This window comes from Taudactylus pleione, unplaced genomic scaffold, assembly GCF_031769625.1.
Source record: "Taudactylus pleione unplaced genomic scaffold, aTauple2 ptg000824l, whole genome shotgun sequence".
In the NCBI taxonomy this organism is placed as follows: Eukaryota; Metazoa; Chordata; class Amphibia; order Anura; family Myobatrachidae; genus Taudactylus; species Taudactylus pleione.
Window position 1 is genome coordinate 6,789 of NW_028285226.1, and position 144,179 is coordinate 150,967.

Here is a 144,179-nt window from a genome sequence, read left to right on the forward strand (position 1 = left end):
TGTATTTGTCCGGGAGTACTGCCACCTTCTTATGGTATGTGTGGAGGGGGCTCAGTTCCCAGGATTAACAAACACAAAAACCATCTTACTTTAAATGTCTATCACCCAGTGCGTGCACGCCGACTGCCGGGGCGGGATCTCCCTCCCAGCCAAAGGTGCGTCTTAGTGACATCCTCATAGCTGTAATACACAACAGTGGCAGTGTGCGCCCATCACCATAGCAACGGCTTAAACAAGAATTTGGAATATACGATCTATTACTGGGGCGCTAGTATATAGGTAAACCATATAGAGCCGAATATACAAAATAAAATACCTAATATATAACAAAAAAGGAAGCCTAAGTACTCAGACTATATAACGATGGTATCAAAACACATAACGTAATGAAAAAGACAATAATTAATAGATAAATAGGCCTTCATAATGGGTTAAAGATACAAACATGACCAGTCAACACAACAAGAGCATCATCTAGGAATATGTCCACGGAATCTATACTATCCTGAGAGAACTAAGGAAAAAACAGAAAATAATACTGCAAATGACAGTCTACTGTATCATTATATGTCATATATCCCATAGTCAGGATTATTACCTATGCTCTCCATCCCTAAAAAGATATATTAAGGATAATAAATATCTTAGTGATGGCTGTTCATAGTAGATAAATAAATAGTACGTAACCAAAAGCTACAAAATACTATAAGTTTGTAGCATGAACCAGAATATTTGAGATACATAATTAAGTAAAACAATTGTGTCCCAATTGCTTGTTAAGTCCCTCGGGAACAAGGGTACCTAAGCGTTGTATCCAACGGGCCTCACATCTTGATAGCATGAGACCCCTATTACCCCCTCAAACCATGGGGGGAATGTGATTAATCATTCGATATTTTAACGATGATGGTGAGTGGGGCGCAGATGCAAAATGTCTTGCTAACGGTTGCTCGCTGTTACCGGATTTAAGCGCAGATCTAATGGCCGAAGAGTGTGCGGCCATCCTATCCTTAAATGGTAGTTCCGTTTTACCGATATAGGAAAGGCCGCACAGACCTATAATTTGATATACCACAAAATTAGTATTACAGGTAAGTGTGTCTCTGATTAGGTATTTCTTACCCGATTGTGGGCGGTTTAAAAAACGGTCACCCGGAAGCATGTATCTGCAGGTCATACACCTGACAACCCAGTTTTTTAACGGTGGGCTTATATTCCTTTTTCGTGGTGTCAGGTTTGACAAGTATATCTTTCAGATTACGTCCTCTGGTATAGTAAGACATAATCCTTGTTTCAGAAAGCTTTAGCTCAGCAGCAGTCTGGATAATGGGCCAATGTTTTTTAGGAATGCAGTTTATGTATTTACTGGCTTCTGTATATTTATTGACCCAAGGTATGAATTTAGACTTTTCTTTATGATGATTGGAATGGAACAATTCTTCTCTAGCAAGCCCCATGACCTTGATTTTAGTGGCCATCAGTGCCTTCTGATCATATCCTCTGTCAATAAATGTATTAATCATTTCATTCATTTGTATTTCTGCTTTTACTGGATCGGATGTGATACGCTTTATTCTAAGCAGTTGCGATTATGGTAGACCGGTAATTAAAGGTTTAGGATGATAACTCCGATAATGGTCGTAATTCAATTGTTTTCGCGGCCCGCATTTCCTGTCTAAAGTGACAGGAGTTTGCGGGCCGCTATGCAATTGTTCCAGATTTTCGTGCTGGTCGCGCCCAAAGTGGTTGGGTTTAGCCGCGTAAAGCAGCTAAACCCGACCAAAGTGCTGGGCGCGATCGCGAAAAGTGATGTTTGGGCGCCCAAACAGGTCACTTTTCGCACATTTCAGCTCTCACCCCCCTGGGGCTGTAAGCTGAAATGTAGCGCTGTCAGCTGATCGTGTCCGACAGGAGCAAGAATTGAATAGCTCCATCGGGCACAATGGGGGCAGGAATCAATTGAATTCCGCCCAAAGTAGCAAAATATTCCTATCTGTCTCCTTGGAAAAAAGGCTGGTAGAAATGACACCTCCGTTCATACGTATATTGACATATAAAAAATTGACATTTTTATCGCTAACCGTATAGGTAAATTTAACTGGACTCGCACTGAGGTTGTGTTTATCAATGATGGCAATAATGTCATCGCATGGGCCCTTCCAGAACAATAAGAGATCGTCAATATATCGTGTATAAAATGCTACTCTACGCGCAATCTCTGGATTATTAAAGAAAATCTCCCTTTCCACCCCAAACATGGACCACATTGCACATCCGTTGAGCTGCAAATAACATTTATTATCAAAAAAGAAAAAATTCTTAGTGAGAATAAGATGTAATAGTTGTAAAGTAATATCCAGGTCTGGTCCTTCATAAAGGGAGTGTTCAGAAAGAAATCTTTTAACTGCTTCTAAGCCAACTTCATCTGGTATTATTGTGTATAAGCTATTGACATCCATGCTGAATAGCCCTATCTCTTCATCGTATTGCGGAAGTTCGTTAAGTCTACTTAGTAGAGTGGCTGTATCCAACAGAAAGAAAGGATGATTCCTGATACAAGGTTGCATAACCGAGCCCAAAAAGACCACCGTAGGTTGTAACAATGATCCTCTCGCTGCTATTATGGGTTGACCCGGCTGGTTGACAAGCGTTTTATGAATTTTGGGTGTGTTGTAAAATACTGGGACCCCAGGATGCAACGGTATTTAGGCTTCATATAGCTTGGCTGTGATCTGTCCCCTCTCTTTGACATGATTGAGAACCTCTAAAGTTGATGCTTCAAGATATTAGATGGATCTGCTGGTAGCATACGGTAGGTGGACTTGTTATCAAGTTTTGAATAGAATTGTGACTTATAATCGGCCAAGTCCTGAAGCACTAGAGCACCCCCTTTGTCTACAGGTCTGAAAATCATATTGTCGTTATTTGCAAGTACCTGGAGGGCTCGATGTTCATCTTTGAGGTTGTCTCATACGTGGCATATTGGTTGTGGCAGCTTCCACTTCAGAATCTAACCGTCTCATATACGTTTTTACGGATGCATTAAATGATTGCGGTTCAAACGTAGACCGCGGTTGAAGTTTAGCAGCAGTTGGGGTATAGGCTCATTGTGCAGGATCTTTAGGTGTGACTAGAAAAAAAAATGCTTTGAATTCAATTGGCGATTAAGTCTATGTTGCTCAATTTGCCATTGTAAGGTGTCAAATGGTACAGATGGCACAAACGACAGACTTTTGGCTAGTACTTTAGTGGTAAACCTGTCTTCGTACCAACTTTCTGACATAGAAACCAGATTTTCCTTTGTGTTGGAGGTTTTTTGCCCCGTCCTCTGCCTTTGCCTCTGCCACTGACCTCCACGCCTTCTGTGATATCTCCTTCGACTTATTCTTTCGAGCATATGCTTTACCCCTAAAGGGTGCTGGTATGGCTTTTTATTAAATCGACGGTCGGATCTCTGAGTCACTCCCTGAGGATCTAAATTCATTGGATGCATCGATGTCTCTAGCATTTTGCCTATTTCTACCGAAGAACGGTTTCCTATAGTCCACATCGACCTTTATGCCTTTTTCTTTCTTGAACTTTATAAGCTCGCGTTTATACTGCTGGATTTGACTGTTAAGCTTGTCCTTCCAATTCACACTAGTATCACTTTCCATGGTGGATTTATGTTGTGTCTCAAATGTGGTGATCTTTTTCTTTGACGGTATTGAGTTCTTTGGTAGATTGTTCAATGATTAAGAGTGTAAGATCAAATGAACATTTGTTAAGAATAGCGACCCACCACTCACAGAAAGCAGGATCGTGTCTGCCTATGGTGGGGCTATTCTTAATCCTCTAGGGATCTATTTTACTCGATAATATGTTTTGTGCATATATATATATTTATTAACTTTTTTTTTTAATTAAAAAAAAATCTGTCTGAGCTACACACAGCTAAGAACTGGACGAGCAGTTTACTCACTTCCAAGGTAAACTGTGACTTACTGCAGTCCGGAGATGGACATACACACAGGCCAATGGTGATCATATTTCAAAGGCATACTTAATCCTGGCTGATCGTATTTCATTTTTTTTTTCTTTGGTATAAGGTATTGCACTCTGTTGGGGTGCACAAGGCAATATACAGCCATTTCCCAATATTGCTGGGTTTGTAGCCAGCGTTACTGTTATATAGTCTATAAGATCTGGAAATACGACCACAGAATAACCGTGCAACCTAAGACTGACTGAATATCATTGCACCTTGTTTGTGTGAGTAGATCAGCAGCTGATGCTGGGAGTAGTCGGAGTCTGATCACTGGGAACTGTCTCACAGCTCCCGGCAAAGCATTGTACACTAGACGGAGAATAAAATGTAAAAGAATGTAACTAGTGTCTCTTATGTAAAGATGTCAAATTGTTCCAGTGCCTTTTTAGAGATCTTCTGGAGTTCGGTGGAAAGCTGACGCGATTTCTCTCTCAGTGCATCATTTGGTTATCTCATGTTTCCTGCCTTATTTTTACACTTGCTCACAGCTGGTATTATTATCATCAATGACAACCGCTTGAGAGACGAATGGTCCATTCACCAGTCTGACTGTGCAGCTACCCAGTTCCTCGGATGACTGCGTGTTAGGAACACTCGCTGTGTATAGCGCCCACACACACGACCTGGGACCTAGAGAGAAGAATTTGAGGCAATGGGGCAAAAGTCTTTACAGCACACTATGACGGAGAGAGCGTGCGCTATTCACAAATGCAAAGCACCTGACAATAGAAACCGTGTTGGTTGGTTGAAGCATTTTACTGTGGTGGCCATCAAACAATGTTGTGTGCCAGATATTGTCTTCTCCTGCAGAGTGTTTGGTGGAATAATTAAGTAACGTTTATCTGTAATCCAGAGTATGATGTAACATTGCATGTAATGTATGAAGTAATACTTTGGTGGCAATTCAGTCCCCCCCTTTAGAGCAAGAATATTATTTGGCAGCAAAGTCTCCGTCCCCTGCACACAATGACTGGTAATATTGGCATCTTCACAGATCTTACCAATGGCGCCATTTGTTTTCTTGTTTTACAGGAACAAGCCCCAGTGCCCGTGTATCACCCAACCCCAAGCCAGACACGCCTAGCTACGCAACTGACCGAGGAGGAGCAGATCAGGATAGCACAGAGGATAGGCCTCATCCAGCACCTGCCAAAGGGAGTGTATGACCCTGGTAGAGATGGCTCAGAGAAGAAGATAAGAGAGTAAGTGCCCTGGGAATGCATTGTACTGTCCTCTACCACCCTGCAGTATGACGTGTAGCCACTTACTGACCAGACCACGCAGGGTGACAAACTAGAACAGTGGTCGCCAACCTTAATTTGGGGTGTGAGCTACTTTTTTAGTAAAATGAAACCTCCTAAAGAGCTACTAAAATTGTAGAAAAAAAATTCTGGCTAGTCGAACAATTGCAGGTCATTTAAGGAAAATGAAAAAAAAAAAGTTTAATAGAAAACAACAATGCATTTAATTATTACAGTGATATTGTTTTAGTTTGTAAATAAAATTTAAGCACAGGCACATTTCACTGTCAATTACCAGCTCCAATAAGGTACATGCAGTAGAGGAGCAATGATGCTGTATAGACAGGGCTGCTGTGATGATATTCCGGCAGGGCTGGGCGATAGTCACTCACTCTGCCGTAGCGTAGACGCCGTGGGTGGAACCACAGGGGAGCACAGCTGCGGCAATCACCTGGCGTGCTTCCCTGTGGCTTCACCCATGGCGTCGACACCACGGGGCCCATGGCGTCGACACCACTGGGGAGCACGCGTCAGAGGTCACTTCCTCCTAGTTTACTCGTCAGTACTGCAGCTAGGTGAGCTAGCAAAATTAAGACCGCGAGATACAGGTTGGAGACCACTGACTTAGAATATATCTATTTTCATCTTGATTTTATCAGAGAAATGAGACTGAATAAAGAAATAATGACACTAGCCAAGGTAAGGTATCGTGTAGTTCTAGAAATATTCTCCAAAGTTAACTTTTCCCTGATTATAGGGCCCTAGGCCTCAGTGTACACAGCACACATGATTCCTGGTCAGTGTCATAATGGGGGCAATTAAATTGAGTCCAATATGAATAGCGCCAGGAAGGCGTTCCTGGAGCTATTCAATTGTCCCCTATCGCTCCCGGCACTTAGTCTGAAGATGCCAGTCAGCGCTCCTTAAGCCAGGTGTTAAGGTGCGCTAACTGGCATTCTCCAACGTAAGTACCGGACACGATGCTGTTAGCGCAAGAGGGTGCGAGCAGAAATCCTTTAGACGGACTTAACAGCGTGGTCAATTGAATAACTCCGGGAACTCCTTCCCGGCGCTATTACATCGCGCTTACTTGAGTTGCTCCCAATGTGCCCAGCACAGCTGCGTATAATTCCTCCATTCCCACTGGTGTATGATGCCCCGCAGGCTTCACAGTACTATGTATTATTATAGATTACTCCATGGCATTGACGGATATGTAATACAGTCTGAAAGAAGAATGATCCCTTTATTTACTGTAACGTGACTAAATTTCTCTCTTCACAGATGCGTGATCTGTATGATGGACTTTGTGTATGGCGACCCCATACGGTTTCTCCCCTGCATGCACATTTACCATATGGACTGTATAGATGACTGGCTAATGCGATCCTTCACTTGCCCTTCCTGCATGGAACCAGTGGATGCAGCGCTGCTGTCCTCCTATGAGACTAACTGAGCCTTGCCTGGACTTACGCACACAGGACATGGCTGCCGAGGCTCCGCCTGGTCGGAGCCCAAAGAGCCGCAGCATAGGGAATAGGAAGAGTGCACACACCAACCCCAGGACCTACGTATCTGCTGGCAGACTAGCCTAGGAGGGAATCCTGTACCACCGCAGACTTTACCCAGGGTTTAACGCAGCAGCTCCTGCTTTATGGATAATTATCTATTTCTATTAATGTGCGCAAGAAGTTATACTCTATTTACTTATGTGTTATCATTAGATACAAGGCCTAACTAGTAGGTGTATAATGATTATAATTATTTTGTTTCCTGCCTTCTAATTTCCACAGATACTCGGAACCTCCCGCCTCACCTCTAATAACCTGTTATGTTGTTCCAAGTGTAATCGTTGGGGTCCATGTCTATAAATGTATGGGGTGGAGACTGGCCTTGTTCTAGACATTGTCCCAAATATCAGGCCTGGAATGGGGACGGTCCGACCCAGCGCCGGTAGTATTGTTTTTACATGTGGACATTCAGAAGAGGAGCTGCTGAGAAGTACTCACCATTTTATTTGATCATCTTGCTTTTCCCAGCCTCTAAGTTGTATCGGAATAGGACGTGATTTACAGCTATCGTCATACTTTACTTCCCCGAGAGATAGTGGAGGGACGCGGCGTGAATTGCAGACCTACACCCCTCCGGAGCAGGGCACCGCTGTGCCAAAGCGGTCCGACAAATCATAGACTTCACGTTTTTAAAGGACTGGCACACTAGTTTTAACCCCTTGGCTTCCAGAAATGCTCAATGTCGAGTTTCTGGCTCCTCCTACAGCGGAGGAAATATTTGCACCTTCTATTATTATTATAATTATTAATATTTCTTTCCATTGGAAATGGAATTCCATGGCCTTAGGTCTCTGTAAAGTGAACTTTGATATTGCAGGACAGGCTCCTCACCCGCGCAGCGCTGCGTATAAAGAGCGCTGACGCCAGTTTCGTCTCGCAAAGTAGAATCATGCAGCGTTTCGACGCGATACATTTAATGAAGTTGGTTAATGTTTGGTTAAACTGTATTCAAAGTAAGAACATGCGCTGCGTTGTTTGTGTGTACGTGTTTCTGTGTATTAACCCCTCCTCTGTCAGAGCCGCTGATTGCACATCCACACATAAGGCCGCTGACTTTGAAGGGATTAATTATCATTTGTGTTACATTTATGTTTATGTAATCACTACAGTATTTTATTTTTTATTTTTTTTACTTTGTCTAAACTCGGAACTGTATTTTCATCAGCCTTTCAAAGTGGTGTTGCTAGCTCAGCATCAGATTAAAGCTGTGTATTCCTAAACTTTAAAACCCTGATTTGGCTGAGCTTCAAAACTCTTAATACCCATTACTGAATAGCTTCTGTTCTCAGCAGTCCAACTCTCAAATCTGCAACCCGGTGATACATTTGTTATATTGCAATTGTATCCGTCCCGTAAGAAGCCCTGATGTATTTGACTGTTTTCTTTTTTAATTTTATTTTTTTTAACTGTGATTTAGGTGCATGGTCTTTGCAGGGTGTGTTCTAATTTGTTTTCTTCCAGAATGATGAACGAGCAGTGTTTGGATCACTGGTGTACCAAACCACTGATATGATTGAAAGGTTTATTGTTCCATAAATGCACAGTAAAACCTATGAACATCATTTATTTGTACAGACAATCCTATTTCTTTGTTTCTTATGATCAATGACTGCTGCCATTTTGGTTAAATCGCTTGAAAAAAAAAAAGGTACGTCGCAGAATTCGGCCCCTTGCCGTAACTTTAGAATCATTGAATTTAAATATTCTCAAAGGCATGACTTATAGGGGGGAATTCAGTTTTTTCTGGGTGACCGTAAGCAATGGGCGATATTCAGTTGCTTTGCCGATGGGCACGAGTGCCGAGTAAGCCCATTATTTATCGTGCATGTCGTTCCCAAGTGCACCAGGATTAGCCGAGTAAAGCGGATAAACTTATGCCAACTACTGGGGCGCAATGAGTTTTGGGGGTTTAAAAGCCCAACTTCGGGAGGATTTCTGCTTACTGCCTCGGGAGCGTGCCAGCAATCGTGCCAAGAGGAACAAAGAATTGAATAGCTCCGTCACCTTAGGCTGGAGCCGCGGCCGTGATAAAACAATTGAATTCTCCCCTTAGCAATAATAGCCTTTAGGACCCATGTCACTGTTATGTGGGAGCGGCTATACGCTGCTAGTTAGAGTTTGGAATCCGTTTTTACAACTGGGAAGAGAAGACTGTATTTGCCCTTATTGCAGTGTCTAATATGGACTGAACTCTTAAAACTACCCAGGTTTTAAATGCATTTTAGTAGTGGCAGTAAAGATGCATCTGAAATACATAAGCGTTCCAAATGCTTCAGCGTTGATTGTTCATTGTTTTAAGTGTATTGAAACACGGCAAATACACATGATTGGAACGTGAAGCATTCTGAAATATGCTACCACAATGTGAGTAAGAGCACAAATGGGATTAGTGTCACATCCATCCAAATGCGTTTACCTAGCATTGTTCTAGCCATAGAAAGCCATATAACAAGTTCCATCAATGCCTGGCATATATTCCATAGGAGTATTGTAACTTGTATGGTACTTTTTGCCGTTTGGTTACATATATAAAGATTAATGAAGTGGAATATCCTCTATGCTTGGGGTCAGTCAGGTGCGAGTCCTTTTCTAATGGCAAACTTGTACTGCCAAGTGCGGGTGCAATCCAATTCCACACACCATTTTTTTTTTTCTCAGAGGGAACTCGCTCTTTTTATGCGCAACTCCCTGAGGGTGTGAGATGGTAGGGAAAATCTTTATTTTAACGTACAAATGTTAGGACACCGTGCAGAACTCCTTAGAAAGTCCCCCACCCACCAATGACTAATTAGGCAATTAGAAGTTTTCAATTTCTTAATTGGCCCAATAAATAAGTCATTTTTGGGTGCTAAAATGGTCTCTGATTCCCCCCCAAAAAATCTACTTTTTCGTTAGATTAGGCACTACAAATTTAATTAAAGTATTTTTTAAAATGAGAGCAAATTGCTTTTTATAATTTTTCAAAAAACAAAAACGAAGGCCTCAAATTACCACAAAATCACCGTTTTTTTTTTTAATGTTTCGCATTTTTTGTTTAATTCGTTTAGGGAGTAAACAAAAAAGTTTGCTTTTTAAAAATGTATATTTTTTAAAAAAAGCACTAATCAGCCATTTTACAGCTTTTAAAAACCTCCAGTACTTTCCTTATGCCCACTTACAGCCTTCTATATACGGTCCTGCTAACTAAATTGTCACTTTTTGGGCTTCCCACTTTTTACGTGCACTTCTCCCAAGTCTCATGTTATAGAAACTTTGCACACACCCTCCCTGTGAGTAGCGCGAGTTGGTATTTCTAATTGGATTGAGTGTATCTCAGGAGCGTGCATTCGTGTGAAGTGGGCGAGTTTCATGAAACAAACTCCCACTTGCAATGTGGGATGTGTTTTATGTCTTAAATGTCTTAAGCCGCATACACACTAGGTGATTTTTATGAACGATATGTACAATAATAATATCGTCCAACGATATATCGTTAAACGTGCATGCAGTGAATGACAAACGATGCGCGCTCCCGCTGGTTGTTATTGTTGTCTTTTGTCGTCCGTACATGCAGGCCAATCTGATATAGTAAAGAATTGCCTGTTCACAGATGTGGCAGGATGACTTCACTGAAAGATATCTATCAGTGTGTACACCCAATATCGTTTGTCCTGCACTACAGGAAATTCAAGGGAAATCTTTCACCAATATCGTTCATACAGCACATCGTCTAGTGTGTATGCGGCTTTAAAATGACATTGTCCTAAAATGCAGAAAAGCTGGTTACTTTGGCAGATTTCAAAGACTGCATGGGCTTATTTCATAGCAGACTGTACTGAACTGTATATTTTAGACCTCACAAGCCAGAAATATTGAATTAGGGGTATAGATACTATATTAATATAGTTCAGCATGCTTGTGGAGGACTTGGTGTATATAGTGTGACTAAAGCTGGGTACACACTGATGGCTATATCGCCTGTTCCATTAAATGGGCGATATACCTATAGTGCATAGTCAGGTGTGTACAGCAGATATGTCTGAACAATGTTGTTCACACATATTCGATATGCTGTACAGCACAGCAAATGGCTGATATATCTGAAAGATATATCGTCATCTGCTGGTTTGTACGGGCGACCCAGTCATCGCCCGTACACATGCTCCAAGGACCCGGCGGTGATTGACAGCTCAACTTGACAGGAAAACTTTAAATGCCCGCCTAGTTGAGCTATCAAGCCCAGCACATCAGGCAGACGATTGGGAAGTGTGGATCTGGGGCCGACTTAGTGTGTACCCAGCTTAAGAAAACGGTATAGGAAACATTAACATTTATAGTAATCATTTTATAATTCCTCCATGATACAGTGGATTCTTTATGTATGATGTGTCCGCTAAAACATAAAAGTATTCCTCCATTAATGTTACCAAGCAGTACCTTTTCCCCCAGTAAAATATTAACAAGCCGTACCTTTTCCGCAAATAATATATTACCAAGCAGTACCTTTTCCCCGAGTAATATATTACCGAGCAGTTACCTTTTCCCTGAGTAATATATTAACAAGCGCTACCTTTTCCGCAAATAATATATTACCAAGCAGTACCTTTTCCCCGAGTAATATATTAACAAGCAATACCTTTTCCCCAAATATATTACCAAACAGTACCTTTTCCCCGAGTAATATATTAACAAGCAGTACCTTTTCCCCGAGTAATATACAGTCAGGTCCATAAATATTGGGACATTGACAGAATTTTCAGATTTTGGCCTCTATTCACCACCACAATGGTTTTGAAATTAAACAAACAAGATGTACTTTAACTGCAGACTTTCAGATTTAATTTGAGGGTAATTACATCCAAATCGGGTGAACGGTGTAGGAATTACAACAGTTTCAATATGTGCCTCCCACTTTTTAAGGGTCCAAAAGTAATGGGACTATCAACTCAAAAGCTATTTCATGGACAGGTGTGGGCTATTCCCTCGTTATTTCATTATCAATTAAGCAGGTAAAAGGTCTGGAGTTGATTCTAGGTGTGACATTTGCATTTGGAATCAGTTGCTGTCAACTCTCAATATGAGATCCAAAGAGCTGTCACTATCAGTGAAGCAAGCCATCATTAGGCTGAAAAATCAAAACAAACCCATCAGAGAGATTGCAAAAACATTAGGTGTGGCCAAATCAACTGTTTGAAACATTCTTAAAAAGAAAGAACGCACCGGAGAGCTCAGCAACACCAAAAGACCCGGAAGACCATGGAAAACAACTGTGGTGGATGACAAAATAATTATTTCCCTGGTGAAGAAAAACCCCTTCACAACAGTTGGCCAAATCAAGAACACTCTCCAGGAGGTAGATGTATATGTGTCAAAGTCAGCAATCATGAGAAGACTTCACAAGAGTGAATATAGAGGGTTCACCACAAGATGCAAACCATTGGTGAGCCACAAAAACAGGAAGACCAGATTAGAGTTTGCCAAACAACATCTAAAAAAGCCATTACAGTTCTGGAACAACATCCTATGGACAGATGAAACAAAGATCAACTTGTACCAGAGTGATGGGAAGAGAAGGAAAGGAACTGCTCATGATCCAAAACATACCACCTCATCAGTGAAGCATGGTGGTGGTAGTGTCATGGCGTGGGCATGTATGGCTGCCAATTTAACTGGTTCTCTTGTATTTATTAATGATGTTACTGCTGACAAAAGCAGCAGAATGAATTCTGAAGTGTTTCGGGCAATATTATATGCTCATATTCAGTCAAATGCTTCAGAACTAATTGGACAGTGCTTCACAGTGCAGATGGACAATGACCTGAAGCATACTGCAAAAGCAACCAAAGAGTTTTTTAAGGCTAAAAAGTGGAATGCTATGCAATGGCCAAGTCAATCCCCTGACCTGAATCCAATTGAGCATGCATTTCACTTGATGAAGACAAAACTGAAGGGAAAATGCCCCAAGAACAAGCAGGAACTGAAGACATTTGCAGTAGAGGCCTGGCAGAGCATCACCAGGGATGAAACCCAGCGTCTGGTGATGTCTATGCTTTCCAGACTTCAGGCTGTAATTGCCTGCAAAGAATTTGCAACAAAGTATTAAAAAGTGAAAGTTAGATTTAGGATTGTTTAGTTTGTCCCATTACTTTTGGCCCCTTAAAAAGTGGGAGGCACATATAGAAACTGTTGTAATTCCTACACCGTTCACCTGATTTGGATGTAATTACCCTCAAATTAAATCTGAAAGTCTGCAGTTAAAGCACATCTTGTTTGTTTAATTTCAAAGCCATTGTGGTGGTGAATAGAGGACAAAATATGAAAATTCTGTCAATGTCCCAAAATTTATGGACCTGACTGTATTAACAAGCAATACCTGTTCCCCAAATATATTACCAAACAGTACCTTTTCCCCCAGTAATATATTAACAAGCAGTACCTTTTTCTCAAATAGATTACCGAGCAGTACCTTTTACTCCAAGAAATATATTAACGAGCAGTATCTTTTCCCTGAGTAATATATTTTTGAGCAGTACCTTTTCCTCGAGCAATATATTAACGAGCAGTATCTTTTCCCCAAATAATATATTAACGAGCAGTATCTTTTCCCCAAATAATATATTATCGAGCAGTATCTTTTCCTCGAGCAATATATTAACGAGCAGTATCTTTTCCCCAAATAATATATTAACGAGCAGTATCTTTTCCCTGAGTAATAAATTACTGAGCAGTATGTGTTCACGGAGTAATGTATTACTGACCAATAGATGCTCTCTGGGTAACACACATTACTGGCCGACAGCTGTTATCTGGGTAATATGAGCAGTAACTTTTTTCCCCGAGAAAATATATTACTGTCTTTTCCCCGAGTAATATATTACCGAGCACTGTCTTTTCCCCGAGTAATATATTACCGAGCACTGTCTTTTCCCCGAGTAATATATTACCGAGCACTGTCTTTTCCCCGAGTAATATATTACCGAGCACTGTCTTTTCCCCGAGTAATATATTACCGAGCACTGTCTTTTCCCCGAGTAATATATTACCGAGCACTGTCTTTTCCCCGAGTAATATATTACCGAGCACTGTCTTTTCCCCGAGTAATGTATTATTGACCAATAGATGTTCTCTGGGTAACACATTTTATGGACCGACAGATATTGTCTGATATATTACTGGCTAATTGCACTTTATTTTCGTAGCCTAGGAGTAAGGTGAGAGATGTATGGTATTATATCCTCTGAGATAAAGAAATATAAATATCATATAAAATGCTGATGTTTTATTTATTATGTATTATTTATTATGTATAGTACGATGGAATATGCTAGCGCTATATAAGGTAATGTTAATAAATAAGTAGAGTCTTTGTCAGGTTTACAATAGAAATATCTGATACAAAGGTTTATTCTGGTATTGTGTTTTCGCTGAGGACTATACAAAGTGCTTGCTGCCTGGTCTGTATGTGCTTTATCTACAGACTATGGAGACGGTCATTATTGGGTGCTGGCCGATATTCATGTGACTTAGCATCGCCATGAGCTGGTAACATCACTGAAGCACAATGTGGTCAGGGAACGTTTATGGAGACTGGTATGAGAGAGTATCATTCCCCATAGCAATATCTTCCTACCTTTAGAGCTCTCAGCGTCATCCCGTATCTGCAGTTGCTCAGCTGTATCCTCATAAATATTACTTTGAAATTCACATCGCCGATGCCAGTGAAGCTGCATTATAAGACAGACACTGACCTAGGTACATCCAGAAAATGGAACTGACTCTGCCCCCGTCCTGGGATGTTGTATGTCACTGCCCCTTCCTTGCCCAAAGACTGCAGCCCGTCTAACATGCTGTGGCTTAGGGGGCACTACGACCATCGTCGCAGACCCCATTGATTGGCACATGCGGAGATCAGGACTCATCGGGTTTGTGTACTATTCTGAATCAGGTCCTTAGATATTAGTTCACGAATACATGATTTATCTGACGCTGATAGAATTTACCAATACATCTGTGGTGTGATGACGGAAGGGTGTGATCAGCCACGCTCATTAATTCGCTACCACTCGCCATGCATTTACATCTACTGAAATGTTATTCTGAATCTAAAAATAATTTGTACCAATAACACCTGTTCCGGACCAGTTAGTGGCTGGGTTATGAATAGGTTTTTATTTTAAAAAGTGAAAAATGTGATTTTACAAAAACTAGACTTTGTTTTTAGCACACAATGTATTCCAAGGTAGCAGTTCTGAGGCTGGGGGCACAAGAGCGTTGGGAAAATCTTTGAACCAGGTCCCGACACAACTTTGGAAAGCAGCAGTATTGTACAAACAATTTGAGCAATTATGTCCTGTACACACATACACAACAAAAGCTCTCACATCCCACCCACATCACACTGAGGGCCTCATTCAGAGGCGGTCGGAGGATGCAAGCGGAGGTTCAGAAACTGCGTGGCCACTTGCATCCTGACCGCCCGCCTCTGTTTCGGTCGTTAGAGCTGTGGGTGTTAACCCACAGCCTAACGACCGCTAGGGTGATGGTCGCGATGGTCATTGACCATCGCGACCATCGGGGCTTACTACGAGACCCTAGGGTAGGGTCTCACTTGTCATAAGCCCCGGAGAGCTTCTGGCTCTGTCAGAGCCGGGGCCTCCCCCAAACGGCAGGTGTTCCCATGGGAACGCCTCCGTTTGGGCTGCCACCCCGCGGCCCGCCTTCCAAACGGGGCGAGCTGTCAATCAACATCGACAGCTCGCCCCCTTTGGAAAGAGAAACAGCACCGGTCGTAGCGGGTCTTACGCATGCGCACGAAGGAGCCGGCTCCCTCGTGCGCATGCGCACTAGACAAACATCGAGGCGGTCGTAGACCGTACGGCCGCCTCTGAATGAAGGCCTGAATGTGGTAACACAGGATGGACTGACTTGTGTTATGGGGTAACAATGGCAGCATCAGGCTTGTTTGGTTTTGTTTAGTAAACCTGCATCTGTTAGCTACCAACAAAGATAAGTAACTGGCTCAATATGCACTATAATGATAATTACTCTGATGTACTGTAAGTAGAAGTCTTAAAAGGAGACTGATACTAGGAAAAGATCTCTTGCATTCACCATACTAATAATAATGTAGTAACTGAACTACATAGGGACTCGCATTGAACAGGAACACTCCCATGATGCATCTTACACTTTAACAAAGTGTGCCTAAAATTAACCAATACAAGTTGAGTCTCCCATATCCAAAATGCTTGGTACCAGGGGTATTTTGGGTATATCGGATTATTCTGTAGTTTGGAATATGTGCATACTACCATTATTAAAAATTTGGGGAATGGGACTCAAATCTACACACAATGCATTTATGTTTTATATACACCTTATATGCACACAGCCTGCAGGTAAGTTTAGACAATAATGAAATAATTTTGAGTGCTTAAAGTTTGTGTACATACTTGAAATTCATTTGTTTCATATACAGTGCCTTGCAAAAGTATTCACCCCCTTGGCTTTTTGCCTTTTTTGTTACATAGCAACCTGTAATTTATTTATTTTGTTAATTTGAATTTTATGTGATATACCTGCACAAAATAGTTTAATTTGTTTGAAGTGAAATGATAAAAAAAATATGTATATAAAAAAGAATCTTTAGAAATAAAATTCTGAAATTTGGCATGTGCATATGTAATCACCCCCTTTGCTATGAAGCCCCTCAAAAGTTCTGGTGCTACCAATTAATTACCTTCAGAAGTCACATACTTAATGAAATTAAGTCCACCTGTGTGAAATCTAAGTGTCACATGATCTGTCAGTATAAACACACCTTTTCTAAAAGGCCCCAGAGGCTGCAACACCACTAAGCAAGAGGCATCACAACATGAAGACCAAGGAGCTCTCCAAACAAGTTGGGGACAAAGTTGTTGAGAAGTACACTTCTAGGTTGGTTTATAAAAAAAAATATCAAAATCTTTCATGATCCCCTGGAGCGGAATCGGTATGAAATACCGCCGGCAGCGCCTGGCCCACAACAGCAGAATTCCCGGCAGCGGAAGCCCGACAGCGCTGGAAACCCCGATCGTGGATAGGTAAGTACTAACTAACATAACCCTCCTTAGGGGTACCTAACCCCCCCATACCCCACTGCCTAAACCTAAGTCCCCCGGGGGGGTGGGCCTAACCCTCCCTCCCCTAGCCTAAGCCTCCCCCCCCCCCCCCCCACGGCTGTCCGCTCGTGTCGCCCGGCATCCCTTCCATTGGGTTTTTGGACATAGTTCCAACTCTGGTCAGACCCATTTACACTGCACCTTCGATCTGGGTTACTCCCAGGTCAGCCCTGCTAAACCTGTGAGATCATAAAAAGTGGGAGGTGAATGCCCCACAACCACCAATCAGCTCATTTTAGGCATGACCCAGGTCAGATAACCTGAGTTGCACCGTTTACACTGCACCATTACCCGGGTCCATCCTGGGTCCAACCCTGGTAGCTACCTGGGTTGGATTTCTGGGTCACTTGACCTGGGTTATATTTCAGCGACCCTTTTACACTGAGCTGCGACCTGGGTAGACCCAGCAAAAACCCAGGTTTTTGCTCTGGTGTAAAAGGGGTATAAGTGATAAAAAATAAGACGACACGATTTGAGTTTGCCAAAAGGCATGTGGGCGACTCCCCAAATGTATGGAGGAAGGTGCTCTGGTCAGATGAGACTACAATTGAACTTTTTGGCCACCAAGGAAAACGCTATGTCTGGCACAAACCCAACACATCCCATCACCCCAAGAACACCATCCCCACAGTGAAACATGTTGGTGGCAGCATCATGCTGTGGGGATGTTTTGCAGCAGCAGGGACTGGGAAACTGATTTGAGTCGAGGGAAAGATGGATGGTGCTAAATACAGGGATATTCTTGAGCAAAACCTGTTTCAGTCTGCCTGTGATTTGAGACTGGGACGGAGGTTCACCTTCCAGCAGGACAATGACCCGAAGCATACTGCTAAAGCAACACTCGAGTGGTTTAAGGGGAAACATTTAAATGTGTTGGAATGGCCTAGTCAAAGCCCAGATCTCAATCCAATTGAGAATCTGTGGTCAAACTTGAAGATTGCTGTTCACAAGCGGAAACCATCCAACATGAAGGAGCTGGAGCAGTTTTGCCTTGAGGAATGGGCAAAAATCCCAGGGGCAAGATGTGGCAAGCTCATAGAGACTTATCCAAAGTGACTTGCAGCTGTAATTGCCGCAAAAGGTGGCTCGACAAAGTACTGACTTTAGGGGGGTGAAAAGTTATGCACGCTGAAGTTTTCTGTTATGTTGTCATAAATGTTGTTTGATTCACAATATAAAAAAAACAACTTCACAGTTGTAGGCATGTTCTGCGAATGAAATGATGCACACCTTCACACAATCCATTTTAATTCCAGGGTGTGAGGCAACAAAATATGAAAAATGCAAAGGGGGTGAATACTTTTGCAAGACACTGTACACCTTATACACATAGCCTGAAGGTAATTTTATTTTTAATATTTTGTGCCTTAAACAAAGTTTGTGTGCATTGAACTATCAAAAGCAAAGGTTTCACTATCTCAGTCTTGCTTAAAAAATTCTGTGTTTTGGAATATTTGGATATGGGAGACTCAAACTATATAAGTAAGGTTTCTGTGATCCTTATTCTAATCTCCATGTGTTGAACAGGATGGAGCGTAAGCATGCTAGTCTGCATTATACTGGAAAGCTAAAAAAGGGGAAAAGATAAAATAAAAATGATGCCAAAAGTTTAGAGCCACTAAATTGCTTCACAAGTTCCACATCTTCCCTTCTCAGCACTCTTCATCTATACTATTTATAAATGATAGATATGGCAGACAGTGGTTTTCTGGCCCAAGTGATTACCTCTGGTGCTGTGTTTGGTATTTAGACAGGTAACCAGCAAAACTGGTTGGGCTACTTTTGGCCCCTTAAAAAGTGGGAGGCACATATAGAAACCGTTGTAATTCCTACACTGTTCACCTGATGTGGTGAATAGAGGCCAAAATATGAAAATTCTGTCAATGTCCCAATATTTATGCACCTGACTGTACAAGTTGTGTGCCCCGTTAATGCTGGGCATACATTATACAACTCTCTGGCCGATCAGTGAGATAACTGTAGAGTCTATTTCTCTGACCGGCCACAAATGATCAGTCTGTTGGACCTGCCGAATCACCCGACATTGACCCTGTTCCTTCAAAGGGAAGAACGCAGGGGGGCTGTACTAAGCCTTGGCTAGAGACAAAGTACCAACCAATCAGTTCCTAACTATCACTTTGCAGGCTGTTTGAAAAAAATGGCAGGCAGGAGCTGATTGGTTGGTACTTTATCTCTCTCCACGGTTATCTCTCTCCCCCATTGTATGACCACAATGTTTGATGGGTTTCAGGCTGTCAGATGAAATGTCTCTCGGTTTGATGATATGTTATCGGTCAGTGTATGCCCATCATAAGATTAAAATTAATCCTAATTACTTTTGATTCCTCCACTAAGCACTAGGTTGAAGGAAAAAACAGATTGTAGATGTTGTGTTTATAGTGGCTGAATGTTGTAGGCAAGATCAGCCAGTCAGCAGGTAGACCAGGGACAGCCTCAACTATGTGATATCAGGGGATTGGGGTACTCTGAAAGGTAATAGTTTGTCTATTCATACCCCATCCGATATAATCACTAAAGCAATATTCACTTAATGTACATCAGTCCATATCTAAACCATGCCTCTGTGGCAGGAAACTTCACTTAAAGAATCATCTGTAGGTCTATAATTTGAACAAAATAAGTTCCATTTGCAGCAACTAAATTTCCTGTAATACCATTCAGATAATAAATGTCTCACCTGGCCTAAATAATGTGTCTGTGACGTATTCATTGAGTAATCACATAAGCCGTTTAGGGTTGCTGATCGAGTTCAATTGCCAAATGCAACACACTGCTCCAGTTACTAAAAACCCTTAATTAGTACAACTGTCCTAAATATGTCAGCAATATGAATGTAGTGTATCATTTGAGGTGGGTCTGATGTCTCTCTACTGCTCTCTGGTGGCCACTCTGCTCACTGAAGGGTACAGTAAGTTACAAGATCTGGTTATCTCCTTCACTTGATTTAATGAGTGCTCTTACACAGCAAGATGGAGCAAGTCATAAGAACTGGCCAGAAAATGCTTCAGGTGTAGATATCATTCATCCTTGTGCCAATGCATGGTGTTTACATAGGCAGAAATGTGTGTATCATGGGAAAACAACCCCTCAAGTCCTATATTCTCCAGGTTTGGTCTGACCCACCATGCTGTTGGTATGTAAAACACCCTCCTACTGGTTCACGGACTGATACATGTACTGGCTTCACCGTGTGCTCCAGAGAAAATTCTCTGAAAACCGTTGCTCAATATAGGCCTCCATTTGTTTTCATCATTAATTTTTAATCTCAGCTCTTCAATTCTGTCCAGGTTATTGCAATTTAGAAAAAAAAGTCGGAAAAGCAGTGCAGAATAATAGCGTACACCAATGCCTCCGGTTCATGGGTATATTTTATGGTGTCACAGAGATAATTGAGGGGGCATGGTGCCATGCTTTTTATCACAGCTGTACCCACGTCAAGACAGAAGTGGTCAGGATGAGAGAGATTTGTTTACTGGGAGAGCCCCAATTTTTGGGTGTCTCCTGAAGAGGAGAGTAGGCAAATATGGCATCATTGTGTTTTCCATTGGATGAGATCTTTCCACCAATTTAAACTGTCGTAAAATAAAAATGGCTGCCTGGTTACTATAGGTCAACCACATCTGCCAATAAACAAACACACACTCTCACTCTCTCTGTCGTGCCATATCACCAACATTTAGCAGGATGTACATTTGGTTTAATTAAAAGGATCATTTATTTTGAACAAATGCTAGAAAACTACAGAGAGCTTTTTCATTAAGAAACATCAGATTTGATATAAATGATTAAAAAGCTTCTAAAACATTGTGAAATATTTTTGGCAACTGTTTTCCAAGCCTAACGAGAAATAACATTGCCTGCAAGTTTTACACTCCTTAACTCCTAAAAGTGCCTCCCGCTAGGTATAAAAATAAAAGACTAGGATCAGCCGCTGCTCCAATCACCTGGCAAAGAAGGAGAGCAATATTCCCAGGCCTTGTGTCGCTTCCAGGAGAATGTACATTAAATAACACTAAATAAACTGATGTATGTCCTCAAGGCACCCTAACGGTCCAGGTTTTAAGGATAACCATGTATGGGCACAGGTGACTTACTTAGTACCTCAGTCCTTTGATTTAACCATATGTGCTCAACCATGGATATCCCAAAACCTGGACCATTAGGGTTCCTTGAGGACCGAATTTGGGAAACTCTGTTCTAGAGTTGTGTTCGGCAACCTGAACATTTACATACGTACACATCACTGAGTGCAAGTGGTCATGATCGTTACTGCAAAATTCGGGTGATCCAACAACTAAAATATCTCAGGACTCTACATCAGGATGGTATATAAAAATAATGGAAGGTGTCCTTAAGTGGTACTTGATAGAGAAAAACTATTTAGACCTTATTTTGTAATGAAAGGCCATAAATTGTCACATAATAGCCTGTATCCAGCATGCTGGGCCTCATCTTTTCCTTTATAAACTTGTCCAATGCATTCCTGTCTGTTTGGTGATCATTACAGGTCTCCCCAATGTAGCTACCAGCAGTCATCACCAAAATGACAAAATGATGGGTCTGCTTGTCCACAGATGCTCCCACATTGCGTCAGTGGAAATAAATGCGTACATTCGCCCAAATGCACAACTGCATGCATCCTAGTGTCTGGACCACCCCCTATCGTATGCTTAGTTCCACAGCTGTCATCATCATCATCAGGGCCCAGGTGCAGGCGCACAAGTCTGTACTTGGTTCACAATGCGCGCCTGGCGTACATACGCTGCCATCCAACCCTGCAACGCTCGCATATGAGATGACTTCCGCCTACTAAAGCTGCAAGTGGTGATGGGACTGAAGTGTGTACACATCACCCGAATGCTTGGTTACGGAGAGTATGCAGTGCGAAGACAGGTGACAAGCGTACATTCACCTCTGCATCTGCCTCCAATTGTTTTTCAAAATATAGAACGCTATGCGAGCTATCCTACAATATATCGTTGAGCGGCACGGTGCAGTTACATGCAGCATGTACTACGCCATCGTAAGCTGGATTGTATACAGCGCACGCAATGTGTCGTTACATCACGTCACTGGGTCGCACCATCGTATAGTGTGTAGCTTTACACAATGCTAACTGGTACACACTAGTAGGACTGGTAGTGGAAATGTTGAGACTGGAAATCATCAGACCCATTTATATGCATTTTACTAACATTACAAATGAATGTGATAAATACCAGTATAATATGGTAATATACATACAGAGGCTGATGGAGTTCCCTGGGCTTCTCCAATATATGTGGCTTATACTGTATAATGTGCTACATGGTTGGTTAACAGAATTGGGGGGAAATAAATAGCTAGAGAATCTCATTAAACCATTCTATACACTTTGAGGTATATTTACTAAAGTGAGAGTTTTTAGATGTGAAGATGTTGCCCATAGCAGCCAATCAGATTCTAATTATTATCTTCTAGAACAGGGGTGGCCAACCAGTCAGAGGCAATAAATATCTGTAGTCAAGTTAAAGAGCCAATTACATGTCCCCATCATGCAATGTCCCCTGTAGCTGTGCCCTTTCTGCAATGCCCCCAGTAGTTGTGGCCCTTATACAATGCCCCCCGTAGCTGTGCCAATTATGCAGTGCCCCCAGTAGTTATGCCCATTAAGCAATGCACCCTGTAGCTGTGCCCCTTCTGTAATGCCCCCTGTAGTTGTGCCCCGTCTGCAATGCTCCCTGCAGTCGTGCCCCCTAAGGTAGCACCCCCAGTACTAACTCCCCCTCCCCACCCACACCCCTATGAAGAAACTTACCTGTCTTCATGCTGGCACCTTTCCACTCGGTCAGGGTTCCCGAGTCCCTTCGTCGCTGCTGCCACTGCCTGCTGGATCTAACTGATGTTATGACGTCACCCGCACACTGCATCAATGGGAACGCTGGCCTCTGAAGTGATCAGAGGCTTCTTTAGTCTCAGATCACTTCAGAGACCAGCGTTCTCAGTACCAGTGGGGGTCTGCCAAGTCGGGAGCTGCAAGGGAAACATAAAAGAGCAGCATGCGGCTCGGCCGCCCCTTTTCTAGAAGGTGCTAGATAAATGTTAAGTAGAATCTGATTGGTTGCTATGCGCAACATCTCCACTTCTAAAAACTCTCACTTTAGTAAATATACCCCTGAGACTGCTGTGTACTAGTTTGAAATGCAATACTGTTCTCAATACTTCAGTTGTTGTCAGTCAGATAGTCATTGTAATTATTAACTGATCTCTTGCCACCTGTGAGGTGTGATGCAACTGTACAATAATATAATTTGTATCGCGCACCAGCTCGTCACTTCTACAGAATCTTCGCTTAGTGCTAGGTCCAGACAGACATTATTTTTACCTCACAACGTACCGTATTCAGGATCAAGAACATTTTTCCTTTGTATGTCTGTACTAGGGTAGGAATGTTAGTGCAGTTTTATTTATTTAATAGAACCTAGTAAACTCCAACAACAGACAGATATTTTGGCATTATAGGTGCACAACTAAAACATCAAATCACTTTAAGTGCAGTTTGAACCCAAACTCCCCTCATTTGTCTGGAATCCCACTCTGTAAGGTTAATCTAGCGCCATCTATTGGCAATTCTCAAAAACTAATCTCTGATCCACTGTGATCTGTGAATCCCTGCCGCGCTACCTCACATTTATAATAAGTTGGATATTATATATATTTTTAGAAACGCACAACTGCGTGTAAGCACTTTACTTTGTTACAAACCCTATGCAGCTATGAATGTAGTGTGGAGACACAGTATAAATATATTTGTATAAACCAGATTAAAGTGCAGTTAAGCACCTCGACTCCACATATCCTGTGGTGTCTGCATTCCTAGACACAATTACGTCATGAATTTTAAATAAAAAGTGGGATAGTTGAAGGAGAAAATGCTGATAAAATCTCGGCTACAACATCCCCCGTGGAAATCACATTTGGACAAATAATTTATAGATCCTCGTCTGCGGACCAGCATTGTCCTTCTGCTGCGCCACCATCGCAGTGACCGATAGATAAATAAATACTAATCGCATTTTCCTGAGGGACTGTCGTCAGCAGCCGTTGTGAGGGACGGATTTGGCTTGTAGTAAAGCGTCCTGAATCCTGAAATGCGTGCGGGACTCCATGGAGTAATTCTTGTAGTTGTGTCTGAGGAGAAAGGTTCAAACATCAGGAATGTTGCTGATAACGTAGAATGGTAAAGTGAAGACTAATGTGAGGCATTTGCATTCTCAACATCTGTCGTATTTCCTTTGAGAAACTGTCTGCAAACTACATATTTCACATTCATGAGATCTTCTGTGAGGGATAGTTCTCCTCGGGCAAATTCTGACTGTCAGTGTTGTTAGACGTCTTGTGTGCTGAGAGCACCTGTAAGATGGCCCCCACATTCCAGGTGTCATCACCCCTGACATTCTACTACCTCCTGGTTGCATGAAACAACATCTAGTAACAGCTACACACACTTAGGGTCTGTTGCAGACTGTCAGCGGTAAGTGCTCCTGCATTGCATGCATGGGACTAAGGGGTAGATGTACTAAGCCTTGGATAGAGATAAAGTACCAACCAAGCAGCTCCCAACTGTCATTTTCAAGCACAGCCTGCAAAGTGACAGTTAGGAGCTGATTGGTTGGTACTTTGGGGTCTATGTATTAAGCCTTGGAGAGAGATAAAGTGAACGAAGATAAAGTACATACCAATCGGCTCCTGTCATTTTTCACACAGCCTGTGACATGACAGTTAGGAACCGATTGGATAGTACTTTCTCTCTCTCCAAGGCTTAGTACATCTACCTCTAAATGTGCGTAAGCAGATTTGTACGCATCTCTGCGGCCGACCAGCGCTACCCGCATGCTTTGTTTCATTGCTGTCCTCATTATCAGTGTCCTCGTGCGTATGATCTGAAAACAGGCGCAGTTTCACCACCACACAACTCTGCATAGCCTGCGACGCTCTCTCTGGATCTAGTCTGCGTGAGAACACCCCATTACTGCTGATTTACACCCCTTCAGTCACAGGTGAAGATGCGTTCAGTTTATGTACGGCCCTACATCGCCCGCGATTGCGGATCATTGGTACCGGAGCATGCGCACAGCAAAAGCTCTGCAAAACAACGTAGGTTCAAATCTGCACCAGCCCTTTATTGCCCATTAGAAGTGCAAAAGTGGCTTTAATGGGCCCCATTCAGTATTAACTAAAGGCGTCAGTCCTGTATTCGATACCAGCTCTACAACTGACCCATGCACTAGGAAGGGCACCAGGAGAAGAAGACTGAGCCCATCTTTGCTAGTCACATAGGTAGGACAAGGAACATAAGTCAAAACAGATTATGGAAGGTAACAGGTGCGACCTCCATGAAAGGATTGCCTGTACCGTACAGACTGTCCCAATGTTTTATAATATGTAGCTGGGACTGGTATCTGCTCTATACCACTAGTTATCAGTCTATTATACCATATTTACTATTGGTTATTTTATGTTTGTAGACATCTGTTCATATTTCATAAGCTTACAGAGTACTGCAATCGAGATGCAGTAAGAATGTCTCTGTTTACAATATTGACATTGATGGTATCGACATGGTTAAAAAGACGACACCCATCGACATGGTTAAAAAGACGACACCCGCAGAATGTCGACATCAGAAATATTGACACTGACAAATATAGTCATTTCCTTTAGTGTTATGGGGCCCATACGTCAGCAATCAGCCAAAAACGATTCAACAATTCTGCGTTTTTTTCCCTGATTCCATGATTCTCCAATCTGCGTCCATACATTACAGATAGTATTCAGTGACCTGCGGATCATTCCAGCAAATTACAGATCTGCCAATCATGAGAGGCACATCCTTTTACTAGTAACCGCCAGCAAATCGGCTGATCTAAAGCCCCGACTGGTCGGTGAAATCCAATATGTTGGACAACCTGATTTAGCAATTCCAATCACTCTTTGGTTGGAATCGGTGAGCCCCATACATTGCCGATCATGTTACACAATCATCTGCAAAGTGGGGGATTGCACCGATTTATTGCAGATGTATGGGCCCCCTTTAGGTTTAGGGATAGAGTGAGACTAAAAGCAATGACCTTACATCAATGTCGACATGGGTAATGTCAAATTTATGAACATGCCGACATATACAGTTTCGACGTAATACCCCTGCAATCTCCCGCTACTCACTTGGCATTTTCAAGTAGTTTTATGGCCTCCTGCCTCCTGCCCAACTGAACATACAACAGAGCCAGCTCCAGCCAAGCATTGGGCACCAGGTATTCATCATATTTAATCTTCTTTTCACTAAAGAGAACATAAATAGTGACACAAAGCCTTCGTGGAACAACAGCACCTTGTGGAACAAACAACAGTGTTCCTGTTTGCTAATAAAGATTGGTGGCATGATGTATATATTTGCAACGTTGTGGAATCATTACTCATTCAGAATAGGTGGTGCTATTACTGTCTATAAATACCTGTAATGTTCATGTCTATAGAAAGCCAGATCTGCTCCCGATATATATGCTGTATGTGGCAATTATACCAATAAGAAGTCCCTGTACGTGTTAGTGCATGGTTACCGATAATATGTGTGTTATAGGGCCCTCCTCAGTGCACACTCACTTTGTGGTGATGTATTTGAAGCTCTCTTCTGCCTCAGAAATTCGGTCCAAATACTTGAAGCAAAGGCCTTTGAGCAGTTTCACCAGACACTGATCATCTGCCAGGAATTCGGAGGCTGACAAAGAGCACAAAGAACATTTATTTCCTCCCTTTTCTTAGGAGACTTAGACAGTCAGGAGTCAGGACACAGGCACCGGGCAGTGCAATATTCCATAGCTGGAGATACAATGCTATCAGACGGCCGGTGATACAATCTCCCTAGCTGCTAGTCAGTATCATTTTCTGCTAAGTCTCCAGTGGGCCAGGTATATGCAGTCCTCTGTATGTCCTGACTGTGGCCCCAGACATTAATCTTTACCAAAATATATTATAATTGGGCAACTACTAATTTTTTTAATATCAAAGAAGAAAAATACTATTAACGCCCAAATCTTCTTATGGTTTCATTGAAGAGCAAAGTAAAGATGTACATATTGGGCCTGATTCTGAGAGGGTTGGGTACACGATCCCGGTGCTGATAATGCCGGCGGTCAGGTATCAGGCAACGTAATCCCGACGGTGGAAATCCAGACACATGCAGGTATGTATTATAACCCTTCCATTAACCCTAATCCACCTTTCCTGCAGCCTATCCCTAACCCTCCCCTCTAGCAGCCTAGCCCTAACTATCTGCAGCCTGACCCTCCCCCCCTGCAGCCTGATCCTAACCCTCCTCTCCCACAGCCTGATCCTAACCTTCCCCTACCACAACCTAACCCTAACTGTCCGCACCTCTGCAGCCTGATCCTAACCCTCCTCTCCCACAGCCTGATCCTAACCCTCCCCTACTGCAACCTAACCCAAACTGTCCGCACCCCTGCAGCCTGATCCTAACCCTCCTCTCCCACAGCCTGATCCTAACCTTCCCCTACCACAACCTAACCCTAACTGTCCGCACCCCTGCAGCCTGATCCTAACCCTCCTCTCCCACAGCCTGATCCTAACCCTCCCCTACTGCAACCTAACCCAAACTGTCCGCACCCCTGCAGCCTGATCCTAACCCTCCTCTCCCACAGCCTGATCCTAACCCTCCCCTACTGCAACCTAACCCAAACTGTCCTCACCCCTGCAGCCTGATCCTAACCCTCCTCTCCCACAGCCTGATCCTAACCCTCTCCTACCGCAACCTAAACCTAACCCTCCCCTACCGCAGCCTAACCCTAACTGTCCGCACCCCTGCAGCATGATCCTTACTCTCCCCTCCCGCAGCCTAAACCTAACCCTCCCCTACCGCAGCCTAACCCTAACTGTCCGCACCCCTGCAGCCTGATCCTAACTGTCCGCACCCCTGCAGCCTGATCCTAACTCTCCTCTCCCACAGCCTGATCCTAACCCTCCCCTACTGCAACCTAACCCAAACTGTCCTCACCCCTGCAGCCTGATCCTAACCCTCCTCTCCCACAGCCTGATCCTAACCCTCCCCTCCCGCAGCCTAAACCTAACCCTCCCCTTCCGCAGCCTAACCCTAACTGTCCGCACCCCTGCAGCCTGATCCTAACCCTCCTCTCCCACAGCCTGATCCTAACCCTCCCCTCCCGCAGCCTAAACCTAACCCTCCCCTACCACAACCTAACCCTAACTGTCCGCACCCCTGCAGCCTAACCCATACTGTCCCCTCCCCCACAGCCTGACCCTAACCCTCCCCACAGCCTGACCCTAACCCTCCCCACAGCCTAACCGTAACCCTCCCCTCCCGCACCATTCCTCGCCACTGTATGCACATAAGAGAACTGTCTCGTGGGGTGTGTAGCCAGAGTTACACCATATTCTGAGTCGTACATATCCTGAGGTGATGACTCTTTCAGTCACATCTCTTGCACCGAGCATGGAGTATCCGTTACTGCTGTCTATAGTGATAACAGCTGCTGTAGAGGGCAGGGGGCTGGGGGAGGTGCGAAGATTCGTGTTACTCTGAATATGGGCAGGTACACTCATGAAACTTCTGTACACGGCCGGCGTACGGAACCTCAGCAGAGTTGAATACCCCTCAGATACAGGCTCACTCACTATCTGTTATCATTTTCGGAATCAGGTTTAAAGTTGTATATTATGTACAACGATTCTTAAGCTGTTAAATTAATTCAACTCTACTGAACCATTACTGTCACATTTATACAAATAACAACTTTATCCATTTATCGTTAATGCAGGAATATGAGTTACATGGATCTTAGCAGCGAAATGCAAGACTGGATACGTTTGGTGTTCTCATCTGTGGGGGAAGCATTTTTTCAGTGCACACCAGTTACCCTGTATTCCAAAACAGGAAATCCCTTTGTAAGTCAAAGCAAAAGACGCAGCAGTCAGCTACTGGAGTGATTGACAGGTGGAGACTCAGTTAGCAGTGAGGTTCTGATGGGGCCTCTTACTTGAATCTCCCCCAGTGTATATCACGGAAGACCAATGCTGACACTTATCTTGTATTTGTATATATTGTATTTTGAATGCCCAGAAAATGTTTTTCTACTAGATCAGTGGTTCTTATACTCGGTCCTCGCGACCCCACACAGGTCACATTTTCCAGGTCAGCCAGCAGGTGCACAGGTGAAGTCATTACTCACTGACACATTTTAAAAAGATCCACAGGTGGAGCTGATTATTTCACTTGTGATTCTGTGAGGAGACCTGGAAAACATGTACTGTTTGAGCTCCTGAGCACCGAGTTTGAGAACCTGTGTACTAGATTGAAATGGATAATTCTATGAGAAAATTGCAAACTGTACAATTCCTGCTGCTGCAACCGACATCAAGCTGATTCAGGAATTGAAATGATAGGAACTCAGATGAATAATACAGTTTGACTATAGGTGATGCCGTGAAATATAATGAGTTACTGGTCCCCACATGCAAAAACACCCCAAATATGAGTGCTTGCCTTAAACTATATGACTTGCTACCTGCAGCTCCTTCCAGTGCTTCCTCTGCTAGCGTCAAAGTCCTGAGCATGGCCTCGGTGAGATCACTCTGCTTTCCGATCACTGCATAGCCGTTCCAGATATACATCATCTCCTAGAACATGAAAGACATCATCATGTACAACACACTCATTACACCACAGTCCCGGAACCCTGCATGAGTCAGTGAAGATCTTGTGCACCCCCAACAGTTCATGGTTCCAGGATTTTTCACTGTGATTACAGGTACGGTAGTTTCTGACCCAGCCAATTATACTAGTTCTAAGAAACATTGCTATATATGGTGTATATATGTGTAAGGCTGTCCTGTCTCCTCAATGTCCTCGCAGTGGAAGCCTATGCGGGGGAGCCTTGGCAGAAGAGGACCTGCCGCCAGGGTAAGTTTGGAAGTGGGGGTATGTCGGTACGGATCCGCGATGGGGGACGGGTGGTTCGGTTCGGAACCACGATGGGAGGGAGACAGAGAAGCCAAGGGGTAAATTTACTAGGAATCGAGTATGGGTGAGATGAGGCATGTTTTTCAAATCGCAAATTTACTAAAAAACTCGGGAGAGCTAGCAAACTCGAATCTTCTCACCATCGGCCAAACTCTGAAGTACTTTTCACTTAAAAGATAACACTCACAAATTTACCAAGAATCGGGATGACAATGTCGGGTGAGATGTCTGCAAACTCTCTGCCAAATTGACATTTTAAAACACTCACCTCCAGAGCTGCGAGTTTGGCTGAAACACACACAAATCATTGTGTTTTGTGTATGTTTCTTTTGTTAACTTGTTAAATTATTTTTAATTATTTAAAAAAAATGACGTGAGGTCCCCCCCAAAAAGACTAACCAGCCCCGAATTTGTCAGCCTGTCCTGGTTCTTTAAATTACAGGGAAAAAAATGTGTAGGGTTCTACTGTAATTTAAGAACCAGCACCAGGCAGCAAGGCCAGACCTGGTTTTAAATATATGGAGAAAAAATTTGCGTGAGGTACACCATAAATTTAAAACCGGCTCTGGACCCTTTCTAGCGGGGGACTGATGCCACAGCCAGAGGCTGTGGAGAACCACAAGTACCAGCATGCAGGGCATTAAGGGCTCAATGGTACATGTAGTTCACCTGTAAAGAATTGCTGAGCGCCAGTGGAGGAAATCACGCTCTATGGCTGACTTCCTCCATTTCAAATGTATTCTCTCATCCTACTGTGCTGCCCTGTCCCTCTCCAAACAATCATATTTCAAGAACCTCATCTCCTCCCAGTCCGCAAACCCCCGGCATCTCTTTGCCACTTTCAACTCCCTCTTCTGCCCTTGTCCTCCTCGCCTCCCCTCCTTGCTCTCTGCCCTTGACTTTGCCACCTACTTTACATCTAAAATTAACTCCATACGTGAGGACATCTTATCCCATCAGACCCTCAGCACTTCTGCCCCTCCCATCCCTAACCACCCCTCCCCTTCTGTCTCACCAACTCTGACATCCTCCTCCCCTGTTTCGGGAGAGGAAGTCATGGCCCTCATCCGGTCCTCCCCTCCTTCCACCTTGACCCTATCCCTTCCCGTCTCCTCTGTTACCTGTCTCCCTCTGCCTCTTCCCATCTTGCCCACCTCCTCAATCTCTCCCTATCATCTGGCACTGTCCCTTCTGCATTCAAACATGCCCTTGTCTCTTCCATTCTTAAAAAACCTACCCCGGATCCTAACATACTCTCCAACTACCGACCCATCTCTCTCCTCCCTTTTGCTTCCAAACTCCTTGAGCGTATTGTTTACAACTGCCTTACCACCTTTCTTTCTTCCCACTCCCTCCTTGACTCATTTCAATCTGGCTTCCGTTCTCTCCACTCCACTGAAACTGCCCTCACAAAAGTCAGCAATGACCTCCTTGCTGCCAAATCCAAGGGCCACTACTCTCTGCTCATTTTCCTTGACCTCTCTGCTGCATTTGACACTGTAGACCACCCTATCCTCCTGCAAATCCTTCACTCTCTTGGTTTGCGTGGCATTGCCCTCTCCTGGCTGTCCTCCTACCTCTCTGATCGTTCCTTATCTGTCTCCTCTCAGGACTCCTCTTCCCCCCCACTTCCTCTAACAGTAGGAGTTCCCCATGGTTCTGTTCTTGGACCTCTCCTTTTCTCCCTATATACGTCCTCTCTAGGTGAACTCATTAACTCTTTTGACCTCCAATATCATCTCTATGCTGATACTGAAATTTACCTTTCCACCCCTGACCTCTCCCCCTTGCTTCTTACCCGTATCTCCAAATGTCTCTCTGCTATCTCTTCATGGATGTCTCTCCATTGAAGTCTATGCTGGGACCCGTTACATTGTATCATTGATGTAACCACAAGGTTAATTGTGTTTAACCTTGTGGTTACATCAGTAGATACAATGTAGCCGCTCCCAGCATAGACTTCAATGGAGATTTCTCTCCGTTGAAGTCTATGGGGAGACATGCTGACTGCATACAGCCAGTCAGCGAGCTATTCCGACGGAGATGCCCACTGATTGGCTGGCGGCTACTTCAGTGACGGGGCACACATGTGCCCCGGTCATTTGCGCGGAGTAAAAGGTATGTGTACACACACATACCTTTATTCAGTCCGCTTGGAGGTGAGTATGGATTTTTTTTTATAGGTACCCCTATGGATTACTTCGGATACAAGGTTAGTATGTGTGATAGTGAGTGTGCATGTATGTTATAATAAAATTTTACTTTCACGGTGTATGTTGTGTTTATTTACGTATTGCTGTGGTTGTGGAACTACAAGTGCCAGCGAGCCCGTAATGCCCTGCATGCTGGTATTTGTGGTTCTCCAAATACCAGCATGCGGGGGAGGCTTGCTGGTACGTGTAGTTCCACAACTAAAGACAATATTTAACCATTTAGTTTACACTACACACTAACACTAGCAACCCGCCACCCACTGCCCAGGGGTGGTAGGGATAGCCCCGGCTATAAGCCTAGGCTAGGGGTGCCCTGGAGAGGGGAACTCCTTTTTGGAGGGATCCCTAACTCCCCAGGGATCCCTGGCCTGGGCTGACTAGCGGTCAGGACTGATGCTGCGGCTAGGAGGCCCGGTGAATGGGCTCACCTGGCTGTGGCATCAGCCCCCCACTAGAAAGCATCCAGTGCTGGTTTTAATTATAGGGGTACCACTACGCAAAGTTTTTCCCCATATAATTAAAACCAGGAATGGCCCTGCAGCCTGGTGCTGGTACCTTATTTACTGTGGAACTCTACTCATTTTGTTCCCCGTAATTTTAGGTACCAGGACAGGCTGGCAAGTCCGGGGCTGGTTAAGCTTTAATTTTTTAAAATATTATTTAACCCGTTTTTTACAGGTCTTAACACACAAGCAGCTTACACATATCTCACTGATATGTGCAGGCTGCTTGCTCGGGTGAGTTTGGAAGAGAGAAAACACTGCAATCTCGGTGAGTAATCTCATCTTCACTTGCAACTCGGGGGAGATATCTTTATCTGCATCACCATCAGCAATCTCACTTTCAGCTAAACTCACTTCTTAGTGAATTTGCAAGTAGAAAAATGGGAAAATCATCCAAGATTCGGGGATGCAAATCGAGATTTAAAAAAAATAAACTTGACCTCTCTCGATTCTTAGTAAATTTACCCCTATGAATCTACTATTGCTTTATTGCAAGTAATTGCATGGTTATATGTGTTATTCATTAAAACTTCTAACATCCTATTGTCTTTACACACATATACAGTATATATAAAAAAAATAATTTTGCTATTAACATGCATTTAACAAAGTGTTATCCACTAGGTGGCAGCGTTCTATTGCTGCCTGTAGGTGACAGGGTAGCAAAGTGTCACCACCCACTCATCTTTAGCTCAGCGGATATTCCTGAGAATGCAGTCTTATCAATTTGCTGAGAACTAGTGACGTCGCTGAGGCGCCTGACACTAAATGGAGGTGGGACAGGACCAATAATCACAAGAATGAAAAAAGGTCTCAGCAATAGTCACTATAAATTGACAATCTCATGAATAAGTGGCCCCGCCCATACAATGGCTGCCTCAGCTGTGTGAAGAAGACCAGAACACTTTCTTTTGTAATAGAATTAAAATATTTCCTCAAACTAATGAATCGTTTTGCCTTTAAAAATAAAAAGCCTATTGTGTGAGAGCCCATTTACTAATATCACATTTAGGGCCAGAGGGCCTGAGATGTACGCTATGCCGATACTTACGCAGTTAAGCGATGATCGGCTATCTTTGCAAAAATCAAGGTACATTACCATTGTCGCTCGCAGCGACCTTTTTACTCGCAGTGTGATTGACAGTAGGAGCGTTTGGGGGGAGACAACAGGAAGTGGCGGGGAAAACTGCAGGCGTGTCGAAACAATTAGCAGCCTGCGTCTGCGATCCCATACACATTCAAAATGTCTGGCGTCTTAACACATGTGGCCATTCTGGTTACCATAACCATAGGGTTACTTAGAAGGTCCATTATCAAAAGATCTGGATTTGCTATGCCACCCGTGGGCATCTCAATACAAATCCCGGCGTCTGCGACATTTGCATATTGTCGCACAGTCACTACGTCCAGATCTGCAGCTGTGGTGGCATTAACATTAGCGTACATTTCTGAATCAGGCCCAGAATTTTCCAAACCAATCAGCAAGTTTATTATATCTGTCTATTGTAAGTACCATAAAAGCAAGTGTGTGATTGGTTGCTCTGGTTTAGTGCTGATATTGCCCCTAAATGTAATGTTAGTGAATAAGCTGGATAACGTTGTGAGAGATCAGGAGAGTGATAAACACCAGAGTGTAACATGAGGTTCTATAGTAGAAACAGAAAAATAAATTTATAATGTAATATAAATCTTTACAATGCTACCAATAACAATTACACATGTAGTGAGGAACATACCAAAGGGGGAACAGGCAAAGGGACAGGATTCTGAGGTTGATATCGCCGAGATTTTCTTATAGCAAATTTCTCTGTCGGAAGTGATTTCCCAGCTATTTTAACTTTTAAGCTTGGCACCTGCCTGAAAAAAAGTAATACAAACATATACGAAGTCACCTACATACACGGACGTGGCTCCCGTTATTATACCAATATACAGCATGCAAAAAATGCTGGGTCAAGTGCACACTTATAGAATAACCTACAATTCATTGGTATGTAACATTAGGTTGAGTCTCCTATATCCAAAATGCTTGGGACCAGGGGTATTTTCTATATCGGAATATTCCGTAGTTTGGAATATTTGCATATCATAATGAGATTTCTTGGGAATGGGACCCGAATCTAAACACAGAATGCATTTATGTTTTATATACACCTTATATACGCAAAGCCTGCAGGTCATTTTATACAATACTTTCATTAATTTTGTGGCTCAAACAAAGTTTGTGTACATACATGAAATTCATTTATGCTTCATATACACCTTATTTTATACAATATTTTTTTAATAATTTTGTGCCATAAACGAAGTTTGTATACACTGAACCATCAAAAAGCAAAGGTGTCACTATCCCAGTCATGCTAAAAAAAATGAACGTATTTCGGAATATTCAGTTTTTAGGAATATTTGGATATGGGAGACTCAACCTGTACATACATATCCTATTGTGAAAAATCAGCTGTAAATCTGTGACCTTCCTTTTCTTGTCATACATACTGTACCTCAGGCATTATGGTAGGCAGCTATTAGTGATCATTTAGAGCAGGGACGGGGAACCTTAGGCTCGGGGGCCGTATAAGGCCTCCAGAATCATTTGGTCTGGCCCTCAGAGCTTTTTTATGCTAGCCTCATTTGGCTAGCTTGGTGTCTAGAATGGCACCCTGCAGCCAAAATCTATGCAGCAGGGCCGCCTGGAGCGTCCTTAGGACACTTCAAACAGTCACATGGCTGCCTTTACAGCTCCTCTGAGCATCCTCAAGATGCTCTGGGCATTGCTGTAATCACTGGCGATTGTAGCCCCACCCCTGTGTGACATCACACGGAAGGGGGCGTGGCCTGCACCAGACCCGCAAATAATATATATATCAAAATGGCCCTCTGCAGAAAAAAGGTTCCCCACCCCTGCTATAGATGATGTACAGTTGATATATAAGTATGGAAAAAAACTCAGGATGCTCCGGGCATTGCTGTAATCACTGGCGATTGTGGCCCTGCCCCTGTATGACATCACATGGAAGGGGCGTGGCCTGCAACAGGCCCGGGAATAATGTTACATATATCACAATGGCCCTCAGCGGTAAAAAGGTTCCCCGCCTTTGATTCAGTGCATAGATAGGCATCCTGATGCCCTTCAGTGGGCAGCCCTCTAGCCTTCAAAAGGTCTGCACATTACTTATTACCACTCAGTAATAAGTGAAACAATACATTTACCAATCTGTAATACCATAACAGCAGGCATGCTACAAAGTGTTACATGCTATAACCAACAGATCTGACAATAAAGCACTAAGGGACTGTGGGCCACAGGTGAAGGCTCAGACGGCCACTTGTGGCCCTAAGCCCTCCTGCAGCCAATCTCTGACTTAGAGGCAATGAACTAAAAGCAGGCAGCTTGACGCTGTCAGAAAATGTTTCCCAGGAGTAGACTGAGCATGTTACTAAGAGTACATGGGCAAATCACACTCATAAATGCACATAACTGCCCAAAACATGCCTAGCTTCATGCAGGCATGTAAAGAGGTGGCTACCCACAGCTGCCACAAACAGTAAATGTACAAAAAAAGGCTTCAGTAGTTGTTGTCTATACAGATATCTGTGTAACGAGCGGCTGTGTTGGTGACAGCTACGCTTTAATGCATCAGCTCCATTTATAAACCCAGTGGCCATTTCTGTGTGTCTAAATGTTTATAATTATGTACAGGACAGGAGATAAGCTGCGGCACTCCGGCATATGTGGCTCTACATTCCAACATGCTGCGTTTGGTTATCAGAGAATGCTGATACTTGTAGTTCCACAATATCCGGAGAACAACATGTCCAACAAAGTCTAATCTGAAATAAGTCACAAACTGCAAATCAATGAACTTGTATGTACAGTCAAATAACCCACTTCCCGCATGACTGCCCCTGGGGGATAACAGGGACTAATCGCAAGTGACGGGGAATGCCCTAATTACTGGGTCTGCCTAATGAAAATGGCAGACTAAAGTGCAGTATATTTAAATCCAAGTGTGTCAGTTCTTTGCCTATCCTTTCGTTTTAAAGTTACATTACTATTAATTTTAATAATTCATTAATTATTATTAAATTAAGTAATAGGCGCGTTTCATCTTAGCCGATTATTACCATGAGTACTATGCACACACCACTTCCAGGGCTGTGACAATGTCAGGTGACAGAAATTGCATTGTGTGCATTGTTTTACAGTTTCTCAAAAGTTTTGGCAAACTATCGGCTACGGTGAGAAAAGCTTAGCTGCTGCCATTTAGGGGAGGTACCTAAAAACCAACCAAAAACCTTATAGAACATACCTACGCTCACTTACATAAGGGGACAGTGGAGGTGATCCATGTCATCTCAAATTAATTACATTAATATACAGTAGTAGCACATTAAACCCCCTAATCTTTCCACACCAGTTTGACAGGAGCCTCAAATTAAAACTCTGTGCTGCTGAGGACACTGGGCCTGATTCAGACCCGCTCGCGAGTGCTGAGCGCTCGCAAGCTGGTCGATGGTGCCCTAGTGCGCATGCGCACGACGGAGGGAGCTCCGTCGTGCGCATGCGCGAGTCTCGCGCCAAAGGGGGCGTGCTGTCGATGGTGAGTGACAGCACGCCCCCTTTGGTGGGCGTGCCGGGGGCGTGGCTGCCCAGACGGAGGCGTTTCCAGCCAAAAGCACTCCTGGGCTTGCGGCAGCGAGACCCTACCGCAGGGTCTCGTCGCAAGCCCGATGGTCGTGATGCTCTTGACCATCGCGACCATCTTTTTAGCCGCTCGCATAAGCTGTGGGTGGTCACCCCCAGCTATGCGAGAGGCCAGGAGGCCGCCCCATTTTTAGGTAGGAGGGCACTGATTCAGAGCGAGTGCTCTGGTCAGAGCGTCCGGCTCTGAATCAGGCCCACTGATCCTTCCACTATCTAACTCTCAGTCTGTGGCTTCCTGCTGTCCATTGTATTTCCCCTAGAGGTTAGTATAAAGTAGCACAACTATGCTGTACTATCCTGAAGGCATCACTGATGATGAGACCTACACAAAGCCTACGCAGTGTGACCTACAAAATGTGCTGCGTCCTGGTACAAACCTAAAAAGTTGTACTTCATCGTCCTCAAATGGTTTTGAGTCTTGTTTTCCAAACATGCTGAGGCAGGCAGCTTTCATGTACACGTATGTAGCCTGTGAAGAGCAGGGGAGGTGCATCATGAGAAAGACATATGATCCAAAAAGCAATGATTTCAAATGTATATAAGTGCCCTAATATCAGAACTCATCAGTCATTATAATGCTGTACAAAAATAATGTACTCCACTGCTGTGTATTATATATAAGGAACTGAGAAGTCATCTCAGGGTTCCAGGTCATTTCTATATAAACTCTCAACCTGCGGCCTCATGTTTTTATCGAGTCGGTGACTTGCAGCAAGGATAATAACAACGTACCATAGCACTGTAACTGTACACAACCACCCGATTTAATAATAATGAGTATTTATATATATATATACCTTAGACCAGGAGCTCTCCTTGCTCAGGAGGTCAGCATAAAAATAGGCCATCTTCCACTGCTGCTTGTAGGTGAAGCACCACATCAGCTGCCAGTAGCACATGTGATGGAACTGCTTCCAGTTCTGCTGAGCTTCACAGCACTCCTCAAACCGCTGGATGGCCTGCAAGAACGTTCAAAGAATTACATACTGTATATACACAGTGCAGGATTACCAATAGGACTCAAGGGGCAATCGCTCACCCACTGCATCACCACCAGCATGGGGGTGCTGTGACCAATGTGAACTGGGGTTTCTGTGTGATATACTGTGATCTGGGGGCACTATAGGGTGTGGAACACATTTGTGATGCTGGGAATATGTACCCATTAGAATTTTAGTAACATCACCAGCATATCTTATTGACAATTGTAATTGGTAAGGGGCCCCCACAAGTTAGTTGCCCTGGGGCCCCCACAAACCTTAATCTGGCCTTGTATACACACATATTTTATAGGTGATATAAATATATACATAAACACAATGCCATGGTTCATATACACTTGCGCTTGATGCTACAGCCTTTCTGCCCCAGTTTGACAGGAGCCACCATCATTACCCTGTAGATCAGGGGTAGGGAAGGTGTGTCACTCCAGCTGCTGTGGAACTACACATCCCAGCATGCCCCACCACAGTTTTGCTATTAGTGCATGCGCCTCCATTTGACTTTTTAGAAATTTTAGCAAATCTGTCCCAAAGACTGTATAAATGATATATTTCATTTCTGTGGATATTTATAGTACAGTTTTCTCAATACAGCACAATATTAATCTTCTTACTCTGTCAATGTTGCCTTTAATTTCTTCGATTCTTCCAGCGAAAAACAGAAATATGGCGCCCTGCGGAGAAAGACATGTCCTGATGATTACTATGACAATACAATCCCAAAACATTTTTCCTACAAATAAAAGTAGAAATGATATGATCTGTCTGGCTCACAGAATGACTGGGCCTATGCTGGAACGTGAGTACACTGGCCGTACCTTGGGATAGCGCTTTAGATAAGGTTGTAGTAAATTCTCGGCTTCCTCAATGTTCCCTTTGCCTGTACCTGTGTTAGGAGAATACAATTTAGTGCAAAACCGTGGTGCATCCACAAAGCTAATAGAGCAGCAGCCATCCCAGGGAGCACTGGAGCGTGGCACGATGATGGAACGCCCGCGTGCAGCATCAGAAAGCGCCACTTACCCAGCACAAAGCTCAGGAACGTGTGGTAACATAGGAGCAGCAGAGTGCAGAGTAAGGCTCGGAAACTGTGAGCTGCCGCCCCCTCCTGGAGCTGCATTAGGCCGTAATCCTGGGAACAAGCATTCAATGGTAAAACCGTGAGAACAGACTTCAATGAGGGAGATGAATCAAACAAATGTGTCAAACTTTGGAGAGAAATAAAGTATAAAGATATAAAGTAACAGTCATTTTGCAAACACAGGGCCTGATTCAGATCCGCTCACGAGCGCATAGCGCTCGCAAGTGGGTGGATGGTGGGGTAGTGACTCGCTACAAAAGGGGCGGCTGTCGATGTTGATCAACAGCTCGCCCCGTTTGGTAGGCGGAGAGGGGGGGTGGCTACACAAACGGAGGCGTTCCCGAAGGAACGCCTGCTGTTTGTGGGAGGCACCACTGACATCACCGGTGATGTCAGTGGAGAGCTTCCTGCTCTGTTAGAGCAGGAAGCTCTCTGGGGCTTGCGACGGACGAGACCCTACCACAAGGGTCTTGTCGCAAGCCCCGATGGTCGCGACCATTGCGACCGTCACCTGACCGCACGCAAAAGCTGTGGGTGGTCACCCACAGCTTAGCCAGTGGCCAGGAGGCCGCAACAAAAAAAAATTAAAAACGCCCTGATTCAAGAGCATCTGGCTCTGAATCAGGCCCACAGCCTTTAAAATTGCAATTAGAAGCGGATTGGTCTATAAGTCTTGGTATTGTAAGGGGATCCTAGCAATTAAAAACATTTTTGACCCTGGTGGACATTTACTTTCATTTACACAATTCCAAGAACAATTTCATATACCTCGATCAAATTTCTTTATGTATCTTCAAGCCAGACACTATGTACAGTCACTCGCTGATCCTCTAGAGTCCACTCATACTGATTCCAAATTAAGAGACGTTCTTACTTTTAGCCAAACTAAAAAAATTAAGATTAGTTTTCTCTATCCAGATCTTACTCAGTTGAGAGAGATACCTCATGGTCAATACTTTCAAATATTTGGCAGTCTGAAATACTGGATCTACCTGAACTTGAGGAAATGCTCCGCTATAAAGCAAAGATTTTACCGACGTTAAAGTCGGCACGCTTACAGGAAATTCATATCCGAGTATTAAATAGAACATATATTTCTCCTACCCAAAGGAAACATTTTATTTCCTACCGAAACGGGTTCATGCCTTAAATGCAAGGCCTCTTATGCCACAATTTCCCATAATTTTTGGTTTTGTAGGAAGATTAGGAAATTCTGGTGTAAACTACTAGACTATCTGTCAACGCCTCTTCATGTCCGGCTACCTAGGACAGCTAGTGCCTTACTTTTTGCAGATATCATGGGAGGAGGCCCACGATATAACATTGGATTTAGCGGTCCACTCCTACGTTGGGGGAATGGAAGTCAGCTTTGCTAGAGGTTCTTTATTACGAGCGTCGCATTGCCACATTTTCCACTGAAAAGGGAGTGATTTCCTTCCACAAAAAATGGGCTGTATATATTGATGGCCTCCCGACCCAAACTCAAGAACAGATATGGAGAGTCTTTGAAAATACAAATTGTTTTTTGTTACGACAGCTTACCTAGGCGGCAAAATATTAGTGTGTCCCTCTGTTTGCTATACCCTTTCTTTTCTAAGTAGCAAGGTTTCCGAATTTGGAAAAGAATCTCATACTATATTTTATACTTTGGCTCTGATTATTTTCATTTTTTCTTTTGTTATTGTTTCTTATTTAATTTTATTTACCTAATTATTCTTTGACACAGTATGGTATTTTCAGTTAATTTTTTATGATTTCTTTTAATCTAAGTGTTATTAGTTCATTTATATAATGTTATATATGTAGGTGCTTGCCGATGGCTGTGCATCTATCCTGTTTGTTGAAACAAAACAAAAAATTACAGCAGTTTTGATTGTGTAAACTTTATTGCAGACTCAGAGGGGTATTCAATATGAAACCTTAACTTCACTGCCGAAGTTAACGTTTCATATCGGAGTTTTTTTATGCGTTAAGTCTGGTGCGCGCTCCCGCTTATCCCCGTATTCAATATCAAATTAACGAAAATGGGAAACTCCGAAGTTGTATTTGCGTAAAGTTACGAATTTTTCCATAAAATAATTGTAAGACCCCCCTAAAGTTGTAAAAACATGGGGGAACACTATGGGTACCCCCGTTTTAGCCTTTAATTGAAAGTCGGGGATTTAAATAGCCGCAGCAGGTGTTTTTTTCCCGACATTGAAGAAGTGATGCAGAAGAGCACTTAGGTTATTTTTTTCGTTTTTTTAAGTGGTTCCATCAAATTTGGGGTACATGAAAATGGGTACTAGCAGATTTTGATGTCCCTAAAGTAAGTTTTTAAAAATTCTGCATTTGTGCACCTGCCGCTATAATTCTATTCTTCAAAACACCTGCCGCATACTTGCAGAATAGCCCTGAACCTATTTCCCTATTGTTTAACAATTTTTTCCCTTTTTTTTTTAATTAATTTTTTGGGGTGTCCCTATTTTTTTTTTTTACTTTTTTTGACACAGTTCTTTTTTAAATGTCAATCTCAGGGGTGCAGGCTATTCTTTTAAGCCTGCACCCCTAAACCCCAATTCTGCACTTTTTTTCGACACCTATTCAATGGTGAAAACTTATCACCGGTTTTTATCAAAGACTTTTCAAAACTGCGATAAGTCTTTGAAATTGAATACGGTGTAAAACTAAAACCAGTGATATTAACGCAAAAAAGTTAAAAAGTGCGATATTAACGCAAAAAACGATGTTATCGCACCCATATTGAATACCCCTATCAGTGAAGATATGGTAATTTTTGGTATGATCTTGCACACGTTATTTTTTTGTCTGTATATTTTTGTATTGCTTTTTCGCTGTATAATAAATAGAATTTATAAAAATAAAAAAAAAGAAGCTGATTGGTTGGTACTTTATCTCCCTCCACTTTATATCTCTACAAAGCTTAATACATCTCTCCCAGTGTTACATGCATAACCAGGGGCGTATTAACGCCAGCCGGGACCCGTGTGCAGTAGGTCCCCACCTCTGAGCAGCGCCCCTGATAAATCTAGGTAATAGCTGATTTCTTGCTATGAGAAACTTCTCCCCCAAACTAAGAGAGAGAGATGTGTGCGTGTGTTACTAGCAGGTCATTGTTATACATTGTGCGTGTGTTACTAGCAGGTCATTGTTATACATTGTGTGTGTTACTAGCAGGTCATTGTTATGCATTGTGTGTGTGTGTGTTACCAGGGCCAGATTAACAATGGGGCGGATGGAGCTACAGCTCCAGGCCTCCACATAAAAATAGGCCCATCAGCATGACAGCATGATTACCAGCTGCCTAACTGGCCATAAATTTTAAGTATTTAAACAGTTTTTCTAGTCCCCGCCATCCCCCCCTCCCAAAAAAAAAAATATGCAATTTTTTTAATTCTTTGTAGTTAGTGATCATAGTGTAGGGGGTGTACAGTACACACCAAGGTGAGTCTGGGTCTCATTCAAACCCGCTTGCGAGCGCAGGACGCTCACAAGTGGGTCGATGGTACCCAAATGCGCATGCGCACGACGGAGGGAGCTCCGTCGTGCGCATGCGCGAGACCCGGCGAGCGACAGGGTAGCCGTCGCTCGGGGTCTCGCACCAAAGGGGGCGTGCTGTCGATGGTGAGTGACAGCACGCCCCCCTTCGTGGGCGTGCCGGGGGCATGGTTGCCAGACGGAGGCGTTCCCATGGGAACGCCTACCGTCTGGGTAAGGCCCCACTGACATCACTAGTGATGTCAGTGGGAGTGATTTTGGCTCTGATAGAGCCAAAACCACTCCAGGGCTTGCGGCAGCGAGACCCTACCGCAGGGTCTCGTCGCAAGCCCGATGGTTGCGATGGTCTTGACCATCGCGACCATCATCATGGACGCTCTCATAAGCTGTGGGTGGTAACCCACAGCTATGCGAGCGTCCTAGAGGCCGCTCCAAGTTTAGGTAGGAGGGCCCTGATTCAGAGTGAGCGCTCTGGTCAGAGCGTCCGGCTCTGAATCAGGCCCTCTGAACACACTCACACAGCACCAATCACAGCTCTTCCCCTTCTCAGTATAGGCCTTTGAACATTTTCAGCTCCAGGCCCATGTGGGCCTTAATCCGACTCTGTGTGTTACTAGCAGGTCATTGCTATGCATTACGTGTGTGTTTTACCAGCAGGTCATTGCTATGCATTGGTTGTGTGTGTTACTAGACTAGCAGGTGTGTTACTAGCAGGTCATTGTTATGCATTGTTTGTGTGGGTGTGTGTGTGTGTTACTAGCAGGTCATTGCTATGCATTGTCTGTGTGTTACTAGCAGGTCATTGTTATGCATTGTGTGGGTGTGTGTGTGTGTTACTAGCAGGTCATTGCTATGCATTGTCTGTGTGTTACTAGCAGGTCATTGTTATGCATTGTGTGTGTGTGTGTGTGTGTATGTTACTAGCAGGTCATTGCTATGCATTGTGTGTGTGTGTTACTAGCAGGTCATTGTTATGCATTGTGTGTGTGTGTGTGTGTGTGTGTGTGTGTTACTAGCAGGTCATTGTTATGCATTGTGTGTGTGTGTTACTAGCAGGTCATTGCTATGCACTGTGTGTGTGTTACTAGCAGGTCACTCTTATACATTGTGTGTGTATGTTACTAGCAGGTCACTGTTATACATTGTGTGTGTATGTTACAAGCAGGTCATTGCTATGCATTGTGTGTGTATGTTACTAGCAGGTCATTGCTATGCATTGTGTGTGTATGTTACTAGCAGGTCATTGCTATGCATTGTGTGTGTATGTTACTATTACTAGCAGGTTATTGCTATGCATTGTGTGTGTGTGTGTGTGTGTGTGTGTGTGTGTGTGTGTGTGTGTGTGTGTGTGTGTGTGTGTGTGTGTGTGTGTGTTTAACTAGCAGGTCACTGTCATGCATTGTGTGTATGTGTGTGTGTGTTACTAGCAGGTCATTGCTATGCATTGTGTGTGTATGTTACTAGCAGGTCATTGCTATGCATTGTGTGTGTATGTTACTAGCAGGTCATTGCTATGCACTATGTGTGTATGTTACTAGCAGGTCATTGCTATGCATCGTGTGTGTATGTTACTAGCAGGTTATTGCTATGCATTGTGTGTGTGTGTTTAACTAGCAGGTCACTGTCATGCATTGTGTGTATGTGTGTGTGTGTTACTTGCAGGTCATTGCAATGCATTGTGTGTATGTGTGTGTGTGTTACTAGCAGGTCATTGCTATGCATTGTGTGTGTGTGTTACTAGCAGGTCATTGTTATGCATTGTGTGTGTGTTAGTAGCAGGTCATTGCTATGCATTGTGTGTGTGTGTGTGTGTGTGTGTGTGTGTGTGTGTGTGTGTGTGTGTGTGTGTGTGTGTGTGTGTGTGTGTGTGTGTGTGTGTTTAACTAGCAGGTCACTGTCATGCATTGTGTGTATGTGTGTGTGTGTTACTTGCAGGTCATTGCTATGCATTGTGTGTATGTGTGTGTGTGTTACTAGCAGGTCATTGCTATGCATTGTGTGTGTGTGTGTTACTAGCAGGTCATTGTTATGCATTGTGTGTGTGTTAGTAGCAGGTCATTGCTATGCATTGTGTGTGTGTGTGTGTTTAACTAGCAGGTCACTGTCATGCATTGTGTGTATGTGTGTGTGTGTTACTTGCAGGTCATTGCTATGCATTGTGTGTGTGTGTGTTACTAGCAGGTCATTGTTATGCATTGTGTGTGTGTGTTACTAGCAGGTCATTGTTATGCATTGTGTGTGCGTGTGTGTTACTAGCAGGTCATTGTTATGCATTGTGTGTGTGTGTGTGTGTGTGTGTGTGTGTGTGTGTGTGTGTGTGTGTGTGTGTGTGTGTGTGTGTGTGTGTGTTACTAGCAGGTCATTGTTATGCACTGTGTGTGTGTTACTAGCAGGTCACTGTTATGCATTGTGTATGTGTGTTACTAGCAGGTCATTGCTATGCATTGTGTGTGTGTGTTACCAGCAGGTCATTGTTATGCATTGTGTGTGTGTTACTAGTAGGTAATTGCTATGCATTGTGTGTGTGTGTTACCAACAGGTCATTGCTATGCATTGTGTGTGTGTGTTACTAGCAGTTCATTGCTATGCATTGTGTGTGTGTGTGTGTGTTACTAGCAGGTCATTGTTATGCATTGTGTGTGTGTGTTACTAGCAGGTCATTGCTATGCATTGTGTGTGTGTTACCAGCAGGTCATTGTTATGCATTGTGTGTGTGTTACTAGTAGGTAATTGCTATGCATTGTGTGTGTTACCAACAGGTCATTGCTATGCATTGTGTGTGTGTGTTACTAGCAGTTCATTGCTATGCATTGTGTGTGTGTGTGTGTTACTAGCAGGTCATTGCTATGCATTGTGTGTGTGTGTGTTACTAGCAGTTCATTGCTATGCATTGTGTGTGTGTGTTACTAGCAGGTCATTGTTATGCACTGTGTGTGTGTTACTAGCAGGTCACTGTTATGCATTGTGTATGTGTGTTACTAGCAGGTCATTGTTATGCATTGTGTGTGTGTGTTACTAGCAGGTCATTGCTATGCATTGTGTGTGTGTTACTAGCAGGTCATTGTTATGCATTGTGTGTGTGTTACTAGTAGGTAATTGCTATGCATTGTGTGTGTGTGTTACCAACAGGTCAGTGCTATGCATTGTGTGTGTGTTACTAGCAGTTCATTGCTATGCATTGTGTGTGTGTGTGTTACTAGCAGGTCATTGTTCTGCATTGTGTGTGTGTTACTAGCAGGTCATTGCTATGCAGTGTGTGTGTGTGTGTTACTATCAGGTCATTGTTCTGCATTGTGTGTAAGAAAATGAGGTGTTTTTCTTACCTTGTTACCAGAGAAACCGACAAATTCCAAGAGCCTCAAAATCCTGGTGGGCAACATAGATAATGTCTGCGAGGAGAAGATATAGATGTAAGATACCAATATTGTCCCCTGTAAATTATTGCGGAGCTCATATTTCATATAAAACAAGCCCAATGTCTGTAACCAGAGTATATTAACGCTCAGTGACTGCAAATAGCCTCAAAATCACCTTATTATATTTCCTGATCTATTCTTTATTATTTTTATACATCTTTTTATTGGTCTTTCCAAAAATAAATGACAGCAGATAGGAAAGGCACTGAGATGCAATAAGTCAGTTAAGAAAGGGAACATCAGGTACACAAATATAGGAAATAATGAACAAATCACCATACATTGCATAGATTGTACCTCTAACACTTAATACAGTGGCTATAAAAAGGTGTCCCTCCTACAAACCAAAGTTCAACCAATTACCAAGAACTACAGTCACAAAACTGTAGCCATTCCTGATCCATTCTTAACTACGATTTAAAATGTTATCCCCAAGCCTCATTTATATAATCTAAAAGATATAAATACGGGAGTCAGTTTGATCACTGGCGCCCAACCCGGGACTAAAGATAGGCGTTGAAATCCTGACGCCTATTTTTAGCCCCACGTCGAAATCTCAGCAGCCGGCATCCCGAACGAAGGTAAGTGGGGACAGGTTAGCATCAGCCGCGGGGGGGGGCTTAGGTTTAGGGCGCAGGGAGGGGGGGTTAGGTTCAGGCATCCCCGAGGGAACTTAGGGTTAGGCACCACCCCGGGAGTTTTAGGGTTAGGCACCACCAAGTTAGGGTTAAGGTTGTGAGGGGGGGGACAGGGGAGGGTTAAGATAATTACCAGCCCCAGTCGGGATTGTAGCTGATCGAGCTTTTGGCGTCGGTATGGGAACTGCCGGCTATTCAGCTGTCTGTATTTCATACCGATTCCAATTAACACATATTCACATCACAGTGATAGTACTTGGACAGAGTACAGTGTAGCTTATAGCCAGTGCTTAAAGTGGTCCTAGAGAAGTGTTGGAACTCACCCCCACGTCTGTGCTTTTTGAAAAAAATGGGGCGAGGTCTCAATAGAAAGGGCGTGGTCACACAATAGTATTCCCAATTTAAATTACGCCACACAGTAGCACAATCTTGATTCACCCCGAGTCACATTACACCACATAGTAGTGTCCCTTATTCATTTATAACACACAGCAGTGCCCCTATTACACAATTCCCACATTTGTGCCCTTTATACACAATGCCCACAGCAGTAGTGCCCCTAATACAAATAATGCCCACAGTAGTAGTGCCCCTTTTACAATGCCCACAGCAGTAGGGCCCCTTACAAATAATGCCCACAGCCTTATGCTACTCCCATTGTAGAGATGCCCATTATGCAGTGCCCCCAGGAGTGGTGCACCTTATGCAGTGCCCTCAGGAGTGGTGCCCCTTATGCAGTGCCTCCAGTAGTGGTGCCCCTTATGCTTTTCACCCAGTAGTGGTGCCCCTTATTCAGTGCCCCCAGTAGTGATGCCCCTTATTCAGTGCCCCCAGTAGAAGTGCCCCCTGTAGTAATGCCCCCTTTAGAAGTAATGCCCCCTGTAGTAATGCCCCCTCTGGTGCCCCTAATTCAGTGCCCCCAGTAATGGTGCCCCTTATGCAATGCCCCCAGGAGTGGTGCCCCCAATAGTAATGCCCCTTGTAGTAACGCCCCCTGTAGTAATGCCAACAGTAATGCCCCAGAGAAAATGCCCCAATAGTAATGCCCCCAAGTAAATGCCCCCAACAGTAATGCCCCAGAAGTTATGCCCCCAATATGAAGCCGCTTACACACACAAAAAAAATAAAATACTTACCTTAAGCCCCGCTCCTGCGTCCGCTGCCTCCTGTCCGCCTGGCTGCTCCGCTGAACTATGGGAGAGACATCATGACGTCTCTCCCATAGTGCCTGTGGGGGGAGCTGGAAGCCGGAGCTCAAGAGTGAGCTCCAGACTTCGGCTGGCGCTGCGGAGAGGGAGCCGGGTGCCCGCTGGTAACAAAATCTCAGCGGGCGCCTGTCAAATGCAGCCTCCCTGCGGCGCCGGGCTAAGGCGGGTATCCAAATAGAAGTGGCGGTTCCGCCCATTCCGGCCCAATTTAACCCCTGCTATGGCCGATATGTTGTGTGTAAGTCGGCCAGTGAGTGTACAGACGATATCGTGTTGCGTGTACGGGCGGTCAACTGCCTGCCCAAACATTAGCTGCACAGGCCGCGGGAAGGGGGGTGCAACGCAACTCCCGGCCTGCGGAACCCCCGGTCAGATGGCAGTGATGGTGGTTCAGTGAGTATGAACAACCATAATCTGTAGATACAGTATATCTGTATATCAGTCGATCTGCAGATATATCTTTCAGGTGTGTACCCAGCTAAACTAAACTAAAGCTGGGTACACACTGATCGCCCGTACACATGCTGCGGGGACTCGGCGGTGATTGACAGCTCAACTGGGCGAGCGATTTAAATGCCCGCTCATTTGAGCTGTCAACCCCGGCACATCGGACAGACGATTTCGTAAGTGTGTATACTCTTACCAATCGTCATATAGGTCGGCGGGTCGACCTAGTGTGTACCTGGCTTAACACTGGAAGATTTAAACAAACTGTAGACGTGCTACTGTGGTTGTCTACAAGTTTTGCAACCAAGGGCCTGATTTAGACCCGCTCGCGAGAGCTGAGCGCTCGCAAGCGGGTCGATGGTGCCTTAGTGCGCATGCGCACGACGGAGGGAGCTCCGTCGTCACCCACAGCTATGCGAGCGGCCAGGAGGCCGCTCCAATTTTAGGTAGGAGGGCCCTGATTTAGAGCGAGCGCTCTGGTCAGAGCTAAATGCGATGTTAGTACATGAGCCCTGCAGTCTGCTCTTAGTGGGGTAAACTTCTTGTGACCATGGGGTCCTGTTGTGTTTAGTTTCTTCTTCAGAAACAGGACAGGCCTAGTTTTTTAGTAATTGGTTTTTTTTTGTGAAAAGTTTATGCTCAAAGATAAGTGAAGGAGTAGAGTAAACTTCAAGCAGATGCAGCTCAGAGACTCCCGGAACCCAGATCGTCACCAGTATGATGGGACGTTGGTAAATATTTACTGAACGTCTCCCAGTGTTCCACAAGGAGCTAACAGCATGTGATCTGTGTAAACAGTACGTGAGTGAAACATCACACTATACACACTGCTCTACACATCCAAATGCAGCCTTGTGCGTCCTTGTGATTCAGCACCGTGAGCCGTATTAATGACGTGCTGTAACCCTTAGCTGCCAGATAACAGCTGTGATCAGTAATCAAATAAGCGTAACTTTAATAGCCATCTACATTACACAAAGGGCAGGTACTAATTCCCCCTGCTGTTTCCACCTATAGCTATCATTTTATGGACTGTACTGGACACATGATAGCTATAATCTGATTGGTTGCTCTGGGCAACACCTCCACTTGTCATCTTTAGAAGTTTTGCTAAGGGGTCTATTTACTAAGCAGTGTTAGGAGACAGAGTGAAAAGTGATAAGGTGCCAGCCAATCAGCTCCCAACTATAATTTTTCAAACACAGCCTGTGAGATGACAGTTGGGAGCTGATTGGCTGGTACCTTATCACTTTCTTATCACTTTTCACTCTGTCTCCTAACACTGCTTAGTAAATAGACGCCTATATCTCCCCCCAAGCATCCATGCTGCAGAATGACCCACAAGGTGTTAAATATGGCAATAGTTTAACATGTCTTTTTTCTTAAAAATTAATCCATTCATCATTCATCCTTGTGTGTTGCTAAGTGATGGACAATGGGCTCTCCAGATGAGGTCCAAATCTTGCCCATACATAAATAATAATAATAATAATAATGATACTATAAATGGGGGAGCTTTTGCTTTGTGACCCAAAGTCCTAGAATGGCTTTCTCCATACATGTTACTGATCTCAAATGGTGCTCCAACCAATCAGCTCCGAACTGTCAAACACGACAGTTAGGAGCTGATTGGTTGGAGAACTATTTAGGATTAGTAACGAGTGATAACAATAATAACTAAATCTGGGCCTATGTACCCCCTGCAGATACCCTGTATTCAGGATGTAGTCAAAAGGTCGACAATGACAATCTTTGCATCCATAATGTTGACACCACAATATCGACAGTTATGATGTTGACATTGTTAAAATGTCAACATTAGGGTTAGGATGCGGGCGTGAGGGTTAGGCTGCGGGTGTGAGGGTTAGGCTGAGGGGGGAGGGTTAGGCTGTAGGCGGGAGGAGGGTTAGGCTACGGGGGAAGGTTAGGATTAGGCTGCGGGGGGAGGGTTAGGCTAAGGGGGCAGGTTAGGATTAGGCTCTAGGCAGGAGGAGGGTTAGGCTACGGGGGGAAGGTTAGGGTTAGGCTGAGGGGGCAGGTTAGGGTTAGGCTGTAGGAGGGATAGGCTACGGGGGGAGGTTAGGGTTAGGCTGCAGGGGGTAGGTGTTTGGGTAAGGCTGTGGGCGTGAGTGTCATACCCTAGCACCGGTTAGGCGTACAAATGGGGTTTCTCGGTTCACATTCAACACAGAGAGGTAAAGAGGTAATTTTATTGCAACACAGAAGTTCTATATTATTACATCACATTCATGTAACATAAATTACAGGTTCACTTTGAATGGGAATTACTGTACCAATTGCTTTTACAATGTCAATTCAGATTAACGAAACAATGACACAAGTTTTTATTATGCAGGAACTTAGCCTCCTGGCTACGATTAGTATCACTCTGCTCCTATGGATTTTAAAAGGTTATTGCATGCAATAACATATAACGGTGGATTTTACCTTAAACACTATAGTGAAACAGCAACAATAATGGATAACAGTTTATAAAAGAATCCTTATATACGCTAACTATCCTAATGCTTGCTGGCCAGAAGCTACACTTTAATACATTAATAAAGTCTTAAGTCTTGCTAAGTGTACACTGCGGTGCCCGAGATACTGGTTCATCCAATTGTCCTTAGCCTGTTTTGTAACTAGACTGACTCCGCTGGTAAGGGATGCAGAGCGGAGTTATTCCTAACTGTAGATGCTCTTTGTGTCCTAAACAGCTGCTATATACTGATACCCAGCTACTGTCTGTACACTCCAAAGCAGCACTTTGGAGGGGTGATGAGACACGCTGCTGACAATGTCACTGAATCCGTAAATTTAGTCCCTAAGCTCAGCTTTCTGCAATAACCTGGACGTAGCTCAGCTTTTCCTAGTGCTGCCAATACTCAATAGCCCTTTCTGATGATTCTAGCCGGCTGCCAGCTCCTGATACAAAGTTACTGTTTCTATCAAACCACGCAGCAGTAATAGGGGAACGAGTGGCTGGCAATGTCACTGCTGCTGGGACTTTGTAACATCGGTCTGCTTAAATGGGAGAGTTTATTTGAAGCAGTCTCCTGCGCTTGTAGGGGGGGTGTCACTGTACTATGCTGCCCCACTGTAAATGGGGGGAGTGTTATAAGTTCCAATGTAACAGGGGTTAATTGGGGGGAGAGCTTATCCGTCCCACTAGCAAAGGGGTCCTTGTCTGTATACTTGGGGTACTTGATGGTACACACTGCTGGTGGTGATTGATGCTAATTAGCCTCTTACCCCCGCTGTGATCAGCCTTAATGTCTCTCACAGAGTCTGTCACCACCTCCGATCGGACTCTCCTGCTCCGCCTCCGGACACGCCTCCACTCTCCCCGGCAGCCGTCAATCAAGGGTCCCCCCGCTGAAGCCGCGCCTCCTTCCGACAGCACTCCCTTCCGTTTCCGGCTGCCTCCTCCTGTCGCTCGGACAGCTCTGTGATGCCGCTTCGTCTCTGCTCGCCTCCGGACCGCCGGCTGACTCTCCCCGACTCCGCCAGGTAAGATTTGATGCAGCGCGCCTCACACTGCCTCCGTCTCTCCTAAACAACTGCGCACTTGCCGCGCGTACTCTGTCCCTTTTAAAGGCAGAGTCTCCTGCTCGTGCTCCCCTCAACGGCCCTTCACTGCTCGCGTGCTATCTCTCCACACTCCCCATTGCCCAGCCAGAGCAGTTTTTTCCCCCTGTTATCTCCTGTGGTACGTCCTGTCCTCGTGTCCCTCCACAAATTAGCAGGTGTTTTACGGGGCATTACCAAGTCCTCCCCCCATAATAGGGGTCAGTCCTCCAACCTATTCTCCTTACACCAGTCCAGCACATCAATAACTGGGCCTAGGTTAAAGTCACTTATACTAAACATTTTAACAACATTCTGGTGCCCCATTGGTTGGTTCCCCTCTTTGTGGGGTACCACATTCCTCCCTACTTGAATCATGCGTGCCCTCACGCGTTTCACCTTTTCAACAAGTTAAACCAACGTTCTTTTATAACATTCTACTGTATAGTTTGATTAATCAATGACAGGTGCAACAATTAACTCTTACCATTACTTTATAACATTCTACTGTATAATTTGATCTATCAATGACAGTTACAACAATTAACTCTTATTCACGATATCAAAGTGGTAATAGTCCTTTTGTGCTCCTTTCGGAACGTCTTAGTTGACCTTCTCCTTCTTCTGTTTCTCTTGGGATGGTTGTGGCCTCCTCTTCCAATGTCACTGTTCCAGCTAGATTGGAGGATAACAGTATTGGCCAATATGTACTCATCAATATGTTCATAAATTCATCGGAACTCTGAGCATCGGGTTCCACTGGCATTCTGTGAGTATGTTCCGTCCTCTCTTGACTATTTCTAGTTTGGTTGGAGTGCAGTTTCAATTGGTTTCTATGGACCACTATCGTACGACTCCCATCCTCTTTTTGTATCTTGTAAATGTCTAACTCGGTTTGTGACGATTCCAGGATAAAATAGGGTGCTGGTTCCCACCAAGGGTCGAGTTTACTATGTCTCTGGTTATTTTTCTTCAGAACTCGATCCCCTATGGTTAAGGGTTTGGCACAAGCTGTCAGATCGTAATGCTCTTTCTGTCTCTTATGGGTAATGTCGATATGTCGTTTCACGATTTCTTGTGTTGTTTGCAATCTTCGTTGGTGCTCTGTCACTTTTAGTTGGTGTATCAGATTCTTGCCCTCCAGTAAGTGGTACTTGCAGTCGAATATCCTCAGGTAACTGCCCGGCTCTTCCGAATAGCAAGTAGTACGGTGTGTATCCGGTTGCGCTGTGTGTGGTATTGTTGTAAATATAAATTAATTCTGCTACCAGCACAGGCCATTTCTGTCGCTCTTGTACGGATAACGCCCTAAGCATATGTATTAGTGTTTGGTTGGTACGTTCACAAAGACCATTCCCTTGTGGGTGGTAGGCAGTCGTCTGAAGTTTTTGACACCCATACAGGGCACACAGTTCTTGGAAAAGTTTAGCAGTAAACGCTGGTCCTTGATCGGTTAATATTTTCATCGGGTAACCATAAGGACGTACAAAGGCTCTCCAGAATACTTCAGCGGTAGTTTTTGCTGACAAGTTCTTTACTGGTAATACCACCGCAAATTTAGTATAATGGTCTACCATGGTAAGGGCGTATTCATATCCCGTGTGACTTTTTTCTAGTTTCACATGATCCAACGTTACTAACTCTAGTGGACCTGCACTGTCAAAGGGATGGAGTGGGGCTTTCTGAGTGCTCAAGGAAGGTTTCCTCAAACTACACCTGACGCAGTTCCGGCACCACTCTTCGCCGTCTGTTCGTAGACCGACCCAATAGAAACGTTGTCTAAGAGTAGCTTCAGTTTTCTGATGGCCAAAATGGCCAGATCGATCATGATAGGCTCTTAGTAACTCTTCCGCTCTTTCCTTTGGAATCAGAATTTGACTCTGGGGCAAATGGGTTTTTGGATTGATACTCTGTCTCATTATCATTCCTTCTTGGATGCTCAATTTATCTCTCTGTCTCCAAAGTTTGTTTAGTTCTTCAGGTAGTTCTTGCTTTTTCTTGTTCCCACCCATTCGTAACATAGTCCTCAGTCGTTGAAGCAGAAGGGATTCTTCCTGCCACCTTTGCCACTCTCCGGTAGGCCCCGTACCTATGGCCTCATAATTGAGATAAGTGCAGGAAGAAACGACTCGTTTTTTTTCTGGGACAACATCTCGGATGAATGCAGGAATTTCTATTGTTTCCATTTGGTCTTCCTGCTCCGGTTCCTCTTTGTTGGGTAATCGGGACAAGGCATCCGCGTTGCCATTGCTCTTTCCAGCCCGGTAGGTGATGGTGAATTGGAAATTGGCCAGGCGGGCATACCATCGTTGCTCCAATGCTCCCAGTTGGGCCGTTTGCAGGTGGGCTAGTGGGTTGCAATCTGTGTAGGCTGTGAAAGGTGTCATCAACAAATAGTCCTTAAATTTTTCTGTTACTGCCCACACCAAAGCTAAGAATTCGAGTTTGAAAGCACTATAGTTGGAATCGTTCCTTTCGGTCTTTTTCAATCCTCGACTGGCGTATGCGATAACTCGATCCTCACCATCCTGTTTTTGTGCAAGCACTGCACCTAACCGTTGCCTACTAGCGTCCGTGTACAAGGAGAACGGGCGACCATAATCTGGATAGGCCAGGATGGGGGCTTGCATCAGTTCTTGTCTCAACGTTTCGAAGGCTTCTTGCTGCCGATCAGTCCACTCTACCCCAACAGTCATATTCCTTCCTGACTTAGGTAATCCGCGGAGGAGTTCATGCAACGGACAAGCTATTTTAGCAAAGTTCCTGATGAATCGGCGATAATATCCCACGAATCCCAAAAACCGCCTCACATCCTTAATAGTGCGCGGGACTGGCCATTCTCGAATCACTTGAATTTTGGCGGTATCAGGAGTCACCCCCTTGGAACTCACTATGTGACCCAGGTATTTAACCTCTGGTTTCAGAAGGTGACACTTCGCTGGGTTGAGCTTAAGTCCATATTTGGCAAGGTGTTTGAACACCACTTGTAGATGTATCAAATGTTCCTCGTAGGTCCGGGAGAAAATGATGATGTCATCGAGATACAAAAGTACTAGCTCGAAATTGAGGTGTCCCAAGCAATGCTCCATAACCCTCTGAAAGGTAGCAGGAGCATTGCACAACCCAAAGGGCATCCGGTGGAATTCGTGTAAGCCCATTGGGGTGGTGAAGGCAGTCTTTTCCTGATCCTCGGGGGACATCTGAATTTGCCAGTATCCACTGGTTAAGTCCAGGGTGGAGAAATACTGCGCGGACTTCAGAGCCACTAGGGACTCTTCTATGCGTGGTAACGGATAAGCATCCCGGTGGGTGATGTGATTTAGTTTCCGGTAGTCAACGCAAAGTCTCAGTTGACCATTCTTTTTCTTCACTAGCACCATGGGTGCTGCCCACGGGCTATGACTCTCCCGGATCACCCCTGCGGCTTTCATTTCCTCCAGCATCTGTCACACGGGTTGGTACAGTGCTGGCGCCAGGGGACGGTGCCTCTCTTTAATGGGCGGCTCCTCACCAGTCACAATTCGATGCTGTATATGAGTTACGGTTCCGAAGTCCGCCGGATGTTTACTAAAGGCTTCGCCATTCTCTTTACTACCTTCAAAGCTCCTTCTCTTTGAGCTTGTGAGGTATCCTCTCCCCCGATATGTATCTCTTTCCACCATGACAATGTCTCGGGCGCTGCGTCTTTGGGCTTTTCTGGAATCTCTCGGGTGTTGATTCCTAGACTGTAGACATCCTGAAAAGTAGTCCATACCAGTCTGGCCACAGGCTGATGTCGGTATAGTTTCACTGTTCGGTTATGTGGGTTTAAAATTCGGATGGGCACTCGCCCTTGATCCACTGTAACCACGGCATGAGCGACCACTACTTCCCCTTTGTTCATCGTCGAACAGGGTTCGATGATGGCTTCATATTTTCTCCCTCCAAATCCGCTAGGTCCTTTTCCCCAAAGGAGAATTTCTGAGTTTGGTGGCACTTTTATGGGCTTACCATCGGTGATCCGGTTCCTCCCTAGCTCACCTTCTGCCTTCGCCACACGTTGATGTCCCTGAAGCACTTTGATAGTCTTCCTCAATACTCGCTGTTCTGACATAACGGCTTGAGTCAACTCTTTCCTTAGAGCCGTGATCCATTCTTCCGGGCACCTCTGCAGAATGTTCATGCCTAAAATAATAGGTGCTGTCTTCGGGTCTTCCGTATGGGTAATCAAGCATCCTTGGCGGGGTAACGAACTCTTCCCTATTTTAATATCCGCCTCCCAGTATCCGAGGCAATTGATCCCTAAGCCGTTACTGGCTATTAGTTGTAGCCAGGTGGGCGGGGGCAAGACTAATTGATCTTTGGCCTAATGTTGCTGGAATAACGTAGATTGTATGGTCGTAATTTGAGATCCGGAGTCAATCATAGCAAATGTCTGAATTCCGTTAATGTCAATGGTGAGCATGGGGCATTTTCCCACATAGCGCGGCCACCATTCTTCCAGGATTGGATCTGCCATTACTGTTCCCCCCGAGGTTCGCTCTCTCTCCTCGGGGCCAGGGAGTTTAAATCTTCCTGCTGTGGACAATTTCTCTCAATATGACCGGGTCTTTGGCAACGACGGCAAATAGGGCGTCCTTGAGTATCAAATTGATCTGTGGCTCGTTGGCCCGTTCTCCTAGGAGGAGTCCACCACTAATCTGAATTTTGCTCCCGGTCGCTCCTTCCTCTCGACATTTGGGGATTAAAATATTTATTTCTCTTTAGAGTCCGAACCTCTTGGCGCATTTCGGCCATCTCTACTGTTAGTTCTTTCAATTAGTTCTGTAACATTTCAAACGGGTCGGCAGATGGTGCAACATTCGGTTTAGCGGAATCTTTTCTGTTCATCGCATTTCCTTCCCCCACGTATCTTGTTCTTGTTATATTTTGGCTTCCCTGATACTCCGGCATTTCTGGAAAGTTTAATTCCGGTCCACTTTGAGATCCCACTACTTTTATGGCTGTTTCTTTGAAATCTAGAAAAGAGTGTTCTGGCATTTGCATTCGTAACAATTTCAATTGGGTCTTTACGCCTTCTCCATTAGAGCCCTCGATGAATCGGGCTATGAGTACGTTATCCGTATCTCCCACTTCTTCATTTCCAATAGTTCGGATATCTCGAAGCGCTTCTTGTAAGCTTAGGGCGTAATCTCTTAACATCTCCCCCGGGAACTGTTTACGTCCATAGAACAACAACAGGTTTTAAGTTCTCACACTGTCCGGGTTTCAAAAGTGGCGGCCAGTCGCTGGAAGATCTGGTCTGTGTTACATCTTTCTTCGGCTGGCCATGATGTCACTTCCCGTAGAGCTGCTCCTTTTAGCTGTCCAATAAGGATCTCCACTTGCTGACGTTCATTTAACGGGTATAACCTAAACATTGATCTTATTTTATTTCTAAATTCCATTAGGTTACTCCCTTCGCCTCCGCACTTGTCTCCACTAAAAGTAGGCAGCCAGGGAGCCCCGAAGTAATAGGGAAGGGTTATGGGGTTGATTTGCGGTGTGCCACTTCCACTTGCTCCTGCCGAATCCCCCATTGCTCTTTGCTCTTGTGACATTGTAACCTTCCTAGTGACCCTCCACTTACGCTCTTCACTTTGGGCTCTGTATCCTGTGCTTAGTGACGCCAAATGTGATACCCTAGCACCGGTTAGGCGTACAAATGGGGTTTCTCGGTTCACATTCAACACAGAGAGGTAAAGAGGTAATTTTATTGCAACACAGAAGTTCTATATTATTACATCACATTCATGTAACATAAATTACAGGTTCACTTTGAATGGGAATTACTGTACCAATTGCTTTTACAATGTCAATTCAGATTAACGAAACAATGACACAAGTTTTTATTATGCAGGAACTTAGCCTCCTGGCTACGATTAGTATCACTCTGCTCCTATGGATTTTAAAAGGTTATTGCATGCAATAACATATAACGGTGGATTTTACCTTAAACACTATAGTGAAACAGCAACAATAATGGATAACAGTTTATAAAAGAATCCTTATATACGCTAACTATCCTAATGCTTGCTGGCCAGAAGCTACACTTTAATACATTAATAAAGTCTTAAGTCTTGCTAAGTGTACACTGCGGTGCCCGAGATACTGGTTCATCCAATTGTCCTTAGCCTGTTTTGTAACTAGACTGACTCCGCTGGTAAGGGATGCAGAGCGGAGTTATTCCTAACTGTAGATGCTCTTTGTGTCCTAAACAGCTGCTATATACTGATACCCAGCTACTGTCTGTACACTCCAAAGCAGCACTTTGGAGGGGTGATGAGACACGCTGCTGACAATGTCACTGAATCCGTAAATTTAGTCCCTAAGCTCAGCTTTCTGCAATAACCTGGACGTAGCTCAGCTTTTCCTAGTGCTGCCAATACTCAATAGCCCTTTCTGATGATTCTAGCCGGCTGCCAGCTCCTGATACAAAGTTACTGTTTCTATCAAACCACGCAGCAGTAATAGGGGAACGAGTGGCTGGCAATGTCACTGCTGCTGGGACTTTGTAACATCGGTCTGCTTAAATGGGAGAGTTTATTTGAAGCAGTCTCCTGCGCTTGTAGGGGGGGTGTCACTGTACTATGCTGCCCCACTGTAAATGGGGGGAGTGTTATAAGTTCCAATGTAACAGGGGTTAATTGGGGGGAGAGCTTATCCGTCCCACTAGCAAAGGGGTCCTTGTCTGTATACTTGGGGTACTTGATGGTACACACTGCTGGTGGTGATTGATGCTAATTAGCCTCTTACCCCCGCTGTGATCAGCCTTAATGTCTCTCACAGAGTCTGTCACCACCTCCGATCGGACTCTCCTGCTCCGCCTCCGGACACGCCTCCACTCTCCCCGGCAGCCGTCAATCAAGGGTCCCCCCGCTGAAGCCGCGCCTCCTTCCGACAGCACTCCCTTCCGTTTCCGGCTGCCTCCTCCTGTCGCTCGGACAGCTCTGTGATGCCGCTTCGTCTCTGCTCGCCTCCGGACCGCCGGCTGACTCTCCCCGACTCCGCCAGGTAAGATTTGATGCAGCGCGCCTCACACTGCCTCCGTCTCTCCTAAACAACTGCGCACTTGCCGCGCGTACTCTGTCCCTTTTAAAGGCAGAGTCTCCTGCTCGTGCTCCCCTCAACGGCCCTTCACTGCTCGCGTGCTATCTCTCCACACTCCCCATTGCCCAGCCAGAGCAGTTTTTTCCCCCTGTTATCTCCTGTGGTACGTCCTGTCCTCGTGTCCCTCCACAAATTAGCAGGTGTTTTACGGGGCATTACCAAGTCCTCCCCCCATAATAGGGGTCAGTCCTCCAACCTATTCTCCTTACACCAGTCCAGCACATCAATAACTGGGCCTAGGTTAAAGTCACTTATACTAAACATGTTAACAACATTCTGGTGCCCCACTGGTTGGTTCCCCTCTTTGTGGGGTACCACATGAGGGTTAGGTTTAGGCTGCGGGGGGTGGGTTAGGTTTAGGCTGCGGGTGTGAGGGTTAGGATGAGGCTGAGGGGGGAGAAATAGGCTGAAGGAGCAGGTTAGGGATAGGCTGCAGGCGGGAGGGTTTGGGTTACGTTACGGGCGAGAGGGTTAAGGTTTGGCTGTCGGGGGATGTTAGGGTTAGGTTACCGCGGGCGGGAGGGTTAAGGTTAGGCTGCGGGCAGGAGGGTTAGGCTGCCGAGGGAGGTTAGGGTTACGCTGTGGGCGGGAGGATCAAGCTGCAAGGGGGTTAGGTTTAGGCTGCGGGTGTGAGGGTTAGGGTGAGGCTGAGGGGGGATGGTTAGGCTGAAGGGTCAAGTTAGGGTTAGGCTGCAGGCAAGAGGGTTAGGCTGTGGGGGGAGGTTAGGGTTAGGCTGCAGACGGGAGGGGTAGGGTTAAGTTATGGGCAAGAGGGTTAGGGTTTGGCTGTCAGCGGATGTTAGGGTTAGGTTGTGGGCGGGTTAGGTTAGGTTCCGGGCGAGAGGGTTAGGGTTAGGCTTCCGGGGGAGGTTAGGGTTAGGCTAAAGGGAGGGTTAGGCCATGGGGGGAGGTAAGGGATAGACTGCGGGCGTAAGGGTTAGAGTTAGGCTGCGGGGGGGGTGTTAGGGTTAGTCTGTGGGCGTGAGAGTTAGGCTGCGGGTGTGAGGGTTAGGCTGAGGGAGGAGGATTAGGCTGAAGGGGCAGGTTAGGGTTAAGCTGCAGACGGGAGGGTTAGGCTAAAGGGAGAGAATAGGGTTAGGCTGCGGGCGGGAAGGTTAGGTTGCTGGGGGCTTATGTTTATGTTGCAGGCGTGAGGGTTAGGTTTAGGGTGCCGGTTACTCAGAACGCCGGAGAATTACAACTGTGACCCAGAAGTCACAGTCACATGACCAGCAGGACCCAGAAGCCGCACTGGACTCGCTGCAGTGGTCGAAAACAGGTAAGTCACTGCAGGGCCACCAGGAACAATATGTTGACATTTTAACATGCTGACATTTTATCACTGTCTACATAATGAATGTCGACATATCATACCGCACCCCTATATTCAACTACCCCAGCAGAGACATCATCCTCTGTCAGGGATTGTAAATCTATAATGTGAACGGTTACATACCAGATTAAATGCTCCAACACCCAACTTCACTCCACCTTCGAAGTGACAGTGACTGTCCCCCTTCACGTAATTGGCACATTTCTGAAGACTATCCAGTTCCCTTTAAGAAAGCAAAAACATACAGGTAAAACAGTGACTGACGGTTTAATTCACTGTTTGGTTTATTGATTGATAAATACATTCGGCCCATATATGCAGCCTGGGGGTACAATACAATGTTTGGTCTCCTGCTAGCCACAAAGGTGCCTAGATAGATATGAAGCAGGCGATATATCTATAGTGCATCGCCAGATGTGTACAGCGCATATGTCTGTGAATGACATCTGAAAGATATATCGGTTATCTTCTGTTGTGCAAAGGAGACCTGCCGATCACCCATACACATGCTCCAGGGACCCGGCGGTGATTGACAGCTCAACTGGGCGGGTGATTTAAATGCCCACCCAGTTGAGCTGTCAAGCCCGACACATCATGCAGACGATTGGGAAGTGTGTATACACTTACCAATCGTCAGATAGGTCGGCGGGTCGACCTAGTGTGCACCCAGCTTTAGCCATTCCTTTTGCCAAGAATGTTAGGCAGTGCAGAAACTTGCGGATGTCACACATTAACTCTGCAGTGTTCTATCTGTGTGTGCAGTGTTCTATCTGTGTGAAGTACATGAAATAGTGGGGGAAATCATCTTGCACCCCAAGGTGGCAAAAAAGATAGCAGGGCTGTGTAGAAGGGTGTTAGTGACCATAAGCATTGTATTGGATGCGGTAAAATGGTGTCAAACGGTTGATTTCAGAAACTTTAATAAATAAAGGAAAAATTATAGCACATAATTGCAAATAAAGTAGTCTAGAGTAGTTTGGGGTACATGAAAGTGTCTCTATAATGATACTTGAGTATGTATATACAGGTTTGTAAAAAGTAAGAGACGCTAGTAACTCCCAACTGCAAGTTCAAAAAAACCTGTTCCCATCAATACATCACCCAACATACCTGTCCCACATTATTTACAGCTCCACATACCTGTCCCACATCATTTATACCTCCATATACCTGTCCCACATCATTTACACCTCCACATAGCTGTCCTACATCATTTACACCTCCATATACCTGTCCCACATAATTTATACCTCCACATACTTGTCCCACATCATTTACACATCCACATAGCTGTCCTACATCATTTACACCTCCATATACCTGTCCCACATAATTTATACCTCCACATACCTGTCCCACATCATTTACACCTCCACATACCTCTCCCACATAATTTACACCTCTACATACCTGTCCTACATCATTTACACCTCCATATACCTGTCCCACATAATTTACACCTCCACATACCTGTCCTGTCCCACATCATTTGCACCTCCACATACCTGTCCCACTTAATTTACACCTCTACATACCTGTCCCACATCATTTACACCTCCACATACCTATCTCACATCATTTACACCTCCACATACCTGTCCCACATCATTTACACCTCTACATACCTGTCCCACATCATTTACACCTCTACATACCTGTCCCACATCATGTACACCTCTACATACCTGTCCTACATCATTTACACCTCCATATACCTGTCCCACATAATTTACACCTCCACATACCTGTCCCACATCATTTACACCTCCACATACCTGTCCCACATCATTTACACCTCTACATACCTGTCCCACATCATTTACACCTCCACATACCTATCTCACATCATTTACACCTCCACATACCTGTCCCACATCATTTACACCTCTACATACCTGTCCCACATCATTTACACCTCCACATACTGTCCCACATCATTTACACCTCCACATACCTGTCCTACATCATTTACACCTCGATATACCTATACCACATCATTTACACCACCACATACCTGTCCCACATCATTTACACCTCAACCTACCTGCCCCACATCATCTACACCTCCACACAACTGTCCCACATCATTTACACCTCCACATACCTGTCCCACATCATTTACACCTCCACATACCTGTCCCACATAATTTACACCTCCACATACCTGTCCTGTCCCACATCATTTACACCTCCACATACCTGTCCCACATCATTTACACCTACACATACTGTCCCACATCATTTACACCTCCACATATTGTCCCACATCATTTACACTTCAACATACCTGTCCCACATCATTTACACCCCCACATACCTGTCTCACATAATTTACACCCCCACATACCTGTCTCACATCATTTACACCTCCACATACCTGTCCCACATCATTTACACCCCCACATACCTCTCACATCTTTTACACCTCCACATACCTGTCTCACATCATTTACACCCCCACATACCTGTCTCACATCATTTACACCTCCACATACCTGTGTCACAACATTTACACCCCCGCATACCTGTCTCACATCATTTACACCCCCACATACCTGTCTCACATAATTTACACCTCCACATACCTGTCCCACATCATTTACACCTCAACATACCTGTCCCACATCATGTATACTTCCACATACCTGTCCCACATCATTTACACCTCCACATACCTGCCCTACATCATTTACACCTCCACATACCTATCTCACATCATTTACACCTCCACATACCTGTCCCACATCATTTACACCTCTACATACCTGTCCCACATCATTTACACCTCCACATACTGTCCCACATCATTTACACCTCCACATACCTGTCCCACATCATTTACACCTCCACATACCTGTCCCACATTATTTACACCTTCACATACTGTCCCACATCATTTACACCTCCACATATTGTCCCACATCATTTACACCCCCACATACCTGTCTCACATAATTTACACCACCACACACCTGTCTCATATCATTTACACCTCCACATACCTGTCCCACATCATCTACACACCCACATACATGTCTCACATCATTTACACCTCCACATACCTGTCCCACATCATTTACACCCCCACATACCTGTCCCACATCATTTACACCTCCACATACCTATCCCACATCATCTACACACCCACATACATGTCTCACATCATTTACACCTCCACATACCTGTCCCACATCATCTACACACCCACATACATGTCTCACATCATTTACACCTCCACATACCTGTCCCACATCATTTACACCTCCACATACCTGTCACACATCATTTACACCTCCACATACCTATCCCACATCATTTACACCTCCACATACCTGTCACACATCATTTACACCTCCACATACCTGTCCCACATCATTTACAGCCCCATATACCTGTCACACGTCATTTACACCTCCACATACCTGTCCCACATCATTTACACCTCCACATACCTGTCCCACATCATTTACACCTCCACATACCTGTCCCACATCATTTACACCCCATTTTTCTGCTTTTCAGGGAACATGACATGTCTTTATTGGCCATATTTTTCTATTTGAAAACATCTAACTATTTTATTATTCATGGGAAGGGGTGTCCTTGCCTCAGGATTCTTCCCTACTTTTCACCTAGCTTGGAGATTAGAACTAAAATTCACTTTAACTTCCTTTGAGACCCGCATTAAGTTAATACATACGTATTGCATAGCAAAAAGTCGCGTATGCAGGTATGTAACACGTTAAGCAATTTTCAGCCAACTTGTGGCTAATTGAATCGGCCACCTAATGTATATTTTTATTTTCACCCGCATGCAGAATTGTGCACATATTTGCGGATGGATAGCCCTAAATCCATGCATTCTGTTTGATTGTCATCCACATCATCAGTGCGCTATCACTGGTGCAAAAGATACATCTGAAAACAATTATTAATGCTTCTGAGCTATAATTATTATAATCCTTTATTTATATGGCGTCACAAGGGGTTTGCAGCGCCTTACAAGGTACATAGACAAAACACTATCAACAAAACAAGAACAAATCATTCACAACAGGTGACAAAACTCATTACGTATGATAACGGTGCTCCAGCCAATCAGCTCCCAACTATCATCTGTTTGAAAAATGACAGTTGGGAGCTGATTGGCTGGAGCACCATTTATCATACGCAACAAGTTTTATCTCATTGTGAATGATAAAACTTATTGATAAATGAGGCCCAAGTCCAGGGCCGGCTCTACCATTAGGCAGCTGCCTAGGGCGCCGTAATCTGGGGGGCGCCACTGAGTCTGCCTACCACAAAATTGTACTTAATGCAGGCAGCAACTGTATAACAAATAAGATGCACTTTCATCTAAGGGACTGAGATGTGGGCATTGATGGTGGTTTGGGGCAGTAGGTTGAAGTTTTGCCTAAGGTGCCGAGAAACCTTGCACCGGCCCTGCCAAAGTCACTTACAATACAGAACATAGCAGGATATGGACAGGTTTAATAAACATTGTTGCATCAGCAGCCATAATACCCAAGGGAAAGGTGCCACTGTAGGCAGTGGGGAGGAGGTGATGGCATAAGCAAGGTAAGGCAAAGCACATGAGGGAAGAGAGCCCTGCTCGTGAGAGCTTCTTTGCATAGCCTGCAATTGTATCAGCACACGCTCACTGACCTGTGAGAGCGCCCTGTTACGTGTTGGTGGAGATGCAGCTGGAGTGGGTATGATCGCACCGCATGTACTTGCATACGCTTAAATCCAGGTGTACGTATGCTTAACTCGGGATCAGCCCTTTATACCCACTTTACACCGCCACTTCGACCCGGGTTATTGCCGTATTAACTCGGGTCGCGGCTTAGTGTAAAAGAGGCCAGGTTTAGATTCCCGTGTCGAGGGTCCACGCAAATCAACTTGGGTAGCTTGCTGGGTTTACAACGAGATCGACCCGTGTAACCCTGCAGTGTAAACGGGTAACTCGGGTCATCTAACCCAGGTCCTGTTTACAGCATGGGGAGATCTGGATTTCCCAGCGCTTGTATATGATGTCATCTCCAAGCGCCGACAGGAGAGAGCAACTGCCCACGTGTGCAGTGTAAATGGCGCCAACCCGAGGTGTGGAAGGGATCCGTCCTGGGTGCTGTAAATCCTGGGTCAGACCCGGGACTCTAGTGTAAAAGGGGTATTCATGTGCACCACTGTTACAATTATTCACTGTTGCTTTAAACTGACGTCTCACACCCTCTGTCATGATATTTTCCTCATAAGAAGGTTCAGTCACTGTGTCCCAGTATCACTGAGCAATACTCACTTGTACGTCTGATAGCTGTTTCTGACCTTGATTCCACCCTTGATAAAACTGACCATGTTTTCATCCTGAATTAATAAAGAGATTAATTAATTGCATTTTTCAAAATCATAATTGTTTTTTTTTTCTAATAGTATTTAACATTCTGAGAATTTTTCACATCTGTCATGCTATCATTAACCTTATAAAGCTGTTAGACAGGTTATAGAAATCTACAATTCAGCGGCTTAGACAACTGGTGGGGGTACAGCTGCTGGAGAACTACAAGTCCCATCATGCCTTTAAACTTGTAGTTCTATAACAGCTAGAGAGCCACGTTTAGTAAATAACAGGTAGACAATATAGACACCTACAACACTCTATTGTTTGAACTACAACTGCCACTATCTGCGGAAGGTCATATCTCATCAACAGGAATGCCAAAATAGTCAGCATCTTTTTGTTGGATGTAAGAACACTGTTACATAGAGAGGTACATTTGATCCAGTGTGTTAGGAGTAGGGATGTGCAGGCTCGGTTCTACTCGGTTCCGTTCGGTTCTTTTTACCGAATCTTATTGGCTATCCAAAACTCGTGACAGCTGAAACCCAATAAGATCCGGTAAAAAGAACCGAACGGAACCGAGTAGAACCGAGCCTGCACATCCCTAGTTAGGAGCCACGGAATTACTACTCGTTGCTGATAGGGGACCCCGCACCTTCTGCTATTTAGTGATCACTTGTTAGATACCCGCATTCGGGTCTCAGAAAGACAAAAAACGTCATCTTTCATGGACAAACATCATCTACCATGGGCTTTTGTCCAGGAATGATGATGTTTGTCTATGGAAGATGATGTTTTGCCTCTCTCTGAGACACGATTTTTGGCGGAAAAAATCCAAACTTGGTGGGAAAATTCGAACCTATCCGAGCCTGCACATCCCTACTCCATAGTGACACTATAGAGTTGGATGAGCTAATTTCGGTTGCTACCAGAACCTCCCATCAGACTGAATAGGCCCTGCACCATCTACATGCATACTTAAGCGGAAAACTTCATTAGAAAATTAAGCTATAATACCTGCCCATGGCCGAGGCCTAACTAGCCCACTATTTCCGCATACTGCTCCATCAAATATGAAGTAATGACTACTGAAATTTGGAACGGATGGATAGACTGTATGCGTGCAAAGGTTTCCACGAACCGATATAATACATTTAGCTGGTTTTAGAGCAATGTGTGTGGTGTGAGTGGTGAAAAACAGAAATAACATCTATAAATGATAAAAAAAATAGGTACCAGGAAGCCTTGGGGCTATAAATAACTCCCTACGTAGCCATAGTCCTCCCCCTACGTGGCCGTAGTCCACACCTAGTCTGGCTACTGCACCTCATTATGTAATAAAGTAAGGACGTAGAAAGGTGACTAAAGACAAAGGAATATTATGGGTGTTGATTAACGTGTAACACTGACATGTCAGACCTGCAGGAACGTGAGGGCGGCTCTCTGAAGCAGACATTCCGCATAACAGACCTCTGCGTGGATCTCTTCTGCAACACAAGCACAAGGCATCAGTATACACTATTATATGTAATGTTAGGGCCGTGCTGCTCGTTGTTACTAGTATTCCCTACCCTCCAACATGACCCCTTCCACCCAGTACAAAATGCTCTGCTCCTGGACTTCCCACCTAATGTATGATTGCTTTCACCTGTGTTGAACTAGGTAATATATGAGACAGGTGTTTCAGCACAGGTGTCTGCAATCATCAATTAAGAGGGAAGTCCAGGAGCAGAGCAATTTGTACTGAATGGAAGGGGTCATGTTGGAGGGTCTGGTATTCTGGCATTTATATGACAAAATGTGATTTTATTACTCTGTACCTGGTGTCCCACATTCCCATGATTAGCCAAAGACAAACACCAGACTAAACCAAGCTCTATTTTAGAAGACACACAGAAATATACGTCAATTAGTGACAATGATAGAAGCTGGAATCACTTTATATGGACAATGGGCCGGCCGTGTCTCCCTAGAGTGGGCAGTAGACCCATCTACTAAAGGTGCACTGGTACAAAGCCAAGACGTCATAAATAATGCCAACTGTCTTTTTGGAAAAAGTATCTGTACCTGTAAATTTAGAAACTGGTGGCTCTTTCTTCACCTAGAATCAATGTAACCAAGTGTTTCCTGTAGCTGTTGATCCAATTCCTCACTCATCCTTCTCCCCATGGCCAGGCCTGGCTTTTATATTTCAACTCCCCATGGCCAGGCAAGGCCAGGCTTTTATATTTCCTTCTCCCCATGGCCAGGCCAGGCTTTTATATTTCAACTCCCCATGGCCATGCCAGGCTTTTATATTTCCTTCTCCCCATGGCCAGGCCAGGCTTTTATATTTCCTTCTCCCCATGGCCAGGCCAGGCTTTTATATTTCCTTCTCCCCATGGCCAGGCCAGGGTTTTATTTTTCCACCCCACTCCCCCCTGGCCGGGCCAGGCTTTTATATTTCAACTCCCCATGGCCAGGCCAGGTTTTTATATTTCAACTCCCCATGGCCAGGCCAGGCTTTTATATTTCAACTCCCCATGGCCAGGCCAGGCTTTTATATTTCAACTCCCCATGGCCAGGCCAGGCTTTTCTATTTCATTCTCCCCATGGCCTGGCCCGGTTTTTATATTTCAACTCCCCATGGCCAGGCCAGGCTTTTATATTTCCTTCTCCCCATGGCCTGACCAGGCTTTTATATTTCAACTCCCCATGGCCAGGCCTGGCTTTTATATTTCAACTCCCCATGGCCAGGCTTTTATATTTCCTTCTCCCCATGGCCTGGCCAGGCTTTTATATTTCAACTCCCCATGGCCAGGCCAGGCTTTTATATTTCCTTCTCCCCATGGCCAGGCCAGGCTTTTATATTTCCTTCTCCCCATGGCCAGGCCAGGGTTTTATTTTTCCACCCCCCCTGGCCTGGCCAGGCTTTCATATTTCAACTCCCCATGGCCAGGCCAGGTTTTTATATTTCAACTCCCCATGGCCAGGCCAGGCTTTTATATTTTAACTCCCCATGGCCAGGCCAGGCTTTTATATTTCAACTCCCCATGGCCAGGCCAGGCTTTTATATTTCCTTCTCCCCATGGTCTGGCCAGGCTTTTATACTTCAACTCTCCATGGCCAGGCCAGGCTTTTATATTTCCTTCTCCCCATGGCCTGGCCAGGCTTTTATATTTCAACTCCCCATGGCCAGGCCTGGCTTTTATATTTCAACTCCCCATGGCCAGGCCAGGCTTTTATATTTCCTTCTCCCCATGGCCAGGCCAGGCTTTTATATTTCCTTCTCCCCATGGCCAGGCCAGGCTTTTATATTTCCTTCTCCCCATGGCCTGGCCAGGCTTTTATATTTCAACTCCTATGCTCCCACCTACGGCCCAATGTGCACTGAGGGATTATCCACATATATTTGGTGGGGTTTTTTTGTTTTTTGTTTTTTACAAAATGAGGGGAGAGTGTAGCCCACACTAGGGCTCTATAGGTTCTTCATCCACCTCTGCCCTATCTTATACCAAAAATTCCCTGATGCCGTTAACAGAGCTTCATCTACCGATCACCAGAGAACTCCTTTTCCAACACTGAGAGCAGTTTCATGGATGTGTGATCTGCTAATACAGCTGTCTCTGGTTAAATAATGAAATGCAAATAAGTAATAAATACCTTCAGTGAACTGATCAAGACTTTGTCCACGGACTAAAGTGTTGAAAGAGTCTGCGACTGTAGATTTCTTCCTGTACCTGGTGGTGAGATGAAACACAAAGGTGTTAAGCTGCCCCCACTGACGTGTACATGATATTCCCACACAGAACACAGAGAGAGGAAAAACAAACAGGATCCCAAGCAGGACTAGACGTTGGTGGGAGAGGGGAGGTTGTATTTTTTACACAAGAGCACTTTTTTTTTGTCTAGAGAATGTGCACGTTGCATCAAAAGCAGAGATCACACAGTAAAATGTAGATTTATCTCACATCAAACTTTTGACAGATAAAGAGCCACTGTCCTCTCTGAGGGCTCGTTACATGAGCTGAATGCTTTTATAGCGTTCCAAACAGAATGCAAGTAACTCGCTGTGCCAGTACTGGCACTGAGAGGTTTATTGATCCGACACGGCGGAGAAGTGTGAAAAACATGACAACGCAATTTCACGTGAACACTTTGCGTATTTCATTGCTGCCTGCGACCTAAGACACAGTGATCGAAGATCCCATGCCTGACGTTTTAAACCCATTGAAATACACAGACTGCGTTATTATATACCCATTGCTAATATTTACACCGTGTGGATGAGCACAAAGGTTCTCTCCAAGGGTAATGTCAGAAGAGCGTTTGGTGAACACGGCAGAGCTTTTTCTTGTAAAACTCCGCACGTGATCCAACACCTGATTTGTTGGAAATTATGTGTCAAATGTAACTCCTATGGTTCACTGAAGTACAGTATATATTTTTGGTTTGATACGTCGCCCCAATAGTCTAATTTAATCACATCATGTAGCAATTCAAATTGTAGAGCATAAGCTTCAAGCAATTCACTGCGCCCATTCAGTTTAATGGGATGTGTAATTATTCATACAGCAAATGCAATGTTATACAATTAAAGAAAGAAAGGTGCCAAGCAAAGTGAAGTGTTTTTGAAATTTGACAAGATATTCAGCTGCCACACTGAAAAATGCCTCCATAGACCCTATACATCCGCCCGTACAGATTTATTTCTACCCAATGCAGTTAGTTTTTCATTTTAACAAATATAATACGAAGGGTAGCATCAAAACACATATTATGTGCTTTTTTCCTCCTTTAAAAAAAAAACCAAGATCTTTGTACACATTCAGGAATACAGAAAATTATATAGAAATTGTTTTTTATGCTTAAGTGAATTTTTTGAAAAGTAAACATTTTCCAGACATAAATAAATACATAAAGACATAAATACCCGGCTTAAACCCGGCTTGGACTCGGGACACCAAGCACGGGTTGAAGCCGAGCTATCCCTTTCACACTTAGGGGGGCGACCTGGTTTATACCCAGGTCGTCACCCTTCACACCGGACCCGTGTCTTGCAGCATTTAATGGGCGCTTGGGCAATTGATTGTCACCGGCCAAACAATTTGTTTTAGGCATGACCAGGATCATCAAGACCCGGGTCGCACCTTTCACACTTGAGCTGGGTCATCAACCTGAGTTGCAAGTACCAGGAAAAATACTGTTAGTGAACAGGGTCGCGGACCCAGGACTGTCAACCCGGGTCACACCTTTCAGACATAAGCCAGACCCGGGATGATGTGCGTTCACGTGCAAAAACCCGGGTTTTAGGCTTAAGTCTGAAAGGGGTATTAGTGACCTCCGAAATGCGCAAATCATAATTGTTGGTGCAGATAGACCCTAGCCGCTTTATTTCTGACTACCTATGTATATTTGTATAAAATAAGTTTACCTACAAAAAAAATAATAATAAAATTTAAAAAAGTCATAATCAAATCTTATGGTCCAAGCAAAAACATGTAAAAGTGGTGGTATGGAAAATGCCAATGAATGGAATTTGACAATTGTACAATCTAAGCAGTATGAGAAGTGGTGGTATGGCAAAACGCTGTATACCGGCCCGCTTTATGGCTGTATGTGGAACCAAGTCTCCTGGCATATTTTATCATTTGCATATACGGGAGCTGACTCAGAGTTGGGAGCAGAGTTTTACCTTGGTAGAACCATTTTGCACTGCAGGTGGGGCAGATTTAAAATGTTCAGAGAACTTTAGATGGAATTGGTATGAATTACCGCCGGACGCAAGTTTCAAGTTCCAAATCCCGACAGCGGCTGGCCGACATTGCTGAAAAGCCCCGATCATCCCTAAGGTAAGTATTTACTAACCTAACCTCCCCCCCCTAACCCTCCTTAGGGCTCCTTCCCCCAGTGCCTAACCCTAATCCCCCCTCTAAGTGCCTAAACCTAACCCCCCCTTCCCCGCCGCCTAAACCTAAGTCCCCCCCGGGGGTGCCTAACTCTAACCCTCCTTTACCCTAGCTTAACCCTAACCTCCCGGGGGGGGGGGTGTGCCTAACCCTAAATCCCCCCCGGAAGCCCTAAACCTAACCCTCACACCCGCGCGGCCGTCCGCGCTTGGCGCCCGGCATCACTTCGATCGGGATGCTGGGCACCGGTCTCCCGGCGTCGGTAAAATGACAGGCGTCTAGATTTAGACGCTTGTCATTTAAACCTCGCCGGGATAAAGCAGTCGGGAAGCCGGCGGACGTAATCCCGACGGCCGGCTTCCCGACTGCATGCCCTTTAGATCGGAATAGTAAAAATACAACTGTGCAACATTTGTGTGCTACATGCAATAACTGCCAGTATTTACCCTGCATGCAAATCAATACATGTATCTGCACCCCTTGCTTTGCAACATGGTTTGTCTAAGGTTCTACTTTCTTTTTGTTTTGCTGCCAACTCTGAATCAGCCTGACACAACCCCCAGCAGAGCACAGCATTCACACAACTCACAGCTTAGGGTGCCTAAAAGTAATATCTACTATATGACTTTTTTAAATTAATTGCATGCACTATTTTGCTGCGAGTTTAAGTGTTATCATTTGTGGACATTGCTGTGTAATAAGTCGCCCGTACAAACCTCTGACAGACGGCCTGCGCCTCTTTCATGGTGTTCCCAGCATTCACTATGTCCTGAGGGTCAAAGGTCATCATGGCTTGCATTTCCAACACGGTGGCATACGTGAGTGCATGGTACATGCTCTCCTTGGACCTGTGTATTTAAAATAGAATAATTTTGGAATAAATTCTAATGCTCCCCCATTATGCCGCCCTACCCTCCTCTTCAAAAGCCAGGAATCATTTCTTAACAAATGTGCATTAGGAAACATTAATTATATTTGATGGCTCCATCTCTGAGACACAACCCTCTTTACACCACAAACTTTGGCCAACATTTCAAAATGGTGCTAAAATCCTACAAGCCAGGAGAGGAGATGCACCGGACCGCTTTGGAGGCTGGGCCGGGCTTTTTACGTCATTAGGCCCGACACGAAGGCATATTTCTAGCTCCTCCCTCTACCTACTGACTAGAGATTCCCAGTACTATCTCTACATCCTGCCCACTTCACTAGGAAGGGGGCGGAAAGCGGGAGATCCACCCACTCTTCCGAGAATGCGGGGGACTACCCGAAAAATAAGGAGCATACTTACCGCCTTTTTTGCAGTGTTTTCTGGGAGCAGCAGGAGAGGACATGTTGCTCTCAGCTTCGGGGGGCCAGTATATAGCTGTAATTAGGCCCCGCCCTCTTTACAGGAAAACCCTGCCCTACGGACTCAAAACTTTCTCGGACTCTCCACATCCTGCCCACTTCACTAGGAAGTGGGCGGGATGCCGGAGATCTGCCTACTATTCCAGGGGTGTGGGGGGTTACCCGAAAAAATCGTGAGCCTCCCGCGACTCCCGGGAGAGTAGGGAAGTATGATCGGGAGTCCCCCGCACTCTTCGGGAGAGTAGGTCAGTATGGCTAAAATGAAAGAGCATGTAAATATGATAGCTCTGACGGTATTTGAAGCCCTATGGCCTCATATTATACAGGGAAGGCAGGTCATTCCAAGCCATCCGGCTATTGAACCAAAACTGGCATCTTACTAATTGCCGAAAAAAGGAAAGAGGGCACCTGGCTCTCAGATAGGCACCACTTGACCCTATTAAGAGGCCAGTGACAGCAAAATGTAACATGAAAGACAGAAAAATACTACATAGCTAAAAAAAAAACCCTATAATTTAGAATCAGAACATGAGAAAAGGCCTATTAAAGTATGGAGTGTATAAAGGCACTTAATGGTTTTGCTTAAAGTATAGTGTTGAGGGTTAATTTGTGTTTGAGCAAGTGACAAAGGGTGAGATGTATCAAGCTTTGGAGAGTGGTAAAGTGGAGAAGTTGCCCAAAGTAATCAATCAATCAGCTTCTAACTGTCAGTTCAAAGACTGTGCTAGATGGAGGAGAGTTAGAAGCTGATTGGTTGCTTTGGGCAACTCTTGATACATTTCCCCCAAATATTGGGGCCAGAGGGATACTGTAAGGCGCTGAATCTGAGATGGATGCAAAGGGCCAAATGTAATAGGGTGAGAGTTTAGAAAATGTGAGAGTTTAGCAGTAATCTCTCACATTGGTTGAGTTTTATCTTCAAAATGGGAAAACATCTGAATGAGATTTTAAATCGTGAGAGTTTTTTAAGTCTAAAAAAACATGCAAGTTCACTCTGTTACTTTATTTTTGGACTCTATTAAATTGGCAAAGTTTAAAAAGTGTCAGAAACTCTCACTTTTCTAAGCTCTCACCCTATTACATTTGGCCCAAAGTGTCTGTGTTTGCATGTAGCAGCAGAAGCCAGATTTACTACCTTATGCGAATACAAGTTTCTGTAGGGCTAATGCCATTATCTGTTCTACTTGAAGCCGCACCCGCCAACTGTTTTTCAATCGACACTTGTGACTGTCATCATTAGTATCGGCTCTTGTAACTGCCTTACGCTGGGTGCAAGTGACCCATCTGAAGCAGGCCTCAGAAAGTACAGCTACACGCCCACGACGCTCCCACAAGATGGAAAAGTTCTACGTGATCGCATGGTCACTGACCAGTTCTCACAAAGAGAGATCCTGCCAAGATCTGCCCAACTCACAATCACCTGGAGATATGCAAAAATGTGTAATATAGTGCGCCGCATGCTAGCACTCACAATTTGCTGCCATCAAGGGAGATCCGTTCGATTCCGAATCAGGCCCTAAGGCATCTGCAGACTTAGGACGTGATGTACTAAGCATCACATGAGTGATGCGGTACATCTCGCCTAAAGGTGGCGTTACCCATCAGGACAAAGCACAGGGCTTAGTACATTTGGGGAATGCAACATTTTCACCTTTAGTACATCCCGCCCTTAGAACATTGGCTGGGTAGTTATGGTTTCCTGCTGTAGGCAATTACGTGCCCCACTCCTATACACAGTGATCTATCACAAGAGTAGCAGAACTGGATTTGCAGTCAGTGCATGTAATCTACAAGGTGCATAGCGTTTGTTGTGCAGTTCAGATGAGGCTTTGGATCCACTATATGCCTCAGTCGGCCGAATGATTGGAATATGCACAAGATGAGAACTGGCGGTCCTCAGGCTTTGTCCTATAATGGTTAATGTGACCTGTTCTGTTCCTCTCTCTGCACTTCGCCAGAGAAACACATTTTCAGCCGCTTTCCGGCAATAAAAAGCTTCACATACACAAACTTGCTAAATGTAATAGATGGAGCCCTAATGGATCCTAAAGGTGCATACACACACAACGATTTAGTTAATGAACGATTTTAGTAAACGATTTTCTACCTTGAAAAAATTAACTAAAATCGTTTACTAAAGCTGTTCATTTACTATGTTCATTTAAATGTAATGAATGATTTTTTAGAACTACAAACGATTTTTGCATATTCCCTTACTGAAAATCGTTGAGTTGACAAGTTTGACTGAACTACAAACTACAAAAAACAAACGTGAACGTGCATGAACGAAACTCGTTCATCATTTGACTCAGAAAGTGAACAATTTTTACAAACGATTATCGTTAAACGATATCGTTTAACGATAATCGTTCAAAAAATCGTTGTGTGTGTATGCACCTTTACTCTCCAGATTCATTTAAGCCGTAAAGTATTTTAGGTAGAAAAAAAAAGCGTATTTTGTACAAGGGGTGGAAAGAAAACATAGGTGGTTACACTTTTGCCAAGTGCAAATCTGGAGATTTGTCTGCCATCCGCACAAGGCACACTTCACATTTGCAGCGGTGTCTCATGAGATTGCAAAGTCCTGCTGGGAGAGGCCATCTAGGTGAACAGGTGCAAAATGACCTTATAGTGTAAAGTAATGTTAGCAAATAGCCTCAGTGAGAGACGTGGCTCAGGCCCTGAATATTATCAATGCTCTCCACAGTGAGTAAACCAGTGAGAAAGGTCCTGGCAGGATCAGCTGTACATTCCTGAGGTAAATAAATAGACAATGCTGGGTGGGAACACTGGTCACTGAGTCATGAAGTCACAAACTTTTCTGTGAATGAATAGCAACAATGCACAGCAGCCCATAATGGTATAATGATAGTGGAAACCTGTGATTATAGCAGTCCTAATTTCTCACACAAAATCTACTGTATTGTGAGCAATTCTATATTTACCAAATGCTACAAGAGCTGTTTCAGTCTGTAATGCCTGACCGACGATGAAGGGAGCATCACAGATTGAAAACCTTTGCTATGGTCAACGATTATTACTTACTGTGGTGTAAAACAGGTGCTTTAAAAACTATCATCTCCATCGCTTCAGGAGGAACAGCTGAAATGAAGCCATCCCCACATATGCCATACAAATACATACAATGTACTATACGACAGATGAGAGGCCTCCCCCCATCACTTCCGGCTGTCCTGAAACCCCCTTGTAGGCCAGCGGCAACATCCAACTGATCCTTGGCATTACCGGACCTGCATTCTGGTGCCATAGATAGCCCATGGTGCCCTTATGTCGTCAGACAACTTCCTAGCTATCCCTGAATATGACAAATCACCAATATGCCTCCCTGGCTTTGGTCTGAACCTGGAGGGAGGGGGGCACTAACATCTGGAAACAATTACAGATGATGGGTAATAGAAGAGTGTACTAACAGTGCTGGCATAGACTCACACAATTATTCGTAAAAAATACCCAGGTTATCGCCTTGTCAACCCGGGTAGCTCCTAGAAAAAAATCCTGGGACGATTGATACATCATTTCTTCCCGGGTCTCAAGCAGGGTTTTACGCAGGTAAAACCCTGGTCAGGCTCAGTGGAAACTGGTAACCCGGGTCTTCCGACCCAGGACCCGTTTACCGCATGGTGATTGGCTGGTATACAGACAGCTGTCACCTGGGAGGGAAAAATTACAGCCTCTCAGTATGGTCCGGACTGTTCCGGTTTTTACCCCATCCCCGCTTCATACGGGGCGGTTGTAATTTCTCCCTCCCCGGTGACAGCTGTCACAGACATCTTCCCGAATGACACCCCCCCCCTGGAAAGGACTCCCTCCCCTCGTCTCTGGACTGGCATTCAGGGGATATCTGGAGTTTCCGGCGCTTGGGGATGACATCATCTTCAAGCACCAGCACTGCACCCATGTGCAGCGTGAACGACGCCGACTCGGGATATTCCCGGGTCGGCGCCGCAGTGTAAATGGGGTAAATCCCAGGTCTGACCCAGCTTGGAACAGTGTTTGATGGAAAAGGGGTGTAATTATGTGATTCTGTTCTGCATACCGATCGAAGGTAAGCTGGGTGCGGACAGCCGCGCGGGGGGGTGGTTAGGTACCCCCGGCGGGGGGGTTAGGGTTCGGCACCCCCCCCCCCCAGTGAGACTTAGGGCTAGGCTGTGGGGAAGGGGGGGTTAGAGTTAGCCACTTAGAGGGGGGTTAGGGTTAGGGTTAGGCACCCTAAGGGAGGGTTAGGGGATAGAATAGGGTTAGATCTTCACCCCTGCCGGGCTTCCGCTGTCGGGATTTGAACCGCCGGCCATGCTGATTCCATCGTGAGGTACAGATTGATCCGGAGTTCGTAACTATGGACTGCCTCGTCCCCCAAACCACTTAAGTCAACGGTGTGATTTGTTTCTTCCCTTTAATTTTATTTCTTGGAAATTGTGAGTAATTTATGTGAACCCTTTTATTGTAACATTACTATATCTTATAATTTGTTGTAACTAAGCTTTGAAGATTTTCTTGAATTAAAACATTAATTCTAGTTCTGGAACTGTATTTTTATGACCCAAAACCTCATTTGGCCCATGTTACCTATTTTTACTAAGTGTCCATATTGTATAGCAGGTAAGAGCAAAGGCTTACCCTGTATTTAATACTAAAGTTCCCCTTTGCTGGTGGCAGCTCTCAGGTTTATTTAACCACACGTGCTGAGTTAACTTGTAAAAGTCAAGGGCGGCGATTCTCAGATTGGCGTATCTGGAGGGATCGGCCGGGCGGTCCGTGACACATGCAATCGGCCGATCGCAGGTAATCGCAGTGACTACGCAGACCCATCGCAGAGTGATTGACAGGAAGTGCCGTTTGTGGGTGGTAATGGGGGGGGTGGGTGGGCGAACGCAGGCGTGCCAGTGCGTTTGAACACCATTGCATGGGCATGCATAAATTAGCCACTACAATGCCCTACGCAGGCTGAAGTCTGATAGCGTGCGATGAAGTTAGCAATTTCTGAGTAAGGTCAGGGCTTGTGAAAGTGTGCGTGAGGCTGTGATGGCACTCCATTGTACCCAGTGGCATCCCTCCCGCGGTGTCACCTGGTGCGGGGAGGGACGCTGTGTGCGCGGCGCAGTCGTGTGGCACCAGAAAGAGGGGATGGCCTCGCGGACAGGAGGCGTGGCCACGTGGGTAGAGGCGTGTCCCCGTGACCCAAACCCCCTGGTCCTGTGTTTCTTTCTTACTGGGAGGGGGGGGGTGCAGGAGGTGCGGATTTTGTGCAGCGTCCCGGCTCCCTCACAGTGTCAGGAGCCAAGTGCTGCACTTAATACTACAGTGTAGCACTCGGCTCCTGTCACTGAGGGGGAGTCTGCACCTTGGTGTTGCCACCCTTGTGACGCCACTGATTGTACCGATGGTTTCGCAGTCCTGCTAAACATTACGGATATAAGGTAAAGTGGTCGTCCTTATGTTGTGCTGCGGTGGCAGTGGACAAGCATACTATCGCAGTTGAACTGCGTGCGTAATCGCTATTGCATTTCGCAGTTGTGTTCCATTGTGAATCAGCCTGTCAGTGCGTTCTCAATCATGGATGTGCTTCTAAAGCCGAGTGCTGCCTATATCAGATAGGAGCCACACAGGGTTACCCATAGACAGAACAAAGGAAGATAGTGCTTACCTGGCCTGGAGGAAGGTGAGAGCCTCCTGGAAGTTATTATTTAAGAACATGTCCAGCGCAATCATACATTCGGAGAGGGAGGTCTTTAGGTCTGAATCTGGCTGCCTGGGTAGACAAAACATAAGACAGGTTAGATCATCTACATTTAGCTGTTATTAGCCAAGCACACCTGTACAAGGTCAGTATATACCGCACAAACCTGCAAACAGAAACCTCACATTTCTGGTGCAATGTACAAAATGTAAGCCAACATCTAATTGTCCTATATATATATATTTCTTATGCACCAATTTTAATAAATCTCCTTTTCCTATAAGCGCTGTAGTGATTGTAGCCAGAAATAGCCATGGTCTCTGCTGACAGTGCTCCGCAACATATAATTTACCTACTGAAAGATATACAGGGATTTTCGGAAACAATGGCCCTCATTCAGACCCACTCGCAAGCGGGCGCACGTACGTTAGGCGTACGTACAAAAATATTTAAATTCAATGGCTCGCTCGTATTTTCGTTCGCATCTAAAATTCCTCCCTAAACTCTGACGACCCCTCCTCTAACTAACGAGCGTACTAAATAGCGAGCGTACATCCCCGAAATGGCTTGAAAGGAACGCACGCACAAGTATAAACAGGAAGTGGCCTTGTCAGATGTCGATTACCTGCTCCTTTATTCTGCCTACCTCCATCAATCGTATCATGCCAATCAATGTATCAATTAGCTTAATTGTTTGTTTTTTTCAACACAATGCAAGAAACTTTACTCTTGTCCGTGTTTGTGTTTACCCGCAGAATACGTACGGATGAAACATTCGCTTTTATTGTTCAAAAAACATGTGAACCACAATTAAACAATTGTACTATTGCTGTGGATCCCCGCATATTTCCCTGGGTTCATTTCTTTATTTAAATTTGCTTACGCATGTCACTGCATCAAGCCTATCGTAACTCTCCAGAGATTTCTGGCCCTGTCGAACACATGACTCATACACTAACCAATAAAATTGCTCCTGTTAATTTCCAAAATACATTAGCCAATCAGAAAATTTTTACACACTTTATCAAAAATGATTTTTAAGAAAAACACCATTGCCATCATGAGAGCCTCCGCATTCACCAGGCGCGGGCTGCTGGTGCTTACGGAGGTCATGGATCGCCGGATCACCAGCCAGCCTCAACCCATGACCAACCGGCAGAAGCGCTCCGCGTATGCGGAGGTACGGTCCCGCCTGCGGTCCTTCGGCTCACGCCGCAACATCGGGCAGCTGGAGCGCAGGTGGTCCGACCTGCAACGGCGAACTCCCCGCTTGCTGGCATGCTTTCGCATGCAGATCCTGGCAAGTAAGTGTTATGTATTGTGGTTTTAATGTTTGTGTTTGTGGGGCAAACTGCGTGTGCATGTTTTCCTGTCTGTTCTATTTATTATTTGTACTCATATCTGCGTGTGCATGTTTTCCTGTCTGTTCTATTTATTATTTGTACTCATTTCTGCGTGTGCATGTTTTCCTGTCTGTTCTATTTATTATTTGTACTCATATCTGCGTGTGCATGTTTTCCTGTCTGTTCTATTTATTATTTGTACTCATTTCTGCGTGTGCATGTTTTCCTGTCTGTTCTATTTATTATTTGTACTCATATCTGCGTGTGCATGTTTTCCTGTCTGTTCTATTTATTATTTGTACTCATTTCTGCGTGTGCATGTTTTCCTGTCTGTTCTATTTATTATTTGTACTCATATCTGCGTGTGCATGTTTTCCTGTCTGTTCTATTTATTATTTGTACTCATATCTGCGTGTGCATGTTTCCCCTCTATTTCTGATTTATTAATTCTACTGCTATTTGGGTTTTTTTTTTTTTTTTTTTTTTTTTTTTTTTTAGTTTGGTTGCCCGGATTTGTCCATAAACTAAACGCAATTTCTTTGACATATTTTAGGGGGACAGCCAAGACTCCGCCCTCACCGTCCGTCCAGACGGCGTTCCCGCCCACTATCCCCAACCCCCAGCCAACACTCCACCCCAAATCTTTCCCCTATTCCCCACTCCTCCCCATCCTTCCCAGACCCTCTCCCGGAAATGTCGGGCCTCCTTCCCCTCCGTCCCACTTCCCCCTCTCCTCCACCCACCCCTCTTCCAATTACCCCCTCCCCGGAGTCCATCATAACTCCGCCCCATTCTTTGGGTAATGACGGATCCTCCGAGGAGGATCATGGAGGTTTGCCCGGAGCTCCCGTTTTGTCTCCCGGTATGTTTTTTTTTTTTTTTAAACCACAAACTGTTTGTATGTAATCATGTGTCGTGCCTTTCTTCGTGTTTTTGTGGCTTGACTTTTGTTGATTGTGAAGGTTTGCCTTTACCTCTTCCTGGTGATTTAAACATACACATATCATACCTGTGGGAATTTGTACCTAGGCCTTGTATTTTTGCCAGCCCACCCTTTTTATTTTTGTTTTTGGGTTTAGGAGTGATTTGGTTGTTTTTTTTTTTTTTCTGTGGATTCCCTATTGTTGTATTAACCCACACACTTTTCTCACCCACAGAGGAACAGAGGCGTCGGCAAGAGGTGGCGGATGTTGTGGGGCAGATGCGCCAACATGTCATCGGCATTCTGGTGGCCCTCGACCGGCTGTCTGGCCTCCTTCGGCATTAGTTTTTTTATTTTTGTTCTATTTTCCAATTAAATTTATTAAGACAAATATACGTTGTGGCTCATTTTTAAAAACCAAAACCAAGATAGTTTAGCCTGACATAAGTAGACTGTTCCTGCAAGGATTTCCCTTTTTTAAAAGTTAGATTGTGTTTTGTCTTTGTATGTCAAACAGACACAAGAAACACATAACAGTACCAATGTCATTTCCCTTTTTGGGTGTAGTGTCAATTACATATTTCTACATTTTCCAGGTTCCTACTTGGTGCGCAAGCTGCTTAGGCCAATCTTACAAATCCCAAGGTTGGGCCAGGCTTCCTTTTGGTGTGGATTGGGAAGCTGAAAACATATTTCAGTTTAGCTCAACTGGCGTCAGTACTGGTTTACCCCTTAGTCAAATGTAACTTGTGTTAACCTGGTTACACTTGCTGTTAACGTTCCAAAAAAGGAAGACCATTTCACTCTTCAAACATTTATTCACAACATAACAGAGAAAACAAAGTGGTCACTCCCAAAATAAATACACAGTGATAAATTCAAATACAACACATACCAAGAAATAATTAAATAAAAACACAAAATCAAGACCTGGTTGACGAAGGACCATGCCAACATGATTCCACAAACATGGCGTTGCGATATGGGTTCCAGAATATATGCCCAAAAGGACCAGATCCAGGTTTGGTAAGGGTAGCAGGAAGTAGTGAGCGTTGGAGTGCCAAAGATTATGTGAACAAACAGAAGATGGTGAGAAAAATAAAAATAAATTAGATGTTCGCCAAAAAACACAAACACATTAGGTATAAACACTGGAGTTTTGTTCAAACTTACCTAAAAAATCTGGCCACCACATCATCGCGTATGGCCCCCCCACATACTGACCTTCGACCAACCTCGGGGGGGCCATCCTCAGGTAAGGCATCCTCTGGCTGCATTGGGACACCACTCCTTATGGCAATGTTGTGAAATATCCCACACAGGACCACAATTTTCGACACCATATCCGGCACATACATGAGCTCGCCACCAGAGCGGTGGAGGCATCTGAATCGGCCTTTTAAAAGGCCGATACAGCGCTCCACCACTTGCCTGGTGGCTGTAAGTGCGGAATTATACGCACTTTGTGGCCCTGGTGTGGGAGCCAAATAAGGAGTGAGCAGCCAGGACATGCAAGGGTATCCACTGTCTCCTGTGAACAAAAATAGACCACATCAGGAACACTGTGTATGAAGCTTAACATTGTTATGTACTAAAGGTCTCCACTTACCCAGAAGCCACGCATCACCAGCTTGTAGGTTGGTTAATTTCTGCCATATCCCTGATTGCCGGATGACGAAGGAGTCATGAGCACTTCCGGGTAATTTAGCATTCAGGGACAGGATCTGGAGGGAGGCATCACATACCACCATTACATTCAGGGAGTGATAGTGTTTCCTGTTTCTAAATATTGCCTCCAGCCGTGCTGGAGGCTGAAGTGGTATGTGAGTACCATCCACAACCCCTATGATGTGTGGGAAGCCAGCTATTTGGTAAAAATTGGCCTTGGCCACATTAAGGGCACCCATATCCAAAGGCATTTTAATAAAATGATGGAGGTGCTTGAAAAGTGCCTCCATCACTGCCCTCAGGATCCTGGAAAAGGAGGATTGGGAGATGCCCGCCACTATTCCCACCGTTGTTTGAAACGATCCTGAGGCACAGAAATGTAACACCGCCATAAATTGCGTCAGTGGTGGTATTGCTGTTGGACTGTCAATTTGCCGCTCAAGATCACTTTCTATTAATGAGAGAGTGTCTATGATGATTTTGGGAGGTAGACGGTAGCGTCTTAAAACCTCATCATCGGGCATTCCAAAAAGGGTGACACGTGTTCGAAATATCTGGGGCCTTGCATGCCTACGATGCCTACGCCTGGGACGAGTTTGAGGTTGGTCGTCTTCCGGGAGCAGGGCCAGAACAATTCGCCCCAGATCTACCTGAAATTCAAAGTTTACAATGTAAGGCTTTTGACCCACCCCAAAAGTAACAAAAAACAACTTAGCTTTCTGATACCATCCATAGCTGCTTACATGCCGGGGTATTGTCATGATACGTATAAACTGTAAAAAAGCCAACAATGAGACTTCAAAAATTTAGAGGGTGATTTTTTTTTATTCAAATTGTTGCAAGCCAACACAGAAAATAGCGGAAACACACATTTGGCCATCGATGAAAACGACATTGCACACCGTACGTCAAATAGGGTTCAAATGGACCCAAAAAATGGAAAAGGGAAAAGCAAAACTGGATTACATGATGAATAAGCCGCCAAAAATGCGGTAATTAATTCGCAAATGCAAGTCACTACACCAACAGTCAAAAATGCGGTAATTAATTCGCAAATGCAAGTCACTACACCAACAGTCAAAAATGCGGTAATTAATTCGCAAATGCAAGTCACTACACCAACAGTCAAAAATGCGGTAATTAATTCGCAAATGCAAGTCACTACACCAACAGTCAAAAATGCGGTAATTAATTCGCAAATGCAAGTCACTACACCAACAGTCAAAAATGCGGTAATTAATTCGCAAATGCAAGACAAAAAATGGACTTACCCAACTCGAATATATAAGATTTCCCAAAAAAACTTCTTTGGGTCCGAAAACCCAAAAAAACTAAAAAAGATGAAATGAGTGTTAAAAAAATTAACTAACCACAAAACAGAAGAAGACACCAATTGGCCACAAATTTGACTGCACAAAACTTACCAAATCAGGAAAGGATGTGGAAAAAAGGAAAAAAATGCGAACGGAAAAACAAAAGAACTGTAGCAAAAACAAACAAAAAACCAACTCTGCCAAATCCTCCAACCGCAAACAACCAAATCCAAACAACTTAACCGACAACACTCCAACAACCCCACCTCGACTCCACACACACCAAGCCATAAATAGTGTTTATTTTCCCGCACAAATTAAGGATGAATCATAGGGACGCACAATCAATGATGCGGCCGCAAACAAAGGACGCATGTATAAATACGTCACGAAATCACATTGAATTTCTGGTTGTTTTCATTCTGGAAGCAGAAACATGGCTTCAGACCAGGGAAACAATGGCCAAAAATCCGGCGGTAAGGCCTTCATGCATTTTGTCTCCATGATTATTTTCAAACAAATATATTGGTCAAGTTGTGAAGTGGCTAAATCTGAATATTTACCCAAATAGGTGAGGAGGATGACATGGAAGAGACTGCTGGCCCCAGTCAACCCGCCAAAGCTGCCAAAAAAAAAAGGCAGCCACATTTCACAAGCAAGGAGATGGAGGTTTTGATCCAGAAGTGCGTTGACATCCTGCCCCAGGCAGCCAGGAATATGAGCCAAAGCCAGAAGTGGAGAATGTGGGAGGAGGTCGCCGTTGCTGTCAATAGGGTGGGTGATTATGTCCGTCTAGCCCGGGATGTCAAACGGCGGTAAGTAAACACTTTCCCATCCTATAAACAAACCCCATTGTAAAAAAAAGGATAATGGTTCCAAATTCATTCCACAGATGGGCAGACTTCAAATATCGTCTCAAACAAAAACTTGCCGACAGGGCTAGGCATGCAAGGGGGACAGGTGGGGGTCCCACCCCTGTGTCATTGGAGTTGACAGACTTAGAAGAGATGGCACAGGGGTGTGTGCAGGCTGTGGAGGTGTTTGGCGTGTCCAACATGGATACGGACATGCCAGACTTTGCGGCTCCTCATGTTGGCCAAGGTAAGTCTTGTGATGTCACCAACTCTGAAATGCTATTGTGCCAATATGTAGATTCTAATGTGAGTCTTTTCTCCAATTTCCTAACAGAGACAGAGGCGGATGAGTCTGCTCCAGAGGGGAGCCTTGGCCGCAGAATTTCTGCTGGCTCTGCAGGGGAGGAACCAGTACATCCGGCTGAGGACCCTGCAGAAGCCAGTCCAGGGCGTGCCCCCTCGCAGGCAGTGGGCCTCCTCACAGAACTCAATTTTAAATCGGATTGCCATACGGAGATTCTGCAGAGGATGGACGCCAGTCTGATACGGGTGGCTGAGGCCCTGGAGCAAAATGCTGCGGCCAACGTGACCATTGCTCAGGCCCTGGCGGAAAATACCAGGGCCAACATCCGCATCGCCGATGCCCTGGAGCAGCTCGTTCGCCAGCACATGGTGGAGCCGACCTCCCTTCCTGCCGGAACATCCGGATCCTCCACCTCTGGCACAACATCAGGCAATCCTCCAAATGTGCCTAGCCCTGTGCCTAGTCCAGAGGCCACAACATCTGCCTCTGGACAGGCCAGCCCGATGGCATCCCGGACCCGGTCTGGCGCCCACCCTCACCCAGCCAAACGGGCAAGAAAACGGTGACAGCAATGGCGACTTTTCCCACACTCCTTCTGTGCTTGGCTCATATTCCTTTCTGGTCAAAACTTCCCTCTCCTTTCTTGTGAAATGTTTTTAAATTTTGTATTTACGCTTATGTTAGCAGTTATGGTTATTTTTTTTTGGATCAAATATCTTGGCCACAAAAAAAGGCAACAAAATATTAGGCCAATTTGTTTGTGTTTAAACAATAAATTAAAAACAAAAAACTGACATTGTATTGTGACATTATTGTACAAATGGGTTACATTTAATCCTGGCCCTAAAGGCAAAAACTGACCCTCTTAAAAAAAAAAAAGGCCTCTTTAAGGAACGTTTCAAAAATCACATAGCGATGCAAATTCCACAGTAAACCAAAAAAAAGGGGAGCTAATTAAAAGATGATGACATTATTGTTACAATAGGCCATAACCAACAAATTGTGGCCAAAATAAAACCCCAAAAATGTATGCTAATTGATTGTGTAATCATGACATTAGCAGCTCTGATTTCCACCTGCGTACGCTTTTGTGCTATCCCAATAAACTGCTTTCCAAACACATACCAAGCCGGATTTCAATCCAACACTAATTACTTTACTGACCAGCCGCGATTAATCGCTGCACCATCGTGGAGTCCCGGGACGGAGGAGAAGGCCATCGCCAATGTGGTCGAGTAATCCTGACCCTAAGCTGTGCGAGCATTTTGAAGGGAAAGCGGATGTTTCAGTGACGTATGAGACGGTCCGAACACATTTGACGTTCGCATCTGCTAATGTATGTACGCCCCAAAAACGCCTCGCCACGCCTGCGTTTTTTCATCTCCACCCCCGTCAACACCCAAAAACGCCCTGTTCTGTCAATCACATTTGACATGTCACTTCCTGTACGCTATTTTAGGAACGAGAGAAAAAAAGCTCGCAATCTGCCGTACGCACATGCGCAGTGTAACACCGACGCATGCGCGGTTAGTCAACATCGGAACGCAACGAGCGTACTGTTGTTAACGTGCGGCTCTGAATGAGGGCCAATATTTCAACATTATCCAACTTTAAATAAAATGCAAACAGACAGCGCACGTACAAATAGAAAAACTGTTGAACTCTGTAAGAGGCAGAAATTGATTGGCTGTAATAATTACAATTTTTATATAACAACTTTAAAATGCATGCATATTAATGTGCGTGTAACATAAATTATCACAGACACAATCTATTATGCAAATTCAGATACCGTTGTTGGTAGAAGCCCATTATAAAAGTATGTTATTGGTTGTTTCCAAAGTTCATGATTCCACAGTCTAATTTGGAACAACACTGTCCCTCTGTAGATCACAGTGTGTAGTGTAATATTCCACTCCCTGTATCTGTATCTGGCAGCACAATCACTATAATTCTCTTTATTAGCAAATGGTGCACTGATAGTATTACAATAGAAAAATCACATAGGCTTAATATCCAACACTCATAGGGTCTGATTCTGAGATGGCCAAAAATCTCGGTGATTTGCGAACATATGCTAAAGCAGCAGCCGTCTGGATTTGTACTAAGATGTCAATAGGCTGCATCTCAAAATCCGCCGCTTGCGTACCCAGACGCACCATTGTTCGCAAATCAGTCTCAACATCGAACATCTGAGCAACCCTATGGTCGGAGGTGGGTTGCCGGAACCATTTTGTCTGCATAGAAAGACGCAGTCAGAGACACACCCCGAAACGGTCACGACATGCCTGCATGTCACTCTCCTCCCACCTCCCGTTACCTCCCACAAACACTGATATACAATCAATCACCCTGTGCACAAGTCCTTACTGCGACCGCTATCAGTAATCACACTTGGCGTATGTGCATTGCGACTCGGACACAAGTGCAGCACAAAAATAGCCGCTCAACTCAGCAAACATTGACACTGCGTCCACCACTAAATCAGACCCACAATCTCGTAGCTTAAATAAAAATTAATATCTATAAAAAATTCCCAGTTTGGAGACAAAGCGGATCAGCTGAACTGTAATCAGAGCCTCGGATTGCCAAAGATCTATTTGTGTATGGGAATAAAGTTGACTTCAGCACCATTTTGTTTAACTAGGAGACAGAGGGGGAGATGCATAAAACCTTCTAAATATGAAAAGTGGAAGATTTGCCTATAGCAACCACTCAGATGCTACCTGTATTGTACATCACTCATTGGAATATCAACTATAGTGTGTATCAGTCACTAGAATGCTACCTATTGTGTATCAGTCACTAGAATGCTATTGTATTGTATATCAGTTACTACAAGTATACCCATATTACATATCAGGTACAAGAACGCTATTGCATATCAATCACTAGAATGGTAACTGTATTGTGTATTAACCACTACCTGTATTGTGTATCAGGTACTAGAATGCTACATGTATTGTATATCAGTGACTACGATGCAACCTGCAGTGGCGTCACAAGTGGGGTGTGGGTCGCACCTGGGCGTCACCCGCCGAGGGGTGACACTAAGGTGCAGACTCTCCCTCAGTGACAGGAGCCGGGTGCTGCACTGTAGTATTAAGTGCAGCACTCGGCTCCTGACACTGTGAGGGAGCCGGCACTGCACACAGGGCAGCCCGATCCTCCTGCACACACACCCCCGCCCCGCCCCCCCGGGCACCCCCAGTAACAAGCACAAGACCACAGGGTTCGGGCTGTGAGGCCACACCCCCTGTCCATGAGGCCATGCCCCCTGCCAGCGGGACCACGTCCCCTGCTCGCATGGCCACGCCCCATCCCCTGCTAAGCCTACTCTAGTGAATTGGTCACTAGAGTAGGCTTAGCAAAGTGGCAGTGATTTGGGCTTTATGAAATTTGGCTGTTATTGGAATAATTATGAGGACAAATGGCATGCCAACAAGAAAATCGACGTTAATGGCCCCAAGACTGCTACTTTGCTAGGGATCAATATGGTCTTAATATGTGCCTGAATAACATAGGATAGTTTATGTCCACATGAGCATTTTCAACACGGTTGAGCCTTCTTTAACATAAGATCTATATGTGACTAGCCTGGGATGACACCTATGCAATTTGGAAACGATCTGCCTGAAGAAGAGGAGGTAACACTCTATGAAACGCATTGCATTTGGACTGTACTATAAATGAGACCCTGCTTTGTTTTTTGCCTTTCATGTAATGGTTTGATTTAGTTGTTTCTATGTTTAAGTATTGTGGGGAGATGTATCAAACCTTTGAGAAAGAGAAAAGTTAAACATAGCAACCAATCAGCTTCTACTTGTCATTTATCTAACACAGTCTAGGAAATGATAGCTAGAAGCTGACTGGTTGCCATGTTCAACGTCTCCACTTTATCTTTATCAAAGGTTTGATACGTCTCCCTCTAAGTGCTTTAAATGCCTATATGTTATTATGTGTATTGAAATTGTCTCTTCTGTTAAAGGACATTTTGACTTTAAAAAAAAATCTGTGAATAACAAGGGTTTTATGAAACCACTGCTTAGTAAATATGACCCTTTATATGAGTGTATGTATGTAACATATGTTTAGTTTGAAATTATTATCATGTCAGAGTCATAGCGCGGGTTTGTCAGTCCTATCTGCTCCCCCCCTGGAACATACTGGGAAGCTCCTTTATCTTCCCAAGATCAAACTATCTCCTCTTGGAGGCACCAGTGAGAAATAATTCTGTTACAATATTTGGAAACTCACAAACAGGGTCATTTATGAATATTTGTATGTTTTATCCCATAGCAACCAGACTGTAACTGTCAATTTTCTGGTCAGAAAAAATAAAATATTTAAGATACAGATGTGTGCCTCTGATGTCTGAATTAAGTAGAAGAGAAGGTGATAACTGGAGAAGTATCCTCCTTAATTTGTTAACATGGTCTACATGGGTTGGGTACACGATCCCGACAGTCAAAATGCCATAGGTCAGAATCCCGACAGCAGCATCCAGACGGTCCAAATCCAGATGGAATTTGGTAAGTATTTTGATCAGTACCCTAACCCTCCCCTCTTGCAGCCCAACTCTAACCCATCTCTCCTGCAGCCTAATCCTAACCGTCCCACAGCCTAGCCCTCCCTCCCTGCAGCCTAACCCTAACCCTCCCCTCCCGCAGCCTAACTCTAACCCATCTCTCCTGCAGCCTAATCCTAACCGTCCCACAGCCTAACCCTCCCTCCCTGCAGCCTAACCCTAACCCTCCCCTCCCGCAGCCTTACTCTAACCCATCTCTCCTGCAGCCTAACCCTAACCGTCTCGCAGCCTAACCCTCCCCTCCTGCAGCCTAACCCTAACCCTCCCCTCCCGCAGCCTATCTCTAACCCATCTCTCTTGCAGCCTAACCCTAACAGTCTCGCAGGAAACCAACCCCTCCTGTAGTCTAACCCTCCACTCCTGCAGCCTAACCCTAACCCATCTCTCCTGCAGCCTAACCCTAACCTTCCCGCAGCCTAACCCTCCCCTCCTGCAGCCTAACCCTCCCATCCCACAGCCTAACCCATCCCTCCTGCAGCCTAACCCTCCCCTCCCTCAGGTTAACCCTAACCCATTCCTCCTGCAGCCTAATCCTAACTGTCCCGCAGCCTAACCCTAACCCTCCCCTCCCACAGCCTTACTCTAACCCTTCTCTCCTGCAAACTAACCCTAACTGTCTTGCAGCCTAACCCTCCCCTCCTGCAGCCTAACCCTAACCTTCCCGCAGCCTAACCCTCCCTCCCTGCGGCCTAACCGTAACCCTCCCCTCCCGCAGCCTATCTCTAACCCATCTCTCCTGCAGCCTAACCATAACCGTCTCGCAGCCAAACCATCCCCTCCTGTAGTCTAACCCTAACCCATTCCTCCTGCAGCCTAACCCTAACCCATTCCTCCTGCAGCCTAATCCTAACCGTCCCGCAGCCTAACCCAAACCCTCCCCTCCCACAGCCTATATACAGTCAGGTGCATAAATATTGGGACATTGACAGAATTTTCATATTTTGGCCTCTATTCACCACCACAATGGCTTTGAAATGAAACAAACAAGGTGTGCTTTAACTGCAGACTTTCAAATTTAATTTGCGGGTAATTACATCCAAATCAGGTGAACGGTGTAGGAATTACAATGGTGTCTATATGTGCCTCCCACTTTTTAAGGGGCCAAAAGTAATGGGACTATCAACTCAAAAGCTATTTCATGGACAGGTGTGGGCTATTCCCTCGTTATTTCATTATCGGTTAAGCAGGTAAAAGGCCTGGAGTTGATTCTAGGTGTGACATTTGCATTTGGAATCAGTTGCTGTCGACTCTCAATATGAGATCCAAAGAGCTGTCACTATCAGCGAAGCAAGCCATCATTAGGCTGAAAAATCAAAACAAACCCATCAGTGAGATAGCAAAAACATTAGGTGTGGCCAAATCAACTGTAGGGAACATTCTTAAAAAGAAAGAATGCACCGGAGAGCTCAGCAACACCAAAAGACCCGGAAGACAACAGAAAACAACTGTGGTGGATGACAGAAGAATTATTTCCCTGCTGAAGAAAAACCCCTTCACAACAGTTGGCCAAATCAAGAACACTCTCCAGGAGGTAGGTATATATGTGTCAAAGTCAACAATCAAGAGAAGACTTCACAAGAGTGAATATAGAGGGTTCACCACAAGATGTAAACCATTGGTGAGCTACAAAAAAGGAAGACCAGATTAGAGTTTGCCAAACAACATCTAAAAAAGCCATTACAGTTCTGGAACAACATCCTATGGACAGATGAGACAAAGATCAACTTGTACCAGAGTAATGGGAAGAGTATGGAGAAGGAAAGGAACTGCTCATGATCCAAAACATACCACCTCATCAGTGAAGCATGGTGGTGGTAGTGTCATGGCGTGGGCATGTATGGCTGCCAATGGAACTGGTTCCCTTGTATTTATTTATGAAGTGACTGCTGACAAAAGCAGCAGAATGAATTCTGAAGTGCTTTGGGCAATATTATATGCTCATATTCAGTCAAATGCTTCAGGACTCATTGGATGGCGCTTCACAGTGCAGATGGACAATGACCCGAAGCATACTGCAAAAGCAACCAAAGAGTTTTTTAAGGCTAAAAAGTGGAATGCTATGCAATGGCCAAGTCAATCCCCTGACCTGAATCCGATTGAGCATGCATTTCACTTGATGAAGACAAAACTGAAGGGAAAATGCCCCAAGAACAAGCAGGAACTGAAGACATTTGCAGTAGAGGCCTGGCAGAGCATCACCAGGGATGAAACTCAGCGTCTGGTGATGTCTATGCGTTCCAGACTTCAGGCTGTAATTGCCTGCAAAGGTTTTGCAACAAAGTATTAAAAAGTGAAAGTTAGATTTAGGATTGTTTAGTTTGTCCCATTACTTTTGGCCCCTTAAAAAGTGGGAGGCACATATAGACACCATTGTAATTCCTACACCGTTCACCTGATTTGGATGTAATTACCCTCAAATTAAATCTGAAAGTCTGCAGTTACAGCACATCTTGTGTGTTTCATTTCAAAGCCATTGTGGTGGTGAATAGAGGACAAATATGAAAATTCTGTCAATGTCCCAATATTTATGCACCTGACTGTATTAGTAGGAATTCTGATTCACAGCAGCTATTTCATATATTGTTATTTATAAGGTAATTTCATCTTTATAAGATATCTGTAACAGACGCCAAATGCCACTCCTATCTATGGAACACTGGGCCTGATTCAGAGCCGGACGCTATTTGCGCTCGCTCGTTCAGAAAATAGGGGTGGCTATTCAAATGAACCGTTCGCTCTTTGCGGTCTGTTCACGCCTCTATGTCTGAACGAGCGAACAAAACATGCGGTCGTAATTTTGAAAAATACGCCCCCTGGCCGCTCCCACCATACGTCATGTCCGCTATTTAATAGATTAATCGAGTACATCGACCAGCGTATGAACTGCTCGCTATTCTTGTGGTTGGTTTTTCCTACCGCTATTTTGCGAGCAGTTCTAGCTATAAAAAAACCAAGTGACGCGGTCAATAACGCTGCTGTATTAATTATGTACACCCTTAAAACGCCCGTTTTGACCTTTAAGCACGCCTGCGTTCTGATCTCCACTCCCCGTTTTCAAGCACCTTCCCCTGTTACCACCCACATACGCCTCCTCCTGTCACTCATATTAGCAGGCATTCGCTATTTAGTGAACAAACGATTTTCGGCCGCATTGACTGGTCCGCGCATGCGTATTACAATCCGTACGCATGCGCAGATGTGCGAACATCGCTCGGAACAAGCGAACGGCCGCTTACGAGCGGCTCTGAATGAGACCCACTGTCCGGACATAAAATGTGTCAGTTTTTGACCACACTCCGAAATACTTATTGTAGAAGCGACTGACTAGTGGCAGAATTCCGTCTGTTTGCCTTTTTAAAAATGCGTCTCTAATGGATAGGTAGGTAATACGCCTTGAGTGATACCACTGGACCATGCATAAGAATTGTGGCAGTAAACTACTAATAGAAATATATATACACTAGCTGTTGCCCGTGGCTTTGCCCACGATGAAATCGCTTCTGCTGACATTTTTGTTATGTGAGGTGTTCTAGTTGTATTGCTTTGCATAGGGGCCTTGTCGCAGGAGTGGCCCACGTGACCAGCAGCGCTATACAGACTGGTGGCAGCATCGCCTTCACCCACCACTCACACCAATGTCACTGTGTGCCCTGTGCACAGACTGCTATGCAGCCTATCCTAATCCAGAGAACGCGGGCACAAAGCCCCTCTCCCTCCACCCCTCACCGGCCGCGCACATGGTGTCACACCTATCTCCTGCATTCATGATGTCAATACATTTTGGTTTTGTTTCTGCTCAGCTTTAACTTGACGGATGGAGATGAAACAAAGTGCAGATTATTTCTAGGAGTTTCCACTACACAATGATGTAGTTCTCTCAAAAATCAGTTCAGTAGCTTTTGCGCCAACTGTTAATGTATGAAGTCCCTATGAAGACAATATATTGTATTACTTCTCATTGCAGCAATAGTATTTATCAAGCTTTCAATTCCAGATTCCACAAAAACTATAATTACCAAAAACATTATAACAAGAAAATACTTTATTTGAAAAATAAATAATTTTATAGTGGGCACAGTCATCTAACCCCATCCCAAGAATGCTTTAGCCATCAGTGGATAGCGGAGGTATTTCTACTACAGTTGTCAATGACATAGGCTTCCCCATGCAAACATCCTTGGTGAAGGCGATCACTGTATACATTTGATATATTGATCCCGTAGTCTATGAAAAATATGTATCCAGTTACAACACTAAAGCAGCCCATACACGGTGCGATTTTTGCACGATGTGGATGATTTCGATCAATCGTAACGATCAATCATACGCATCGTGTGTTGATTCTGTATGTTTATGATGCCGATGCGCATCCCCGCCGTTGTATAGCTGGATTGTAGATCTTACGGCAAAACCGTAAGATTGCGATCCATTGTGTACAATGTGATGCAAATTAGCATCCATATCGTAGAATAGTAACGATCAATCGTACACCATTTGATACATCGTATGGAGAATTTCAAGGGAAGAATCTCAAGGGAAATCGTACAACACATCGTGACGTTTCAATATCGCACCGTGTATGGCCGGCATAACACTAGTAGGTAAATTTACTAAAGTGAGAGTTTTTAGAAGTAGAGATGTTGCCCATAGCAACCAATCACATTATACTTAACATTTAACTAGCACCTTCTAGAAGATAATAGCTAGGATCTGATTGGTTGCTATGGGCAACATCTCCACTTCTAAAAACTCTCACTTTAGAAAATGTACCCCTAGTTGTCCCTCCACTGTATCCTGGCTGTATGGATAGCAATTGAATCATGCACAGAGCTAACACCTGCAGATAAGATTAACACAAAATGTAGTTTGCAATGCAAGAGGGTGGGGCAATTACTGCCAAGCTACACAGTATTACTCTACTTTATAGGGTGCAGGCATTACTGGATTTACACACAGGTACAATGTTCTAATGGCAAATATGTATGTTGGGTGTAATATATTTAATGAAAGCCTTAACTTGTTTGAAAGTGGAAATAGCCTGTTCTTATTTCAAAGACAGATTGGCATCTGGTTGTACATGAAAATGTGAATACTGCAGGTGAAGAATGCAGTGACTGCCGGGCAAAAGAGTTCACAGCCGGTGATGGAGACATTTGGGTGGGTCAGAGGTGTTTCTTGTGTATGGATTTTTTTAATCTCTATTTTTTTTTTTTTTTTTAGGGGTTATTAACATTGCCAGAATGAACAACATTTTTTTCCTGCCTGCAAAAGGGATGCAATCGGGAAACCGGCTGTCTTAGTCCCGACAGCTGGCTTCCCGACTGCTTTATCCCGGCGTGGGTTAAATGACAGGCATCTACATCTAAACGCCTGTCATTTTCCCAACGACGGGAGACAGGCGACTGGCATCCCGGCCAGAGGGACGGCGTCATTTCATACCGATTCCCTGCAAAAGGACTTAGCTTTTCAAATCAACCTTTATTTGGTTCTGAACTTTTTGGGAGGAAAAATGGAGGTGTTGTAATTATTCGAGGGGGTGGTCCTAAAATGGTAAGTAGGAAACACAAGTGGTGGTTCACTCTAGTCACCATGTGCAATTTAGGTGGATCCGCAAACTAAAGCACATTGGGGGGGGATCAGTTCATAAATTGCTCTGTGGCCATGTGCAGTAAGATGGTTTGTTTTTGTTTCTTTGTGACTATTTTAAGGCATTGTTGCAAAACCAGTATTGGAAATGATTAGTCTGAGACATCTCTGTACCTGATCACACAATGGTTCATACATACCGTCTACATATAGAATGCACGTCAGAAAAGAAAGGAGATCTCCCTCGTAACAAAGAAATAGAACTCTATTAGTAGATATGATACCACAGATACTGTTACTAGATGATGCACAATGGCCAAGGATTGCACCACAAAGCAATGTGCAATAACTCATCAGTACAAATAATCAGGATGCACCCATCAGTATTAAACAGAGGACTCAGGGCCTGATTCAGAGGCGCTCGCTCTGAATCAGGGTGGCCGCTTTTTTTTTTTTACCCGGCCTCCTGGCCGCTCGCTAAGCTGTGGGTGACCACCCACAGCTTTTGCGAGCGGCCAGGTGATGGTCGCGACCATCGCGACCATCAGGCTTGCGACAAGACCCTTGTGGTAGGGTCTCATCTGCGGCAAGCCCCAGTGAGCTTCCGGCTCTAATAGAGCCGGAAGCTCACTACTAACATCACTGGTGATGTCAGTAGGGCCGCCCACAAACGGCAGGTGTTCCTTCAGGAACACCTCCGTTTGTCCAGCCACCCCCCCCACCCCGCCTACAAAACGGGGCGAGCTGTCGATCAACATCGACAGCCGCCCCGTTTGTAGCGAGCCCCGGAGCGCAATGAACAACCATCGATCCGCTTGCGAGTGCATAGCGCTTGCGAGCGGGTCTGAATCAGACCCTCACTTCAAAGATGGGAAAAGTCCATAGAGCAAGTATGTGATCCCTCTAATACTGACATGTGTATCCTGTCTGTGGAATACATGTTATAAACTTATATTTGGCATAATACATTTAGAGATAAATGACAATAATATTACAAACAGATTTTCATATAAACTGCAACACGAGACCTGTGCAATGTAATCTAATATTTCACTACTCTTGTGTCAATTAACAAGTTTTTTTCCATACTTATATATCAACTGTACATCATCTATAGCAGGGGTGGGGAACCTTTTTTCTGCAGAGGGCCATTTTGATATATATATTATTTGCGGGTCTGGTGCAGGCCACGCCCCCTTCCGTGTGATGTCACACAGGGGTGGGGCTACCATCGCCAGTGATTACAGCAATGCCCAGAGCATCTTGAGGATGCTCAGAGGAGCTGTAAGGGCAGAGGTGTGACAGTCTGACGCATCCAAAGGATACTCCAGGCGGCACTGCTGCATAGATTCTGACAGCAGGGTGCCATTCTAGGCACCCTGGTAGCCAGATGAGGCTAGCGGAAAAAACCTCCAAGGGCCAGACCAAATGATTCCGGGGGCCTGAGGTTACCCATCCCTGCTCTATAGATTCACTAGACCTTTACCTACAAGAAAACAAATGTTAGAATAATCAATTGTGTGATATAAAGTCTAAGAAATTACAACATTTTTGTAATTATAAAACTCAACATAAATAGAACATTGAAAATAAAGTTCGAAACTGAAAATAACATTAATAACAAAATAGTAAAAAATATCAAACAAATGCTATAAGATCAAATATAAGGCACAACACATCAAGTAAATGGCACAATTACAATCACTCATCTTCGGGGAATGGTATCGAAATACCGGCGGCTCTTTAGCCACCGGTTCAAATCCCGACCGCGGTAGCCCGACAGGAGGAGATCCCGATGTGGGAAGGTAAGTACTCTAACCCTCCCTTGGTGGTGCCTAACCCTAAAACTCCCAGGGTGGTGCCTAACCCTTAGTCCCCACAGGGGTGCCTAAACCTAACCCCCCTTTCCCTATCCTAACCTTAACACTCCCTGCGGGGGTGCCTAACCCTAAGTCCCCCCAGGGGTGCCTAAATCTACCCCCCCCCGCGGCTAACTGCTAAGACGCCCCGGACTTACCTTGTTTGGGATGGCGCCTCCATAGATTCCGGAATCGGGATTAAGACAGGTGCCCATCTTGAGTCCCGTGTCGGGCTTCATCCGGTCCGCCGGTCTGCTAACTACATCACACCTTCGGTTGAGCTACTTCCGTCCTCATTTCACAAATCTGTGTCATGTGAGTAATGCACATGAATGTTTCACATTTGCAACAAAAAAATGTTTTGTTTTTTTATTTGTCTTGTCCTCTCGGACAAACTACGCATCCTCCAGAAGAGCGAGCTGGACGAGAAACTGGAGGTCTTAGGGAAGGTTGTCTTTCCGTTTGTCATTGAAGCCCTTTTCCTCACTTGAGGTGTCAGAAGTTCTAGTTCCAATCCCCTCAACATTTAAAAAAAAGGATAACTTAACTATGTATCTGGGGTGTTCATAGCACCCTGCTCCTAATTTCATTTCACAGAGAAAAAAGTATAGCACGTGGAATGGCTTTGAGTACGATGACATAAACTCTAATCTCTAACTGAAAAATAGTAACGTGGCAGTGTAGCCAACCACATTTCAGAATTACCTACAATTTAAGACCAAGGGGTGTTGTGAGCACCCACATAGCCAATTAAAGGTTAATGGAAGAGAAATGGTGCTATCATTGAGCCCTTTTGAGTTCTCAGAGGCAGCGTAGCTACCAGACCACGTGCCAATGATAATTGGTGCTATCACTGAGGCAGAGTAGCTACCAGACCACGTGCCAATGATAAATGGTGCTATCATTGAGGCAGCATAGCTACCAGACCACGTGCCAATGATAAATGGTGCTATCACTGAGGCAGAGTAGCTACCAGACCACGTGCCAATGATAAATGGTGCTATCATTGAGGCAGCATAGCTACCAGACCACGTGCCAATGATAAATGGTGCTATCATTGAGGCAGAGTAGCTACCAGACCACGTGCCAATATAAACCCAGGATTCTACCTGCAGTTTACAGAAATTCTATGCAAGTTAGTACCATAGGAACACTGGGAAAGTAACAGTTTCAACCATACATAAAACATACAGATTGTTATGGAAAAATATTTAATTCATCATACACATCCAACAATTATTAGAAAATGAACAGTTCCAGCCAATAATAACACCACAAATCATTAAACTAAACCTAGAGCTGCTATCTTATACTCTCCACAATAGCAAATACAAACTGTGCCAAAGGGATGTAGTTATATGACCAGCGGCCCGGTCACAATCCCGACGCCAGAGCGCCGGCTGAGCAGTTATGACAGGCGTAAAGATACCGACGCCTGTCATAATCCCGATGCTGGAATACAGAACGCCGCGGACCCGATCGAGGTAAGTACGGCCGCCCATTCTGTTAGCCGCGTGGGGGAAGGGTTAGGTTTAGGGCACCCCGGGGGGACTTAGGGTTAGACAGCCGCCGGTAATACAATCCCATTCCGTGCCAACATGGACTCTCACTGATATTCAATTACTCGAGAAACTATATAAATCTAAAAAAAAAAAGTACATCCACGAGCCTAGTGGGAAACCCAGCACTTCATTTTGTGTGTTTGGTTGTCTTTATTACACTGGTCGAAGAGCGTTTATAAATGTATTTTCCTGCAGGCGTGCAACTTGAAGGATCAAAATGCATCCCACTAAAAGCAGAGTTAGGCACAATATCCAGCACCACAAGCCAGTACGGTGGAAAGGACCATTTAGTGGTTTGCTTAAGCACATTGTCATTTTATGTCTGCAGGACCTTTAATATCCCATTAGCAAGCACTGTGATGCTGGAAATGTATAAATAACTAGCTGTTGACCGAAGGCTTCGCCCACGATGAAATCGCTTCTGGAAATTGCGGGAGGCTCCAGATTTTTCGGGTAGCCCCCCCCCACACACTCCTGGAAGAGTAGGCAGGTCTCCTGCACCCCGCCTACTTCCTAGTGAAGTGGGCAGGATGGGGAGATTTTACGGGAAATTTGTGGGTCCGTAGGGAGATGGCAGGGCTAAAATTATGCAAATCATTTAGTCCCACCCCTCTCCTCGCAGACCCACAAATTGCGGCCATTTCCCTGAAGGGGCGGGGCCTAATTATGACTACAGTCCGGCCTCGCCCCCCGGAGCTGTCAGCAGCATCTGATCTCGGGGCTGATCCCAGAGAGTAGTGTTGTAAAGTCGGTAAGTATGAGGTGTCCTAGTTGTATTTGTTTTGTATAGGGGCCCTGTCGTGGGAGTGCCCCACGTGACCAGCAGCGCTATACAGACTGGTGGCAGCAGCTCCATCACCCATCACCCCTCACCAATGTCACTGTGTGCCCTGTGCACAGGCTGCTATGTAGCCTATCCTATTCAAGTGAATGCGGGCACCCCCTACCCCTTACCGGGGGCGCGCATGTTGTCACAACAATCTCTTGCATTGATGGTGTCAATAACTTTTGTTTTCGTGTTTCCTGTATAGCAGTGACAAGCTGCAAATGTCGCATATCTGACTGATTTGTAGTTCATCTTTCAGCTTCTTACAATACTGCAGGAGGCTTCCTCCCATCATAGCTGCCATTTTAACACAGTTATCAATAACTCACAGTGGAATGATTGCGGCGTTCCATAATTTCATTTGCCCGATGCCTCCAGAATCTACTTGCCAAATCTCCTGTACTGTTCAGGAGGCTCCCATATTCACTGTGAAGCACGTTTCATTGTTGCCCCACCCACAATGATGCATTGACTGCACCACACTCTGGCTCCTCCCACCGGGGGGGTCATCCCTCCTGTATGGCACGCTACCGAACAGCAATGACAAGTATGCAACAGAAAGATGTAATAACAATGCAGATAGAGGGTAGCGTTGTCTACTGATAGGTGAACCATTGATGGTCGATCGATTTTTAACCAACGTGGGGAAATCACCTATGGATAATCCGCTGATGGCTCAGGTCTGCCTGTGCGCGAATGAACAGAGACTGCGGGTGCACATGCGCAGTACTGGATTATGGGCCTGATTCATAGACGGACAGAAATGCATACGCAGCTGCATAATCTCACAGTTCGCAGTAGCTAAAATATGCTAATGCGTTTTGGACGGAACTCCCCGTAACCACCCACATAATGTTCTCTCCCTGTCAATCAATTGCGAGTGAATCCTCACAGTATGCACGAACGCAATTCATTCGCAGCATGCGCGCAATGCCTCTGGGGCACACCGATAATCGCTCAACTGCGTGAACATAGGAATAGAGGCCCTGATTCAGAGCCGGACGCTCTGACAGAGCGCTCGCTCTGAATCAGGGCCGCTCATTTTTTTTTTTAGAACGGCCTCCTGGCCGCTCGCATAGCTGTGGGTGACCACCCACAGCTATAGCGAGCGGCCATGATGATGGTCGCGATGGTCAAGACCATCGCAACCATCGGGTTTGCGACGAGACCCTTGTGGTAGGGTCTCGTGGCCGCAAGCCCTAGAGAGCTTTCGGCTCAAACAGAGCCGAAAGCTCTCCCACTGACATCACTTGTGATGTCAGTGGGGCCGCCGCCAGACGGTAGGTGTTCTCATGGGAACGCCTCCGTCTGGGCAGCCACCCCCCCTGCCTGCCCACCAAAGGGGGCGTGCTGTCACTCAACATCAACAGCACGCCCCCTTTGGTACGAGACCCGGAGCGACGGATTAGCCGTCGCTATCCGGGTCTCGCGCATGCGCACGACGGAGCCGGCTCCGTCGTGCGCATGCGCTCTGGGCCACCATCGACCTGGTTGCGAGCGCTCAGCGCTTGCGACCGGGTCTGAATCAGGCCCAGAGTTCATCTCTGAATCAGGCCCAATGCCATCGTACCTCAACCATCGATAGGAAGACCATGGACCATCAGGAGGAAACCATCGATGGTCGCTAACCATCGATGGTTATCCCTAAAAGAGGGTGGTACCCTGATAACTGTAAATATATACATGAGAATGTGGAATATTTCATATATAAAAATGAAATCATTGCAGGCTTCTAAGGCTCTGCGGTCCCTTCGCCTGGCAGATCCAAATAACATTTCTCCTGTGGCTCCATCTGACTTTTATATTAACAGCACCCAATATTACAACATGCTTCTTATTCCCTTGATCATTTTCCCTTAAGAATCAGCTGTTCCTCTGTTGGTTGAAGCCTCTGGGACATAAAATGTCAACATTGACATAAACAGTCATCTCAGCCTCTCTGCTTTGCACTCTCTACCTGTTTTCATGTCACGTCACAGAGGAGGTGCGGAGACAGGAACGGAGGGTTTGTGTGAAGTAAGGCAGCTGCACAGAGTCACACAAGATAGGAGAATGGGACAGTGCCTCCTAACCCGTCACCTCCCTCGCTGTGTCTATAACTGGCATCCATTGTGCTCAGTGTTACATAGTAACCATGACGTTTACTGCCCAGTGGTACTGCCCCCTGCTCTCACCCTGGAGTCAGGTGGGGATATAGGTGTGTACACAACTCCTCAGCCTAGATCTGCTCTATTACCTAAAAGTAAAGTGCACGGCTGAAACCAGTCTGTCCAGTTAGCACGTAGCCGTGTGCTGGATTTTATACCATGGAGAACAGGATAATGTAACTGTATAGCTGTCAGATTGTATTTCTGAGTATTGGTAAACAAAGGTCAGCACAGGATACACTCATCTCCAAGATCATTGATAACGCTGCCATGGGCATGTTATTCTGATGCAATCAGGCTGAGTCCCTATTACGCTTTCATATATTTTGTCTTTACAGGTAAATCAAGAGCAGAATTTGGGAATGTTGGACCCTGTCGATAAAGCTGATTGGATGAGCTACTATGGACAACCAATCAGCTATAATGACACACTGCACTTTTTCCAAAAGGTGGCTGGAAGTGGGTGGCTGTTGGTTTTCATGACTTTGTAAGCTGTCACGAGCAGGGCCCTCTATCCTCATGTGGCTACCTACCATCATCTTGTCTCTATTGCCAACAGTTGCACCAAACCTTTGGGTTCAGCCAACGCTTTTATGTGGGTATTATGATTGCATGAGCAGCAATGCTGAGATAGCTATGTTTGTACTAGAAGCATACCTCCCAACTGTGTCCTGCTGTCCCAGCCACGGGCTGCAGTGTCCCGCAGTGAGGGGAAGCTGGAGAAAAGCGCTCTCTCTGCTACTCTGGAATGGACAGATACCGTGAGCATGCGCACCGCATCTGTTCACTGCGCTGGGAGAGCCCTGGGGGCAGCTCAGCTTCTCCGGGAGTGCTGGGCTCGCCCCCAGAGTGATAAAAACAGGGGCCTTCAGCGCGCAGGGGTCCCGAATATTCAATTAACAATGTTAAGAGGTATGCTATAAGTTATTAGCATTTTTTCCTTGTGTTGTTGCACTGCTTCTGTTAATGTACTATGTAAGGCAGTGGTCGCCACCCTTAATTGGGGTGTGAGCTACTTTAGTAAAATGAAACCTCCTAAAGAGCTACTAAGATTGTAGAAAAAAAATCTGGCTAATATAACCGAACAATTGCAGTTCATTTAATGAAAATGAAAAAAAAAATGTTTCATAGAAAACAACAATGCATTTAATTATTACAGTGATATTGTTGTAGTTAGTAAATAAAATTTAAGCACAGGCACATTTCACTGTCAATTAATGGCTCCAAGGAAGTACAGTATGTGCAGTAGAGGAGCAAAAGATACTGCATAGGCAGGACCGCTGTGTGATTTTACGGCATGGCTGGGCGGGAGTCACTCGCTCCGCCGTAGTGTAGACGCTATGGGTGGAACCACAGGGAAGCACGTCAGGTGACTGCTGTAAAGGCTGCGGAAATCACCTGACGTGCTTCCCTGTGGCTCCACCCATAGCGTCGACACCACGGGGGAGCACGCGTCAGAGGTCACTTCCTCCTAGTTTACTCGGCAGTACTGCAGCTAGGTGAGCTACCTAAATTAAGACTGCGAGCTACCGGTAGCTATGGGTTGGAGACCACTGATGTAAGGTAATGCAGACCTTATATAAATAAAGGATAATAATAATAATAATAATAATAATAATAATTAATAATAAATCATTGTCCGCTGAAGACAGCTATGGGCCCGATTCAGAGATGGACGCTAATGCGACCGCAGCTGCAATATTGCACGGCATGTAGCTTAGAAAATATGCTAATAGTTCCAAAGCTTACCCGAGCATAGGGACGCCTACGGCTACCTCCTCATCTGTGTCTGAAGTCGCATACCAGCATAAATATCGGTAACATCGACCACCCATGCAACCCTAGCGGCAAGACTGACCTATCTCAAATATAAAAGCTCTCCCGATATACAGAGAACTTATGCTGCGTAGGAGATCGCAATGGCTAAGTTATGAACGCCCATGTAACGTAGATTAAACAGTAAGACACACCTGTGTTTTTCTGAACCCCCCCCCGTTACCTCCCCCAAACGCTGACTACCTGTCACTCATTCTGCAAATGGTTCCTTTGTGCGTGCGGAATCACAAGGCAAACACAGCGCGTGCGCAGTGCGACTTTGACGCATGCGAAATAGCAAAGTAATCGATCGTTCTGTGTAAAAATCGCCATTACGTACATCTCTGAATCAGGCTCTATGTCCAGGACCAGCGACAACTCTGCCCCGCCCCCCCCTCCCCCCCTCTCTACATTGTCATTTGTACAACATCAAACAATTCAAAATTTATTTGTTTAAATTATTAGATGCGCTGGGTGTTAGATTTCTATCTAATGGTGTGAATGACGTGCAAGGAGAGCGAAGGGCTGGTTTATTAATTCCACTGTCAATTTCCAACCATGCAGCAGTTAAGCTGTGACTTGAAAAATAAAAATACAGGGAGTTACAATGAGTATAAAATATAATTAAGCTTAAAGTTATATAATACACTGACGTGCCAAAATTCATGGCATAGCTGTATGTGAAGGTAATGGTAGGTGGCGTCACCGTACTGCGACATCTTGGAAATGCCCAGACCTGCTGCTCATGGCAAGGCGGCGTGAATTATCAGGGTTCGAAAGGGGCAGGATAGTGGGTGCTCGACAGATGGGATATTCCATTTCCAAAGTTGTGAGGACATTCAACATTCCTTAATCTACGGTGTCACGTGTGTCCTGGAAATACCTCATGGAGGGCATTACCACCCACAGTGGACAGCACAGTGACCGACTATGAGTGCTTAACGATTGGGGTTTATGTATCAAGCAGTGAAAAGAGAAACGGACCAGTGGAGAAGTTGCCCATAGCAACCAATCAGCTCCTACCTATTATTTTATAGACTGTACTTGATAAATGCTACTTTAAAGCTGATTGGTTACTATGGGCAACTTCTCCACTGGTCCACTTCTCCACGCTTTTCACGGCTTGATACATAAAACCCAGTGGCTCAAATCACATCCACATTCAATTCAGGAGGTACAGTACAAGACGCATATGCAGTAGGTCAGTGCAAAGTTCTTTAGCTTCCATGGGATATGGGAACAGAAAACCACCAAAGGGCCCCTGTTAACACTACGACACCGGACACAGCGCCCCACCTGGGGTCGTGAAGTCACTAATTGGACCCTGGAAGCCTGGCAACATGTGGCGTGGTCCGGTTCCAGTTGTTTTAGGCTGTTGGTAGGATTCAGTGTGGCACAGACCTAATGAGGCCATGGACCCAGTTGTCAACAAGGCACCGTGCAGCCTGGTGGTGGTTCCATAACGGTGTGGGGTGTGTTCACGTGCCATGGGTTGGATCCGCTGGTCCGCCTGAACATGTCATTGACCCATAACCGCTACGTTGCATTGCTTGATGACCATTTGCAGCCCTCATGGACTTCATTTTCCCCGACAACATTGGAATATTCCAGCAGGATAATTCATCATGGGTCCCAATTTGTCCAGAATTGGTTCAAGGAGCATTCAGAAGAGTTCCGCCGAATGGTGTGGCCACCACACATTCACCCGACATGAGCCCAAATGAATATTTATGGGATGTGGTGGAGAAGTCCATTCACACCCAAGATCCTGCACCTACAAACGTCAGGGAGCTATGGGAAGCTATCCAGACAGCATGGGTCAACATCTCTCCAGAGGTCTTCCGTCCACTTGTGAAATTGATACCACGTCGAGTTACTGCACTTCACTGGGCTAGAGGGGGTCCTACACAATACTAGGCATCTATCCCACGACTCTTGGCACTTCAGTGTACTAAACTGCTTTTGTAAAGGTGAAGTTTTTCTTTAAGGGATGTTGATTGCAGTGACCATTTCACAGTGCCTCCTCCCCCACATGGGTTATGCTATTTTACCTATTGCCCTGTGTCTAGGTTGTCTTCACACTAATATGAAATTTACCCCTGGAGTATATACCTTGTATTGTACCTGGAATAACAGAATTAATAAAAATAGGATCTTACAACTACATGTGATTTAATGTCACAGTGGCATTAACTTTCTGAAAACTATCAGTTGCAAGCACTCTCTGGGGGGATATTCATGAAAGCTTGGAAAGAGATACAATTGTGAGAGATAAAGTACCAACCAATCTGCTCCTAACTGCCATGTTACAGGCTGTGTTTGAAAAATGACAGTTAGGAGCTGATTGGTTGGTACTTTATCTTTCACAATTGTATCTCTCTCCAAGCTTTCCTGAATACCCCCCTCTGATGGTGATTGAGTTGCTTCACTCTATTGGCTGATCAGTATCCCCTGGGACTTGGCCCAGCCACTCAGGGATAAGAAGATGTACAGGGACGGGGTAAGATAGACAGGAGCCTCGACTGCTGCAAATAAATGTCAAGTACTCTCTGTGCTAGAAGAAGGAACGACTGGACACTATATTACATAGTCTTATATGTTGACAGAGGATTGCGCTACTGAGCAGACTCCAGTGTTCCTGTTTTTCCAGGGAGGCTTTATACCCTTTTCCAAGATGGCCACCATGATCACAAGTGAGCATATGCAGGAGCCATCTTGTTTTTACTCTGTACTGTATAGATTGGCATGGTGGGAAACAAAGTCTCCTACTTAGCTCCAATGAGAGACCTGGTTAATACCTGCATAAAAACTGGTCCAGCATCCTTGCACCACTACCCGTTTAAAGCATACACTCACTGACTGGAGTGCTGCATAGAACCCCACTCTGCTCCATTACCAGTGTGCATGTAACAGTGAGTACGACTGTACCAGCTATCTTTCAATAAACAAACGCCACTGGTTAAGTAACTGGGCTATTCATAGTTTGAGTCATCCTCTGGTATGTGCCTACATAACTCTGCAACATAAACACCTGCACACACATAATTTCCAACATTATATGCATCCATATACTGTAACTATATTGGCATACTGACGTGGGAGAATTTGCTACATACTGGCGTATATGTACTGGGAATGTGAGGCAATATAGAGGCACTTTGTCCATATGGGGCCATAATATTATCGGCATAAATGTCCATCCTGCTCCTACGCTGGATGGACATTGGAGGGGAGGATCAACAAGCTCAGATCAATCAGTGACTGCTAGGGACATGATAGTGCGGCGCCCAGCACATCACCCCACACTCACATGCACTGCAGGACAATGAGATCCGAAGGAGGCACTCGCATGCCACACCACTGCCCCCCCCCCTCGCAACTCTTGTTGCCATACCTGCTGCATACAAGCTCCCAAAGCCACGCAATCACCAACCCACCTCTGTGCTATAGATTCCATGAGCTTACATAACATCTGCCAATATTGCATATGTGTACAAATATTCACAAGAACAAAACATGTGAGGTATGTATGTATGCGTGTGTACTGTATGTATGTATATATGCATTGAGTACAATTCTTTAAACGGGTAAATAATAAAAGCAATCTCACTGTGCAATACTAAATGTCAAAGTTGGCAGTTCTATCCATAATTACATACAGTACATTATTTGATTGATAACAGCTGTTATGCTTCATACATATGACCAAGCTAAATTTCAGTAGTTGTTTCACTACACAGGGAATACCTTTTCCAATCCACAGTTTACCCTGGGGAATTTTGGGCACTGATTGTGCTGTTGTCTTCTAGCATAATCTTGTAAAATAATGTATTACTTTATGGGCACTTCTTGTAGGCTAAACAAGGCATAACAAAAATAAAGCATGCGTGTCCATCATTCTTTCTATGGTTACTTTCACACAATTAACGCAAATCCACAAACGTATCTCTCAAAAGTAATACCAACTATGTATTTTATATATAGGAAAAGGATTTTTTGGAGTTTTATTAAGGTTTTATTCTTTTTATTGTAAAATATGGTTTGATTGCACACAAGTACAAATCACCTGTGTGTTAAAGTATCAACGGTGGAACTAAGAGAAAACAAAATCGGGGTCCTGACTCTTTTTGCTCTATGGCAAAAATTATTTAGGGACACCCTTGTGAAATGCGTTGAGTCGCTAACAATGAGTGACACAGTCTTATGCTGGGTACACACTGGCCGATATATTGGCCGATCAATCGATCAGCCAATACATCGTGCCCCCGTCGGCCAGTGTGTACAGACGATATGTCTGTGAACGACGTTGTTCACAGACATATCGCATTGGCTGTGCTGCACAGACGATGAACATATGTCTGCAGACATATCTGTCCATCGGCAAGTGTGTACACAGGGGTGCCGAGAGGGGGGGGGAGCCGCGAGCGGGTACTAATGACCCGGGTCTGGCATCGCGCCCCAACCCTCTTAGGATCACAGCAGCCCAGCACACGCTGCTTGGTGCTGGGCTGCACTGGGAGACTGTCCGAGGCTGCTAAAGCAGCACCCTGAGAGTCTCCTATGCCAAAGGGGGGGAGCAATCACTCTGATCACGCCCCACATTGGCTGTCCGCCGGGCTGAGGGGCACACAGCGCCGCAAAAATTGTTTATTTTTTTCCGAAGGGGGCGTGGCCACGAGTGGCACAATTACCCTACCCACCCCCAGGCCGGCCCGACCCGCTGCAGCATGCAGATGATGGTCGTTCAGTGTGTATGTACGACCATCATCTGCAGATATATCGCTATAGTGTGTACCCAGATTTAGGGGGGTATTCAATTAGATGTGAGAATAGCAAAAATCCCATACCTGCGGGAGTTTATCTGCAGGTGCAGGATTTTTGCTATTCAATTAGGTGCAGGAGTTTTTAGTTTTTGAGCACCAGGAGGTTTTTTATTTGAGCTCCTCCAGAGCACGACCAATTTTTCCTAAATAACAGAGTTTTAGGAAAAATGGTTGAGAAATGCTCTGGGACCCCAGTGGCACCCCTCCTAATGACTAATTAAGCAATTGGAAGTTTCCAATTAGCTTAATTAGTCCTTAATTACTCACCTTCCAAAGTGGTGTCGTCTTTTTCCTCCGGCGTCGGGGGCCGATTCTTCTGCAGCAGGGTGAGTGTGTGAGTGTGCATGAGTGTGTGTGTATGAATGACCCCGGTGTGAGTGCCCTCCCCGTGTAAGTGTATTCCCCACCTGTAGCCGGCGCTGGGAGAACTACATCTCCCAGCAGCCCTTGCGCTTCCCAGTAGCCCAGTGGACTCTCCAGGGGCAGAAGTATGGGAGACAATAGAGGCGCCTGCCGCCGGGCGCTAGCACTGAAGGGGCACCTCCTGCATCACCGACAGTATATTCACCCCACTTAGGGCTGTAAATATGGGGGATAGGGGGGCACTAAATGATAACTTGCCTCCGGGTACTTGGGATGAACTTACGCCACTGCTCCCAGCAGCCCCCTCCCCAGTGACAAGATGAAGGGGAGGCCACAGGAAGCCACGGAGACCCACAGAGAGGTGAGTATGTTTTATATTTTTAATGCACCGCTGGGTTTTCAGCTCTGAAAACCCAGAAACCACTTTTTTTACTGGATACTGCGGGTATCGGGAGCTTTGGTAATTCAAAATTGGGCACAAGGGGCGCAAGTTTTTTTACCTTGCTAAACCTCGCACCCAATTGAATAATCCCATTACTGTGCTGGGAAGTAAATTATTGATCAGAAGTTTTATATAATGATTTTTTATTTATGTTTAAAATAAACTTTTGGTATATTTTTAAAACAAGCGGTTTCTTGGGTTTGGGTGCAGAGCTAGAACATCGCAGCATAGAGCCCTGGTGATATTTCTGTATATACCGCATGACTTACCTGTCTGGCGAGGTGCAGCAGTGTACCCTTCCTCGGTGGTGTCCTCTGCTGAGCTGCACACCAATGCACAAGCCTGGCGGCCATCTGCGCATGCCCCTTGTGCTTTAATCCGGTAGGAACTTAGGAAGGCCAGGAAGGCTACGCTGAATCTGGAAAAGCTTTTCTGGGTGTCAGCAATGGAGACCGCACCACTATAGATGGCGGCAGCGGTACAGTGCCCAATACTGTACAGATATCATAACCCCTTTGGCGAGTGCTAGAGGGGTTTTCACTCGTTCTTACATGTAGCCCCAAGAGTGCATGCTGGGTGAGTAGGAATGTATGCTGTGTTGTAATGTAGAACAACGGGTTGGATGCAGGATACTGGCGCGACCCCTACCCCTAAACCTAACCCGCCCTCCCCGCAGCCTAAATCTAACCAGTCTTCCCCACAGCCTAAACCTAACCCTCCCCCCGCAGTCTAAACCAAACCCTCCCTCCCTATTGCCTAACCCTAATCATCCCCCTAGTGCTTAACTCTAACCCCTAGCCCTGCCCCTAACCCCACTACTTACCGTCAGAATGTCGGCAGCCGGGATGCTGGCGTCAGGATTCTGACTGGCTGTCCGGATTACGGCACCGGCATTGCGAGCGCGATGCCGGGATTTAAACTACATCCCAATACAACCGTCTCCAGTTGATCTGAACCACAGACTTCCCTCGTTAAGATAAGCACTTCAGTCTCTCCTCACTGAACAATTCACAAAGGGCAATAAACAGTCAGTGTATTGAGGTTGAAGGAAAGTGAAACATGAGGAGATAATTTCATTAAAAGGCATCTCCAAAGATAGCAAATCTGTGACAGTGCCCATTGCTATAGCGAAACTAGCCCCAAGCTGGTCAGCACAGATCTGGTACCTCTAAAAGAGGAGAGAGGCTGGGACTCGAAAATCTCTGTTCATTATGCCAAAACAGTAAGAAAAGAAATAACACAAAATAAAACAGATGTTTAAAATAAACTATAACTGAAATAAAAAAAAAACTAAACAAACCAGTATTCACCATTTTATTAAAATAGTAAAAATAACAAATCTGCTCTTAATGCTCATCTGTAGTTCTAAAGGAGGAAACATATTTGTTGTTTTTACCCGTAATAGTACAAATGGGAGTAACAAAATAAAACAAAAAAATATATATCACACTACGACTGACCATCACCAAATGTCTAAAGGCCCCCATACATCAGCAATTGATTGCAGCAATCGTGCAATTTGCAATCGATTGTGTATAAAAATCTTTCCCTTTTTCAATCGATTGCAGAATTGCCACAATCGATTGAAAAAGGAAAGATTTTTATACACAATCGATTGCAAATTGCACGATTGCTGCAATCAATTGCTGATGTATGGAGGCCTTTTGTTCCCATGCTAGCAGATTGTGACTGGCTTTATTGCGGCACCAGGGTTCTCGGGAACCTTTCATACAAAAAAAAAGCTACGTTTAAAACAGTTTTGCTAAATTTTTTATTACAGTGGAACAAAGAGCAGGGGTGTTGGAGCCCTGTCCATTAAACAATTGGTTTGTTAAAGTTGCCATGTCAATGGCAAAAATCTTCTTAGTCATCTGGGTCAGCAAATGTCAGCGTTGGGGCTGGTAGCCTCTGAGAAGTGGGGGCATGTGGTTGTTTATTTTTTCTTTTTACCTCCGAGTGCTATCTATAGCTACTATGCAGTCAATAAAATATAATCATATGATTCCTTTCAAATAAAATAACTAATATATTTAGAAATAAAACCTGCATTAAAATAACCATTTTACATTAATATATAGCTAGGGCTATGTACGTATATCAGGGCTGACTTATATACCTGTAATAACTGATGTGATCTACTTTAACGTCGCTCGCTCCTCTGCAGGAGGCTGCCATGTTAGGAGGGAGGTGCTTCTCTAGCTAAACAGGCAGCCAGTGACTGACAGCCTGGCAAACTTGCTCAGCTGAAAAGGGCCAGGGATGTCACAGTGACTAAAACTACCGAATTCTCTCTCTGTTTTTTACTTGTATAAAATACAATTAAGATGCTGACCTGGAATGGAGTGGGCAGGCAATACTTTACTAAGAGGACTGCGGTGGAATAATGTCAGTATAACTATCTGATATATTTAATGTTATAGTCTAGTAGGCCTGGAATCAAGACATCATATAAACTTAGTTGAGCCGGTCTCCGCAGGCTCTTTGAAGCTGTTTATAGATCTGTGTATTTCTACTGCATGATGCAGAAATTGCTTGCTGAGTTCATTATACTCTTCTCTATACAGCTGAGACCACTCTATGACCCAATGTCCCTTTTATCAGTATCTCTACTTATACCTTATTACTCCTGAATGAGCGCCCACATACTCCCACCATCCAACACAGCATAGCACAGGGATAATTAGCTGTTACCAGGACAGCAACAAGCATATATTATTAATGAACCAGTGTTTGTAGATGCACTATACGCAATCAGGACAGAATACTGGCATCCACTACCATGCGACTGTAGGACAACAGTTCCAGAAAGAATAGCAAAACCACGGTGTTAGGAAATCTTATATATATATATGTACTGACAGTATGGACAGCCTGACTTGTTGTAAAACAGAGAGTGTTGCATTCATACAGAAAACATATCACATGATGATTGATCAGTTTCAGAGACATGCCCGAGAGAGCTGCTAGACTCCAGAGCTAGCACTCTATGAAACATACATACATACAGCACATATGTGCACACATACAGGAAACTCCCCCAAATTAAAGCTTGAGATCTGGCAACAATGACATCAACAATAATTACACTTTTTATCAGTGATACCAAATGTGTGGCTAGAGTCATTCCTAGCCTGTCGTTTCCATATTTAAGAGTTCAAGACAAACTTTGGTTGTTAATGTCATGACATGTCACAATCCAATAATGACCCGGGGACAGTGGTGTGCCCCTGCTGAGTATGCCAAGGCCCCCTATAGGCTGTACTAGTCACTATTATATGGCTTTAGTCTGTACTCACCCTCCGCCTGTGTCCGTAGACATGCTGGCTGCTGCTGCTGCTGCTAGTGAGCAGGATCTCCCCGGAGACCGGAGGACAGACAGACACACACACACACAGCAGCACACAGTGACTATGTGACAGTCATACAGGCTTTGGGCAGGGCTGGCTCTGCCCTCTCACAGCTCTCTGATTGGGAGCTACCTTGGCTTACACTATCCAGCCTTCTAGACTGTGCCTGACAACAGCATTCCAGTCGCCTGATTGCAAGCTCTTGTGGCACACAGCAAGTCTGGAAGCATTTCTAATACAGGGATAACGCTGCGTCTGAGGCATAAGGAAGGATACCATACTACACCCCACACAGACTATACTGGGGGAACTCGAACAACTGGACAAACTTCCTCATTCAGTCAGCCCTGCTCAGTACAGACACATTGACTGCAACAGAAACAATGCAGCTGCTGCAGAACCTCTTTAATTATTTTAGTCACATTACTAAAGTAATCATGAGTATTGCAAGCTAGATACAGTATCCAAGAGGCTCTGCAGCAGCAGCTTGAGTGACTTTTTTTTTAATCAGTCAGGTGCAGCTTCAACTTTCTATATACACACATATATATATATATATATATATATGTATATATGTATATACATATATATTTATTACCAGTTATATATATAGCGCACACATATTCCGCAGCGCTTTACAGAGAATATCTAACCATTCACATCTGTCCCTGCCCCAGTGGAGCTTACAATCTATTCCCTACCACATACTCACAAACATACACACTATGGTCTATATATATATATATTATATATATATATATAGTATATCCCACTGAGGTAATTATAGAGGGTGCAAGGAGTGTGCTTGCTATGGGTCCCGGCGGCCCAGCAACCAACCCATTGCACCATGAACTACTTTTACTTTTTATTTATTTTTTACATTTTCTCTGTTATTCTTTATTAAAACTTAACGACTTCCGGGCAGCAGCGGACGGCCGATGGGCATTACATGGGTATGGGGAGGGGGGTCATCGGGACTGATTACTGTGCTTCTGCCAGCTGCGATGCTGAAAAGCTACTGACTCATGTCATCATCTCACCAGTCTCTTCTCACTGGGCTCCGGGAGGGGACTGGGAGGGATGTATTGTAGTGCAGCAGCAGTCAGGGGCAAGGCTCGAGTCATCGGAGCGGAGTTTGAGGGTGTGAGTGACACTGTGGTGCATCAAAAGTGAAAGTGATTTATAATTTCTTCATAAATATAATATGCTCATCTTATATATACATGTATATGGATATATATACTGTATACATACTATATACATATTATTTTCTAAAAAACATTCTTTTTGATCACCTGGCTATGTTGGCTGAATACCACCATGGGGGGGGGGCTGTGTGCACCTTTGCTTAGGGGTCCAAAGAGCTAGTTACCCCCCTACTCTATATATCTATACCTATATCTGTTAACAAATATATATATATATGGTATGGGTACGGGATGACGCGCTCGGGATTCCAGCGGTCAGAATCCCGATGCTGGCATCCTAACCAGGTTACAATCCCAACGGCGCTAGGTAAGTAACTTTAACCTAACCCTCCCTCTCCAGTGTCTAAAACCTCCCCCTCTAGTGCCTAAACCTAATCTCCCCTCCCCGGCACCCTATACCTAACCCTCCCTCCTTAATGCATAACCCTCCCTCTAGTGCCTAACCCTCCCTCTAACCCTGCTACTTACCTTTGGGATCCCGGCAGTTGGGATGACGGCAGGGGTGTATCTAGGGATCTCTGCGCCCCTGGCAAGGTAATGGACTGGCGCCTCCCTCCCCCCATAGTTTCAGGAAGTGCCCCCCAGTAGTAGTCCCCCCTATGCAGTGCCCCCAGTAGTAGCCCCTCTATGCAGTGCCCCCAGTAGTAGTCCACCCTGTGCAGTGCCCCCAGTAGTAGTCCACCCTGTGCAGTGCCCCCAGTAGTAGTCCACCTATACAGTGCCCACAGTAGTAGTCCCCCTATGCAGTGCCCCAGTAGTAGTCCCCCTATACAGTTCCCCCAGTAGTAGACCTCCTATACAGTGCCCCCAGTAGTAGTCCTCCTATACAGTGCCCCCAGTAGTAGTCCACCCTATGCAGTGCCCCCAGTAGTAGTCCACCTTATGCATTGCCCCCAGTAGTAGTCCTCCTATACAGTGCCCCCAGTAGTAGTCCCCCTATACAGTGCCCCCAGTAGTAGACCTCCTATACAGTGCCCCCAGTAGTAGACCTCCTATACAGTGCCCCCAGTAGTAGTCCTCCTATACAGTTCCCCCAGTAGTAGTCCACCCTTTGCAGTGCCTCCAGTAGTAGTCCACCTTATGCATTGCCCCCAGTAGTAGTCCTCCTATACAGTGCCCCCAGTAGTAGTCCCCCCTATACAGTGCCCCCAGTAGCGACCACCCCCCAATAACGTGCCCCCAGTAGCGGCCCCCACAATACAGAGCCCCCAGTAGCGTCCATCCCCCCATAACGTGCCCCCACAATACAGTTCCCCCATTAGCGTCCATCCCCCCCCATAACGTGCCCCCAGTAGCGGTCACCTCTATACAGTGCCCCCTAGCAGCCACACTCCCCCACTGTGCAGTGCCAGAAAAAAAAAAGCAACTTACCTGATCCCGCTCCTGCCGACGACCGCCGCTGTCCACTCCTCCAGGCCCGCTCTCGCTCTGCACTATGGGATGGGAGAGACATCATGACGACTCTCCCATCATCCACTGCGGGGGGGAGCCAGAAGGCGGAGCTCATGAGTGAGCTCCAGCCGGCTCCATCCGTGGACGCAGCAGCCAATGAGAGTCTGTCTGACTCTCATTGGCTGGCTGCTATAACAAACAGACTGCTGCCGCTGGCGGCTGTGTGTTTGTAAACTGTGTAGGGCAGACCACTCTCACTGCGGCCTGCCCTACAGTTCGGGCCCGGGGGACTAGCGGGGTAATCCACCCATTGGCTGCTGGTGGTACTGCCGGACGGCGCACCCCCTTTGGCCGGTGCCCCTGGCGAGTTCCATCCTGGCCAATGGGTAGATTCACCCCTGGATGACGGTGCCGGTATTCTGATGTGTGGGGATTCTAGCGTTGGCATTCTGAACGCCGGAATCCCCGCTTTCGGGATTCTGAACGTATCCCATTTATATATATATATATAAGTTCCTCATGTGTCCACACTCACTTAGGAGTAGCCATCTTGCTGGGGTGCTACACAAATCATTGGTATAGGAGGAAGTCCATATTCCAAAAACTGTATAGTAAAATGTAGGGGTGCACTCACCAGACTTTCAATCAAAGAGGTATCAAAAAAATTTTATTCCATCACATCAAAAGTATTCACCGATGTTTCGGTCCTCACAGGACCTTTGTCAAAGGTTCTGTGAGGACCGAAACATCGGTGAATACTTTTGATGTGATGGAATAAATGGGGAGATGTATTAACGGCAAAAATGCGATAAAACCCCCGAAAATGCAGTTTTCGGGGGGTTCACCGCATTCCCCGTATGTATTAAGCAGCAGAATGCGCTGCATTCTGCTGCTTCGCGTTGCTAGGTAACGCCACCTTCAGGTGCTTCGCGTTGCTAGGTAACGCCACCTTCAGGTGGCGTTACCCAATGGAAGCCTATGGGCTTCTTAGCGCGATGCTCGGGGCTGGGAGGGATCCGGACGGATCCCTCCCATAAGCCCCCGCGGCCCGTGTTCTTCTGCGCATGCGCAGAAGGACTTCTGGGTGTTAGACCCGGAAGTCCCTCTGCCCGGCAGCATCGCAAAGGACAGCTCTCATCGAGAGAGCTGTTCTTTGCGATATTCTTGGTACATGCCGCGGTAATTAACCGCGGTATGTACGCGAAGTCGGGGGGATGTACCGCATCGGCGATGTCGCCAATGATACATCTCCCCCAAAAAATTTTTGATACCTCTTTGATTGAAAGTCTGGTGAGTGCACCCCTACATTTTGCTATATATATATACACACACAATATATATGTTACATATTAAGGTCCCACACAACCTAGCTTTAGTAATCTGTTTTATAAAATATTAATTTAATGATAATGTTGTATTTGTCTGCAGGAAATAACACTATCGGCTAACAGTATCAGATAACTCAATCCAGAAAACTGTCATTTAAAAAAAAACTGCTAAAACAAATAAAATCAGTAGGATATTTACTGTGTTTCCTAGCAAATGAAATCTGGCTGAGAGTGGGGAGACTGCAGCATCCTATTAATGTATAGAGAGGAAGTGAAAGGGGGATCTTGTAGCAAAAGAGGACAGTTTGCTGGCAGCGCTTAATTTGTGACACATGACACAGAGGCTTGTGCTGCAAAGCTAATTGCAAACCTGAGGTAATATTTTGCTGGAAACACACTGGGCCTGCAATATGCACTCACAGAACAGGAAACGACGGTGAATAGGTTATCTATGGTGTTACTGTAATTCTTCCCTTATGCATGTGCACTGATCATTATACACATATTAGACATGCATTTCCTCAATTCAAACCTCTAGTTATTTTTTTTTTCTTAGCCTCAACTTCTTACCAAGAGGAAAATCCAGACTGTCAAAAAGGGACGTTTATAAAATCGGTGGTTACGGTTTTGCAAAATGTATTGAAAAAAAATTGAAAATAAATATTTATGTCCAAAATAAAGGAATGCACGGTCTAATTTTACGCTGGCTTAAAAAGTGGCTAATAAACAGTTACTACTATTAACCGGGATCCGGCTGTGTTTTTACCCATTCTCTAACACAGACACTAATAAATAAAATATATTTTGCTACTGTTTTGCTAAAGCCTATATTATATTTTACATTACAAAAAAAATTGCACAATCATCATCAACAAAAAAGGCATGCAACAATAATATACATATTTAAGTCCTAAAAAGTAATAACAAGAAATAAGTATAGGGACAAACAGAGGGTTTATAAATGCTTGATTTTAGTGTTAGACCGAGTGTGACCAGCACATGAAGAGGGCTTAATTAACACTTCACAAACTATAGTCTGTTCAAAGTGCAGTGTAGGCGATGCTTCACACATGTACAAGGCCATTACATGCGGCAGTAAGGCCAGCCCGTTTGAGTTGAATGGATTTTTTTTGTAGGCACCATTCCACAATCCAAGACCAGCTACTGTTGGAGTCTGGGGGAGCAGCAGAATCTCACACCGTCCCTGGATATATATGTACACATTGGTCTCCTTACACTAGAGCCAGAGAAGAAGGGTGCTCCGGAGGAGTTCTGGGCAACTGGACTCCCCCCCACACGTTTGCCTATCAAGAAGGTGTGCAAATTGTTGTAGTGTGAAAAAATTGTGGTGTAGTGTGTATACTGTGTAAAAAGTAAATAGTAATACTCAGGGGCTGGCTGGCAACTTTAAGACTGGGGGGCAAACACAAGCATGTGGCCCTCGATTTTCTACCAAATAACTGCGACGGAAAAAATAGCAATTTTTAGAGGTGTGGTATTTCTAATGTGGTGTGGTTTAAATAGCAATAGAAATTACTTGTTATGTCAAAGAGCTATAAACAAATACATAACCTACCAGCCCCAGATTTCACTGACCCAAACCTCCATTATTAACATTCCAACCCCAGATATGACCTCCCCACACTCCTGATTAAAAGCTGTACCTCAAATATGTACCTTCTATCTTAAGAAAAATATTGTTTCTGATGTCACAGCAAAATTCATCCAGAACAAATTACATCACCGTCTGCAGCTGCGATATGGCTTCCACGTGTTAGTATAGGAGCTTACAATTTTTTAAATTTTTTTTTAATACCCCTCCCCAAATTATTACTTTGACAAGGTCAGTTTGCTGGGACTCCAGCATTGTCTGTATTCAACCACTATTCGTCAAATACACTAACTAGTTTTGTGCCCCAAATTGAGACCAACATCATAGGCAAACGCGAGGGGGGTATAGGGTGCCTGGAAACCCCCCTCCCTAGCCCACACCATAATGACCACAATAGAAATTGCACATAATATAATACTAGAGTTGTATGTTTTTAAGGTCCACCTCAGTGTCACAAATGAAATAATTAACACCACCTGTTGATCTTTTAATATGTGTGAGCCAGTAATGAATACACACTTGTGCACCAACTAGGAGATATGGAAAACATGCACTGTTAGGGGTGCACTCATATAGACCATCTACTAAAACAATTATTAACAGGAGCGGATTGGGATGAAAACACAGCCCGTAAAATTTCTGAAACAGCCCTATATGGGGGGTGTGGAGTCTGTGGAAGGGGCAGATGGGTCTGATGGTATGTAAGGGGCATCTGGAAGAATGTGATGACATAAGGGCATTTGAAGGAGTTTAATGGCATATAAGGGGCATCTGGATGGTCTGATGGCATATAAGGGGAATCTGGATGGTCTGATGGCATATAAAAAAAGGGGAAGGAGGGGACGCCAAAGTGAGACTTTGCCCCAGGTGAAAGAAGCATATCTTCTTTACCCGTGTTTAGAGACACTGATTGTAAAATACTAAGGAGGAGGAGATTATGTTGCAGGTACACAATGATAGAGTACTGGAAGAGGGTCCAGCTTGTGAGAGTTTACAATCTATAGGGGAGGGTTTGTTAAATAGAGGTTGTGGGAGAGTTGGTTTATAAAAAAAACTAACTGGGGGCACTAGCTTTATTGACTTCGGGTGTTTCGTTTCGGTGCCATTATCAGAGGAAGGAGGCTGCAGGACACCAAAACAATCATTGAATACAATTGGTCAACTTATGCATAAATAGATAAGTCACATATGAGTGGTAGGAGTTGGTGGTAGGTTAGCTGGGCACCATAGGCATAAGGACTCCCTGCATAATATTATGTCACATATGAGTGGTAGGAGGAGTTGGTGGTATGGTACAGTAGATTAGCTGGGCACCATAGGGGTAAGGTAGGGGATAGAACCCCTTCAGTTTTTGTACCCTGACGTCCTCAGTTACTGTCCAACATCATTCCCTACCATCCACGCGGACATAGAGGGGGAACACTGTATAAATCTGTGGCAAGCAAAGCGAGCCACCGTGCCTGAAGCGTGGCGAGCAAAGCGAGCCCACAAGGGGACAAATTTCTTCTCTTGGTGGCCTTTATGGAACTGCACTTCTGGCCTCACTCCACGTCACTTCCAGGTACAGATACTGAATGGAATCTATACACAACCATAGGGGCTCCCTGTCACATCACTGCCAGCGTGGGCAGTTTGTACAGTGAGGTGCAGATATCCAGGGTGCAGACAGTGCAGATCCAGAGCTGGAAGACCGTGTAAAACTGAAACAGGAATAATCCCAGGGCTGGAGCACTGTACTGTGTACTGGTGCAAGATGATTTCATTATGCAGAGGAGTAAAGGGGTGCAGAAGCCTCAAAAGAGAGGAGAGGCACTGAGGCAGTAAAAGACCCGGTGAAATCTCCTTATTGGGATAGCTACTGACCTTACAAACTGCAAGTCAAGCCAGAACTTCCACAGCTTCAATGGTCGCGTCTCTTTCACACTGCAAGTGTACCAGGCAGGAATCCCTCAGCACAGCATCAGGCAGGAGATGGGGTAATGGTGTCTACTCTCTCTATCCAAGTGGCCCGAGCGATGTAAAGCACAGCAACTCGCGGCCGGCGCCATCGCTTACTCGAGAAGGCTGAATAAGCTAGAGTTAAGGAGCGCACTAGCTGAGCCTATTCCAGCCACACAGATATCCCCAAACGCCAGTGAGGTAAATGACAAAGGAGTCACCTGCTGATGCCAGGCGGCCAGGCCCCAGCATAACAGCCAGCAAACAATGACACATATCCTCCCAGCCAAATGGTTAGGCCACTCCCCCGGGGGTGTCCCCAACTCCTGTTGTGGTTCTGGGAGGTGCTGCCCTGGAGGCCTCTATCTGTAAGCGGTCACGCTGCAAGTGTCAGCCTGCTCTCACTACAGCCCATGCGGTGCAGAGGCTTATTGTTAAGACCGGGGCATGTAAGCAGGAGCATGTTTGTGACTTCAGGAAGCCCTGATCGCCACCCTCCAATCCCCGCCACCCACCCACTCCCCCCACTCCCTGGATCCGTCGCTGATACTCCCCGATCACTCCATTTACCCCAATCATACAGTCAGAGCGGCCGGGAGACAGAGAGGAGAAGCTCCCCAGCTGCTCTGACTGTATAATAGGAACAAATGGAGCTGTCGGGGAGCTTCTTCTCGGGCATGTGATGCAGCGTGCGGTTGCAGCCAGCCGGCGGCCCCAAACTTAAAAATTGCAGCGGCCCGGGCCCCGGCCCAGCCCACCACTGGTAATACTACATTTTCAGAGCTTGACAGCAGGAACCTTCGTCATCTTCAGATGGTGTCTGTTCCCGCACTCCCGATCCTTCCTATGGGAAGGAGGTCCAGGTTTGCGAAGAGGGGTCCGATTGGATCCCTCCGCCCCATTCAGCTTCTTCTGATAATCGTAGGCTTCTTATGCGCATGTGAGAACCCCAGTGTGGGCCCCCCCTGGACCCAGGGACCCGTGTGCACCGCACACCCTGCACCCATTATAGATATGTCCCTGCGCCTTTACTGTTTACCCTATTGTACAAATCCCTCGTATCACTATTACATCATCACATTTTCCATTTTGTTTTGATATTTTATCTGCATTTATATATTTATTCTACTTGTCTGTGCATTTAAGGCATTATAATTGTATAAAAATGTCAGTTCATTGATGTTATTATTGCACTTTGACACCTACATATATCGCCAAAATTGGTACATACTGTATATTGTATAGTGATTATCACTGCTACTCCTGCATATTCACTTAGGCCCCCATTTATTAACGAGTTTTATCACCAAAACAAGTGATAATTGTCACTGTGTATGATAAATGGTGCTCCAGCCAATCAGCTCCCAACTGTCATTTTTCTAACAGATGACAGTTGGGAGCTGATTGGCTGGAGCATCATTTATCATACACAGTGACAATTATCACTCATTTTGGTGATAAAACCCATTAATAAGGGCTCCACTGTGATACAAACGAAAATTCCACTGGTATTTAGTAACACTTACCCCTCTGCCGAGGTCCTCCACTGGGCTAAAAGATGGCGAGAGAGATGCTGTAAAATCAGCGGTAATCTAAGATCACTGCTGTTTACTAAATACAGAAAGATGGTATAACCCCTTTAGCGAGCGCTAAAGGGGTTATATTTCGTTAGTAAATGGAGCCCTAAATGAGGCCCTTCCTGACTCTTATCTCCCCTCAATATCACTGGTTACTTGATTAGGGTAACCCAGGGTAATCCTACGTAGTGCGCCCAAGATGGCTGCCTCATCTGGTACCTTTTGTTGGTGAAATTTATAACTCATGGAAGTTCTTTAGCAAAATGTCTGCACCAACCCTTCATTATGTTTATTGTGCTCTTTAGGTTCTGGTTGTTTTTAATTATCTCCATGTGGCTTTCTATTTCCTGCAATACCTAATCCTTGAACAATGTACCATGTTTTCTGATGTCTGTAAAGCAACTTTGAGTCCTGTGGGAGAAAAGCGTTATATAAATACAATTATTATTATAAATGACTTCACGTAAAATAGGAATCCACCCATCTGTCATCCTAACCCTCTGTCCCATGCTCACTGTCCACCCCATCTGTGTCACCCCTGTCTGTCTGCCCCTCCGCTTTAGAATGTAAGCTCTCACGAGCAGGGCCCTCTTCCCTCATGTGTTTTTCCTTCCTTTACTTAGATCGTTATCTACTCTATACTCCAAATTTTTATAAGCCATATACTTGTCATGCAATGTCTTGTACTGTATGTCACTGTTTTCTTGTTTTGTTCAACTGTTTCTGTACTTTGTTTCTGTACTTTGTTTCTGTACTTTGTAAGGCGCTGCGGAACCCTTGTGGCGCCATATAAATAAAAGATAATAATAATAATAATAATCATAGTGACCTTCCAATATCTAACACGCTATTGCTGGCCATACACTAGCACAATTTCAAGCCGATTGCCTGATTTTCGACGCGTCGTAAGATGAATCGTGTAGTAATCGTGTATTTTTTAAGTAGGATACGATCTGATGCGCGCTCCCGCAGCTCCTAAAATGTATCGTATGATCAGATGTGCAGCCCATATGATCCGTCGTATTCGTATGCTGATCGTGCCGTGTTTTTCACCATGCGATGCATCGTGCGATCCGACCGCTGTCATTTCAGTGACATTTTGAAGAATGATGATCAGTTTTTCAGTAGGCACATGATCGAACGTAACGTGAGATCGTATGTACATCGTGTGTCCAATGTGCTTTCGGGACTGCCAGGGAGCTACCGAGGAGTTCTAGGGAAATCGTAAGATGAATCTTATCTTATGCTGGTCGTACTAGTGTATGGCCAGCATATGACACCCATTTCCTTATTCGCTATCTCTCGCCCTAGTCGCTATCCAGTCACATGGTCGACATTTACATTGTCGACATTCATAATGTCAACACTGTGGTCGGGAGGTTATGGTTAGGGTGCTTGGGAGGAGCAGGGCCGGATTAGGGGGGGGCAACAGGGGTGGCAGCCCCGAGGACCCCTCACAGGATCAGTGTGACCCTGCTGAGAACAGGTGCCGTGGCTGTGTTCTACAGTCAACAGGACCGGTGCTAGATGTCTTGGCACCCGTCCCGTGCTTCCCCCGCTCCTTCCCTTACTGCGCCCTCCCCCGGAGCATAAAATAATATCGCCAGTAAGTGGGTGGAGAGCAGAGATCTTCTGCAGCCGGACCCCGGCGCCCCTGTGCGGCTGCACGCACGGAGCCAGGCCTGACAGTTAGTGCTGCATACAGCGCAGGGCAGCTCCCAAGTCCCCTCATCTGCTTCACGTGACTTGTCACTGACGCTGATGAGGGAACCACAGAGCAGCTCTGCCAGAATCGGGAGGCGACAGGTGAGTAATCATGGACGGGGATGGAGGCAGTAGGGTCCGTATGGCTTGGGCAGTAGAGTGGGGAGGTGGGGGGGGCTCCATGTGGCTGTGGGGGTTAGGCAGTGTGCGGCTTGAAGGGGGCCCCCACAACTTAGTTGCCCAGGGGCCCCACAAGCTTTAATCTGGGGAGGGGGGGGTAAGGTTAGGCCCTAGAGGAAGTGTTAGGGATAGGGCAGGTATACTTACAGAATGCCGGCGCATGTCGACATTTAGACCATGGTCATTTAATCCATGTTGACATTCTCACCTAATGCATGTCGACATGAGATTTTTCGACCTAACATACCCTATAGTCCGACCATGCCAACACTTATTACCTCAGTCGCATATCCCCAGAGGCGGATTTCCCGTTAGGCAATAAAGGCACCCGCCTAGGGCCCGGCGGGTAACGGGGGGCCCGTGGCCAGCTCTGTATGCAGTTGCGCTGGCTAGCTAAAGAGACTCTGGCTGCTGCGCTGACAGCCTGCCGGGTGCCAGCTCCGGAGTGCAAGTAAGTCTCCGTGCATTGTTGTGCATGAGACCGCATGACGCATGAGTGAAGTCATATGCACGGAGAGAGGAGCCGGGACCAGCAGAGGATAAGCAGCAATGTGAATGTGACTGCAGGACGAGCTAAGCCCCGCCCCCTGGGCGGATATTGCCGTTATTCGAGGGTGTACGGGTAGGGGTCATGGCCTAATTCTGTGACTTGCCCACCCCATGAGGAACATGATCATGATGAAGGCTGAAGCAACAAGCCCAGCAGGAAATGTGAGTGTGACTGTGTGTGTGCTCGCAGTCTCCCTCAATCTGTCTCCCTCCTTTTGTCTCTCTCCTCTCTTTGGGCTCTATTTATCAACATTATTTTTACTAAAATAATGTGAAAAAGGGTGTTTTCACACCCTTTTCACATTATTTAGTATCACCTATAGTTATTACAGGGCAATTGGAGTAGAATTCGTAAAATTCTACTCCAACCCCTAAGTATCACTTATTTTTAGTAAAGCAGATCGCATTTCCCATAACTGTAATGGGAAATGTGATCTGACCATAGTTACTAAAAATAAATGTGAAAAAAATACTGGGGGAAGCCCTGTGATAATAACGCCACCTGGAGGTGGCGTTATCCAGGGTCTCCCCCCGGTTACCGGCCTCCTGCCCTGCTCTAATGGGGAGAGCAGAGCCCGGAGCCGGTCCCAGTAATCAGCTGTGTGGTCTAAACAGACCGCAAGCTGATTACTGTAAAAAAAATGAAAAAAAAAAATAGTAAAAAAAAAAATTACTTACCTGACTCCAGGGACCGGTGATCGGGCCTCCGGTGATGACTCCCCTCCGGTCATCTGGTCTCCCACAGTGCACTGCTGCCCGGTCATCAGGTGATCGGGCCCCAGTGCAGTATGGGAGATCACCTGACCGGAGGAATGGAGAACATCACCGGAGGACCGGAGCATGCAGATAAGTGTAAGTAAGGGAGAGGGGGGTCGCGGGGGGTCCGCGATCGCATGGGCGGGGCTTAGCGCCAGGGCGGGGCTTAGCGCCGGAGGGGGGTAGCAGCGGCGACCGGTCGGCGCATGCGCGGGCACTTAATCACGGCATTTTTTGCAAAAATACCGTGATAAGGCTCCGTAGGGGATTAGCAGGGACAGAGCTTTATCGCAAGCTCTGTCCCTGCAAGGGATTTGTAGTAAATCTCTGTGATATTGCCTGAATTCGCAATGTGAATTCACTCGGTAATATCACACTATAAATCTGCATTACCAATGCGGATTGTAGTAAATAGAGCCCTTAGTCTCTCTCCCCCTCTCTCTTTTATCATTTCTCCCCCTCTCTTCCTCTTCTCCCTCTCTCTCCATAGGTAAGGGGCATAGAAGTGGCTGCAGGGGGCCGTGGAAATTTTATTCGTAAGTGCCCCCAGAATTTAGTTGCCATGGGGCCCCTGCAAGCCTTAATCTGGCCATGGCTGGGCGGCACTGACTGGTATAGAAGATGGGGGCCTGCTCAAATATGGGGGGAGGTGGTAACCATCCTTTAATACTTATTTTTACACCCAAGGGCCATTAGTGACCGTTGCCTGCTACAATCAGTGACGAACACACACAGTGATATATAATGTGATCACTAATGGCCCTGCGTGTCACAATAAGTATGAAGGGATGGGTGCCACTGCTTGATACAATTGGCACGGCCAGCTTGAGGGCAGTCCTTGTGCAGCGGCCGAACAGGTGCGCAGTGCGGCCATCGGGACATATCTGGTAGACCACTGCTATGCCCAGGCCTCCATGTCCTCCAGAATCCACGACCACATTGCAGGCTTCATGGCTGAGCCTGCCCTTATACAATTCCTGGCCTGGACAGCCCTGGGCTTTTCTGTGTAGCAGACGCGGGCTGTGCGTGATCTATAGGCGGCGGCATTATGTCATAGGACCACACTGCCACACGCTGTCCAGCCCGTGCACAGTGTGCAGATGCAGCAAGTGACTTATTACTAAAGCTGCTGCTGCGTGCCGGTGCCACGGTGGGCTGAAGGCAAGTGAGGGACCGGATGACCAGTCACTGATTCTATGGGTCACTATGGAGCTCCTCCTGCAACTTTGCCTGCAGATGAGGTCACTCAGTTTTCTGGGAGGGGTGGGGGTCAAAGAATTAATGTATGTTTGTTTGTTTTTTCTTTGGAGACAATAAATGTATATTTTATTTTTTTTCCTGTGAAGGCAATGAATTAATGTATGTTTATTTTTTTTCTTGTGGGGGCATTAAGTATATATGTTTTGTTTTTTTTTCCCTGTGGGGACAATTAATTTTTCCTTTGGTGGACAATGTGTATGTGTTTTTTTTTTCTATGGCGGACAATGGGCCTGTTTAGTACGAATTGTGATCGCAGCTCTGTAATCGCACGCAGTGCTGCTGTGTAAATATGCTAATGTCTGTAACAGCTTAGCCAGCATAGAGACACCTACTACTGCTTTCTCACATCTGTAATACCTCACAGTCCTGCGTACACATCAGTAACATCGGCCACAGCTCAGCCAGCATAGAGACACCTACTACTGCTTTCTCACATCTGTAATACCTCACAGTCCTGCATACACATCAGTAACATCGGCCACAGCTCAGCCAGCATAGAGACACCTACTACTGCTTTCTCACATCTGTAATACCTCACAGTCCTGCGTACACATCAGTAACATCGGCCCATCACGCACAATTACAGCAGCTCTGACCTGTCTCAGAAATTGCAAGTCTCATCGCATGCAGTGATTACCCAAGATGCAAAGCAGTGGCTAATTTATGCAAGAGCCTTCAAACGGAAAAGGAACGCCTGCATTTGTATGCCCACTACCCCGTCACCACCTCCAAACGCTTACGACTTGTCACACATTCTGCAATGGATTCCAATGTGTGTGAACGATCGCAGCGCATGTGCAGTGCGGTGCATAACGATCTGCGTACGTGGTTGCAATTGCGATCCATGCTGAGTCAGGGCCTGTGAGTGTGTTGTTTTTTCCTGTGGCAGACAATTTGTGTTGTTTTTTCCTGTGGTGGACAATTTGTGTTGTTTTTTCCTGTGTCGGAAAATGTGCGTATTTTTTTTTCTGTGGCGGACAATGTGTGCATGTATTTTTCTGTGGCGGACAATGTGTGTATGTTTTTTTCTGTGGCAGACAATGTGTTTTTTATCCTGAGGTGGACAATATGGCTTCACTTCTCGACATTTATTTACTTGGCTTCTGTGGAATAATTTGTTAAATTAAAAACTATTTTGGTTAATAAAAGTACTAATTATGAAAATAAGTGGATTTGGGTGGAGGACAGAGGTGCCCCAAAATTTCTTGCACAGGGTGCTAGCAGACCTGGGGACGGGAGGGCACTGATATAGAGCTGTCACTAATGGCCCTGAGTGTAACAGTAAGTATTAAGGGATGGGTGGGAATTAGAGGGTAGGGGATATGGTGCAATCAGTGAAGGGGGAAAGTAATATAATAGAGTCTATGATGAGGAGTTAGTAATGGGAAGGCGTGCAGTTGAGCGCGGAATGCTAACCTAATGTAGGCGGGCTGCGATCCCTAAGTAAATTATCAATTTGCATGAAGCCTGGCTGTGATGAGTTGTGAATCTTATGCGGCCGATACACGGTGCGATAAAGCAGCCAATCCGACTAATTGGTACAATTCGGCTGCTATATCGCACCGTGTATGGCCATGATATCGTACAAAGCGCACTCCTGTGGGGCCATACATCGCATCCCCTGATCTTACTGCAAGATCAGGCAATCGGGATGTGATGTGCGATCCCATGCATTTCTATGCAGGTGAGGGAGGGTGGAGCTGGCATATCGGGAGGTCGGCCACCCGATCGCACCGTGTGCGCGGACTGCCCGATATGTTTGACGACGGATCCCCTGTGGCATCGCACGGTGCCATCACACATTGTATGGCTGGCTTTATAGTGTAGCCTGGCCTATTTCTATGATAAATACAAATTTTGGAAAGAGCAGACTGAGTAGGATAGCTATGGGCCACGGCTATTTTTACAAACATTGATTGCACTTTCTATTATATCAGGTGTTGAAAGTTTAAAAAAATTATTTTGTATTATATTTGCACTGAGGGCCTGTATGCGGTGACATCACCACACCACACATATTGTACTTGGGTTCATATTATTCACCATCGTCCAACTACACCTTCTATTTCACTAATACGTATACGTTGTCTGTCTCTTCTGATTTCCATTACAGTGTGCATATCACCAGTCTATCTACGCCTTCCTCTCACCTACAGTCTATTCCATAAAGATTTATTAAATTTTTTTTTTATCAGATGTTCACTGAATTAATAAAATAATACTTAAAATATCTCTCTTCACTATTTTTCTCCTATATGCACCAACCATCACCCGATCCTACTGTAAAGTGCTGTGCCACAACCAGGGGCGGCGGAACACGGTAAGCCCTCCAGGAATGTGCCACACTACCAGGGTGCCCTGTTTGCGCACAAGTCCTCTGCTCTGATATAGGGATGGCTATCTGACACCAATGATTGGCAACCATCGATGTTCCCGATTCAATGGAAATGCTTTTTCCATTTGATGTCGGGATTGCATATTTGCTTTTTTCCAATGACTCATCCAATGCCTGATAACGCCAATGGCTCATCCAATGCCTGATAACGCCATTGGCTCATACAATGGCTCATACAATGGCTCATACAATGGCTGATAACGCCAATGGCTCATACAATGGCTGATAACGCCAATGGCTCATCCAATGGCTGATAACGCCAATGGCTCATATAATGGCTGATAACGCCAATGGCTCATATAATGGCTGATAACGCCAATGGCTTATCCAATGGCTGATAACGCTCATTCTGCTGCAAACACCAGGAAGCAGCGTTCCCTTGTGCATGCGCACATTTACGGGCTCTACTGCTGACTAACTAACCATCGATGGTTACCTAATGATGGCTACATACCATAGTAAAGAATATTGCAATGGTGGCTACACTGCCACTATTTCATTGTCATCTTCCAATGCCTTCCCTACTCTGGGCAGAGCATCTGTGAAAGGGTGAGGATATTGGGGAGGGGCAGCACATGCACAGTGGTATCTCTTTTGTGCATGTGCTGTGAGGAGCCAAAAGGGCTTCATGCCACATGTTCCTAAACCCGAGCAGGGGGCTCAGGAGAAACCAGCATCAGCCATGATTACTGCCCTATCAGTATTTATGACATCCTGATATTCCACAGCAGCAATGTATATATAAGTATTACTGTGAGCCATAGGCTGCTCTTCTGTGGTCTGGATTCTGGAATTACCCCAAAGTGTGTCATATTTGTATATTTTGAACCCAGCCTGGGGAAGCACATAACAATAATGAGTCTAATACTGCCTGCATTTCTACCCTTAAGGACATTTTTATTTCTGCATTAATCAACATGAGTGGCGGCTGCAGTTCAATACTCCTTGTTCAGCTGAAATAACATGAAACATAATTATGTTCTAGTGGAGCCTTTGCACACAGCTCTCTAGGCAGAGACCTAGCGTAATAAAAATAATTCTAATATTATTATTATCATCATGCTTCACTCTGATGAGAAGCTCAGCTACCGCTCACTACAAACATGCATATTTATTATGTTATCTGCGCAATAAACTGTTTACGTAAACTTATTTTAAGGTACAGTAACGCTCCTATATACAAAATGAAGCAAAAAAAAAAAAGCATGCTATACGCATATTACCTTTGTGATATTATGTAGCGATTTCTGAGTCAGCGCGTCAGCTTTTACACAACCACACAGGCCGCAACAGGGGGGCTCTGCCTTTTTTAAGCTGGCAGATTGGGGGCAGTGCTTCTTACACCCAGTCCTCGGGTACATATTTACAGCACATGTTTTCCATATCTCCTTGCTGGAGCACGGGTGTATTCATTACTGACTGACATATTTTGAACAATCCACAAGTGGTTCTAATTATTTCACTTGTGATTGGCTGTGAGGAAACCAGGAAAACATGCACTGTTAGTGTGTCCCGAGGACTGGATTTGGGAAGCACTGAATTAGATAAATGTGGGACGGGCACAGCCACACACATATGCTTTGTATTGCACACACATACGCTTAGCGGGATTCTATATGTCAATATAATTGAAGGGGTGCAGTGAACAGAGGAGTTGTTCCAAAGTCTTGTTTTTCTAGCTAAAGGACCTGGTTTTCTTAGGAGGAATAGCTATGAGGCTGCAGCAGGGATGTGGTAGGGTCCGTGTGCAGTCTCCATCCTAGGCTCCCTCCTCTCTGCCCAGCTGCCAGCAGCACACTGAGCGCAGCAGACTCCGGGCACTAGAGTAAACTCTTCTGCTCTGCCAGAGTCTACTGCACATGCGCAAGTCCCCCGGAAATGTCACCGCAGCCATTTTCCTGGAGAACGCTGGGTAATATGGCCACGACGGCCATTTTCTAGGCGATTTGTAGAGCAGTGGTACCTCCGACGCGGGACTCTGGAGAGGTAAGTATTTAATAAATGGGTGCGGTGTGGGCCCCCATGGACCCAGGGGCTCGTGTGCATCGCACACCCTGTACCCATTATAGATACGCCATTCAGACGGAGCATATCCTTTTTATATGGGAAGGGGAAGTTCTACCAATGTAATGAAAACATTAAAATAAATGCTAGTGACATGAAATAAAGACAGTACATATGTCCCGTCACCCTTGTCTGATGTAAGGTATATCTCCCAAAATCGGGAAGTGGCTATGCCCCTGTAAATTTTATTTTTTTAGATATTGACATTTTATATGCTGCACACCATGGAAACACCTTCCTCTACAGCGTCTGGCAGAGCAACACCTCCAAAGCCTAAGCAAATTTGGAACAACATAGTCCTCTGAATGTCCCGACAAAAAGCAGGATAGTAGACAGTGGGCTCAATGCCATAACAGGATGGCACTGCGCTCTGTGCGCATGACATGGCACCGAGAAGAGTGGGGCCACTAGCATTGAAAAGTACAGCACTTCAGGCTACTGGGTTCGTGCCCAAAGTGTCCAAGGCACTGTAGCAGCGATACTGACTGCCCCACGGCCTATGCAACTGACTAGCAGGGTGCCTGGAATGATACCATGCCAGCCAGATGTATAAGCCATGGGGCAGCGACAGTGCCGCACACATGTCCTTAGTTACTGCTCTGAGTGGGCTGTTCCTAAAAGGAAAATGCGGGTGTGCAGGATACTTGCCGATAATTTACTAAAGCCGCTTGAATCTGGTCATCGAGTCTCTGAACTGGCCACTTGATTGGGAAAGTTGGCGGATCCTTGAGGCTGGTCTACTCTCTTGGGGTCTGGGAGAGCTTCCCGAAATTCGTGAGTCTCCGGGATATTCCTGGAGAGTAAGCCACTATGGTGTCCACCTATGCATGTGTGGGGTATAAATAGAGGTGCTTTCCCTCACAATGACATGCGTTGCTGGTGCACAAGATTTCTGCCGATAAATGCAGTTTGCACATAAAATCTATTTCCTATAATAGTGAATTCTCATATTGAGCAAGTTATGTCCTGACACAGAGATTCAGGTACACTGAACCGTTTCAAATACTCCTTTCTCAGCAATTATTTCCTTACAAAGCCCAGCGGTGGTGGCTGCTGCTTTGGTTGGCCGGGGTATCTGTAAATATGCACATGCACAGATTCGCAATCCCACACATGCGCACAATTTAACAGGCCAACCTGCTTCTAGGGGCTGCATCGGCTGCAGCCACTAGAAGCCGGGTAGGGTTGCCGTGACAGCAGGGGAGTGGCTTCCCATGGGACGTGCTCTTTGCTATCGCAGACTGGATAGGCATATCCCAGGGGGAGAAACCACCTCCCCCTGGTGGATTATACTGGAGGGTGGATTATACTGGGGGAGCTGCAGCCCCTAGGTAAAATCTGTCACTGAATTAAATCTTATAGAATAAGCATCGATGAATATATAGGAAATTGATTCACCTACTATAGTATGTATACCTCCCAACATGACCCTCTCCAGGAAGGACACAATGCTCTGGTCCTGGACTTCCCTTGTAAGAGGTGGGGCTGCAGCACAGTCCAAAATTCAAATAGGGGATCACACCAACTGCCAGTGAGTCACGGCCAGTGATGTTTGTGGCAGTGTGTGAAATGACAGTTGGTGTGGCTCCCCTATTTGAATTTTGAACTGCGCTGCAGCCCCACCTCTTACCAGGGAAGTCCAGGACCAGAGCATTGTGTCCCTCCTGGAGAGGGTCATGTTGGGAGGTATGGTATGTGCAGGAAAAAATTTAATTGTGCAGTTAGCTGGTCAGCACTGGAAAAACAGACACATTTCTAGGGACAAAACTTTCCGGGTAAACCCTTTGAAGAGCCGTCAATGCACTTAGAAATTAGAGATAGTTGACAAATGTCTATATAGTCCCATATTCTTTTGTTAGTACATTTGGCAGACACACCTCAGGACTGGTACTTGGGAGGGGTAACTACTTACATCAAACTTTGCCCTGGATATATAAATATACATTGCTTGTGCTTAGACAGTTAACTTACCTCAGCCACCTATGTAAGAAATTTCACATAGGATGACTCATTTCTCCAGCAAGACGACAGGAGAAGTGAGGAAACCTCCAGCGTCAGCAGAGACTGGCTGAGCGTCACACAGAGTCGGGGATAGTAAAGACCCTTAGCTACTGTACGATGAGGGGGTGACAACACACTGCTTTCAAAGTAGGAATTTCCTGTTCAGAGGTTTCAGATACATTTACACAGTTTGCCAACTGTCCTTAATTTTCACGGTCCTGTTCCTGGAAGTGTCCTTGGTTTTTATACTGAACAGCTGCATTATGTCAATCACTTATCTTATTTTTTTTTTTTTCTGGAATTATGTTTGGAAGATTTATTTATTTTAAAAGTGGCTAACTTGGGCTTCCAGAAAAATAAAATAGTAAAAACAATAAAAATATAAGTAATTATATTTTTTTATTTTTTTTTAAATAAAACATTTTTTCTTTTTATTTAATATTTTCCACTATTCTCATCCTTTGATGGCAACAGAAGATTATAGATAACGGCAGCATTTGTTCAATGGACAAAGCTTGGGGGAGCCTTTGCTGAAGAAAACTGGCAAATATCTTTGCCGTTGGGGGTTACCGATGGTGTATAGCATGGGGGTATTCATTACTGACTGACATATTTCGAACAATCCACAAGTGGTTCTGATTATTTCACTTGTGATTGGCTGTGAGGAAACCAGGAAAACATGCACTGTTAGTGTGTCCCGAGGACTGGATTTGGGAAGCACTGAATTAGATAAATGTGGGACAGGCACAGCCACACACATATGCTTTGTATTGCACACACATATTTTTAGATCCCTTCACTTGTATTTACCTTTGGCAGCTTCGGCTGCCACTTCTTCCCACACTGGAGCCGGGGGGGAGCTTGTGCTTAGGGATGGCCATCGGCCATCGATGGTTCATAATCATCGATGGTTTATGTCCGATGTTGAATGCTTTTACCATCCATGGGGGACAACCAGATGGTTTCCCTCCATCGATCAACAAAGTGCCAATGGCGGTATATAAAAGAAAACACAAAAACGATCCTTGTGTATTATTCGAGGAATATTTGTAGGAGAGTTTATGTATTAAAGGTAAAATCAGAGTTCTTTTCCTGGAGATGCCCCCCTCAACCAAACACTCACACTTTATTGGAGTTATATAAACCCATCAAAGAATATCTCTAGATTCCTCAGTATAGTGTCACCTCCACTGGACATGAAAATAATTTTGGGGGATATCTCTCCTAAATCTGTACTCAGAAAATACCAGAATAAAATGGGCACATCAGTTGGTTCTTTCTGCAGTCCGTCTCTCTCCTGTTTTCAAATGGGTACCCCAACAATTGGTCTCCCCACCAATAATATTTGTCAGAGTCGGGAGAGGTGACACTATACTGAGGAATCTAGACATATTCTTTGATGGGCTTATATAACTCCAATAAAATGTGAGTGTTTGGTTGAGGGGGGCATCCCCGGGAAAAGAACTCTGATTTTACCTTTAATAGATAAACTCTCCTACAAATATCCCTCGAATAATACATAAGGATCGTTTTTGTGTTTTCTTTTATATACCGCCATTGGCACTTTGTTGATCGATGGAGGGAAACCATCTGGTTGTCCCCCATGGATGGTAAAAGCATTCAACATCGGACATAAACCATCGATGATTATGAACCATCGATGGCCGATGGCCATCCCGATGTTGATGCTGGAAGAGGAAGAAAAATATCAACTGAGGGAAGTAATACTGTATTTTAGTTGATAGCGCCAGTGAAATATTTCAACCAATATTTGTTATTGGATTTCTGTTTATCACGTGGGGTATAGGTGGTGCCCCATTTTGTGTTGAAATTGAACATAGGCAGCTTGTTGCGCACTAGTGGAATACCCAAGTTTTATACTGTCCCTCTATTGATGGCTAAGCAAAACCAAATTTTTTTTTACAAGGTGGCGGGACAACGAGCATAGCTCTGCCCCCTAAACCCGTGAAGCTCCGCCCCAAGGTTTTTATTTGCACAGTTAGTCAAAGAACAGGGATGGCCATCAGTTGGTGAAACCATCAATGGTCATCCATTGCATAGTTGGTAACAATCAATGGCAACCTGCTATACCGCCATTGATAGTAACCATTGATGGAAACCAAACGGTGGCCTTGTGCTGCAGGCAGTGGCGCCGTGGGGGAGCTTATGTGGTGGCAGAGGGGGCGAGGGAGAAGATTACTTTAATTGAGGAGGAGGAGGAGCAGCGGCGGTGGGTTTCACAGACAAGAGGCGGACGCGGGGAAGTGGAAGTTACACAGACCGAGATGACACCGGCGGCCATGGCCGTGATGACACAGACCAGCGGCAGCCATGGAGGGAGGGGCAGGACTGACACAGGTGGCCGCGAAAGGGAGTTACTGAAACCGGTGGCTGTGGGTGGTAAGGGGGGCTGGGACGAACACCAGCGGCCGCGTGGGTGGGGGGTATGGAAGCGGCGGCCAGGACAGACACATGCGGCAGTGGTGGGGGGGACATACAGTGGCGGCTGTATGATGAATAGGCCCTTAAGGTCCCCATATACCAATGAAGCATAACACCTATAGCGCTCGCTAAAGGGGTTATGTATTCGGTTTTGCATTTAACAAACAGCGATAATCTAAGATTACCGCTGTTTGAGAAGCATCACTCTCGCCATCTAAAAGATGCGGTCCCCTTTGCTGGCAATAGAGACTCGCCGGCATCAGCGAAGCCTTCCAGGCACTTCCGGGCAAGTGACTGACGTTCCATCTGCGTCACTTCCGGTGTGACGTCACTCGCGATGTGCCGCGTCTTCCATTGGCGCACGCGGCCTGGTCTGCGGCGAGATGATGGTGTCTTCCGGCAACAGGACAGGTGAGCACTAGCTTGAGCTAATGATTATGTGTTTTTATAAGCTGCACAGACATTGAAGTATCGCTTCTCCCCTGATGACGGTATGCACCGAAACAGCTGTTGGCACTTGGAGCTGGGTGTTGTGATGGACCCCAGCAACGCTGTTACTTGTTGGACTAATATAGTATGATGCCGAAGATGTCTTATATGCTGCTTACTACTGTGCTGCTATGAAGTCATTATTTATTTATTTATTACACTGAAATAAATTTGCATTTGGAGGAAGTGTGCTGGTCCTATCTGTACCTGAGCCTCTGGTGGAGTCTCCTGTTATGGATGTATTTATATCTATTTTTTTTTACCCTGTACCACCATCTTTTTGACTAAGTGTAGAGCATTTTTTTCTATAGAAAGTATATATATATATATATATATATATCAAACAATGTAATCGACCACAAGCACCTGTGCAAAATATACTTGTCCCTAGTTAGGACAGTAGACAAAAGTGACTTAGTGCAGTATAATCATCTGTGAAAATGCGGGTATATAAATATATGTAAAAAAATATATATACATAGGTATATTCTAAAATTCCATAAATGTACTAAATATTGTGCATTAAATAGGTATTTTAATTAAAGACATCTCATAAAACAATACACAGTAACATATAATGCATAGATACTTCAAAGGGTAGGTAAAAACTGGTAAAAGACAATAAATAACGATTTTAGTTTAAAAAATATGAGTATTTTCTTTAAAAATCGGATGTTTAGCTTATCTTTTTCAAATAGTATTTAAGAAGAGTTCTTAAGGCATAGGATCAGGGTCCCATAAGGCACAGGATCGGGGTCCCAACGTGTTTCATCCTCTCATCTGGACTTCATCAAGTCCAGATGACAAAACTAAAATTGTTATTTATTGTCTTTTACCAGTTTTTACCTACCCTTTGAAGTATCTATGCATTATATGTTATTGTGTATTGTTTTATGAGATGTCTTTAGTTAAAATACCTATTTAATGCACAAAATTTAGTACATTTATGGAATTTTAGAATATACCTACGTATATATATTTTTTTACATATATTTATATACCCGCATTTTCACATTGATTTTACTGCACTAAGTCACTTTTGTCTATTGTCCTAACTAGGGACAAGTATATTTTGCACAGGTTGCACGATTTTGCACAAGTTACATTGGTTCACTTTATATATGCACTATTAGGCGCTAGTGGTCGATTACATTGTTTGATTGATTCTTGTACCAAGGTGGCTGAGTCACGGACACCATTTTTATTGACCAAGCAGATACCTTATACTTAAAAAGGGAGTGCTACATATACAATAGTATATGTACATATACATATTATAGAATTAACTATAAAACACACTGGTGAAAGAAATTTCACGTTGAACAGAGTGGGAATAATTTGGCGCTGTTTTCTTCTACTGCTCTATATATATATATATATATATATATATAAAAATATAATATATATATATATATAAATCCAACATGGCCAGCACTCTGGGGGTAGCTGGAATCCACTGATGACTTGCTTTTGTGCCTCCCGGGGCTAGCACCCCCCCAATATACTCAAAGAAAAAAAAGTGGCACTCCAGGTCTAGCTGATATATATATATATATATATATATATATATGTGTGTATATATATATCTATATATAGATATATATAGATATATATATACGAGACAAAAAATTTACATTCGGCCAACGCTAAATCAAGCCCTAAGGAACCAGTTTAATAGATACACCTCCTTTCCCATACAAATAACTGCTCCAATTCTAACTATGTGCAAACAATACTATTTTAAGCAGGCAGAAAGGTACCGTTGGATTGTGTGTGCATCGTAAAGGGTGGATGGGCGTGAAATAGAGATTAAAGTGACTTTAAATTCTGCTTGATAACAGATGCTGGTCACAGCTCCTTGCACAGTATCATAGATAGATAATGCAGAGCACAACCTGCTAAAAATGGAAGCAACAATATGAGTGATCTCACAGGAGAGATGTAACAAGCCTTGAAGAGAGATAAAGGACCTGATTCAGATCTGCTCGCTAAGGCGCAATCGCTCGGTCTGAGCGATTTTTGCCCATCTGCGCATGCGTATAATTCGCAGTGCGCATGCGCAAGCCATTCGTTGCGATCTGATTTTGGTAGCTCGTAAGCCACTATCAGGTCACTGCTTTGAGTGACAGTGCCATTTGTGGGTGGTAACAGGGGAAGGGTCTTGTGAACGGGGGAGTGGATGTGCGAACGCAGGCGTTGCTGGCCACCAAAATGCTGTTTAAAGGGTGTGCATAATTAGCAAAGTAGCATCATTGTACATGTCACCTGCATGTATTTCAGCCAGCGCTGATCTCTGTGCTTGAGGCAGGCTAAGGCAACCCCAAGGGCTGCGAGCAGCTCCGATGGCTCACGATGGTCTCGATTAAACCTTCATTTCCTGGACATGACGTGTGTTGCGAGTGGCAAAGGGTCGTCTACAGACATTTGCGAGCACACTTTGCTGTAGCTCGCTAAAACATAGTGGGCGTCCTTACGCGACGCAGTGCGAGCGCTTAATTTAAATACCCAGACCCCTTTTGCCAGCGAGCGATCGCATCTTGCGAGCGGGTCTGAATGAGCTCCAAAGTGTAGTAGTTGCTCAAAGCAACCAATCAGCTTCTAACTGTCATTTCAAAGAATGTGCTAGATAAATGACAGTTCTAAGCTTATTGGTTGCTATGGGGAAATGATCCACTTTATCTCTCTCCAAGGCTTGATACATCTCTCCCATCATACAGATAATAGTACAAAAGTCCTTTCTGTCCTCCCCTCTTTCTATCTGTTGAATGAAGCAGTTGGTATCATCCACTTTACCTGCATTCAGTGTAACCTCATTGTTGCTGAGGCTTTTCTCAGCCTGTGTTGAGCCTATTTTTGCACCTTTTTGCACCTTTTGGGATGGCCACATTCACAGATCAGTTTTTATATCTTCTCACAGGTTAAAGGAAATATACTTCAAATGACCAAAAAAGCGTTGTTGTTATTTTGTATTGAAATCGCATAAAACTGGACTAAAATGAAATTTGTGTATTTTAGTTTTGTAACCACCACCAATAAATACTTTGTGCAGCAAAAAGTAGAAAAGTCGATTCTACAAGGTGATTTTCATGATAAATTCTGCGCTTGAAAATTATGTTGTTGATGTTTTTTTTTGTAATTTGAATGAAACACATAAAATGTGTAGGAATATTATGGTAACCCAGCAAGGAATACTATTTTGAAAAGTAGACAAGCAGCCAGGCAAGGGGCCGGGTAAAGGGGAAGGGGGTGTGGCCTAATTAAGGGAGACGTGGCCATGCCCCCTTAGGAGAAAAAAACACAAACATTTTGGCAGCCCCCTCAGCCCGGCGCATAGCAAGTAGGGGGGGGGGGGCGCGATCAGTGTGATCGCTCCCCCCACAGGCATAGGAGACTGCTGTGGCTGCTGCTTATCAGCCACGAGCAGTCTCCCAGTGCTGCCCAGCACACAGCAATGTGTGCTGGGCTGCTGTGATTCTCATAGAATCCTCCCCATGGACCCGCATTTTGCTGCCCGTCTGCCCACAAGTTCGGGAGTCTGCTGGATTATCCAGGAGACATGCAAGTGTGTGTGATCACTAGACAATAACTAATTTGCACATCGTTTGAAAGCTATTTACATAATAATTATATATAAAGAACACACACACTAGCACTCTTTATTGTACAAGTTTTATTGGTGTATTACATTATACATCAATTTTCATTAACCAAACCATAACTCAGCTGTATCGATCCCATTTAACATTCTCAAAGAGGGGGGCGTGGCCTGACCTTTGAAGAAGATGGATGCGTGCAGTCTGAGCTCCCGCTGACTAAGGGGATTATTCTGCCCGCGACACATATTGGTGGCTGATTTCCACCCTCCATACTCACCAAGATCACACATTACCGGGCGCGCGAGGCCCGCGGAATCGGGCAGTGAGTATTCATGCTGCCGCGGGTTGCGGCCTCCAACCGCCTTGCAAACCACGGCCTCGATTTCCGGCCACGTCTAGACGGGACTCACGGCTACCACACACGCCGCACACCAAGGCACCCCCCCGCCCTCTGACCTGCAGCGATTCTCCCGAGACTTCCACTCTCTCGTGGTGGTCCTCAGGATCCGGAGCTGCCCTCCGGAGCGTGTCTTACAGGGAAGCTGAGAGGGGACGCCAGCGCCATTTTGAGGAGCGCTGTGAGCAGTGCGCTGGTCGCGGCTCGCGGCTAAGGAACACAACACCTGGAGACGGGGGACTCATTAGTCTCTCTGTTCTCCCTACTTTAGAGACAGACTCTGACCGTGTTTGCTGGTCGGTGTCCTTTTATCCTCATATGGTGCGTGCTGTTTACTCTCACACCCAGCCTGCTACACATTATACAGGCCTGCTTACTACTCTCTGTCATGTAGTAAATACTTTCTACTAACCCTGAACCTCCGGTGAGATATAGCATAGATCTATATTGAAAACTCCACTGCCAAATCGCCGTTTAGGTGTCCGCGACCCCCCTCTTTATTTGATACATCTCTTGCTGAGTGTCTCCACTGTATGGAGAAATTTTTCCCTCTGCTGATGCCAGGAAAATCAAGTCAGAAACAACGGGGAGACAGACGCAGAGATTCCGCCATGGCCGCTGTTATGGAGCCGCAAGTGAAAGACTCTAACTTACAAACTTCCGACTTGATCTCTACTAAGCCTACACATTCCAACCCCGAACAGCCTATAAGTTATGTATCAATGGTGCAGGCTATAAAAGACACAATGGGTCCGATGTTGCAAGATTAAGCATCCATCTTTACACAGGCTATAGCCGACATTAAGTCTAATGTTGCACGGGTGGAAACTCTTGTGGACACAATTGAAAATAGAGTGGGGGTTAACTTCCATGACATACAAATTCTTAAAAGTAAATGTGAATCGCTGGAAAAATCTAATTATCAACTATGCAGTAAGATCGACGACTTAGAAAATCGTCCAGAAGGAACAACCTGCGACTAGTGGGACTTCCTGAATCTATCAAAGGAGCTGCCTTATACCATTTCTTACGTCAGACCCTTCCTGAATTGCTGGAGTTGAATGATATTAGCTCTGATTTAGTAATTGAACGAGCGCACCGCCTGGGGCTTGTCAGAGATACAGGTTCAAATAGACCTAGAGTGGTCATCTTCAAATGCTTAAATTTCACACATAAGGAAGCCATTTGGTCAGCTTCTCGACGCAAGCGCAATTTAATGTGGGAAAACACCAAGCTATTTTTGTTTCAAGATTATTCTACCGAGGTCACCAGAGCCCGTAAAGAGTTCAATCCAGTGTGCTCTCGGCTGATTAAGGATGGACGCAAGTTTGCACTATTGTTCCCTGCACGCCTTCGGATGTTTGATGGCTCCTCATATCAAGATTTTTCCACTGCAGCAGATGCGATGGCATTCCTATCGGAAGAAGGTGACGCTGCTCAAATATCCCCACCCGTCCACTCTGCCTCTTCAGTGGGGTGACCTAGAGACTTCCTTCAATATGTTAATGAAAGGTGCATAATGAATATGGTAATTACAACGATTTTCATAAGTGTTCTTCTTCTGCTGGTAAATTTTAACGTTCTTCTAGCTATATATGATAAATGTCAACACCTATATCATAGGGCCGTGGCAGGCTAAAAGTATAATGTGTTATATTGTTTTTCTTTTCTTTTCCTGTTTCTTTGCCTGAGGTTTTGGGTATTGATGCTAATTATATCAGAGGTTTCAATGCATTGCCTGAGGGCTTCAGTTATAGATTACCTCCCTTTGGAGGGTAATTATATATGTTTTTATTTTATCATTAATTTTTTGAATGTTTTTCTTTCTCTTTTTCCCCCCTTCTCTTCTCTTTCCATTTACTAATCCACCCCTCTCCCCCCGACTTGATGAGGATAATGTACTTAATATGCAACACGAGTCTTTTAAGAACACTCGAGTTTATTACTGCTAATCTTATATATGGAATAACCTTTAGTGTGCTGCTAGTGTGAGACCTGATTTATCTACTACACAATGGGCTCCCTGAACATTGGCTCGTGGAATCTGGGTGGTTTGCATTCTCCTATTAAAAGGAAAAGAGTGTTTACTTATATTCGCAAACTACGCATTGACCTGATGATGTTTCAGGAAACCCATCTATTAGATCCTGAAATAAATAAATTGAACATGTTCCAATATAAAGTTATGGCCTATGCCTCTTTCACCTCCAAAGGAAGAGGTGTGGTAGTATTAATACATAAAAAGCACTCCTATGTGATACATTCCTCTGTCCTGGACCCAGAGGGTCGTTTTGTAATAATTGATGTGACTATAAATGGTACGAGATACAAAATATGCAATGTTTATGCCCCAAATCTATATAACAGATCTTTCTTCCAAAAAATTCTTAATAAACTAAACTCACCTACTGGGACTAGGCTTATAGTGGGAGGAGATTTTAACATCATATCGTCATCAATTCTAGACAGACAGACAATTAGGACCCGTCCAATTAAACCACCTAAACTTGGTATTTCAGCTTTTGAACAATTAGATCTTATAGATATATGGAGAACGCTACATCCATTAGAAAGAGAATACACATGTCTATCAGATGCTCACGGCTCTCTTTCTAGAATTGACTATTTGTTAATCTCGACTAACCTTTTCCCTAAGGTACAAGAGGCACATATTGAAATGATCTGCATCTCTGATCACGCACTGATTCGGGTCACTATTAATGAAGAAGTTGACAAAGGTCCTTAAAGACAATGGAGATTCCGCACACACCTGGTCAACTCAATAGAATTTAGATCCATGCTAGAGTCTGCTTGGCAAAAATATAAAAATTATAATGAGGAGCACAGGCTCACGAACCCTACCCTGTTCTGGCAAGAGTCCAAAACAGTAATAAGAGGCGAAATAATATCATATGTTAAACAACATACGAAGAATTACTATGAAAATTACCATAAGGCTCAACGAGAGCTAACTGACGCTTTCCAAACATATAAATTAACTCTTTCTCCCATACAAAAAAGAATTTACCTGGATAAAAAATTGACTTTTGATTCCATTGTGTCAAACTATCATGATAGATCACAATATGTCTCAGATTTTAAATTCCACAAATTCGGCAACAAAACAGGATGTCTACTTTCCAATTTATTACGTGGCCCTCGTACAACAAATATCATTCAATCCCTAATAGATCCAAAAGGTAATCGAATACACACCGGTGCACAAATATCCAAAACTCTTAGGACGTTTTACTCAGATCTTTATGCAAACAGTCAAATAGACTACACACAAAGAGATAGATTCTGGGAGCAATTACACTTACCACAGATCAGTCAAGAAATCGCAGAAAATCTGTGTATCCCTATTATGATATCGGAACTCTCTAGAGCTATACGCTCTCTCAAACCCAATAAAGCTCCGGGACCTGATGGCCTTACCGGAGAATATTTGAAAATTCTCTTCCCCCAATGTGGAGACATTCTATTAGAAATGTTTAATGATATACTTCAAAATAAGTCTTTACCACTTTATTTTAACAGCGCTATTCTTAAATTGCTCCCAAAACCAGGAAGAGATCCTGAACAACCAGGGTCTTACAGACCTATTTCTTTACTAAATTCGGATTATAAAAGTTTTACAAAGATTTTGGCAGAGCGTCTTAAGCTATGCCTGCCAGAGGTAATACATACAGACCAAACAGGTTTTATCATGGGTAGACACTCAGTAACCAATATTCGGAGAGTTATTTCGATTATGCAGGGATTAGAACTCGGGGAGAACCAGGGGACGCCTTTACTTCTCTCTCTGGATGCCGAAAAGGCATTCAATTTACTAACTTGGGATCATCTTTTTGAATCTCTAAGACGTTTTGGCTTTCCTGAAAATTTTATAAATTTAATTTCTGCTATTTATACTAGTCCAACAACAAAGATAACCTGCAATGGTTATCTGTCTCATCCTATTGCAATAGGCAGGGGATCGAGACAGGGATGTCCGTTGTCCCCCTTGCTGTTCGCATTAGCACTTGAGCCTCTGGCGGTCACTCTGAGGAAAGATGAGCAGTTCTCTGGTATCAAGATAGGAACAGTAGAATCCAAGTTGGCTCTATTTGCGGATGACATGATGTTATTTGTCTCCCATCCAGAGACTTCTATACCCTCAATTTTAGAAAATATTGAACGCTTTGGATCCTTCTCGGGATATAGAGTAAATTTTCACAAATCTGAGTTATTATATTTAGGAACAAATTCCCCTTCTATCCTTCCCACTGTTTGTTCCCAATTTTTAAGATCGCAGAACACTTTAAAATATTTAGGAATTTACATCCCCGAAATAACTACTAAAATATACAGCTGTAATTTTTCCCCAATGCTCTCGAAAATCAATAAGCAATTGGAGGATTGGCGTGATCTTCCTTTGTCACTGATGGGACGAGTGGCGGTCCTGAAGAGTATAATCTTTCCGAAGATTGCTTATCTGATTCAAAT

At 44.8% G+C, this 144,179-nt stretch overlaps 2 protein-coding genes across 3 annotated transcripts; one reads left to right on the forward strand and one right to left on the reverse strand.

The window, feature by feature from the left end:
* The first annotated feature begins 4,916 nt into the window (after positions 1 to 4,916).
* On the forward strand, positions 4,917 to 8,401 carry RNF11 (ring finger protein 11). Of its 2 annotated transcripts, XR_015872864.1 has the most exons (3): positions 4,917 to 5,229; positions 6,553 to 6,948; positions 7,062 to 8,401. XR_015872864.1 is itself a non-coding variant. In XM_088458291.1 (2 exons), the coding sequence occupies exons 1-2, from the start codon at positions 4,994 to 4,996 to the stop codon at positions 6,722 to 6,724; spliced, it is 408 nt and encodes a 135-aa protein (XP_088314417.1). In that variant the 5' UTR covers positions 4,917 to 4,993; the 3' UTR covers positions 6,725 to 8,401. The 2 variants fall into 2 exon arrangements, 1 of the variants encoding a protein (XP_088314417.1); XM_088458291.1 differs by having other exon boundaries at positions 6,553 to 8,401.
* Positions 8,402 to 22,778: 14,377 nt separating this feature from the next.
* TTC39A (tetratricopeptide repeat domain 39A) lies at positions 22,779 to 112,829 on the reverse strand. The gene is made up of 18 exons (XM_088458314.1): positions 112,753 to 112,829; positions 79,009 to 79,113; positions 72,713 to 72,844; positions 69,751 to 69,827; positions 67,528 to 67,595; positions 66,070 to 66,134; positions 60,894 to 60,993; positions 46,357 to 46,422; positions 39,478 to 39,586; positions 39,273 to 39,340; positions 39,069 to 39,128; positions 38,251 to 38,412; positions 37,831 to 37,922; positions 34,485 to 34,605; positions 29,578 to 29,689; positions 26,642 to 26,756; positions 26,204 to 26,320; positions 22,779 to 24,169 (listed from the first exon to the last, which is right to left on the reverse strand). The coding sequence occupies exons 1-18, from the start codon at positions 112,773 to 112,775 to the stop codon at positions 24,073 to 24,075; spliced, it is 1,689 nt and encodes a 562-aa protein (XP_088314440.1). The 5' UTR covers positions 112,776 to 112,829; the 3' UTR covers positions 22,779 to 24,072.
* Positions 112,830 to 144,179: the final 31,350 nt, after the last annotated feature.

Excerpts from the sequence above, each read along its gene's own strand:
- RNF11 (XM_088458291.1), top strand. The coding sequence starts at position 4,994 with ATGACTGGTAATATTGGCATCTTCACAGATCTTACCAATGGCGCCATT. Across the intron at positions 5,230-6,552 it reads TCAGAGAAGAAGATAAGAGA|ATGCGTGATCTGTATGATGG; the intron begins GTAAGTGCCCTG and ends CTCTCTTCACAG.
- TTC39A (XM_088458314.1), bottom strand. The coding sequence starts at position 112,775 with ATGTCTACGGACACAGGCGGAGG. Across the intron at positions 79,114-112,752 it reads TCTACGGACACAGGCGGAGG|GCAGCCAGATTCAGACCTAA; the intron begins GTGAGTACAGAC and ends TTGTCTACCCAG. Across the intron at positions 26,321-26,641 it reads TTCAAATACATCACCACAAA|TGAAAAGAAGATTAAATATG; the intron begins GTGAGTGTGCAC and ends TGTTCTCTTTAG.